Here is a 144,179-nt window from a genome sequence, read left to right on the forward strand (position 1 = left end):
AGAATGAATAAAGATTTTTCATATTACAACCAAATTCACCTTACTTTTTGCCCATCGTGGTATAACAAACATACATACATTATATAGTATATACTTATACAATACTTACTTACACATATGAAAACATACTTATATATACTTAACTATCGAGCAGAGCTCATTTAAATGAGTGGATGTGTGCATGTGAATGTATTTTGGACGAGCCATTGTTTCAAACAAACATAAGTTGCTGATAGTAGCCCTTATGTATGTATATACAAATATAAGTATACTATATGTACATACATAGGTATGCCTGCATTGTACTATTATTTATTAAGATCATTGACTTTCTAGAAAATATGTCAATGTTAAACGTACAAATTAGTAGATAGCGAAAATATAATAATTCATATGTATGTACATATGTATAGGCGTATATGCTTATTAACACAAATTTATAAGTATGTACAAGTACATAACTATGGTGAAGCGTTGCGACGTCGCAGTTCCATGCGTACATACACACTATATATGTTACGAAGACGGGTTATCAGACCCATATTAAATAGAGTCCATTTAGTATATCCGTATGTACTCTTATATAAAAAAATTATATACATATGTATACGAGTATATATGTACGAGTACTAGTATTAATGTATACTATATTAATGTATTAAAATAAAATATTCCACATACACCCTTCTGAAAATGATGCTAGCGAAATAGCTCTTGGCTTTATATATATTTATATACATAAATATGTGCATAGGTTTGAATGACGTGGTTACCTAAAACAGCCCGCAAAACAGTTCTTTTGTCGATTCTCGAGCGTGACCCTTGCCTCAGTTCATGAAAGCTCTTGAATTTTCGGCGGTTGGAATTTCTGCCATGCAAGAGGAGCGTTCGGTATTAAATTTTTAAAATTATTAATTGGACAAGTTGTGTCTCTGTGCCATACAGTAGGAAGGGCATGCTGAGCGTCACAAAAAGTATAGTTTTTGTTCGTGGAGAAAGACTCCAGTTCTAGTGAACCCGCCTTGGCAAAGTCGAATCGAAGTCAAATCGCAGTAGTTTTTTCTATATAAAACGCAGCGTCGTTCGTCGAATCGATTGTCCACACATGCTATAGCTTTCTCAACCTATACTTTTAGATATGTAAGTTTAAATAAAAGCGAAATGAATAAAGACTCATTTGTATAATATGAAATACACATTTAATATTTGTATTGACTAGGGATGCCAATACAGTACTCCCTGGATTATCCGTGAGTCAATGTAACCCAGCTATGACGGATAATCAAAAATGACGGTTAACAGGCACATAGTTTTTGGTAATAGGACTATTAATTAGTTCGTGCGGTTTTTTTTCGAAATTTGAAACTTTATTGACGTAAAATGGTTACAAATTTAATATTCAAAGTATTGTCCATCGCTTACTACTACTTTTTCCCATCTTTCTGGCAATTCACGGATTCCCTTTGTGAAAAATTCGGTCGGTTTTGCCGCAATCCACGAATCGATCCATTTTTTGACTTCATCGTAATTACGGAAGTGCTGGTCAGCCAGGCCATGTTGCATCGATCGGAAGAGATAGTAATCGGATGGCGCAAGGTCTGGACTATACGGCGGGTGGGGTAGGACATCCCATTTGAGCGTTTCTAAGTATGTTTTGACCACTTGTGCAACATGTGGCCGAGCATTGTCATGTTGCAAAATAACTTTGTCGTGTCTATCGGCGTATTGCGGCCGTTTTTCTCGCAGTGCTCGGCTCAAACGCATCAATTGTCGTCGGTAGACATCCCCCGTAATCGTTTCATTCGGTTTCAGTAGCTCATAATACACAACACCCAGCTGGTCCCACCAGATACACAGCATAACCTTCAGGCCATGAATATTCTGCGCCGACGTCGATGTTGAAGCATGGCCAGGGTATCCATACGTTGCCCGACGTTTTGGATTGTCGTAATGGACCCACTTTTCATCGCCAGTCACAATTCGATGCAAAAAACCCTTTCTTTTGTGCCGTTGAAGCAGTTGTTCGCATGCCATAAAACGGCGTTCAACGTCTCTTGGCTTCAATTCATACGGCACCCAATGGCCTACCTTTCGGATCATTCCCATGGCTTTTAAACGTTTGGAAATGGTTGATTGATCAACTCCCAAAGTTTTTGCAACCTCTTCTTGCGTTTGAGCCGGATCTTGATCGAGCAATTCCTCCAATTCGGTATCCATGAACTTTGGCGGCGCACCCTCGCGTTCTTCGTCTTCCAAGCCAAAATCACCACTTTTAAAGCGTGCAAACCACTTCTGGCACGTTTGGCTGCTTTTTTCTTCATATTAAAATAATGAAGAAGAATTCCCCGCAAAAACACATTATTTGGCACGAAATTCGACATTTTCAAGTGTGGTAAAAATATTGTTGTTTACGCTTCAAATAAAAAACTTATACTGACGTTTGTGCCTTACGACAGTAGCTCTCCAATGAATGTTTGGAAATGTGGATCGATGGAATAATAATCAAGTTACGCCATCTGTTGTAAAACCGCACGAACTAATTAATAGACCATTACTAAAAAACAAACCTCTAGATTGTGTACAGAATCGAAAAGTACACTGAAATTTTGAGAGAAATGAACAAACGGTAAAATTTACATGCATTACATGATTATATCATTATTTTATAACGAGTTTAGTTTGTTTTTGAAAAGAATTCAGTTAGTGTCTTTTGCTTTACAGTGACTTGAGTTTTATTCTTTGCGAAAAGAAGAAATTGGCGCAAACGAATAGTGTCAGCCAAGCCGGCTTCATCTTGCATTTCATACCAGGCGATAAATTTCTCTAAATTTGATGCAGCAATTTTGGCTTCTTGTCTTAGAAATGAAGCAGTAGGATTGTGACCATTTTCATTATTGTTATCTGTTCCATCGTAATCATCATTATTTTCTTCTTCATTATTCACTTCATTAATTATTTGTTCGTCAGTCAAAAGCTCATAACCACAATCATTTTCGTCCCAATTCAACCATTCATTGATCGTTTCACTATTTTCCAATGGCAAAGCCGAAGATGTACTAGTCACAACATCAGCCTGTGAGACATCGTCATTGTTATTCGAAGGCGATTCTGTATTTGGCCATAGTTTGTTCCAACATTTTTCCAATGTTGTCGACGATAACTCAGACCATGAATCAGCTACATTATCAATTGCGTTTTTAATGTTGTAATTCTTCCATTAATCTGCCAAATCAATATTCTCTTGCGAAACGACGTCCTGAATAAATTTTTTCCGATATCGACGCTTTAAAGTTTCAATTACTGATTGATCCATGGGTTGTAGAACTGCAGTTGAATTCGGTGGCAGGAAATAACAAAAAATATTACCATTATCACTTTTTAAATCTTCAACTGGATGTGATGGGGCATTATCCAGAACCAAAACTGCTTTCTGTGATAATCCTTCCGACATTAAATAATTTCGAACATTTGGAACAAAACTGTTCATGAACCAGTCGCGAAAAATCGTTTGATCCACCCAAGCATTCTTTTGAGCATAATAAGCCACAGGAAGAGCATTCATGTTTGATTTTGTATAACAACGTGGACGTTTAGCCGTATGAACTACAGCTAATGGGAGCCTATAACCACTTGAATTTGCGCTAACCATCAATGTTATTCGTTGCTTTTGCATTTTCCCTCCAGGTGCATAGCTATTCACACAAAAATCGAGCGTCTTTTTTGGGAGCGCTTTATAGTTCAGACCCGTTTCATCAGCATTGAAAACTTGCTCACGGATAAAACCATGATTTTCGACGAAAATTTTGAAATTTTTTGTGCATTTTTCGATTTCGTTGGCACCTATGGAGCTCATCTTATCACCTTGTATCGAAACTTCCTTCACGCCATGTGGATTTTGCCAGCCATACAACCAACCTGAGCTAGCCTTGAAATCCTTCGGACCTCCTAGTTTTTCATTAAAAAATAACGCCTTTTCTTTCAATATTTGACCAGATAATGGAACGCCTTTGCTCCGAATTTGATTAAACCACTAGAATAATGCTTCATCGACTTTTTCATGCAATGTCTTTTTCATCGTTTAGTGTTTTTTTGACCGACCTCCCAAAGATTCCATCGACGCAGCATATTGTTTGATTTGAGTGGTATCTTTTTTCACTTAATGTAACAATTGTTGAACCTTTTTCTATTTCCTCAATAATTTTTAATTTATTTTCAATAGTGACCACTACTCGTTTACGCTTCGGTATTTTTTTTGTTGTTGAAGGCTCCATTTTAAATGTCTGCTCATCATGAAATTCAAATCAAACTGAAAATCTCATTGTACTGAATGTCACATCGAAAAAGAATTCCAAGAATTTGTTTTGGGTAGAATGGACAAAACAACAGTTAATTTGCTCTGCTGCGTTCACACGCATTTCTATCGAGCGAACGAAAATAAAAGAAAATCAATGAATAAAGTGAAAAACAAAAGTATTCCGCGAGGAGTTTTGTTCCAACATGATTTCGACCGTTTCATGACTATTATTGCAATATGTATTGTGGAAAATCTTAAAACGGAGGTGATGGATAACAGAGAAACGGATAATCCAGGGAGTACTGTATTACCAGAAAATTTTGATCTCCGTTTTTCAGGATATTTCTTAAGTAATCCTGTGATCCCGGGATTTACTTTGGAACATAACTTTTTTAATTTCAGTACAAATGCAATACCTTGAAGCATCTAAATATACCATGAATTAAAACCATTTAAAATTTAAGATAAACCGATTTTAGAAATCACATATTTATTAACATGGCAAATATTAAAGTAATAAATTTTTTTAAATTGTATTGAAAAAAAAACATGTGTTTGAGGGACGCATACATCAAAAATAAGAATCTAAATAAAGGGTAATTTTGAATGTAATAAATAATAAAAAAAAAAGAAAGTGTGTGGTAGTTCACGGAACCCGCACGATTGAAGTGAAACTTCTTTTATCAACAAATCAATAATTTAACTATTATTTCAATATAATGCATGCAGAAGTCATGGAAAGCATGGAATGGAATTTTATTAAACAGAATTATTTATTTATTTTAATATAAAAAGAAATGAATTTATTGTACTCAATTACATTTGGTTCTCGGCATTGTCATTATCATTATTGGATTCGTTTTCCAAAAATGAAACAAGGGCTTTATGGTAACTGAAATACGTAAAAAATGATCTACATTCTAATCTATCAAGGTATCGATGAAATACTGCATCAATGGTAGTTCCGCATCTTGTTGTTGGTACTACAAATTATCACTTATCGTACAACCGGAGGATTCACTGTCACGGTGTTCAACAGTAGCTCTTAATTTTTTACGCTCCAAATACTCACGTTGCCGTTCAGCACCTGTTTTCGGTTTCCGTTTTTGTTGATTTGATGCCATATTTAACAGAAATCAATCAACAAAACAAAATATGTTTGTAAGATTTGCTCAAAACTACACACACACTCTATGACGCGTCTCGCGTTACTAATATAATATTGTGTTTGGGATAACTGTCAACTGTTTCCACCGAAATGCGTTCGCAAAGTGTATGGTCTTTGGTATGGTAAACAGATTTATGATACATTATTTTGCGGCGACAGCACAGCGCGATAGCCCAGCGGCTAGCAATGTGGGCTTCCGATCCGAAATCCTTGGTTCGAATCACAAGAAAAATTTTTTTTTTTTTTTTTTATGCATTTATTTCATTTTGTTTTATGATATGTTTATGAGCAGATTTTTTTCATGGCAGAAATACACTCGGAGGTTTGCCATTGCCTGCCGAGGGGCGACCGCTATTAGAAGAATGTTTTCATTAATTTTGCTTTCACCGAGATTCGAACCAACGACCTCTCTGTGAATTCCGAATGGTGATCACGCACCAACCCACTCGGCTACGGTGGCCGTCAATCAAATGTCATATTTACAAATTACATTCGATAAGAATGCAATAATAAACGACCGCATTACATTCACGACGACACGCCACGCCAGTCTTTTAACAGATGGCGCTGGCATAGCGTGAGTTTTACGTAGTTTAGCGTAGTTTTACTCCTCACAGCGTTTCATCCACGCCACGCTTTTAACAGATGGCGCTGGCGTAGCGTCACATATCGATGAAACGCTATGGTTTTACTCCTCACAGCGTTTCATCCTTCGAGACAAAAGAAGTTTCACTTCAAAAAACATTAAACAAAATTCTAAAAAACAAAACCTCCAAAAAATAGCTGTATGCACATACCTATGTGTATGTATGCAGGTACTAAGATCTTGTTTTATGCGGATTATTTTTATGCGATTTTGAAGTTATGCGGTTTGCATTTCATCCAAAAATTTCTTGAACAATCATCGCAAAGCTTAATTACTGATTACATTGTCAGAAAAGAAAGAGAATGAAGTTTGTGAAAATCCACCGCCCTTACCGCAAGTATATATTGCAGCTACAGTCTCTTCTGATGACGAAGATGATTTGGAACGGTGCACTTCGCGAACGGTGCAAACCATTATCAGATAGCGATAATGATTAAGAAATGTAAAACTAAGTTTGAATAGAAGTTTAGTTGACGCTTTTATATGAATTTCTTTCGGACATTCGAAGTAATTTATTAAGCAGCCTATTTCTTTTAATTTCGGCAAACTTTTTTAGGCGGTTTTAAGCTAATTTAAACTTGTTGTGTTGGTTTTATGCGATTTTAGAAAATTACGGAACGTATTACTCCTCAATACAAGTTAAGTCTTTTTAATGCGAATTTTTTATATGCGCCTTTCTCTAGAACCTGTCCACCGCATAAAATATATCATATGTACACATACACTCGCATTTATGTATATTTAATATTTTATTAAGTAATTTATAAAAGGTACGTGGCTACTTAAATAAGTAAAAGTTCATAGCTGCAACAAAACAATGCATTTATTAAGTGTGGTCATGTTTTAAATTTATTATTCAAAATACCAGCGAGTTTTATCAGCGAGCACTGTTTGCTTAGTACATTTTCAATTGATAAACAACTGTATTGATAAATATTTTGCTTCCCTGTGAAAACTGACGTGTCTCTTCATTTGCACTGGAATTTTCGCTATTTATCAACAAATATTTTCTTACTTAAAATAAGTTAATGAAATACTTGCTATGGTAGTCAGAAAATGTTCTTGCCTTAGTAAGTATGTATGGACTTTCTCTGCAATGGTATCACAAAAAACGAATTTGATTTCTTCGACCAAGTGTGCCCTCTCTCACTGGGCAACCATTTTAACCTAACTATATCAAATTCGAGTTTTTGACGTGATAACGTCTTATAATTCAATTTAGCCGGCTGCACGCACGAAAAAATGTGTCGTTACCTTGCTCATTTGTCGTTACCTTGCTCATTTGTCGTTACCTTGCTCATTTGCCGTTACCTTGCTCATTGCCGTTACCTTGAATGAACTGCAAGCGAAAGCGCGGAACGAACGACAAAGCAAACGAAAGGCAACGTTCGACATCTTGCTCTCTCCTATTTAAGTGAGCGTATATATGTATGTATATGCGCATATGTACATATATAAATTCACGTATTTGTATTTGAATATGCCTTCTTATTGATTATTATTAATTTGATTTACTTGAAGAATTTAAAATAAAACCAAGTTTGTTAATAATACCTGTTGTTTTAATGTTATTATTATTAATTTTTTTATTATATATGAAGGAAAAAATTTATAGTAATATTTACCACATACCTTATAAGATATGTTGTATACTAATATATGTATATAAACATGCATATACATATACAATTTCGCGCAATTTTCAAAAAGAACAAATCTATATGTAAAAATGCATACAAATCATATGGACATATCAAATATACGAATCTATTCCGTACGCAAGCAAATGTAAGCTAATGTGCTTGAACTGCAAGCGAGAGCGCGGAACGAACGACAAAGAGCACAATCGGCCCCCGCGTTCGGCAACGTTCGACATCTGGCTCTGTCCTACTTGAGTGAGCATATATATGTATGTATGTATATGTATGTATATGCGCATTTGTATATACATAAATTCACATACTTGTATTTGCATATGCCTTCTTCTTGTGTGCATGGTAATGAACCATTTCTCTGTTGAGAATAGGACGATGATAGAAAAAGTAGGAAATGAAAGGGAGTGTTTCGAGTGTAAAGTGTCTTGAAAAAGGCAAATCGATGATGGTGCCTCTTAGTGTTGTTGACTTACTAACGTCTGATGCACAATCGAAATTGAAGATATCTTTCATGAATTTGATAAATGTTTCGTCATTTTTCACGTTTGTGTAAATGTAACTTGACTTATTCCATTGCAATTCCATTTACCTCCTCCTCTATATCCATACAAAATATCTATCAAACAAATAAAATTAAAATTTTGTTTTGAAAATTGCAACCATTCCATAAATATTTTCTTATGACGTTGTCACGTTAAACTATCGTCAGTAAACCGACTTTACAGACAACCTTTTTATCAGTGTTTTGATTTTCTTCTTTTTTTTGACAATTGTCACTGATGAATATTTTGACAAATGCATAATAAGTAGAAAATCTCAAATTTACAGAAATGAAACGTATAAAACAAAATAAAATCAATTAAACAAAATTATAAATATTTTCGGTTGTTATAACACACACACACAAATCTATACATTTTTTTTTATTTTAATTTTATATGAGATTAGCTCCGTTGAGTTTTTATGCACTAAGCACTCTTCTGTGGTAAAAAATACAAAAGCGCCTATCAGGTCATGGTTTTGAGAAAAGGTTTTTTGAGTGTTTAGACAGACAATTAACGACATTCATCGGGGTATATGTACTTTCCACCTTCTTAAGGTGCCGACCCCGAAATGCCGTAATCAGAGTCCAACCACCACCCATAGCAGATGAAGAGCTCCAGCCAGCACAATTACGTTCTGGGTACTGTAGCAGGCTAAACTCGTACCTATCCAGAATTGACCCCTACATACTAAACATACATATATCCAGCATGTGAAGGCACCCCGCACGACACTAACCACCTCTTCACATGCCCCATCAAACAAACTCATCTAACACCCCTCTCCCTCTGGACCCAACCTGTCGAAACAGTAAGTTTCCTGGGCCTACCGTTAGAAGAGCTAGACGAAGACGACCGGTAATCTACACTACACTGACAAGGTTAAGTATACAGCTACAGCACCAACAACAATAAGCATTGTGTTCGTTTTAACTTCAAGTTCAAAAGCACGTGATTGTATGTCTCTGTCCGTCAGGCTGTGTCAAAAGACATTTTATAAAGTTTTGACGACCTACTACAGAAAGTATCAGGTCCGTTTATTCAGTCGTCCCGAAATGTACTATATTCTTAACTATTCCCTTCTCAGAACACATTTCGTGTCCAAGTGTAACAGATTCCGACGAAATAATGTTTGTCGTGATTTTACATCCACAAAACACCAGGGTATACAAATTTATATTTTTTGTATACATATTATTATAACGAGATTCACCGCGCCTAGGTGAGGTTGACACTTGGATTGGATATGTATTGCACGTCAACCACTTTAATCTCAAACCTTCCATTCAATTCGCATTCTAAAAATCGGGCCTAAATCTTACTTTTACTTCTAATGGTCATTTAACGACCTTAAAAACACCCGAGGAACGAGTTTTAAGTTAATCCGATGAATTTGAAAACTTCGTCTGTCATATTAAATTCTGAAAAACGCTACTCGGTATTAAAAATTAAACGTTTTTAAATTTTTTTTTTAACTATTGCTGATAATCTAAATTTCAACTACTTTGGGCAGACCGTGGGATGCTCAATTGCCGAAGAATGGCTCAAACACATGTAAATATATATAAAATCTTGAAAATAGCACAACTTTAAAGGCAAAGCATCGGGTAAGTATCATTCATTCATAAACGAACGTGGCCTTATGTGGTAACCAAAAATCGCGAGTCGTTTGAAAAAATAACGGCAGTTTAGTTTTCACATCAAAGTCGGTTGGTGTATGAAAATTGCATAATATAATAGAATGTAGCTCTCGAAAACAATTTTAGAGCTACTGTTAATTATTTTTGAATTTGCTATAAAATATAGATTCAACTATAGCTGTTAGTATAACAGCCTTCCCCGCTTGATTGCCAACGAACATACAAGTTGTATTCAGTTATCAGGGCTATCTGGTAAATGAGATTTGTTTAGATGGATAATCTACTTTCCATTTCAAATGAGACCAACAATGGCTTTTGAATACATTCGACTAAATATGAATTGAAAAACATTTTCTTTTCTGATTTTGTATTTTAATTTATTCTTTGGTTATTTCGTGTATATTTGGAAATGTTTAATAGTGGAGATAAAATCAAGTAAATTTATTTTATGCTTGCGATTTATTTTTAACAGAGCGTATTCTGAATATCTAAGTTGAATTATTCAATTTGCGTATCGGAACTCGGAAAGATTTTAAATATTCGATTCAAATAATATAATACCAGTCCGAGTCCCAAAACTATGCCAAAAAGTGTCACACGATTGCGCCAATGATGTTTGGAGTCATTCATTAGTTGGACGATGCGCAGAGCTGCCTCCTTTGTTTCTTCAATGCTACCGGAATTATCAATGACGAAATGCGACTGGTCGCATTTTTTATCTAATGGCATTTGAGATTCAATACGTTTTTTAGCATCCTCCATTGAATATTCGTTACGTTGCATAAGTCGATTTAACTGTATCTCAGCGTCACTAAAAACGAGAAAATATTAAAAAAAAAAATATCTATCTATAGTCTTTTTTTATTTACCACGACACAGTAATTATCTTATATATAAATTCCATAAGTATGCCCGTTTCGAAGAGCAGGGGCAAATCGAGCACAATCCACGAGTGCCCACTCATGAAATGTTTAAAAACCTGCAGGAAAATTGTGCGATGAATTACCGGATGTGTAATTTGATTTAATTTGCCGCGTAATTGTTTGTCGCTAAAAATGGCCTTGCCCAAGGCCTCACGATTGATTTCTTTAGTTGGCAGAATAATTTCTTCACCAAATACTTGTCGTATTTTATGCCAACATGTTGTTCCAGGTTGCACAACTGAAAGCCAAGTTATACTTAGTTCATGTTTTTATTAATTAATGCTAATCATTATTAACGAAGTAATCTTAATAGTACATTAACTTACTTTCTCGAGCAATTTTATCGGCGTCAACGACTGGTATACCATTGTCCCGGAACACTTGGCTTACCGTGCTTTTGCCTGTAGCTATTCCTCCCGTTATGGCCACAATAAACATTTTAACTTAATTTTAAATTTACTTGGTCAATTTTACTTTGTAAACTATTTGCCCAATTGCAATAAACCAATCAGCTGATAACCACGTTGCCAATCGCGGTAACAAGGTGAATAGAGTGGCCACACTTAAATTTTTTTAATTTTTTTAAGTAATTCTAATAAAACCTCCCTGCAAGACATTGAATTTTAACTGAGAAAAAACATATTCTTCAATACTGAAATAAGCAATTAAATTTACATTTTGATTATAATGTAAGAATTTTCGCAACAGCTTTGATATACGTATAGCTATTTCGCTAACTAACACCAGGCCTGAGCAATCATATCTGTTGTTAACAATGATAATGAACATTCATATACTTGACAAACATCATAACAGAATATACATCCCCCGTACACGTATGAGGAATGTGTGCAGGAGTGGCAAGTCCTTGGCCGGATGCAAATCCGGGTCATTCCAGTAACCCAGACTGTCTTAGAAATGACACATGGTTGTGTTCGAACCATGAGCTTGCACCTGCCACATTGTTTAAACTATGGGTTTACAAGTGAGTAAATTAAACAGCACTTTGCAGCCTTGAGCAATATTTGCCAAGGCCAATTCATACAATGCAGCAGCAGACTTACAAAAACGAAATTTACATGTATTTCGATTTTGCAATAGAATGGCATAATCAGCTGCTTGTTTTCCACGAATTTCTTACGAATAATAACACAGTCGTGTGCATAAATTTCGCCATTTCATAAACAAAAATGCAAATCAAAGAACGTCTGTGGAATGAAAGAGACGGGGTAATATTGAATAAAGAATAAAATTTCCTTATAAAAAATTAATCTTCTTTAACATAAAGGAGAAACAGAGGCTGTCCAAGAAAATATTTCCGATGAGGGGCTAAAACTCTCCAACTGAAATATATGATGGGGAAAGCACTTTTTGTAAATAAAAAAAGTTTAATTTGGTGAAAAGTGGACTTCTTCATACTTTTGAATGTCTGTTGTGTAATTAATATTCTGAGTTGTTATATTATTCAATTCTTTTTATGCTTATAAATTTTTACCTTCTAATATATTCCCGGGGAATATATTACATAACACCCGATTAGTCGAATACATCATGAATATCGTATACCGAATAACTTGAATAACTTACAATCTTCAATTAAACAGCCATTGTTTTTATTTGATATTTTTGTATTTTAACGAAGTGCATTCGATGCTGAAAGTATTATTTCCATAAGAAATAATTTATTGTTGCTAAATTTTTTGTTTGTCGTATTTAAATACAAGATGTTATATATTCAGTTCATTCAGTCTACAAATAATTCTTACAGACTATATTAGACAACTTAATTACTAAGAGATGGTGTAAGCATTTCTCTCACTAAGGCATTAAAAAGTTTTTCTTACAACGAGTAACAACTATGCAACCCTGGGGCTACGTTTGGTTACACCGCTGTAGCGACCGCCATTTTATTTTATATGCATCTGTAAATTCCTTGTGTAATTTGATGTGAAGGGGAAATCGTGCGCGATAAAAATAAAATTCGTAATTTTTTGTAAAATTAATTGATAAAAAGTTAAAGGGCTTCTATAAAGTGGATATCTACCTTTGAAATAAACACTAAAGAAAAAAAAAACAGGTTCACAATGGTGGATAAAATTGATATGAGTTTGGATGATATTATAAAAAGCCAAAAGCCCAAAACTGGTGGCGGACGTGGTACCAGTGGTGTTCGTCGTGGTGGTGGACGACCAACTCGCGGCGGTGGTAATGCTGATGGACGTCGCAGACCAGTTGGTGGCGCTACATTGAAAGGACGTAGTCGCGGAGGCGGCATACAAAAGGCGAAATTCGCAAGGGTAAAGAATTTGAAATAAAATGAATCGAATAAAAATGGATAACGATACGTGAGCGTGTAAATTAGCATTCGGCAGTAAAAAAACCATTTGTGGAGTCATGTGCTTTATTTTGCTATATTTATTTCTGTTCGGTCATTTATATCAACCATAAAATATGGCCGACAGAATGAAAAATACAACATAAATTTGCGATCGTGAATTTTTTCGCGATGCATACAAAACTAAAAGTTAATAAATGCATAAAATGGCTACACAACGGGACTTGCTGAAAGCTGCAGTGTGTTTGGATGATGGAAAATAAATTAAATTAATCAAAGGAGGAATGATTACGAGAAAATTCGGTGGCTTTCGTGTGCATTAGCCACGACAGGAGCTCAACATTTACCTCAGAGCACATTGCATCAATTACCATTTCCTAAATTGTTATTTTATACTACTTAACCTCGTTAAATTGATCGATAAATGTTTCACTTGTATTATAAATTTCTGCTTAGCAATGCCTATGTTTAATTTTCTTTGAATTGCATATTACATTTGAGTTGATTTTACCGTTTGACTGATGCGTCAACGGTACTCTCTTCGTTCGTTGGTACGCACGTTTACTCGGTGGCGCGTATAACGCACCTTGTGCTGCCGACCGTCACCGTCACTTCCAAGCGGTGGGCGTTAATGGCCAATGGTCATAAACACGTAAAGACTAATTTGAGAATGAAGTTGTTTAACTGCAGCGACGCTATCGGAGATCGCAATCGAACCAGAAAAGAACATAAATTCCTTAGAATGCAAATTCCACAACAAAACAACAACAACAACTGATCACAAAACGAATCCCATCACAACCTACTACTCCTACTCCCTCTAGGGCGATGTAAACAGCGCTTGGAAACACGATATGTACGACGGACCAAAACGTGGTATTTTAAAAGGATCTTCAGAGGTAGCAAAGTTACTCGTCTCCAACTTGGATTATGGTGTGTCGGACTCGGACATTCAGGAGTTGTTTGCCGAATTCGGGCCGCTGAAGAAGGCAGCGGTGCATTACGATCGCTCTGGAAGATCATTGGGTTGGTTTAGTATTATATTTTACACTTTCTTAATTATGAAAATTTCAATAACATAAAGGTACCGCTGATGTTGTATTTGAACGCCGCTCTGATGCACTTAAGGCTATTAAACAATATAATGGTGTACCTCTCGATGGACGGCCAATGAATATTCAATTAACCACATCGGACGTTTCGGCTCTGACCAGAGTTGGTCGCATAGGCGGTAGTCCGGTCAAGCGTAGGACGGGTACAGCCCCACCTGCTAGACGTGGAGGTAATAAATTTGTGAATAACTTCTCGCCTTGATTTTGAGTTGTCATATTACAATTATAGCGACCAGCGGAGCACGCCGTGGACCACCAAACCGTAAGGGAGCTGTTGGTGGCAAACGAGGTGGGCGCACCAAAGCTCCAGAAAAAACAGCAGCTGAATTAGATGCTGAGTTGGATGCTTATGTTAATGATATGAAAATTTAGAGATAATTTAAGAAATTAATAGCTAACAATATTAAAATAATTTTTGCCCTTGACTTTAAAATATGTGAATAAATGTTACTTGAGCAAGAAGGTATAACAAAATATGATCTTTAAAACTAAAACCAAAAAGTACAAAAAATACGAAAGTTTTCTCGAACAACAATTTGTACGATGTCAATAAAAGATTTATTTCAGTTTTTACCTTTAGTATGTATCAGAATTGTATTAGTTTACTCAAGAACTTTGAAATAATTTTCAATTCATCATTAGGCTTCGGAATGTATAATTTAAAGCCGAAACTTAAGTTTTAGCATATCATTATTTCATCTTTTGTACTCGTAAACACTTCACATTTTCGTGAATATCAATATTTTTTCTGAAACTGTAAATAAAACATTACAATCAAGTAATCCATTCGTTTTGTGTTTTTTTTTTTTTTTTTTTGTGACACTTGATTAAAGCGGACAAGAGCAACTCTGGTAGCATATCTGCTTGAATCGTAATAGAGCACAGAAAAATATTTTTAATATCTATGAAATAATCTCTAATTTATGGTTTTATGGTATTAATGTTTAAATACGATCGCTTCCCTTTTAACATTTATTTATTTATTAATCCACAAACAGGATGCTTGCAGACTATAAAATAGATAGATTCGAACAAAGACCTTATGACAAGAGTCTTAAAGTAACTTCTTGAAAGCAGATTTAGAGTAAGAAAAATCAACGTCTAAGGAAAAAGAAGCCTTTAATTGGACTAGAATCCTCCTAAAAGGAGGTGGCCGCTGTAGCCGAATGGGTTGGTGCGTACGCATTCGGAATTCACAGAGAGAACGTAGGTTTGAATCTCGGCGAAACACCAAAATTAAGAAAAACATTTTTCTAATAGCGGTCGCCCCTCGGCAGACAATGGCAAACCTCCGAGTGTATTTCTGCCATGAAAAAGCTCCTCATAAAAATATATGCGGTTCGGAGTCGGCTTGAAACTGTAGGTCCCTTCATTTGTGGAACAACATCAAGACGCACACCACAAATAGGAGGAGGAGCTCGGCCAGGCACCTAAAAAGGGTGCACGCGCCAATTATATATATATATATGTTTTTTTTTTTCAGATTATCCGCGTATAGAAAATTACACTTGGAAAAACAGGATGAAATATCGTTAATGATGAGGACAAATAGCCACGGGCCTAGGACACTACCTTGGGGGACATCAGAGGAAACAACAAAAGAATAAGATGATACATTATCAAGTCTAACGACACAGTGTCTATTATGAAGATAGGAAGTTAGACACTAAAAATTGAGAATGAAAGCCGAAACCCCTACATTTAGTTTATTAAAATTGAGTGAGATACCCTATCAAAAGCCTTCAAAAAATCTGAGTAGATTGCATCCATTTGAAAACCCCTATTTGAAGGGTATCCGAATATTCCTTAAAGGCAACTCAATTAGTTAAAGTAAATCTGCCGGAACAAACCCATGTTGTTTGGGGCAAAACACATTTTAACTGGAAACTATATTTTGTCTATACGATTATTACATTAAACAGGATATCTTCATGGACAAAGTCAAAATCAGGAGTGTATGACATAGAATTCGAAGAAAAAAATATAGAAAAAAGATTGACAGCATCGGAGGTGGAATTAGTCAAGACGCTTTTAAGATGAATCGACGCTTCCTACATTACGAATATAATTTCCGTATAAAGATTTATTGAGCTTGTTGAATTTACCTCTGAAAAACACGCGCCGCCTACGAAAATCAGCATTAACAATGCTTTTGCTTTTTATAAAACTTATTCTTCAATTCTCTTAGTCGTTTGAGTTCTTCGACCGCTTCGACAACTTAACACTTAACATTGGGATGTGACTCACGCAAGTTTCAAATAATACAAATCTAAAAATGTCATAACAGCCAACTACAGCCACATTTTCAAATTGCCGAAAGCAATCCAGCGCAAACAAATTATTTAATTCAACAAAATTATAACGCGAGTAATTAAAATAAACTGACTACTACTTCAAAATATTGTAAATTCAACTTCCAACACCAATAGACTGTCATGGTGATTGGAAGGCGAAATCTACATACATACATAACTAACAGCAAGCGCGAGTATAAAATGAATATAAGAGCTATCAAATATAAAGTCTAAAAATCTATTGATTTGTGATAATTGAATATATAGTAAGTTATCAATTAAGTAAAATTTGCATAAACTCAAATGGAGGCAGAAAATTATTATCCATAAAGTTGCAAGAAATATTACTTAAATTGAAGTCGGCTAAGTTGCTGTCACCAATTTTCTCATAATGTGCTGGGATGCTCCCAATAGGGGCTTATATATGCCATCGGAGCAACCCGGCGGAATATAGGACACGCAAATATACAGCACACCAAACGCATCTTTTAATTTTACGCACGGAATTGGAATCCAGTAGCACATAAAAAGAGGCAGGAGGATGACTGCGTGTAACAATAAGTACATCACCACCCCTACTAACACCAGTTTCAGCAAAATCTCAATCCTTGCGAAAAACATCAAAGAGAGTTGTGGCGAAGAACTCCTCATCAAAGAAGTTAACATTTAGCCAAGTCTCGATTAGGACGAAAAAGCCGTAATCCAGTTGCGAACTCAAAATGCAGACGGATTCAGCTTTGGTGCGCACTTGGCGTAATCTGGAGGCCCAATTTCCTCACACCCTTTGCATTAAAACAGGCACATGTGAATCTACGTATCTCAAGAGAAAATAATTAGCTACGTTTTGCAAATCGTACGATCGATGAGGTTTGCAAAATATTTTTGAATAATTGTATGAAAGTGATACTTTTTCACTGAGACTGATAGAATATTTACGTCGTATACACGACTTTTAAATCTCCGAATATGTTTTGTAAATCGCTTTTATCTTAAATCGTACCATTTGCAGAACATTCTTGAATATGAAGAAGCTAAATTGCTTGGAAGAGATAACCAGTTGAAAAGTACATTTCAAGAAGTACAGGTTGTCGCGACGAAATAAGTCCATATTGATGGATCGTACTCCGCTTGCAATGTATCCTAAACATTCAATATCTATTTAGCATTTTCATAATTTTTGAAACTAGGTTCAATATTTGAAAAATAGGATAGGGAAATTCAAAAAGTGTATAAGATTGATGGTCACATTTACGAGATTGCCGTTTACATAGTCAGACTTAACTGTGAACTTCGATTATACTCGTTTGTTTGAAGATTCAGATTGGTTAGTTTATAGAAACCGTGTTCAGTAACTTTTCTAATCGATAAATCACAGCATAATTGTGCCCTCATTTAAGAAGTATTCTTACGCTCTTGCAATCAGTCGTTGTTGGGATTCACCGAAGTATCATGAGCATTGGCTGCGTTGATTTTTCCTTATATCACCATCCCAGTCTCGTAAACAAATAGCTGTCACATTCCGTGTAACGTCAGCGACTGAGTCATACAAATTGCAGAAAGCCAGTTAACAGACCGATGTTGGCCACACCTTATTCTATTTACCGTGTGTGAACATGGTTATTAATGCTTTCTCTCCCTCAAGTATTGATTCTTCCATGTGCCAAATGTATAGTTGGCAACGCTAAGTATGCCGCTTTTTTCCATGAAAATACAGCTAACTTCCCTCGTCAAGTACTATAGCTTGCATCTGAACTATTCTTCTCGCAACCGATGAGTTTTATTGTCACTTGCGGTTTGTTTCAAAATATCTGGATATTTGTGAACATTGCATACTAATATAAGGCAGTAAGAAAAATTTTAAACCAATAAATACATTTATTTACACACTCCTAGTAGTGTAGTGGAATTTTCATCAGTAGGTGTGAGTGTACTTCTCAGTCTCTTTTGTTTTTTTCGCCGCTGTTGCTTTGTTGTTTTGGCGCCTTTAAGTCAACGCCAGCGGTGTGAACAATACTGAAATCATGGTCGATCGTAGTGATAATGGTAAGATTTTTTGAAATGATTTTCTTTAAACACATTCGCGTTAAAGTGAACTGTTTACTATATATTGTAACTATTGTAACTCTTTGCAGCTGAGTCTTTCGATGATGCCGTCGAGGAACGTGTCATTAACGAGGAGTATAAAATCTGGAAGAAAAATACTCCATTTCTGTACGATTTGGTAATGACCCACGCCTTGGAATGGCCATCGCTAACCGCACAGTGGCTTCCAGACGTGACTAAGCAGGAAGGTAAAGATTATTCGGTGCATCGTTTAATCCTGGGAACTCATACATCGGATGAACAAAACCACTTGCTCATTGCAAGCGTTCAGTTGCCCAGCGAAGACGCACAGTTCGATGGTTCTCACTACGACAATGAGAAAGGGGAGTTTGGAGGGTTTGGATCGGTTTGTGGGAAGATTGAAATCGAAATTAAAATCAACCATGAGGGTGAAGTAAATCGAGCACGTTATATGCCCCAAAATGCGTGTGTAATTGCTACAAAAACGCCATCAAGTGATGTGCTTGTGTTTGATTACACGAAACATCCTAGTAAGCCAGAACCATCAGGAGAATGTCATCCGGACTTGCGCTTACGAGGACATCAGAAAGAGGGGTACGGTCTGTCATGGAATCCAAATTTAAATGGTTAGTTAAGGTGCAATAATTTATTAAGTATGCTTATTTAGGAGTCTTAATTGTATAGGTTATCTGTTATCTGCGTCTGATGATCATACAATTTGCCTTTGGGATATTAACGCGACTCCTAAGGAACACAGGGTAATTGATGCAAAGAATATTTTCACCGGTCACACTGCAGTAGTGGAAGATGTTGCCTGGCATTTGCTGCATGAATCACTTTTTGGCTCTGTGGCTGATGATCAGAAACTAATGATTTGGGATACTCGTAATAATAATACATCGAAACCATCTCACACTGTAGATGCACACACAGCCGAAGTAAATTGCTTAAGTTTTAACCCCTATTCGGAATTCATTTTGGCTACCGGTTCTGCTGATAAAACAGTAGCTTTATGGGATTTGCGTAATCTTAAATTAAAATTGCATTCCTTCGAGTCACATAAGGACGAGATCTTCCAAGTGCAATGGTCGCCCCATAATGAAACAATCTTGGCATCGTCTGGTACGGATCGCCGTCTACACGTATGGGATTTGTCAAAAATAGGCGAAGAACAGAGCGCAGAAGATGCCGAAGACGGACCTCCTGAGCTATTGTTTATTCACGGGGGACATACGGCGAAGATTTCAGACTTCTCGTGGAATCCCAACGAACCTTGGATAATTTGTTCTGTTTCAGAGGACAACATCATGCAAGTTTGGCAAATGGCCGAAAATGTTTATAATGATGAAGAACCCGAAATACCAGCATCTGAATTAGAAACACCCACCGCCTAATTGCTTCTGGGTTTTCGTTATTTTTTATATTTATTTTTAAATCCAACCACTATATCAATCTCCTATAAGTGGACATAAAATAATATTTCCTTTATGGTTTTTTGATATTAATAAATATGACTTAGTAATTTATTTGTTTTATATTAGCACGCCAACGTTCTTCAGTTGTAACATATTACTGAGCGGTCAACATGCGATATCTCAAAAAACACATAATAAAATAAATTCTCCAATCCTTACATATATACCGAAAAAACTACTCAAAAGTCGAAATTATAACTGGGCTAAAGGCGAAACTCATTTCATCTCTCCTAGATGAAATGCAATAGCAGGTTGTCAAATTTTTTGGGGGAAATCAGTACGCATGTTTCAATTTGTTAATAAATATAATTGCATCTACGAATTCCTAATTTTTTTTTTAATTTAGTGAATATGTTCCACAAATTATTCGTTCATTTACTAAAATTCGCTAAAAATTCTATTTAGAATAAAATGGTTGTGTGAACATCTGTTTAGACTGTGTTGTTGTTGTTGTTGTTGTAACAGCATAAACATTCCCCATACTTACATACGGGGAATACTGCTGGAGTGACAGTCCTTGACCGGATATAAATCCGGGTCGTTTCGGTAACGTAGAACCGACTGTCGTGGAAACGTAGACTGTGTTGTCATCGAAGTCATCTAACGGTAGGCTAGGCTTAGCAAACAGGTTTGCCGCAAAGGCGTACAACGTAAATTACACAAGCCTACAAAATTCACTCGTTTTTTATAAGATACTGGTTTTCAATGTATTTTTGAGCACTGAGTATGATTCTTGGGTCCGAGGTGGTTTTAAGGAACGTTTTATGGCTTTTCCCCCAGTTGCCAAAAATCTGACAACTGCACTGACATTAAAACTTGAATCTTATACTACTATTGGATTTGGTGATTGATTGAAGAGTGATCGTATAGGGCTGTTTAGTACAATTTTCATACACGTTTTACGCGGGAACTTAAAAATGCGGTTGTATATGTGTCATATCATGTCGGGCGGAATTCAGAAAGAACGTAGGTTCGAATTTCGGTGAGATACCAAAATGAAAAAGTTTTTTCGAATAGCGGTCGCCCCCTCGGCAGGCAATGGCAAACCTCCGAGTGTATTTCTGCCATGAAAAAGATCATCGTACAAAATATCAGCCGTTCGGAGTCGGCTTAAACCTGTAGGTCTCTTCATTTGTAAAACAACATCGGGACACACGCCACAAATAGGATGAGCTCGGCCAAACACTCACGGGTGTACGCGCAATTATATATATATAAATATATACATACATATCTGATTAAGTTGTTAAATCAATTAATAATATTCATATATTGTATAAAACATGTATTTTACGGTTTAATATCTTTCCAACAAAATGAATAATGGATTTGAAATGCATCTATATAAGTTTAGGCCCAGGTAAATCAGGTAGTATCTCAGTAGTTATTATTAGTCCAGATAGTAGGAGTGCTTCTTCCCGAAAGCTTCTATTGTTATATCCAGAGATCGGGCGCTATTACGACTACGACGACATATCAGTTGCCCTTTGACAGTATCCCCAACTTTTACTTTCTGTGGTCGTTCTAAGAAGAATACCACCTGTTTCCAATGCGTTGGCTTGCTGTTGGGCGAAGTACTAAACGAAACTGGCACAGGCAGATCGAAATAAGTATCGAAGTAACCTACAAAAGCAGATAATTCGCCGTCCTTTGTACAATTGAGATGGATTTCGTACGTGAAATTAGAATAATTTAAGTCGACTTTTTGCAGGTTTAAGTCTGCTATTAGATTTGGTTCAGTGAGTATGTGTTGAGAATCAACCACGTCGATAAGAGGTTCATGCAATACCTCTTTTCGCATATTTGACATATTTAGGCCATATACATCATCCCAGAACTTAACTTGTTGCTGATAAAGTGATTCACTGCCATAACCAACTATGCTCATTGTGCATCTATTTGGAAGCAACATTCCACCATCTTTCAGGTGCGTGTCGCGCGCATAAATCACACTGTCCAACATTCCTTCGAACAAAAGAAAATAGCCCATCCACTCAGAAATTATGATGTCGAATTTTTCTTGTGGCAGTGTAGTATCTTCTAGACGTCCTTTTATCAGCGTAACATTGCTGATGTTATTTCGCCTGGAAAAGAATAAAAAATATACATATATATATATATATATACCTGCGAAGCAATAGTTATAAAATACGAATTTTACTTTACTATATCCATAGCATTGTAGATTATATCGGAGTTATCTATTCCAATTACACATTTGGCACCGGCCTGCGACGCGAAAATTGAGAGAATCGAAGTACCACAGCCAACATCAAGCACATCTTTACCGTTAACGAAACCTTTATTCAAAAGTAATGCGTCACGATAACTTGTTGTTCGCACAACATCCTAAAAGTAAATGTTTGAGTAATAATTTTGTTATAATATAGTAACGAATTTATTTGGAAGAAGCTGCTTACCGACAACATTTCATGATGTATGCCGAAGTGTGCATAACTACTGAAATAGCCACTATCCGCTTCCACGGAAACGGCTGCTACGGAATTTAGCGCCTTTAACTTTCCATTTCGCATGGTAGCTAAAGGAGTTGGCTCTTTATCTAATAGCCGTTGGAAACCAGCGCGCATCTTCGCCATATCTTCTCTTGCGCGTTGAAGCAACTCCTCTAGCTCCCGAACTCTTTCTTCTAAAACATTTAAAGATGGTTTTGGATCTGAGCTATTCGTGCTTTCGTGGTTTTCGACATTCGCAAGTTGCATTTCATCGTAATCTTGGTAAGAAAATTATGTACTAATTTTTAAGTAAAAGCACTTTCACTTGCAATAATTACCATAACATAGCCATGCTTCGTATTCTTTTGGCTTTAAATATTTCTCGTCGTTCCAAAATGGTTCTTTTGCAGCTATAATTTTTTCCGCAGGCACATTCTCGCTACGAATACAATTTATCAACTTAAGGAATGAGTACTGATCCATATGGAATTTGAGTTTCAGTCTATGAAAGTCAATACCATGCATCTTATCTAAGTGTTCCATGCCAGATTCCACAGATGACAATTGTTGTTCGCAGAATAAACACTGGACGGCCTCCGTATCCATTTCCTCATCAAAATCGCTGAAGTCGCCATCATTATCGCTATTACCATTAGAACTAGCACATTCACTAGTGACCTTCTCATCAATAAGCTCGGGGATATCTAATTAAAAAAATTGTGTACAATTTTAAGCTTTAAGAAGTAATTGAGTAGCAAATTACCTGTGTGTTCCATTGTTAAATTCAAAAGTAAAAACAATTGCACGTGCTGCTAGCACGGGCATCCACTAGCACAGTTGTTGCCAACTTTACGGTTGATAGAAAATTATTCGTTTAAATAATTAAATCCGCGGAATAAAATTTTATTTATGAGAGTAAAAGCCATATTGAAAGATATATATCTCTGGGGTAAAATGGCTACTCATTTCATTCATTCATTGAGTATAGTAAAAAATTATTTATGCATTTCAGAATATATTCGGATAACATTAAATTGCAACCCTACAACCCAAACAAAAACAATAAAATATTCCACTTCTTTAGGTTACATAACCTCTACCGCCTTTGCGAAAACAAACTAAATATTTCAGAATCATGATATCAGTGAGTTATACAAAGTATTTAACTGGAAAATATTCAATATTTAATATATACAACCTTTACAGGCTTTTCGAAATCTGTTAATAGAACGCAGCACCGCGATTCGACCTCTGTCGCGTCTTACTTCTATATCCTATAGTAACAATGCATCTACAACCAGTGCAGGTGTATCATCAATTGCTCCCGCGGTTACTGCTGAAAAAGATAAACTATTTAGCAAATTAGAAATTGAATTACGTGGTGTAGATCCAGCGGTGTTAAAAAGTTATGCGTGGTTTGCGACAACAGCAGCAAATCACCTAAATATTGAAGTGGGGAAATGGTAAGGATTTATAATTTTATCGTGTTTCGCATGTCACTAACAGTATGCCAATTCGTTTTAGCTGGGCCGAGAGAAAAGCGCACCACGATCGTTTGACTTTATTAAAATCGGTACACATTTATAAAAAGCACCGCGTTCAATACGAAGTGCGCACATACTTTCGATACCTGAATTTCCACAAGTTAACGGGCTCAACGCTAGATACCTTTCTGGAGTATATTGAACGTAACTTGCCTGAAGGAGTTGCTTTGCATGCTACAAAAAAGGAAATACAAGAAATACCGGATTACCTGAGAAAACCGCCAAGTGAAGTTTAACCAGATATCACAGTGCTTCAGTTGTTCATGTTCCGAACATTTTATGATTTAAGAAAATATTTAAAATGAGCTTGTTTTCTAAATTAAAAATTCTACCTTTACTGTTAAGAAACAAAAAAAAAACTATATTCCTATTGAACAAATGGATAAAAGTGTAGAATGCCCAGCGGCTTAGCTATAAAAAACACGGAAATGGGGTTGCACCAGTTTTTACTCTTATCGTAAAAGCCGAAGTTAAAATTTTCACTCCAGAAAAATCAAAATATTTCAAAAACTCAAAGCAAATTAAACTACATTTCGTTTGTTGTATAGAATTCATACCCTTTTATAACTTTCTCAGAAAGAATGAATTCTATAAAGATATTTGTTTTTAGAAATCTGGTCTTGTCTATGCAATATTAAAATCCCAACCATGACCACGCAATTCACAGTTTCTGTCGTAAATCTTTTTTGTATAGTACACTTGTGAGTTGTTGTTGTGCTTTGTATGTGCATATATTAAATTATGAAAGATTAAAATCTTTAATATACAAATATATATATAATATTTACCAAATTAAATATAATATTAACTAAAGGGTTTTCCAATAAGAGGTAGTATTTTGATATTCAACAAAAAATGCTATTTTTTAATATAAATTATTGGATGTTTATTTCATTATAAAGAGGAAGGTATGCCGTTAATAGTGGAAAATAACATCATGCAAATGACCACCACGACCACGTTTACAGGACAATCTCCTTTTCATGAAATTTTCCATAACCGAATTGCAAAGTGGCTGTCCTATGTCCTCGATAGCCTCACGAATTCCATCTTTGAGGTCTTTAATCGACACTGGTCTGTTGACGTAGACCTTCTCTTTCACGTGGCCCCAAAGAAAAAAGTCATAAGGTGTTAAATCACAAGATTTTGGTGGCCAATTGTGATCATCTCTTCGAGAAATAACACGGTCCCGTAAAAGAACAATGGTTTCGTTGCTTGTGTGGCACGTAGCGTCGTCTTGTTGAAAATAAACATTGTCCAGATCAATACCATCCAATTCCGGTCATAAAAATGCGTTAATCATCTCTCCTGTTATTGGAAAACCTTTTACTTTCTTAGTAATATAAATTTATATAAACTTCATAATGTAAACTCACAAAAAACAAGAGAATTTTGGATCTTTCTTCTCCGAAAGTTATAAAGAAATGGAAGAATGATATCTTCTTATTCGTTTACGTGATCGGCGTCTATCTAATTCTTTTGTTTGTTTTTTATAGTTAAACAATATATTAAAGATTTATTCCATCAGATAACGGCAGATATTAACGTCTTGTTACAAACGATGTCTTGGGTTTGAAACGAGTTTTAGCATCGAGTATTAATTTTTTTGTAAAAAAAAACATCAATTTGCTGTCGATATAATTATTTTATGCGAAAACTACGGTTTTAGAAATTGTTTTATTTGGTTGCCGTGGCGTGTTCCATTCCAAATTCATGCCCTCTGTGTTTGAGGGAGAATGTTCATCATGAGAGACTGGGATTATGCTCCATACTCATCTGAAATTTCCTGGATTGACTTTATTTATCCTGTTTCCATTTCTCACACCTTTGAACAATTTTTGCGATGATTGAGATGTTAAAAAGGGATTTGCTTGAAACGCGGAAGGCGAATCAAAAATTGGTCTATGAAAAAAGAATTTTTAGATGGATTATATTTTTTAGAATAATGTAATTTTTAAAATGATACGATGGAGACTATTCTGAATAATAATCAAGGAATAGTTGTACGTTTTTCGTTTTAATTAAAAATTTCCTGCTTGGCGAAATTTGTTAAAGAATACAAACATTTGTTGATAAAGTCGGTTTATCTGCCACTTTTGATTGCTTCGTTTAAATAAACTTTTGAAGAACTTTTGAAGTGTGTGTGCGATACAAGGCATAAATTGGCGAAAGTTTTTCTTAAAATAACGTCAACCCACATGAATTTGTAATGGTCAGATCACCTTCAGCAGTAACTGACTGTTTGGCGCTAACTGCAATTAAGAACTCTCTAAAGTGGTTTTGTAGAAAAATAATACACAAGATTAAATATAATAAATAAAATAAATGGTTAAAACGAGAGAATAAGTAATATGAATTACAGCAAAATGGTATCTCTTAATGTGTACAGTAGCCGTTTGTTCCACGCCATAGCTTTGGTATTGGTTATATGCTTCCACATTGCACCGCAAGCTGAGAGTATTGGCGAAGATGCAGTTTTAGACTTTTTAGAACAGTTACGTGTACGAATGTGTCATCCGATACCGCAGTTGGGCTTGCCTGCCTTGGACCCTTTTCAAATCACTCAAGTCGAAGCGCAAATGAACAATAAATATATTATAGAGTAAATGAAAAAAGCTTTTGAATCAATATTCGCATTCTTGGTATTCATCAAATTATTTTACTTGTAGCTTCACTGGCTCTATGACGGATTTTAAGCTTACTGGTCTTTCCGATTTTATTTTAAATGACTTCAGGATTTCTATGATACGAAAATCAATATTTAATGTTACTCTACCACTAACTGCGCTCAACTCGATTTATACCGCTAAAGGATCATTAGCTTATATTGCCAATTTGGCAGGCGATGGTGATGCTGAGTAAGCAGAAATAAGACTACTAAATATTATTTGTTTTGTTGTGCATGCTTATTTCGCTTTTTAAACAGGGCGTACGTAAAGGACTTCAGCTTGGGAATTTCCTTCAGCTTTAAAACTGGCAAATATCTTGGTATAAGGAATTTGAGCATTCAGGTGATTATCATTAAAATATATATGTATATAATATATATATTTTCCAAACTCTAATAGTTATTGTAAATTAAGGAATACCTTTTTTCTGGCAGATCAAAGTTGGAGAAGTTTATATCGATTTTGAAAATCTACTCGAAGAAGAGCGCATAAATGATTTCTTCCACTCGTTGATCAATGAACTGGGCTTAGAGCTTTTGGGAGATCTTTGGACAGACGAGCAAGGCTTTGTGGAGCAAAATGTACAAGAGGTATTATGATATTTATATGTACATATGTATGTATCTCACATAATTAAAAAATTAATTATGGATGTGAATAGGATGCACCTCTTTGCATACTTAAAAACCATTAACTTCACTTTTCCTAAACTTCTTTGCTGCAGCGAGTCAACGTTTTTATTGGTCAATATACTTTAAGCGATATTATGAAAATAATTGGTAGTGAGGGAGGAGAATCAATATTTATTAATGGACCACCAGGCGACTGCAAAGATGTCACAACCTCAAATGAGACTTTTGGTACAACGGCAAATACCTACAAAAAGAACACTACACTGAAACAATAAAAAAAAAAAATAAAGTCCGTATAACTAATTATTTTGTATTGCGTAGAAAAGGTTATATTTGCTCTATCTGTACAACGATATACTCGTACATTTAATTGGTATACTAAATAAGTTATATGGTACATGAAATTATGCACATTCGTTGTTGTTGTTGTAACAGTTTACTTCACATTTGTCAAGGAGTGGTGGTTTATTTTAATTAACAACTGTAATATAATTGGTACATCGCTTCGTCCAGACCTTGAAATTACTGCTTTGCTTTCTTTTTACATTTGTGAAATACTCGTAATAATTAAACTTTTTTAAATTAATATTTTTATAGGTAGTTTCATTTTTAGCTACATGTATAGTGTATTCCTCGTATTATTATTAATATGTATACATGCATATATTTGTAATATTGATATTACTATTATTTAGTTCTAAATCAATTATTTGATCATTGCCTACTAAGGCCATTAAAATAATAATTTTTAGCATATTTACTGATCGCGCATTTTCATTTGGCATACATATATTTATGGTTTATCTCTTATGCACCTTTTAAGAATAACAAAAATTACCAAAAATTACAATAGCATATAAAAGCAATGCAATTCAAAACATGTTTTCTCACATTGTTTTTGTAAGGCATATAAGGCCGAATATAGATTATTAGCCTACTGTTTATTGATTTGAAGCCAAATATAAGAATTTATGACAACCAATTGCCCCCCAATCGGTTATTTCTATAGGGGCAATAAAGTTAAGTGTTTGTGAACTTTTCGCAAGTGTATGAGCTTAAGATTAATGCGTATTTTTATAACAAAATACCCTGAAGACATACATAATTAAATTAGTGCAGAACATTTTTTTTTAATTTTCTCAATGATGCGAAATGGAAATTTCTTAAAGAAGAAAGCAGCTGGCGATTACTCAGAATATGGGAAGACAAATAATAATATAGCGTTTAACTTTCTGTAGAATTAGCGGCCATAGTCGGGTGTTTTTGTGCGTGAAATACCGTAAGTATTTTTGGGTTCGATTTCTCTGTGGACGTGGAATAACAAAAAGTTTTCACTAACAGGGGTCGGACGCTGGCAGGTAATGACAATTTTCCTAAATACAGTAGAAGCCCGATAAGTGCAATGCCGATAACTGCAATTTCGCGGAAAGTACAATTCGATTTTGAGTCCATAGAAAACTCGAAAAGAGCAATAAAAAATTGCAATTTTCGGGCGCAAAAGAATTCTTGTTCGAAGAAATTTTTTACTTAATACGGCAATGTATTTGCGTTCATCAGGCGCGAAGACACAGCTTTATAGCTATGCACAGTTATGGTTCTCGGAATTATTGCGACCAAAAACACTGTTCTCACGCTTTGTGATTTTTGACATTTGTGACATTCAACACGCGTTAGTTTCAAGCTGGTTCTTGAGAGTAAAACAATCGTTCGGAGTTTGAATAATTTTTTTTTTGCTTTCATCAAATAAAATCATGGGAAAAGTGAAAAAGAATCTATATTTTCTTACATTGAAAGAAAGAGATGAGATTCTCCAAAAAATTGAAAAAGGAGTTAAACAACGAGATCTTGCATTCGAATACAAAGTTGATTGCGCAACGATTTGTCGAATAAAAAAACAATCCCGTTCGTTAAAAGAAAATGCATACAATTCATTTTCACTTGGAAATAAACGGAATACTTTGCGGTTTGGCAATCATCCAGAGCTCGAGAAGCGTTTGTACCAGTTTTTCATGAATCAGCGGCGACGAAATGGTCCTGTTTCTAGCTTGATATTGAAAAGCAAAGCATTAAAAATATTTGATGAAATAAAAAAGGATGGAGAACAATTCAATGCAAGTGATGGATGGTTTTCGCGATTCAAGAAACGCTTCGGACTTCACTTTTTGACTGTGACTGGTGAATCATTATCTTTTGATCCAGAAGCCATTGAGCCATTTACGGAAAAATTGACGGCGAAAATCGCTGAAAAAGGATATGTAACATCACAAATATATAATGCTGATGAAACGGAGCTCTTTTGGAAACTTTTGACAAATAAAATTTACGTTTCGAAAGATGAAAAGAGTGCTCCAGGCAACAAAGTTTCAAAAGATCGAATCAGTGTTCTTTTGTGTAGAAATGGTGATGGCAGCCACAAAATAAAACCATTAACGATCGGCAAATCTATGAATCCGCGTTGTTTTAACAATTTTCGTCTACCGGTGAATTATGCTAGCAACAAGACTGCTTGGATGACGCGGGATATCTTCAAAAAGTGGTTCTTTGACAATTTTGTCGAAGAAGTGAAAAAATTCGCCAAAGAAAATGATGTTCCACCCAAAGCATTACTCTTGCTGGATCAAGCCCCATCTCATCCGCCCGAAGAAGAATTAGTTTGTGCTAAGATCGAAGTGATGTATTTTCCGGCCAATTGCACAGCGATTTTACAGCCAATGGATCAAGGTGTTATTAATATAACTTGACAAAAATTCAATACAAAACATTGCTAATGGAAACCATAATTAGTGAAAAAGATTCTTCATTACATGAACTATTGAAGAAAATTGATTTGAAAACCGCCGTGATCATGTTGAGCCAAGCATGGGGGAAATTGCTCCCTGAAACGATCGCTAAATGCTGGAAAAGCGTATTGGGTACAAGCCCAACAGCTGACGCGATTATTGAATCTAATCCAGACGATATGCCATTGGATATCGAAATTGACGACCCCCTTCTTGTTGGAGGATTACAACGGTTAAATGAGATGGTCGAAAACTATGTGGGTGAAGCAGACACAGATGAAATCCGCAATTGGGTTTTGGAATTAGGAATAGATGAAGGTGATAGTGAAGCCAATGAACCCGAAGATACTACTCAAGAAGAAACAACCGAAAAAGTCCAGCATTTTTCGATTTTTGGCTGTGTCAATACAATTTTGAAATGGGGTGAACAGAACGATGTACTGTCATTCAATCAGATCGCTTGTTTGCATGATATCCGATCAAAAGCACTTGAAAAGTGTTACGAGAAAACGCAATCGAAAATAACAAAATTTTTCAAAAAAAAAAAAATAATTGAATTTTGGAGCACACACTCATATGTCCTTCCGCATTGATCTCTTTGTATTAATTTCAATAAATATGTATTCATTTTTCTTGAATATCGACCTTTTGAGCTCATTAATTGCATTGAATAGAGTTAAAATATTTTTCCCTAGGTATTCCTCGATCCACAGGAGAAATTCGCAAAATTGCAATTTTTCGCTAAGTGCAATCATTGCTGAAATTTTCCAATTGTACTTATCGGGCTTCTACTGTATGTTGCAATGAAACAGTTTGTCATAAAAACCATCAATCTTTCGCTGGCGGCATAACAATTTAAAGCACTCTACGTTTTTAGATATCACAGGGTTGCTATTTATATTTCTTGCATAACAATGGACAAATGAACATTGGTGGCTAAAAACGGTTTTATTGAGTTTCCAAATGTTCTCCATGATGATCAATACACTTTAGCATTCGTTTTAAATAATTTTCGTAACACGTTTTCCCGATAATCTAATGCTCATTTCATATTTCATTGATATTTTCTGACACAACAACTGATTTTGGACGACCTTCCCGAAATTCGTTGGTGAGCGAACAGTGATTACGGGTAAATCCAGTTTCTTTACGGTACTGCAGGGTGGTGCCAGCTCGCCGTATAAGGATTTTAGTTCATCGATGAATTCCTGTCTTGTTAATCCACGTCAAAAATAGTGAAAAATAGTCGCACGAAAATGTTCCGGGTTTAATTCCAGCTTTTGCCGAAATAATTTTCTAAAACCATTATAAACAACACTAAACTGGCGAAAGGCATAATAACGATAACTACGAATTTTGCTTGGACATTGTTCTTTTATGTGAAATTTATCTCGAATCGAAAACTTGTAATAAATTGTAAGTGCTTTGGGATGAACTGGATTTTTGTGCGACCAAGAATGAATGGCCTGCCAGCATTTCTAAAGAATTATTTTAGAGCCGCAGCAGTGACATTGGTGGGGCCCATGCTGTTATTCCAGCCTAATGCTTTCGAATTTGAGAGTGTTTCACGGTGTTACAACAAACCAAAATAACATGTTTTATAATTATGTTTGTACAAGGTGGCGCAGAATGAGTCTCCTCATCGGAAAATTTACAATTTTTGCGAATGACGTCGTACGTTAATCATATTTGACATTTGTGAACTAGACAGCTTTAATATACAAACATTCGAGTAATGGAGCACGAAATGGCCAAAATAAAGGCTCCCTCCACTCAAAATTATGTTTTTGTATTGGGTTGGAGAATAAGTTCATAGCGATTTTATATTTTCTTTATTTTAACTAATTGTTTGTTGTTTGGCAAAATATTCACTCGATAGAACTTTTTCTGCTCTACAAAACTATGTTAATTGCATTTTTGTTTTATTTTATTTTTTATTATTTTCGAGGTTTAAAAATTGAATACCCAGGAGTCAAAAATCAACATTTTCGACATCTGCTCTTCTTTCTTTTCATCGAGGTCAAAAAGCTGCCGAAGCATCCCGGCACATTTGCGACGTGTATGGAGAAGGTGTCATAGGGGAGTCTACAGCACGGAAATGATTCGCAAAAGTTCAAAAATGGCGACTTTGACGTCGATGACACGTCCTGCAGCAGAAGGGTCTCTGAATTCGCTGAAGAGCGTCACAAATCACTTTTGAAGGAGAATGGTCACCAAACCAGTCGTGAATTGGCGGAAAAAATGAACTGCGATCATAGAACTATTCTCAACCACCTTCGGTCAATGGGACTTACCGAAAAATTGGGAGCCTGGGTGCCTCACGAGCTCACCGAAAAGAACAAAGAAAGTCGTGTTCAAATTGTTTCTCAGCATCTTGTCCGCCATCAAGCAACAAGCGGCCACAAACAGCGCTTTTTGCACCGAATCGTCACGGGGGATGAGAAATGGTGCCTATACATCAATATAAAGCAAAGAAAGGAGTGGGTGGCTCCAGGAGATACGCCAGAGCCGAGAACCAAGGTGGATCTTCATCCATGTGTTTGGTGGGACTGCGAAGGCATGGTGCACTGAGAAATGCTCGAAAATAATTCCACGGTCAACAAAGGCTCTACATTTCTCAGCTACATCGCGTGAATGAGGTTATTCGACTGAAAAGAACTGATCGACATGGCCAAACCATACTCCTTCACGACAACGCCAGACCCCATGCTGTACAAGTGGTCAAAGACGCACTCAAAGAGTTCGAATGGGAGGTCCTTCAGCATTCGCCGTATTCTCCGGACCTCGCCCCGACCGATTACCAAATTTTCCGCTCCCTGTCAAACCATATGAAGGACGTTACCTTAAAAATTGGCTTAACAATTTCTTTGACACCACATCAGGCGATTTTTTGGGCGGAAAGGCAATAACAAATTGGTCAGGAGGTGAGAAGAGGTTGTAAACAGCAACAGCGAATATATAATTGATTAACTTATTTATATAATTATTATTTTTTGTTTAAATAGAAGTTTCGGTAAAATCGCTACGAACTTATTCCTCAACCTAATATTTAGTAAAAAAGTTAAAAAGAAAATTGGATGCTTAATTTTGCGGCACCTTGTATTTAGTTACTTTAGGAATTCTTATTTATGTGTTAGCTTGTTTTGGAAAGTAGTTGCAATAAAATGTAATACTCAACTCATTTTCACATTCAACTTGTAATAAAAATTAATTTGAACTTAACGTCCCTTTGATAAACCACTTCCTCAAATGTATTGTACTGTACTTTACACTTGCCGCACGTACTCGTACTGTACGCAAAATCAGCTGTTTCACTAGTTGTCATAAATCGCGAATTATAAACATAAACATAAAACAGCTGCTGCGCGCTTTTTAGAATTTCTTTGTAATAAAACTATTTGTATTACATTTTAACAATACAAAATGAAAGCTATAGTACAACGAGTATCTGCTGCAAAAGTAACCGGTAAGATATCAATAGAAATTCGACTATAAAATCCCTTTTTACACGCGATATTCATTCAAGTTGGCGACGAATTAATAAGCTCCATAGGACGTGGTCTATGTGTGCTTGTAGGCATAACGCACTCAGACACAGAAAAGGATGTGGAATATCTGTAAGTGTGCTAATATGAAAACAAAAATATTATTTAATCAACAAAACTTCATCAACTCTTAAACGCTAGTGTACGCAAGCTACTCGCTCTGCGTCTATTTGAAGACACAACCGGTAAACGTTGGCAGAAAAGCGTTAAGGATGAACAACTCGAAATTTTGTGCGTTTCACAATTTACGCTCTATCATCGCCTTAAAGGGAATAAGCCTGATTTTCACTTAGCCATGCAAGGTGACACTGCTCAAAATTTATATAACAATTTTCTGAAGCGTTTGGAAAATGATTATATTGCGGCGAAAATTAAAGGTAACGACGAACTTTATTGTTTATATTATATTACATATTATCTTAAATACATAAATTGTTTATTTATGTACAGATGGCAAATTTGGAGCCTACATGCAAGTGCACATACAAAATGACGGTCCTGTTACTGTTGAGCTCGAATCGCCCGTTGAGGTAGTGCAAGCTAAAAAACCATCTCAAACAAAATTAGAAAATCCAAACAAAGAAACACCAGTTGAGTGCACTTCAACAGAGGTGGATAAATAAAGCGAAACAAAAATTAAATAAAATTACGCGAAAAATCAACACTACATTTTTAGTAAGAATCAGAACAAATAAGATTAACTAACAAAAATGATGGGTGGTTTGCAGTGAAGAAGGAGAGGAATTTATGGTACTTATACATTTGTTAAGATTTAGTTCGTTGAGAAGAATATCTTAGGGATATAGTGAGTTATGATTTTGTTTTTGCGAAATACTCCAAGCTGATAGTCCACTTTCTTGGAATCAATATTAAATTAACGTGATCTCAGTAACGAAAGGCGATGATTTTTCTTGAAACATTAATAATCGGCCCAGGGCCGTGGAGAGAGTATTCGGGCCCCGGGGGAAACTTGAGATGCGGGCTCCTTCAAATTTTTTTATTTATCAAAATGCGTATTATGTTATAGGGATATAACATTTAAACATTGAAAAACTCATTGATAAAATTTTTGATAGAATTAATTATGAAATATTGATTAAAATGAATTTTAGAAAACTTCTCAGCAGATCTGGAATAAAAAACGCAGCTGAAAAAAGTTAAAATTTTTTATTCATTTTGTGAGCCTTACAAATATTTGAAAATGACTGCCACGATGCTTAGAATTTTGCTTTTCTTGCTTTAGCTGAGGCAAAAGCTCTTATAATATCATCGAAGTCGAGTTTCCTTGCTAACTCAGATTCCAAATACAAAGTTGCCAATCCTGTTACTCGACTCTGAGCTGAACAAGAACGATGGTAGTCTTTGATCCTTGATAAAGCGCTGAACTATCTTTCGGCGCCGGCAACCGATACTGGCAGGGTGCAGAATATTCGCAAAGCAATACAGATGTTCGGGAACAGAGTATCCAAGTTTTTAGCTGTAATGGCATTCAGCAAGTCGAACGGAGGCATACAACATTCCGAATTTCCAGTAAAATTCGCCTTGTACACAGTCTTCAAGTGACACATCTCAATTGAGATTTCTTCCGACACATCAGAAGGGTATTTTTTAACAAAATTAAGAGCTGCTGTCTGAAGTTCTGCTTTTTCAATTTTAGGAAATAGCCACAGCAATGAGAAAATGTTGTTTATGTTTTTAATTGCAGTAAACCGATTTACAATACCAGTGATAACTGAATCCATGATGACGAGAAATATGTTCCTCTTGAAATCAATTTCTTCGGCGGTCATAAATATTCAAAATAACTTGTTTTATGAAGTATCTAAAATGCGAAAAGTGTTCACTTGTTCAGAACGTATATGTTTTAAACTCAAAATAATTGACAAGATTAAGAGAATGTAACGTTATTTCACACAGCAAACTTTTCTTGAAAGGGGCCACGCATTAGTTGCCGAAACATAAAAAAAAAAAATAAAAGTGTGAAATTGACTGGGGAAACGAATTTAAAAAATTATTTATATAATAACATACCCAGTGAAAAATCAAAAACTTCTAGTCTATAAAAAGTATTATTGCTATCTCTACATTTAATTCTTTATCCACGTAAGGACAAATTGCTTTAAAGAATAACTACGTTTTAAAATTGGTCTTCATTTAACATACAACTATCTAAATTTAATCTAATCATCACTATAATTATTAATTACCGTATAAATCAGTAGCATAAAATGTTCAATTTTAATAAGAGCTCAATAATATACACTTTTGTATCACCATATTATATTTATTCTTCGTAATCGTGATCATAACATTCGATATGGTGACACCAAAAAAAGTCTGTGACGGAACTCTGGTAGAAGTATTACTTACTATATTTTTTCAAGCAGGAAATTTCTTGGAATTACTCTCGAGTCCGGGCCCCTCTGAAAACTCTGGGCCCGGGGGAAAAAGTACCCGATCCCTCCTCCATCCCTCTCGTCGGGCCTGAATCGGCCTTATAACGAACTCAAGGTGCATGCGCTTCATTTGTCATTTCCAATAAAAAAGAAAATACACAAATGAAAATTTGTAAGACAACTGCGACACTCAAACCATAGACTGGAAAAGCTCGGTCAAACATATAACAAGGGATGTATGCGCCAATAATAGTTATTATTAATTTTCCCTACACAAAACAACAATTAAAGACAACACGATAATAGGAAAACAGCTGGCTGATAGGTCTTTGTTCTAGTGGTCAAGGTTAATGTGCCTTTGCTAGTTCCTTTTTTGTTGCTATTTTGCAAAATTCAGGGTGGAACTCTAACATTTGGAATTCATTTTAATTCGACTATAAATAAAATATGCATGAATATTTTTCAATCAGTTCTTTTTTTTTGATAGAGTAAACCTTTTAAAATCTTGTTGCGGCCGTTGTAGCCGAATGCGTTCGTGCGTGACTACCATTCGGAATTCAGAGAGAACGTAGGTTCGAATCTCCGAGACTTCAATGATAGAAACAGTTTTTTCTAATGTCCCGATTTACACGAGGAGACATCTGGAAGGAAGACACTGGAAATTCTCTTTTGATGTTTCATTCGCGTACACACGGGCAAAAATGTTTCCGCGACATTTTGACATTTAATACTTTAGCATCGTCTGGTTCGGATGTATTCTAGCACGCGCTTACATGTAAAGCAGAGAGCGTTCGACAACAGTTTCTTAAATATATGAAAGAAAAATGCAAACTGGTTAAATAATAAATAATTTGTTGTTTTTTTATTGAAATATATCTATAAATTCTTATACTGGAATAAAAAAAATTAAATTAAAAATACTTCATATGTAAATAATTAACTTAAAATTACCTTGGGTATCTAGAAATGCAGGGAAAAATTAGAAATCAACATAAACATGTCCCATAATATATTTTAAATTATACCTACTTTACTAGCAAAAATAATCGTGCATTTCCCAAGCAGCGTTCGGATGTTTGTCATCGTTGTTATCTTCCGTTTGATTGAAAACCAACACATAACTCAGAACTTTCTTCCACAAAAGAAGAAAACGAATGAAGCAACTGTCAAAAATTGCTTTAAGATAAGAAATACGAATAAGAAGAGCAAAGCGTGTCGCCGAGTACGGGAGACAAAATCCCTTCTCTCTTCCCCGACCGTCCTTCGCCCTTGAACAAAATGTTTCCCTTCCAGATGTCTCCTCGTGTAAATCGGGTCAATAGCGGTCGCCACCTCAACAGGCAATGGCAAATCTCCGAGTGTATTTCTGCCTTGAAAAAGCTCCTCATAAAAAATATCTGCCGTTCGGAGTCGGCGTGAAACTGTAGGTCCCTCCATTTGTGGAACAACATCAAGACGCACACCACAAATAGCAGGAGGAGCTCAGCCAAACACCCAGAAAGGGTGAGTGCGCCAATTATATATATATCTAACCCTTTAAAAAATAAAAAATTGCAAGTCATCAGTCATTATATATTATATTAATATTTTCACAATGAAAATTTAAAGTTTAAATGTGTTTAACGCCCTTCGCGTTTTACATGAGATATCAAATACAGATACAAGTTTGTAATTCCATGCATTAATTATAAATTGTGCCTTTCTATATGATATTTGCTTATGTTGAATGAGTTATCGGAAAAATATACCACCACTGTAACTCTTTCCAAACTATACAAACGTTTTTTTTTTTAATTTTATTTTCACTGAAGCTGAACTAAAAACAGTTCAATGCAGGGCCCATTAAATTAAACATTACCCGAAGTAAATTATAAATATCCGAATCCAACCACAAGCAGTGTTCTTAATATTTGTATTTATAATAAATACCAATTCAATTGTAATTGCGATTGCTTGCTGAGGCAGGGCTCAAAGGAACAGTAAAACGGAACTCTTCCCATACGACTTTTCCTCAACAAATTAATGGATTTTTTTTTCCATTTTTCTTTATTTATTGAATCTTTCTTGTATAAGAAACTAACAATAAGTTTACAAATCTTATATACTAGAGTAATATGTTTCCTTGCCAGTGCTAAGAAACGAATTATTTGCTCAAATGAACATATATTTACGTATATGATTAAATCGGTTGTGAATCTCCAATTCTTCATAGCTGGGAGCCGGAAAGGCCTAGTTTCCAGTCTCCCTTAGAGGTTCCGTTGTCCCTCATGTCGATTGTGAAAATGATGTTGTTTTTTGTTTTTTTTTTTTTCGAATGTGATAGATGTGGTTGGAGGAAGTTGTGGACGGACTCTCGTGTGAGATGAGATCATTAAGATAGTGCAGACTTGAAGATGTCTCTTTTTTTCAATCGTGTGTGGCCTTATCTAAAAGTAGATTTCGCGCTAGTTTATTGGGATGGTCTTCTAGCTTTTGTAAGCATTTTTTGCTCAACCGTGCTATTTCATCGGCTACACGAGGTATGCAAATATCTCTGTGAATGTTAGCGTTCTTTATATACCATTGGAGCTCCCGTGATTATCCGCAGAGGCTTTAGATTGCACTCTCTGAAATTTTTCGATATTTGAGGGCGTAGCCGTTCCCCATATTTCTATACCATATGTTCATATTGGTTTTAGCATGGCTTTATATAGTAGCACTTTGTATTCTAGAGGTAATGCTGATTTCGGGTACTTTTTCCCCCGGGCCCGGACCCGAGATTATACGTATTTATATGAATTAGACATTATTGGAAAGGGCCCGCATTTACAATTTTCCCGCGGGGCCCGGAATTTTCCCCCGGGGCCCGGATATGCTCTCTTCGGCCCTGTGTGGCGGCTTTGGCTGGTTTGTTAGTGACGCAACTTGTTAACCCAGTTTTCTAAAGAGTTTGGTGCCGGTTTCTTGCTCTATCTCACGATTGCTAGATAATCGCTTTACGCTCCTGAATCGTTAATGAGTCGTTCGCATAACATTGGCCCTACTCGCAACTCCGAGGTTGTTAATTGACGGCTGATAGCACGATTACCGAACTTGGCGTGCAAAAGAACGATCGTTTGTTATGCTAGCGTCTGCAACTTAGGGGAGAAAATCGGGTAACATAGCGCGGTAACGCTTGAAGGTGGTGGGAAGATATGATATTACATGATCTTGGTGGCTAATCCACTAGTCCGAGACGAGAGAAAAATTGAACACCGAAACGACACAGTAAATCCCATTGTTTCATGGGCTGTATGGTAAGTATGGCGTTGTTTTGCAGGAGACAAATGTTGTGGCTTTAGTGTCCAGCATCAAAAAGTCGTTTATCATGGCGCGATAGCGTTCGCCATTTCCTGTTACATTGGTGCCAGCCTCGTCTTTGATGAAATATGGACCGATAATACCTCCAGACCATAGATCGCACCAAATGGTTGTTTTCAATGAATGCAATGGCCCTTCTTGAATGGTTGCTCTTCATCCCAAATACGTCAATTTTGCTTATTGCCGTAGCCATTAAGAAAAAAAACGGCCTCATCGCTGAACAAAATTGTAAGTTGACCTGAGCGCGCGATGAGCACTTTTCACGGAGCGTCGATTGTCGTAATAAAATTGTACGATTTGTAAACGTTGTTGAGGCGTAGGTCCTTTCAATGAATACTGAACAAAAAATATCTATTTAGTTTGACAGTAGTCACGCGTTGTCTGCCAAAAAAAACCCTATTGCAAAAAGCACCTCCCTTCTGATCAACCTTCATAGATATATGTATATACAAAGGGTGATTTTTTAAGAGCTATAAGAAAGTTTTTCAAAAAAAAAACACGTAAAATTCAGAAAAATGCATGAAATTTTTATTTAAATCGATAGTACAGTCCATATTATTTAATGTTTGAAGATTATTTCATGCAAATGTTGACCGCGACTGCGCTTCAAATGGTCCATCCGCTTAGTCCAATTTTGGCATACTCTTTCCAATGTTTCGGCCCGTATCTCACATATAAATGCTTTAATGTTGTCTTTCAATGCGTTAATTGAAGCAGGCTTGTCTGAATAGACATGAGCTTTAACATAGCCCCATAAAAAATAATCTAAAGGCGTTATATCGCACGATCGGGGTGGCCAATTAACAGGTCCCGAACGTAAAATAAAATGTTCACCGAACTTGCCTCTCAACAAGTCCATTTTTACGCGTGCTGTGTGGCATGTGGCGCCGTCTTGCTGAAATCACATGCCATGCAAGTCAAGCTCTTGCATTTTGGCCAAAAAAAAGTTGGATATCATTTCACGGTAGCGCTCACCATTCACAGTTACGTTACGATTCGCTGCATCTTTGACAAATCCAAAATCGACAATTCTGCTTATTTACGTACCCATTGATCCAAAAATGAGCTTCGTCGCTGAACACAATTTTTCGATAAAAAAGTGGATCTTCGGCCAACTTTCCAAGAGCCCATTCACCAGAAATTCTGCGTTGCGGTAGGTCGTTCGGCTTCTATTCTTGCACCAGCTGTCTTGTGAAAGGCTCCGCACCTAAATCCTTTCGCAAAATTTTCCACGTTGTTAAGTAACAGATGCCCAATTGCTGCGAATGGTGACGAATCGGTAATTGATGGTCATCATTAACACTGGTCGATACAGCTGCGATATTTTCTTCAGTTCAACACGTTCCAAATTTAGTCACAATAGCTCGAATAGCCAATAGCCGCTTCAGTGGGTCGATTAAACTGACCATAAAATGGATGAAGCGCGCGATAAACTTTCTTAACACAAAACGCATTTTTATAATAAAATTCAATTATTTGCAAGCGTTGTTCGTAGTAAGACGATTCATGGTTAAATTATAGACCAAACTGAAGATGTTTGACAGTGAAGCAAAACACGAAACGTGCGTCAGCTGTTCAAACCAGTTGTTTAAAAGATAATAGCTAAAAAATCACCCGTTACTTGTCTGTGCTGTGTAAAAAATTCATGGCGATATCTGTTAACAGTATCTCATTACTGTAGATTAAAATGTGTCTATATAATAATTTGAAAACTTTCAAGCCGTTTTTCTCGAACTTTTAATTTCTTGTATGGGGAGCATGAAAGGTAATTAATTTTTCCTCAATTTCCTTTTTTTAAAACTTACCATATCATTGCAATTGTAAATAAAACACATTTTTATTTTTAAGTGAATTTTTCAATATACGAAATTTATTAAACAAATTTTGTTTAAAATTTTTTTACAAATGTGTTCATGTATGTATGTATGTGTATATCAATGTGTGTGGGTTTTAGACGTATGTATGTTGGTATGGTATTTTACTTCAATTCATTACTATTTTATTACAACTGGATATACAAATATACGAGTATGTATATATGTGTATATACGTAGTATGTATGCGACGTTATTAAATTAAATGATAATTTAGTATAATTGCAAAAATTATTCCAGAAATATTTTGTGATAAGAGTTTATAATTTGGAAACAGATAGCTTTCACTCAAAAAAGTTCATTTTTAGAATCTTGGTAAAATCATGCATTTTACAAGTACTTGAAATTAATATTATTAAGTTATACATACGTAATGTAATGTAATATTTGATTGGTTTTTTTGTTGTTGTATCGTTTACATAGATATAAAATATATATTAGGAGAACATAATTATAATTATTAATTAATATAAATGAATGCAAATCATAGGCATTTTATGATTATTAATTAATTATGTAAGATCTCAAATATTGTAGAAATGAATTCAATTGGTTAAATGTATGTTTGTGAGTGAGTATGTAGTATGTATGTATGAATGATGGTATGAAGAATTTTTTTTTTTTATTATATATATTTTTTTCATATATTTCTGACGATTTTTGATGTTGTTTTTAATTACGATGTAGTGATTAATATTTTAATATTTCATTGTTGTTGTTGTTGCTAGCTTATAATTCTTCAGTTCATTAATGTTGATGTGGATGTGGATACGGATGTATGTATTTGTGTATTTGTTGGTAGATAGTTAGAAGGATGTGCTACAATTGAGCGATGAGTTTTTGCATTGCTTGTAGAATTCAAGATTTTTGCGCCTAGTTGGGGCTGCGCCAAAATATTTACAAACGGGGCTGGTTTCAAGAAACGGCTAAAGAGATTTATGCACACGCAGTTGTTGTACGTAATTTATAATTGTTTACTTCTTTTAATTTTCTGACAAACTGCAGCTTTAAATTGAGCAAATACTTTTATTTAAAATAATTGTTTTTTTTTTTAGTTTCTAAAGCAACATCTGCCAATCGTCTATATTGACGTCGTCGTTTGTTAAGTTCGTTGAGTTGTTGTTGTTCTTGTTTCGAGCTGCAGTTCGTTGATGAGCACTTTTCGTACACGTTAAGGTTTCGTGTGTTTATGTGACATATACATATGTACGTATATATGTTTGTTAGTGTTGATGAGGAATAAATGAGGATACAAATACAAAGGCTAGGAGCAATTTCCAGAGCTTACAAGTAAAAATTTGATTTGATGTGTTTGGGAACGTCGATTGTGTTGATGATTGTGGTACGAAAATGCCAAATGCCATGCAGTTTGTATGGTTGTTTGCGCTTTTAGTTTTGGAAAATTAAAAATTTTATGCTTGAGTGCATAAAACTCAATTTTGCTATGAACATTTGTTACTTGTAGAAGAGTTGTTGTTATTATTATTATTACATAGAAGAGTTGTCATTAATTCATGTAATTGCATTTTTGCTCAAATATTGCTTCAATTTTATTTTTATATTAATTTTCCTTTTTCCTCTAAAAAAAATTGTTTGCCGCATTTATTTTTTGATTGCATAACTCTTGTTCGTATTTTTTCTTTCTATCCGTCGTCGTTTGCCAGTTTCTTCAGGAACAGGTTTTGTGACGTTTATTTTGGAATCCATCGCATGCGTGCGTAACCATATAACTGTTTCGCTAAAAGGTCGTTATTTGTATTTTTTTTGCTTTCTGTATAACAGTGTTGGCGTATATTTGTGTTCGTGTTTGTATGTAGCATGTGTTTTTGTGTTTACAAATTTTTGCTTGATTAGCTTAAATACTAATTATTCTTGTATTCTTCAATTCTCCGAATTCTTTCTATCAATTCTACCGTTTTTCCGTAATGGAAAACTTCTTTATTTCAATGACAGTTTTCTTTCTTTCTTCCTGCTTCTTCTCGATCTGCCTGCCCCACTTTGTTAATAATATCAATCGCACCGCACCGCACAGCATCGCAGCCATCCATTCATCCATCAATCCATCGGTTGTTTTATCGCTATAAAAATTTGCAGGATTCACTGCTTCTTTAACTTTTCAGTAATTATCGTATGTGGTTTGATGATCGGTTAGTTTAGTTGTTTTTGTTTGTGTGTATTGGTTGTGTGTTATTTATTTGCTTTTTATTATTTATCGGTTTCATCACTTCATCTCAGACCCTCGCTTCTCTGTTGTTGATTTTTTCCTCAGGCGGACGAACAATACACAGGCGATAAACTGTATTTACCAGAGACCTGACGAGAATCCACCTGGTGGAATGCGATTCTTGTTGATGACCTGATTGGCACCATTCAGACTGGGTACTGAATTGTTAAACGAATTGCTAGGCTTATAACCCTCGCCTGTGACAGGATTGCCATCTAGATGTGAATGAAAGATAAGACAAAGAAGACACGCATTATTAAGGAAATTAATTAAACTATGCTCTTAAATAATTTTATAGCTGTAAGTTACAAAAGACGTAAACACATTTTTTTCTAGTGAATTGGAACAATATTGCAATAATATTTAAGGTCAGGTTGTTAAAGGAAGGATTGCTATATTTTACACTCCACTCTCGCTCGCTCACTCTCTCTTATATGAGTTTCTGGTCAATTATATCAAACTCTTGTTATGGTGAAAAAAAAATGGCGCAGATAATAGAGCCCGCCCTTAAAAAGCCTAAAGCGCATACTGAAATGCTGCAAGAAGCCATTCTTCACAATTATGGCAACATCAGAAAACAAATATTTGCTATTACCATATTCCAGAGAGTACGTCGAGGAACAAAATCTACGTATTTACTCATAAATATTACGGCTTGAGAGTTGTGCATGTGTTGAACTTTTATTAGTTTAGTTAACATACAAATTAAGCTTACAACTAATTTAACATTTTTTTTTTTAACAAAACTGCCTTTTGTGTCTTTTCCCATTGAACATTTAACTGTCACAATACATGTATCAATTTGTTAGGGGTTTGACCAAATTTCCCCCTCCACCTGTGGTGATGTTGTTCCACAAATGGAGGGATCTACACGACTGCAACCAAAAATCATGAAATCGAATCCTTTATTAAAAAAAAAAAATAGATATGCGAAATCGAAGTAAAATCTCCAATTATGTAAGAGAAATTTAAAGAGGCAGTTTTAGGTACTCACACCAGAGACCTGCATGGCTCACTGTTTTCTTGAGTTGTTCATACGCTAAATTTCTTGCTCACATTCAGTCAATTGAACCAAAATATTTGGTCAAGTGCAGTCAGCTCATGCAGGCGAACGCGTAGTTCAGCTCAGTCAACATGTATGATCTAATGTCTTCGGCTCAAATCTAATCATTGAACAAAAAGCAGCATTGAATGAAATTAGCATCGGTCTTTGCGTTCAAACGATCAAACTTGTTCAAAGAAGTAATTGTCATTATTGTAAATAGCACATGTTCGAGCAAACGAGCGTTGGCGTACAATGTACGCTGTAAATTGCGTTTCGTATTATAAGAAAAAATGAATTGCAATGTTTTCCTTATTTACATTATTTTCTTTCGTGCTTTACTATAAGTTTTAAGAAAAAAAAAACAAATATGAAAATATAGTGTTTTTGCTTAAAAATTTTGCTTTTACTTTGCTATCGTTACATGCAAAAACTGATGCGGGATCATACGTGTTCAAACCGGCTCATTTGGCTCTATAGCCCTTTTATTCTTGCTCAAAAAAATGAATGTACAGCCGAACGAGCAATTACCCGAAACGGCTGCTATGAAGACGATTGGTGATAACATCGGAGAGCTAAAACCAAGGTGGATTTAATAAGGTGACAGCATTCACCCAGCTGAATTTTTCGCCGTAGTGATGGCTTACGTCAAAATGATATGCTTTGTTTGTATGTATTGGTATGTTTACATTCGTATGTTTACATTTGCTTGCTGATTTTGACATGATGCTTGCACCAAACGCAACAACAAATACATGTAGGGTTTTACTTATATGTGTTTGCTGTCACCTGTAATAAATTCGCCTTGGCTAAAACGTAGCACATGATTTGATTGAGCTGAAATAAACAATGACAATAACTTATTTGAACAAGTTCGATCGTTTGAACGCAAAGGCCTGTTTTTTTGTTCAAGCGAAGCGTATGAATGTTTTACACTCAACCGGTGCAGTTCTCTGACTCACACACAGATTTGAAGTAAAAAATTGTATTCTGTTATGTGCAATTAAAAATTATTTTTTTACGATAGGAATTATTTAATAGACCGCCCCGCTTTATGATTTTTTGCATAAAATATTTACAATCTCGAAATTCTTTAGTTTTCGTTTTGCCAATAGGCGTTCATCAACTATCGTTATTTAAAAGAAAGTGCAAAGAGAAAGATAGTTCAATAGTATACAACTAAATTTAGTAAGAAAGGGTATCCCAACATCACAAGCACAAGTATGTAGATTATCTTTACAAAGTTTCTATTGCAGAGGTCTGCAGTGTTTTTGAGTGTTTCTTTAAGAGCTTGAGAACTTCAAATGATGATGCAAAACAGAAATATTATTGGAATTAGTTTATAATCTGGTAGATAATTTCATGGCATGTACTTTTTGAATATGACATCCGGCATAGGTCCACCGCGGCTACGAGTTACATGGTCAATTCGATTAGTCCAATTTTTGACTACTCTTACCAATGAATCTGTACAGTAAATCTAAATGAGCCTAATCTGCAAAACTACGACGCAAACGATGGCCATTTGGCTTAAATTTTTGTACGAGCTGTATTTTATAGACACGCAAGCCAAGATTCTTACGTAAAGTTTTCCACGTAGTCGAAGAACAAAGGCAAGCAAGTTAAGAATGACGACAAATCGACAGTTTGGCGTCGTCTTCAAAACTTCTCGAAGAGATTTTTTTCTATGTACATTTTCACTATTTAGAAGCATTGATCGGGCGTTAAATGATTCGTGAAATTTTAACGCATTTGCCATTCTTAGCTGCCAAATCAAAGTTACCGATATTAATGTCGATAGTCCTCATGCAGCAAAAAAAAAAAACATCCGATCCTTCCAGTACGAATTCGCGCGCTCTTTAACATGTAACTGGCTAACTTAACTCGGTCAAATTATCGAGTGGAGAAAGTGTGAACGAAGATAGCAAAAGGGTTAACATTCAAAAAGCTAAGGGCACAGCACCATCGTTCAAGTCCGCATTTGAATGCAAAACCTGTGCTTGGCTACAAGATTAGACATACAAGAAAGGGAAGAAATTGCGGTAGGCTAACTAGAAACAGTTTACATATTCTATACATACAGACATGTAAGTATCGACATATATTTCTAATTATAATTAATAATTATTTGTACCCAATTTAATTGCTTTATCTATATTCCTTATATTTTCGGCCGCATTTAGTACTGGAAATATAAATTTAAACGAATAATTCAAGCATTAAAATTTTAAATTTTTTTACGTAAATTCTGATGATGAAATACTTAATCTAAATAAAAAAAAGAAGTCTGTTATCGACTAATTTATGGAATTTTATGAATAAGATAGCGAGCCACTATTGAACAGTATGCATTTTTATGCCGCATATGAGACTTCTTCAAAATCAGAGAGTAGTTAAGACTTTTTCTCAAACACTTGTATCTCTCTCATTTGTAAGAGTGACTCCCACTGTTAATATAACATTTGATGTAAAGCCGTCAAAACTAAATAGGCTAACTTCGTAGCAGCTTTGAAAGTGAGTTAACGATCTTCACGATACAACAATACCTTCATGGGAGTTTGCGCATTTTAATAAATAATATTTAATTGTAGCTTTCAAAGCTAGCGCACGAAAAAATCGCAGAGTGGGCCTAAATAGTTCCCTCTACATGTTCACAGAGAATGGCGACCTTACCTAACCTACTGCGCTCTCGGAAATATTTAAACGAAGTGACAACTTACTGTCACTTCAGCCCTAAATCCCCATGTTCCCTTTACGGTAATATTAAATTATTACTCCCCACCCTGCAAACCTCGACGATCCTTCGGTTTCTTCGGCTTTATGCCTCCAACACCATCTTCACCCAAACCCAAACCGGTAATGGGATTGCGTGGCGTTGGTACAGGTGGTGCACGGTTGTCGCAAACTTCCAACACTTCTTTACGCCTACTGCGGGATGGTGACACTTTCGAACCTGAATATGGTCTATCTGAATTTACTCCAGTTTCACGACGCGTTTGCGAGGCCACATCACCAGCACCCATATGACTATGCTTCGGTGAAGCATTGAAACGTGTTTGAGTGTGATCCGTTATTGAGACTTTAGAGCGTGAGGTGACTTCAGGGTGTTCGCTCATTTTCGAACGTGCTGAGTCGCCTTCGTTTGTAGTCATACGCGAACGTACTGACAAATCGTTGACATCATGTTTTCCATGCGACTTATCCTCGCATGGCAAATCAATACTGAGTTGAGGTGTATTAGAAGCAGGAATTGAACTTGACTCCGGTATTGTTTGGGGTGGACATGCTTCATCGGGTTCTGTTTCATCGATGGTAAATGATACGAGGGATTTGGATTGGAGGTTTGATTGAATGTAAGCAATGACGATGATGTTGATAGGGATTTTAATAAATATATACAACAAAACCAATGAGCGATTTATGCAATTTTTTTAATTCAAAGATTTGTACTACTTACTGCTCATTTTGCGGAAGACTTAATTTTCGTGAAAAACGTTAGAGATGGTTATGGTGTTGTGAGTTGAACAAAAATCGCGGCGTGCAAAAATGGACAATGGACAAAATTCAAAAATGTTTTTATATTATTTTATCAATAGTTTCAATTAAAAATATACATATGTATGTTGTACAAACAAATATTTTTATTTTATTTTTTAAATTATTTCATGTATGTCAAAAAAGTGAATTTTTGACTTTCCAATATGATTGAAGGATATAAATTTGATTTTTTGTTACTTCTAAGTTGAAAACTAACTTGTTTAAGAATAAGGTTATTTGCGGTGGCCAAATCAAGTGCGCTACACATGGAGTTGATCTAATTTCGTGTCGGGTTTTTAATGGAAAGTTAAGCTTTAAATAGTGACATAAAAATTTTTTATTTACATAAATAAAATAAACCCTAACACATTTTTTAAAATCTGGCAACGTCAAAATCCCATTCTTCAAGCTTTACTTTTGTGTGAAGCAATGTATAGTGCACGAATGAGCTAAGCGACAACCATTAAAATGTATTACCAAGCTTTGACTTTTAAGAAGCATAATCAGAAGTCCTGTGCGTGCTTTAGTGAGTCAACATAAACGTGCCATTGAAGTAACCGAAAATACGCGTTTAAATCAAAATTAGTTAAATCAGTCACAAGAATTCAATTCAGTCCACATTGCAGCGAGTTTTGCGGTAAGCGAATGGCTTGCACCTTTACAAAATCAAACTAATTCAAGAAGAGAAACCTTTATTACATTTGAAGTTCCTAGACTTCACCAAATGAGCTCTTCCAAAATTATCTCGCCTTTATTGAAAATCCCTATACACAGAGCGGCCAATCTAGCGCATGAAATTTGAATTACCGACTTATTTTACTTTGACGCCCAAAATTAAAACTCTGATGCGTTTGTTGGTTAAGCATTAACAAAATGCGTCGCTTTAATAAATTTGGAATATTTTAAAGTCGTATGTATATCGAAACTTGAATAATGGTCAATAGCATCCAATTACCCGAAGAAACTGCGATTTTAATTCCATTCGACAATTTTTTGTCCGGCGTCGTTAAAGGCAAATAACACGCCAACTATTCAGGGACATTTCTAAGAGCTAAAATAATTAAAGATGTTGCTTATTGGTGAGATAAACTTCGAAATTCGTGAATATATAATGAAAAAATTGGATTCAGCTACAGAAGTCCTTTGAATGAAATTATGCTGCATATTTAAAAAGGAAGTTTTACTTTTTCTAATAAAAAAAAAAAATTGTGAAAAATATTCATGCGCCTTTACTTATCCAATTCCAAATGCTAGATGGACCGATCTGTATTAAAGCGGACTGTCCCTCCAGCAGTATTCTCCGTGCATGTAAGGGGAATGTTTATGCTGCTACAACAACAACCGTTTCCCATGACAGTCGGTTGTACGTTACCGGAATGACCCGAATATATATCCGGCCAAGGACTTTATTTTCAGCAGCATTCCCCGTTCATGTATGCGAATGTTTATGCTACTACAACAACAACAACAAAGCGGAATTCTCGTACCTAATTGGTTGGGGTAGCACACATTATTGTAATTTAATAATATAATATTGTATAAAATTATAACAAAAATAACACAGGCCGACAAAATTTAACCAACATTCAGACCCAGAAACCAGACTATATATTTCCGAAAGTTTATGATGCGCTGAATCCAAATCTGGCCTCAGAATTGCTCTATCAACTCTGGTTTTCGAGATATCCTAATATAAAAGTGCAAAAAACACCGTTTTTGCCCATATTTGAGGTTATGTAGCCTTGCAAATGTTTTCTTTCACCAAAAAAATAGGCTGGCATCTTTAAATACAAGTCTTCTTCTTTCAAATGGCGTTTTGTTTGCTCAAATATCATTTTTTTTCGCAGAGATATCGCATCATAATCCTTCGAAAATATATAGTCCGGTTTCTGGGTCTGAGATGCTGTCGGCCTGTGTAACCTTTAATATTATGAAAAACGAATCATCTTCGACTAGTTTTACTTTGCCCGATCTCAAAATAAATAAATAAATAAAATCTTTTCGAATATGAAAATGTTTGTGTAAAAACTTAAAAACTTAGAAGATTGTCACAATCACAGAATACCCCACCAACCCCAGCTCATTGAGCCTTAAAAGATAAGAGTGAACTTCTTCCTATACAGGGACAATCTACCAGCTTTTAAATACAACAGAGCGCTTCTGATATCTTACAACCGAAAACGCATTAAACTATGCATGATGAAATCCAAGCAGGGTATATGCTAATGCTTCCCTCAGGAAAGGGCTTAAAGGGACTTCTCTAAATCCACAATAGATCTTAAAGTCGCAGTTTTCTGATCCACACAAAAACAATAAAATTGAGTTGCACTGTAATTTTGGTAAAGCTCAGCTTATGCCGTATGTTTTATTTGGGATTACAGACAAGCATTGAGTGGACGTCGAGAATATCTTATGATAGGTATCTGTGAAGAAGATTTATGCTAGCGGACTCCTTTTTTATAAAATTTTACTTCCAAATTTACTTTATTATTTACAAGCAAAAACATAATATATGGGCGTACTGAAGGATTTGAAGAAGATGGTATCGTGAAAAAGGCCGGAATTGTGAAGAAACTACTTGTGGTGTCATTACGACGACAACGACCGACTCACAAATCTCATCTCAAGGCGAACAAGGGGAAGTTACCACAGCAGTTGATTTTTTTTTCTTGCGATTTGGCTGATAAGTGTTATTTTTGTTCTAATGACTTCATCATGTATGGACTCGCTTTATCTCATCTTATGCGCCACTATTTTATACAGAAGTAGCTAAAGGCAATTCCAGTCGGTTCTGCATATGTTACCGGAACGACCCGGATTTATATCCGGTCAAGGACTGTGACTCCAACAAAGTACCCCGCCCATATTTATATTGGGAATATTTATGCTGCTATGACAACAAATCAAAATCGAAAGGCTTTTGAAGACTGGAAAGCGCGCTGGAATATGGGTATTGAGATAGAGAATAGCAATTTGTTTTTTTTTGAAAGTTGCCCAACATTTTTCAATGGGGATAGTTTGGTGAGTTGCGGACGTTTTGAACAATATTTACCCCGTGGTTTTCATACCAGACGGCTATAATGGCACGATGCTGAATAGGGTGAGACCTGAACTGACGTACCTTTCATCGTCCAAAACCACAGAGCCATATTTATGGATATCTTGACTTTATAATTTTGACGCACGGGCTTTAGCACTTTTATTTGGTTTATCATTTCGATTGGGTTTTACAATATATTTATGTAATATGATCGTAAACCTTCACTTTTGCGCACTTTTTGGGCGTAACCTGTTGATATATGGATCTGGTTCGCAGCATCTCGAAGTGAAAACCTAGTTTTTTTCGGTATGCCTATAATAGTACCACTTCTTTGGCTTGGGATTGCGACACACTTTCTTTTTTCTTCCACTTTCAGGTCTTCGTTCAACCGACAAGGTTTCATTAAACTTTTTTAACATATGTACAGGGCCGTCGAGGTAAATCCGGAAAACATTTCGAAAGCTCTGGAGCAGTAGCGTTAAGTCTAAAACCGCTGATAAAGGAACATATTTTTAGTGTATTGTTTCCTGATTGACATTGGAGTGCCGGAGTAAGTGCTAGTGAAACGATGAGTCGAGAGCAGGACAGAAGAGCTGCGATACTAGAGTCACTTCGCGCCGGAAAAAGCCCTAAAGAGATAATTGAGTGGTTTGGTTACAAAAAAAGGCAAGTTGTTAAACCCTGGATGGACCGCGTGGCTGCTGGAAGAGAATATGTGTTTCAGCAGGACTCCACACCTGTTCACAAGACAAAGAAGACTCAGGCTTGGCTCCAGAATAACCTACCCTACCACTGGTCACCAGATTTTTGGCCACCTTCAAGCCCAGACTGCAATCCTCTTGATTATTACGTGTGGGGCACAATTGAAGCAAAAGTTAACGCGAAGTCTCATAACACTAAGGACGGTCTGAAGACAACCATCCAGGAAGTGATGACCACAATGGACAAAGAGGAGGTAGCTCGCGCATGTGGGCGCTTCAGGTCCCGGCTGGAGCAGGTAATTGCACGAGATGGAGGTCACATTGAATAATTTTCAACTATTTATGTGTACTCACATTATACAAAGTTAAGTGCAAATAAAATTATTTTTGAGTAAATATCCAATAGTTTCGTTTTTAAGTTCAACATTCCGGATTTACCTCGACGGCCCTGTATAAGTTAACTTACTTTTCGGACTATTTAAAGTTTCTGCTATGGAATTGTGCAACAAATGACCATTTTCTTGCTTTTTGAAAACAATTTTCTCCGCAACCTCACACTTAGCCCAACACATTTTGAGGAATACGTAGAAGTTAGGAAAAGTGAGTACGCTCATTAACAACGGCAACAATGAATACGTGTACTGATTTTTTATTTACACATTAGGTTTAAGCAATGATGAGTAATCACAATCGACTAGTTTTTTTCGTGTACGATCTTTACATACTATATGAAGGCACACAAGTATCGTCTGCAAACGACGAGTTTTCAAATACATACGAAACCATACCCAGCCCAATAAACGATTTTTCGGTAATTTACTTCGTTTCAACATTAACGATTAGATATTGTTTCGTTAATGCTGCTTTTAAACGAAACAAATTGAACCGCCTTCGCTCTTATGACAAATTCCGTGTACTTTTTGTACAGAAGTTCCTACTAGTTGCCTAGCTTTCGGCATTTTGCAAGTAGTCTAAATGTTATTTTATCTTTTCTATAAGCAAATTTACCAACAACTAAAAAATATATAACTGATTTCAACGAAGTAATCCCTATGTTTTTCTAATCTCGTTTACTCACCTGTTTTTGAAACACCATTCATCTTCAAGTTCTCAGTGGACGACGAGACCGAGGACGATGTCGAGGTCGACACCGAACCACCTTTGCCATTGCTGTGATGACCATTACCATTAGCCAATAACTCTTGAGCGGCTTCAGTATTCGAACCAAATGGAATGTTGCTCTTCATGTGATTCTTGGCGGGAGTGCCTGGACGTTCTGGTTCGCCGAAGAGACGCTGATACGAATCAACTTTCTGCTGTCCGCGACGTGGCTGATCACCTGCATAGCACACGAAGAAGCATGACGGTTCGGAAAGAGAGAAAAAGAAAATTGTTTGTTTTTTGCGTTGCGTTCATGTGCGTACACGAAACCGAAACCGAAACGAAGTGGATGGAAAAAACAAACAAATTGAGGAGTTAGATTAAAAATGCAAATACAATTCAAATAAGTTATATGCAGTAAATATGTATGCATGTATGTATATATGGTAAGTAGTACATATAAAAGGTAGTCAAGTGATATAATTTTGTTTTTACAAAATATATATTTATACATATGTACATATATATGTGTACATGAGGTTAAATTTTATTAAATAAAAAATAAACTTAACATTGGCATCGGTTTTATAGAAAAGTATAAAAATTCAATTGTACATTTGCAAAGGGTGAATAATGCTTGTGGCCGTGTAGCTGAAGGAGAAAGGGTGATTTTATAATATAAACGTGAAGCCATTAGAGGGACTAATAATACGAATGTCATTGCAATGGAATTTTATAGTTATTTACGCAAACTCATGAACTACCTTCGAACTTTCCAATTTAATGAATATTTAGTGCTGAACTCAATTCAAAAATAGTTTTTACTCAATTCGTAGCTAGCAACATAAATTTTACTTCATTACTATATACAACAATATACTATATGTATGTCGACAATTGGCAATTTTTATGGGGTAATGTGACTATAAACAATAAATCCGAATATATTTAGCCAAATACTTTCTAACTCACGACGGAAAAAAAGTAAATGAAAAAATGTCAATTCCAAAGTAGACGGAAAGTAAAAGAAAAGAAACCAAAAAAAAAAAAAAAGAAGGAAAATTGTCACTGTCCGCAGGCGAACTCACGAAGAGCAGCACCAACCAATAATTGCTTTGACTGAATAGGTGACTGCAATGGGTACATGGACAAAATGATAACGGTGAGAAATTCAAGTGTACTTGTATTTATAAGAATGTAGGATGTTGGTTTCAAATGCAGTATTGTTATCCAGCTGGTCAATCGTTCGTAGACAACAAAGTGGCTACAAACAACTATATACCATACAGAGCTTCCCCTACGGATTTGTCCGCAAGGGCAAGTTTACACATATCGAGTCAGGCCAAGAGCGATAGAATACAAGAGGTCATGCTGGTGCAGTGGCGTGAGAGAAATGTGAAAATAGGAGCAAGGGTACAGGAATATGAAATTACACAAACAACATACGAATAACGACGTCACAGCGATTCTGGCTGCTTTGTTTGGTCATAAAATTCTGAGGCACAGTAAGAACTGAACCATATGATTTGATTGCAAAGTTCCGTTCCCCCGACAATCATTGCCGAACTGAACAAAATTTTTTTCCAGTTTACTAAGCGTTGTTTTCTCAACGAGCCTTTAGAATTATATCTGACTTCATCCTGCCGTTAAATCACATTCTCGTTCTCTCAACTCTCGTTTCCTTGAAGAACGTTATAGCCGTTATATAGGTATATATATAATTGGCGCGTACACCCTTTTTGGGTTTGGCCGAGCTCCTCCTCCAATTTGTGGTGTGCGCCGAGATGCTGTTCCTCAAATGGAGGGACCTACAGTTTCAAGCCGACTCCGAACGGCAGATATTTTTTATGAGGAGCTTTTTCAAGGCAGAAATACACTCGGAGGTTTGCCATTGCCTGCCGAGGGGCGACCGCTATTAGAAAAATGTTTTTCTTAATTTGGTGCTTTCACCGAGATTCGAACTGACATTCTCTCTGTGAATTCCGAATGGTAGTCGCGCACCAACACATTCGGCTACGGCGCCCGCCGTTATAGCCGTTAGATAAGTTTATTATAATGTTAGATAAGCCCTAAGAAATGACCACGACTATTCTTTTATACTATATAAAATAAATCGTGGCGATAAATCAGCATCTCAGTAGATTAGAATATGACTTTACTTTTACTTAGGGAGGCATACTAATTTAAAAACTTTTTAAGCCGTTTTAATAGAATCTTTGGTTTTTTGGGTTATGACGTTCTCCCAGCAAAATAGCGAAACGTAACATTTAAAGTTTAGTTGATGTGTTTATAGTTAGGGTTAAAGTGAAGTTCGGTGAGGTGAGCCGAATTTAATTAAGGCGATGTAAATTTTGGCACCAGTTTGAAAATATTGGAACAAAATTGTAGATTTTTCTAGCTTTGCCGAAGTTTTGGAGTTGGCAGTTTATTTTTATTTATTTATTATCAGTGTCAGGTAGTTGAGAAATCAAAAAGAGTTAAACGGCATTTACAGTTAGGAATATGTTATCGCTTCGATTATTATTAAAAAACCTGAAGTAAGCTTTCGAAAGGGGCTTGAATACTTAGACTACATCTTTAGGAGCAAAACCCCCCCGAAATTAAAAAAACATCGATTTTTTTAATTTTAAAATACATATTTTTGGCAATATCTTAAGATGTTTTCGAAAAAAATAAATAAATAAATAAAGAAGTTATGATTATTTTAAGACAGCTGTGTAAGAGAGTGCAGAGGGCTCTTCTCCTTCTTTGCGTTTTTCTCGAAACTACAATACATTTTTCAAAAATAAGTACACATTAATTTCAAAACATTTTAAGTAAAAAAAAGTGTTTGAATTTTCTCCTATTTGTTTAACTTGATTTTAATTTATGAAAAAATTTGTAACTAACTTTTTTAGCACACAAAATAAATTAAAACTTTTCAAAGTGCTCTTAAAATTATACTTATTTTTTAAGTTCGACTAAGTCACTCTGAAGACAATTTATCAAATCAAAAAAAAGTCTGTATTTATATCTGCTGTTTAAACATTGTTTTTTTTTTTTGATAAATATGCTTTGAAGTGCATTATATGTATGTACTAAATGTAAATAAATGTGAAATAGTGCTACGTCTAATAGCTTCGTTAATAAATATATATTTGTAATCTAATTTTAGTTATATATAATATATAGTTAAGACAACGTTTTTTTGTAATAGCGGTCGCCCCTCGGCGGGCAATGGCAAACCTTCGAATGTATTAAATAAAAAAAAAAATATATGCCGTTCGGAGTCGGCTTGAACATTTGTGGAACAACGTCAAGACGCACACAACAAATATGGGGAGGAGTTCGGCCAAACACCCAAAACGGGTGTACGCGTCAATTATGTATGTATATACATATATATATATATAGTTAAAATAAGCTGATAGAAAATACCTATAAATAATTGTAAGTGATTTGTGAGGGGTATACGATCTTCAGCTATCATTCTAATAGGACTATGATTAAGTTCGTGCGGTTTTTTTCGAAATTTGAAACTTTATTGACGTAAAATGGTTACAAATTTAATATTCAAAGTATTGTCCATCGCTTACTACTACTTTTTCCCATCTTTCTGGCAATTCACGGATTCCCTTTGTGAAAAATTCGGTCGGTTTTGCCGCAATCCACGAATCGATCCATTTTTTGACTTCATCGTAATTACGGAAGTGCTGGTCAGCCAGGCCATGTTGCATCGATCGGAAGAGATAGTAATCGGATGGCGCAAGGTCTGGATTATACGGCGGGTGGGGTAGGACATCCCATTTGAGCGTTTCTAAGTATGTTTTGACCACTTGTGCAACATGTGGCCGAGCATTGTCATGTTGCAAAATAACTTTGTCGTGTCTATCGGCGTATTGCGGCCGTTTTTCTCGCAGTGCTCGGCTCAAACGCATCAATTGTCGTCGGTAGACATCCCCCGTAATCGTTTCATTCGGTTTCAGTAGCTCATAATACACAACACCCAGCTGGTCCCACCAGATACACAGCATAACCTTCAGGCCATGAATATTCTGCGCCGACGTCGATGTTGAAGCATGGCCAGGGTATCCATACGTTGCCCGACGTTTTGGATTGTCGTAATGGACCCACTTTTCATCGCCAGTCACAATTCGATGCAAAAAACCCTTTCTTTTGTGCCGTTGAAGCAGTTGTTCGCATGCCATAAAACGGCGTTCAACGTCTCTTGGCTTCAATTCATACGGCACCCAATGGCCTACCTTTCGGATCATTCCCATGGCTTTTAAACGTTTGGAAATGGTTGATTGATCAACTCCCAAAGTTTTTGCAACCTCTTCTTGCGTTTGAGCCGGATCTTGATCGAGCAATTCCTCCAATTCGGTATCCATGAACTTTGGCGGCGCACCCTCGCGTTCTTCGTCTTCCAAGCCAAAATCACCACTTTTAAAGCGTGCAAACCACTTCTGGCACGTTCGCTCAGCTAGAGCATGCTCACCATAAACTTCCACCAAGATACGATGACTTTCGGCTGCTTTTTTCTTCATATTAAAAAATTCCCCGCAAAAACACATTATTTGGCACGAAATTCGACATTTTCAAGTGTGGTAAAAATATTGTTGTTTACGCTTCAAATAAAAAACTTATACTGACGTTTGTGCCTTACGACAGTAGCTCTCCAATGAATGTTTGGAAATGTGGATCGATGGAATAATAATCAAGTTACGCCATCTGTTGTAAAACCGCAAGGAACTTATTCATAGTCCTATTATATCTAACGCTTTGGTTGTGCCGTATCGCTACTATCAAATATCTTAAAAAAATCATTATATCATGTTGTGCCAGAAAAGACACACAACTGACAGGATAGAAGCACGCGCGCCCTAACGATGTGGAATAGGCGGGGGAAAATCGAAACGTGTCAGCTTAAAGGCAACACCTTCTAACTTAATAAAAGCTTATAAGTGCATTGATACACCATGCAGCAGTCATTGCATACGTTGGTATGTAAGCATGCACTGGAGCTGGTATGCGCACTGGCAAATGGAGTGCCAGCCATTCACTTGGCCAGTCTAAAGAGCAGACTAGCAAAAAAAAAAAGTAGAAGCGGAAGGTGGCAATGATAAAGGAGTGTATTTTTAGTACAAATTATAGTGTTTAAAGAAAAGTGTAATAGCTAAGGTAGCAGCAGCAAATAGTAAACTTAAATTTTAGATATGAACAGATCTTCAATTACGCTACAAGTTCGGCCCAAACTGTTGAAATTAAACAGATTATCTGTTATTTGGGTTAAACACAAAAAAAATTTGAGGATTTTGAAAAAGAGAGAGGAGTAAATACCCAATTTATCTGAGCCAAAATATATGTCAGCTTCTGCTTCTCTGCCTCTGCTTTGAATACTTAACTTATATACATATCTTCGTCATGAATTTCTGTTTGAATGTGGCGCGTGCTCTACACGCTGCCGCATTACTGAAATTACTGAAGTAGTTAAATGTTGCCACTGATGTTGCTGCAACACTGATCGACGGTCATTGCTGTCGTCCACTGTCACTATGCCTACTCTTGCTACGACTGCGCTCTAGCCAAATGGCCATCTTACTCAGTTAATCATCCTCCGGCAGTTGGTTTGCGCGAACTTACACCTCGATCTTCGTGCGCATCGTTTAACGATTTAATGCCAATTACTGTCCACATTAATTCCACTAAAATGTTCGTGAACTTGCAGAGCTTTTTAAAAGTGCATTATTTATGTAGTCGTAAGTTGCGATTTTATTGTCAAACAAGCGAAGTTTGGTCAAAATAAAGAGGGGCTTGGCGCAGGCGCAAATTTGCGTTAATTGAGGCGAATACAAAATTATGGACATATTCATGTTTTCTACATTTTACTTTCTAAAAAAGAATAAATAAATGGGTAATGGTTTGTTTCGACGCGCAATTCTTATTAATAGTAATTGGAAAAAAAACGGCGATTTTTTTTTATAAATCGGTAATATTGGATCAAGTTACCACTACCATTCCTCCCTTAGGCGGTTCTACGCTATCGGAACGACACGGATTTAAAGCCGGCCCAAGACCGTTACTTAAGCAGCAATCTCCAATTTAACAAATATATAGTGTTTAAATTTCGACTAAGTTTAAATTTCGATTCTGCCGTAGTTTCTTGGCGCTGTGCTTACAACTTTGTAGGCATTTCCACGAAATATTTTTTTTTTTTTTAAGTGGGCGGACAAATTTGCATGTGTTGATGCGAAATATTGCAAATAGTGTAAGTGTTAAAAGTGTACATCCTTAAATTATAATTTACATTTATTATTCTAATCGATGAAATAAAAACCTCAAACAATTCAATATCTGTTATTGTTAATTTAAAAAACGTGTACTTTCCGTATACACTTGAGGGTACTTAATTTAATGGCCATATGTGTAAGTTGTTTTGCCATAAGCCCATAGACATAAATTCATCTACAGTTAAGGTTATTCAAAAATAATTTAAAAAAATATACATTCAAGTACAACCAGGTTAAACAATTTAATCAGCCGAATATCCACATAAAAAATTTATCTGCGTAAAAACGTATTTAACTATCAAACTTTTTCAATTATAATTTATTTACAAGTAAAATTAAATAAAAAACAATTAGCCAAAAATTAGTATGAGTGTGTAAATGTTAATACAAATAAAAAAAAATCATGTAAATATATTGGGTTCTACCATTAAAAGAAATAACGGGGACTTCAAAGATAATTTAATTTTTTTGCAGGCTTTTAATTTCTTGCATATAAAAAAATTATGTAAATTGCTTTTGGAAGCCAACTTTCTATCCCGTTTAATGGTATCAAAAAAAAAAAAAAAAAAACAAAAAAAAAAAAGAAATATGGGCAGCGTACCAATAACAGTGTAAATTATTTTCTTCAGGATATTTAGGAAATATTAAATACGTTAAAAAATAAATTGCTTTGAACTATTTGGTGAACTGTTTGTGCTATTAAAATGTTTTGAGTGGAATTTAATTGTCCCAACAACAGCAACAATTTATAATAGTTAACAATAAGTATGTAATAACAACAACAACAAAATTGTAAACCACAAAAGGAACAAACTGGTAACAATTAAAAATCGATATCTTTACAAATACAAATATTTGGTACCAATGAAATAGAATCTGTGAGCTCCTTGTCGTACTGCAAAGACATGGAAAAAAGAAAGAAAGAAAAAACAAGAAAAAAGAAAACGTTTCACATTGAATTACGGTTTTAAACTTTTTTTATTTTTGCAAACTTACGAAAAAAATACAAACAACAAAGAAATAATATGATTGATTAAACTATTTTTGAAAAAAAAAACACACACATATACTTTGATAAAAAGAAAATAAACTGGAATTATAAAAAACTATATATATGTATGTATGTATACTTCTATACATGTATCATATAATTGAACTAGCATTTCTTTATGCATATTTACACAGCGAGAGGAGACTTAATGGTCAATAAAGAAATTAGCTAAACTAAAAAATTTTACTCTCTAAAACAATTTAATATTTTATTATGTACATTCTGTATGTATGTATGCATGTACTTAGTATATCTGATTATTTCCATTGTTTTTGCTGTCTAAGGAAAATCTAAAATGCATATTTAAATGTGAATAGAAAAGCTTAGAAGCTGGCGTAGAGGAATAAATTTATAGTAAATATATATTTATGTATGTAGCTTAAGAGTTGGAAGAAAATCATAATTTTTATGAAGCACTTGCATGTTTTGGATTATGATCGTCGTACACAAAAGAATAAAAGAATTGTTGTTAGCTTTTGAACTTACATTTGTAAATCTTTTGAAATGTTTAATAGGTAGGCAAATTATATGTACACTCTGTCAAAAAAGTACACGAACGAAATATATATTAGTTATTAAAATATAATCTGAAAAAAAAACACTTAGGTCAACAAACAACACAGCACTAAATAAAGTCATTTGTTTTTTTTGTGTTTGGTTCTAATATGGAATATATGTATTTTTGTGCGCCAATCATCAAATATTTTTCAAACATCTATTTTCCGGAATCGACTTCAGACCACGCCACGCGTTTTTATCTTTGGCTGCCTTTCTTTAACTTTTTGAGCGATGGAACCTTTTAGAGCTAAATATAATATTTGATGGAGCCTTAAATAATCAAAACCTGGTTTTATGTATTTCGTATTGACAAAGAATTTCACATTAAAATTTCTATCTAACGCGCGGTATGAAATTGCCTTTTATTTTTCAACCATAGGGCGCCCGGAGCATAGGTTGAGGATGACTGATCAGCGATAACGTCCGAAAAAGGGTGTCTCGCAGTAATTAGGTAAATACGGCGACTGCGTAACTATATGGGTCGAGTTTTCGGACAAATTATCACCGAGTTTTGTTTCAAATTGCAAATACGATCTTTTTCGACAAATTTGCTCTCTAAGGCACCGCTATTACCCACATAATGTTCTTTATTCTGACATTTCATCTGAAGTTTTTTTAATTTTGATAATCCTTTCAAATGACTAATCTTGGTACTTTCTTGACAGAATATACTTTGTAGTTAAATAGAAATTAAAAATTAAGTTTCGAGTTTAAATTTTGCTAATTTTTTTGTAACTCAATAATTAAATTCAAAACCTAACTTGTCTTTAACTTTTTAGCCAAATTTATTTAAATTTAGGTTACACGCATATTCAACGTTTCATGAGCAACAATTCATTTTTATTCCTTGGTACTAAGCTAGGCCATTTTTCTACTCCTGTATTGAATAGTGCTCAGCGACATACACATATGTAAATATTTGTAAAACAAAATGAAATATATCGGTATTTGAGAATATGTTTAAACCATACATGCTGCTATTTCAACTTACCGTTATTTTTGATAGCGCCATTTTTGTCACATGAGAAAATGTTCGATTGCATGTGATTTTTGACGTTGCGCGGAGTTTGTGGAAGGTCACCGCCGAAAATGTCGCTAGTTCCACCGCCTGGTGGTCTCAGAACCCTAAAAGAGAAAAAAATACAGAAATTTGCGATGAGTTTTATGAAGAAATAATAAAACATAATTGTTTGCTATATGGATACAATATAAAGTATAGATAAAGGGTGTTTTTTTAGAGGTTAGGTTTTCAAGATGAAATAAAACGTATATAATTTAATGTTATGGCCAAGAATTTAGCTTTATTATAAAGATAAAGGTTTGCCATTATGTTTTAAAAATGATTTCGGGCAAGTGGCCGCCGCGGCTGGCTCGAATAAATTCTAGCCGAGAGGTCCAATTTTCGACCACTTTTTGCAGCAATTAGGGCCGTATGTCAGCAATAACGCGCCGAATATTCTCTTCCAAGACGTCAATCGTCTCGGGCTTATCTGCGTAGACAAGCGAATTCACATAGCCCCACAAGAAATAGTCCAGCGGTGTTATATCGCACGATCTTGGAGGCCACGCCACAGGTCCACGGCGCGAGATAATGCGCTCACCGAAAGTTTCCTTCAATAAATCGATTGTTGCGTTGGCTGTATGGCATGTAGCGTCGTCTTGTTGGAACCAAAGGTCGTCCACATCAACATCGTCTAATTCAGGCACGAAAAAGTCATTAATCATGGCTCTATAGCGCTCTCCATTGACTGTAACATTATGGCCGGCTTCATTTTTAAAGAAATATGGACCAATGATTCCCTCTGCCCATAGAGCACACCAAACAGTGACTTTTTGAGGATGTAACGGCGTCTCAGCAATGGCTTGTGGATTATGTTCACTCCAAATGCGACAATTTTGCTTATTGACATACCCATTCAACCAAAAGTGAGCTTTATCGCTGAACAAAATTTTCTTCGATGCGTCGCGCGAACTGAACCATTATTTTCGTAATAAATTTGCACGATTTGCAAACGTTGTTCAGGTGTAAGTCTATTCATTATGAAATGGCAAACCAAACTGAGCATAAATCAAGTGACAGCTGTCAAAAAGACCATCTACGAAAAAAGTAGTCCTAACTTGAAAACGTAACCTCTAAAAAAAACACCCTTTATTTCACATCCATATTAGTTGGCAAGCTAGAGCTCGACCTACACGTATTTATCGAAGTTCATTTTGTTGTATTAAAACTGATCAGTAAAAATGAATACAGTTCAAGTAATGATAGCGACACTGAAAACCAGCCCCATACTGTTGTCATTTCTGAAAATAATATCGCGCAAGCTCGCGCCCATGAAGAAGTGATAACGTTTAGTTTCAGAAATGGAAGTAACATCGATTGACAGTGCATGAACTTCATCACTTCGCAATGCATTAGAGGAAGTTGGTCTAATGAAACATGGCACACCGGCCAACAGTCAAACTGCAGTCGGAAACCAATGCGAAACAGCATTTTAACATCACCTGAAGTTCTTTTCGATTTACATAGTAAGGCCGACGGCCTATGTAAAAAAGTGGAAGCACAGAAACAAAGATACGAAATCAAAGCGTCCGCTGAAGAAACAACAAAACACTGTCGGCTCTTTCGAAGAAGAAGGGTTTGACTTTTGCGTTGTTTATAAAGGGGGTATGGCAAGTAGTTGAATAAGTAGGAATCAGATTTTCAATTTGCGGAATAAAAAAAAGTAGGTATCTCTACCGAACATCGAACAGCATAAATTGGTTAATCTAACTTAAGTATTCCTGCCAAATTTGATAACTGCTTTACTAAGCTGGCCTACTGAAAAGCCTAGCATATATTAACTTCAAAAAGCCCCAACTCAATTTCTTTAATCTCATGGCTTGTAAGTGAACATTTTACATACACACATACATATGTACATTGACGCTGTATTACGAAAATATTTTACCAAGCTTTAACATATTTATACATACATATGTGTATGTACGTATGTGTGCCTGCATAATTTTACTACCACCGGTGCATGTTTTTCAGTTAATGTGTAATTAGCTTGGCCGAATTGCAAGCATTCAAGAGCCAACAACCATTGCAAATGGCCTAATGTGCTTATTGCATTTAATTGTTGCGAAGCAAATACAAGTGCAACAAAAACAAAAAGAAACACACAAATCAACAAAGCAAATAGTCATACTCATACTTAAAGCTATGAACAAGTCCGTAAAAACAACAACAATACTCGTAAGATGGTAAGTTGATAGCGCTACTAAATAATGCCACTTGCAAGTGAAAGAACAACAATAACAATCAAGAGCAACAGCTTTCAAGCTGAGTGAAAAGAACAAATACATAATAGTGCAAACCGAGTAACCGATCGACTGACCGTTCAGCGGCCAGCCGACAGCCGCTAGCCACTTTACGTTCGAGAAGCACGACACTCAGCGAAGCGAAGAAATACAGTTTGTTGTGCAGCTGGAGAATTTGTTAATTTTCTTTAACTTTGCTTTTCTTAAGAACGAGCCACTCGTTTCGCCCTGAGGAAACAGTATTCGTATTAACAAAGTGAAGCGTTCAGTGCGAGCAACATCATCAACAGCGCCACCATTATCAACATTATCACAGCAGCAGCAAAATAACAGAGCAGGGCAACCGCACCAGCCACCGCCAACAACACCAGCAGCGCAACGGCATATCATCATCATTAACACCGCCACATTATTTGTGGTAATGGTGGTGCCCAGTGCTGCAAGGTATTGTTGTTGTTATAGTTGGACTACTACTGCAATTTTTGTTGTCGCTGTTGTTGCTTGAACGGAAACTGCAGTTAATTTCATGGTTTTATGAGATTTGAGGCAACGATGCGAATCCAGTGGCAGCGTGGAGAGATAAGAATGTACCAACATAAAAAATGTCTGTGCAAAGTAAAGAAAAAAAAACAACAACAGGAAAATTAAAAGAAACAGCTGACACACACAGACAGTGCATCATTTTTTCAAAACTTGCAACACTGAGCTCTGCTTCCGTTTGGAAGTTTTGTTGCAATACAGGCTGTGCTTGCTGCTGATTATTTGATTATTCTAGTTACTCGCTCGCCAACTGATGCAATCAAATGAATTAAGTAAAACCAAAGTAATTAACTTAGGAAAATGACTACAGCAGCAACAAAAAAGGTATTTTCGTTCTTTGCGATGTTCTCAGCAACTCTTGCCACGGTTGTGTTTGTAGGCATGCGTGAGTAATTAGAGTTTTAATTGCAGCCAAATAGACGGAAATGAAAAGGTTTCGACAGCTAAACAGAGGCGGGAAGTAAGAGAAACGTGCTGCCATGTTGGTCACAGGAATTGATAAATTAAAACTTTTTACGATTGGTACTGAATTATTGAGGCAAATTATCACCCCAATTTATTTCTCCAAAATACCCACAAAAATTGCCCTTCAACCTCTGAGATATTTATAATTCCCGCTGTAGGCACGAAACGCCAAAATGATAGAAAATGTTTTTCCTAATAGCAGTCGCCGTTCGACAGGCAATGGCAAATCTCTGAGTATATTTGTGTCATTAAAAAGCTACTAATTAATAATAATTACTTTGGTGGCTCAGGATTGTGAGATATTTTAACCTAAAAGTTCAAAAAAACGCGTTTAGATCTATATTTGAGGTTATGTAGCATCACGAATAAGGTATTTTAAGGTAGAAACCTTAAGCCATTGATATACTCCTTACTCTGGTTTCTGGCAAAATTTCTTGCCGGTCTGTGCAATTTCCCTCAACGTGGTTACTTCGTTTTATTATAAAAATGACAGCATTGGAAATCATGTTAGGTAAATTAAAATTTCTAACCACTTTTTAGCTTTACTATACTTCGTTAGCTTTTGTCCATTTTGAAGACAATTTTATATTTTCGAAATGGTAGTAATCACATGATGCGTGGTTTTGAGTGTACGGTGGAATGCGATAGAATACTCCAACTAAGCTTTTCGAATTTCCGGCGCCTTGTTGCAGATGTATGTGGTTTGATCTTGTGATGATGGAGCGCAACACCCTTCCTATTTGCAAATTTAGGCTGATTCTGGTCGATAGCCAGTTTCAATTTGGTCAGTTGTTGAAAGCTGAGGTCCTAAGTAAATCAATATCAATATCATTCAACGAACGACGATTTGGCCGTCAATCCGAACTTAGCGATCGTTGGGCCAGCTCACCGTAAATCGATCATGGTTTTTTGATTGTGGGTGATCTATTTTTCATAGCCAGTTATGGTTCGCTTTAAGCAAGGATCAGGATCAGCATGAAGAGTCGTAGGCATCAATTCGGTTCAAAAGGTTCTTTCAAACCAATACGTCATAAGGCACCCAGCCAGCCTTAAGCAAATGGTGCCAAATGGTTTTCGGGCTGATCTTTAGTTCCTCAGGAAGAAAATATGAGCTCTTATGTTACTTTGACTCTGTGATTTCAATTAATTATCGCCATTTTTGATTGGCCTACCAGAGCTGGAATATTAAAACATTATCACCAAATTTTCACATACACAATTTTCCATACAACACTTGACCGCGAAGGGAAGAAAATGCAGAGTTCGTCAATAAATTATTAAAAATCAATAAAAAATTTCAGCAATTTCAAACTTGCACTTTGTTATACTTAAATTAAATGAGCTAAAAAACTACGTACCGAGAAACAAAAATTCTGAGTAAAAAACTGGAAAATCTGATAAATTTATATATTTGTTAATTAAAAACATGTAACATGAAAAGCATTGTGAATTTTGTAAAAGCAAATCGCTTTTTTGCCTGACTGTATTTTTCTTCATGTAGAATTGTAGAAAAGGACAACATTTTCTGAAATTGATTTTTGCAGAATTATTTTTTGTGCTCAGTAGTACCGTTCTGCACTTCGCAAAAATGAGAGGTATTTGGTGAAGTATTTTTGCCTTAGTCCAAATCGGGAAACGATAATACACATTATCGTAAAAAATGTTTCGCTTGATGAGCAAATTTCAAAAAAGTTAACCGGTAGCTTTTTTTGTCTTTTGTGTGCATGTAATTGCAGTAAATTTGAGTTCCACTGCAAGACCAATTGGGTCTTATTTATATGCTTGTTCCCTCCTTATGGATTTATGACTTTTAGGCCATTTATGTGGTTTCCAAATTATTCTTTTCTTTTGTCACTTAATTACCCACTTTTTAAATAAATATGTACGCATGTCTGCCAGTAGACAACCTGCAGTAAAAATCCAACTAGTAACACAAATTCCTAGTTCACAACTAGTTACACATATTTTTAAAAATAACTAACTATCGAATAAATAGTTTCGCTAAATACCGCTTTCCCAGGATTAACGAGAAAATTTATAAACCAGAACAGATATAAATTAATTAGGTGTAATGAAGCATTGGCGGCTGCCATAGCCGAGTGGGTTGGTGCATGACTTTCGGAATTCTGAGAGAACGTAGGTTCGAATCTCGGTGAAACACCAAAATTAAGAAAATGTTTTTTCTAAAGCGGTCGCCCCTCGGCAAGCAATGGCAAACATCCGAGCGTATTTCTGCCATTATCATCATAAAAAATATCTGCCGTTCGGAGCCGGCTTAAAACTGTAGGTCCCTCCATTTGTGCAACAACTCAAGACGCGCACCACAAATAGGAGGAAGAGCTCGGCCAAAAATTCAAAAAGGGTGTGAGCGTCAATTATATACATATATGTATATATAATGGAGCATCCAAGACATGTTCCATGATAGTATAGGTTTTTTTTAAGAGGGTTTATTTTGATATTCAAAGAAAAATGCTATTTTTTAATATAAATGATCGGATGTTTATTTCATTATAAAGAGGAAGGCATGCCGTTAATAGTGGAAAATAACATCAGGCAAATGACCAACACGACCACGCTTACAGGACAATATCCTTTTCATGAAATTTTCCATAACCGAATGGCAAAGGTGCTGCCCTATGTCCTCGATAGCCTCACGAATTCCATCTTTGAGGTCTTGAATCGACCCTGGGCTGTGACCCAAAGAAAAAAGTCACAAGGTGTTAAATCACAAGACCGCGGTAGCCAATTGTGATCACCTTTTCGAGAGATAACACGGTCCGGAAACTTTTCCCGTAAAAGATCAATGGTTTTGTTGCTTGTGTGGCACGTAGCGCGGTCTTGTTGAAAATAAACGTTGTCCAGATCAATACCATCCAATTCTGGTCATAAAAAGGCGTTAATCATCTCTCCTGTTCAACATCTAACACCTGTTATTGGAAAATCCTTTATATACCAGACGTACTGAAAATAAAATTAAATTACGTACATAGATACTCGTTAAAATCAATCAAGTTGTTGTTCAGACGGCAACGAAGTAACATGGCATGGGGCTGACTTTTTCGTACATGACAAACACAATCTCAATTTTTTCGACCTCTATTGTATACAAATCGCTGTCAAAAGTTTTTTTACATCAGCAAGTCAGCTGATTCTGCGCTGAGAGCAGAGGTTCGTGAACCAAAAATGTTTTGGCAGTGAGTTTTATCAATATTCGAAATGTATGCCAATATAGGCATGCCAATTTTTTCGTTATTTTATATAAAAATTCAAATTATAATAAAATCAATATCTTTTAAAATTTCAAACTTTATAAAAATTAAAGAAAATTCATCAAAATTTCGAAATTTTTATTCAGAATTTCTAATTTATTTTTTGGTACGCAATTTTATAGATCACTCTATTCTATGTAGCAAAGTGCAATTTTGATTTGTTGAAATTTTGATTTTTCGCTGACGATCTTGTACATACAGTACTTTAACGGAAGTTTTCCTACAAAATTAATGAAATAAATATAGCATGAAAATATTGTGAATATTGTAAAAAAAACTCATTGTGCCAAAATTTTTTTGACTCACTGTAGATAAGCAATGTCATAACAAATTTTGAAAATATTTGTTAATAACTACGTAATAAACTGCTGAGGATCATTTTCTTAACATCGTTTTCTCCAATGAAGTGAGCTTTAATAACACAGCCGATAAACTATTCTTAACTTTAAAGTACCTTTACTTTACTAGTCATCTTTTGTAATACAAATATACCAGAAGCCTTTGAATTCATTGCTTTTCCCGGCAGGGTCGCGTTTCATGTCATGTCTGCATAACTGCACTTTCTTTACATTTGTTTTGTCAATGAAGTTTTTCACTTTTTAATTATTGTTTTTTTTTTGTTTTTTTTTTTTACTAAATTACTTGCAGTTATTGCACTCTATTGCCCAAGTGGCTGACTGACTTGCTGACTGAGCACCTTTTTCGAGTTGTATTCATAAATTACGCGCGAGGTGTCAGCACCCAGACAGGCAGGCAGACAAACAATTCTGCCAGTAATTGTCAAGAAAAAAGTATAATAATATTAATGATACGACGACGCCTCTGCGAAAGGAACGTACGCTAAAGGAAGGTGTGATGAAAGTGATAAAAGCGATAAAAGCGCAGTGGAAAAAATTCAAATGTAGTGAAACTTCTAAAGGCCGCACCCTGTCATATGGCGCCGCAAAGAAAATTTTATTAATTTACCATATGATTGTTTGGTTGGCTAGTTGGCTGGCTGTCTACTTCATCAGTTGGTCCGTGCGTTTTGGTAATCAACTTGAAAAAATGTGCAGAAGCGTCATGGAAATAAGGCAGTAATAATCAACAATATTATATTCCACACTCAGTACGACACGAGGCGTTTGGCGTGAATTGTTGGCACGTATGACACCTTTGTGTGCCATTAAAATGCAAAAAAAAAAATATATATAAAGAAAACTAAGAAAAAAAAAAAAACGAAAAAATGTGGGCTAACAAATTTTGTGGAAAATATGTATGAATAAACAAAAGCTCATCATCAGGCACAAGCTTACGTAGAGGTGTGCTGACTGAGTTGACCCTTTCGCGGCGCATTTTATGTGCACCCAAGCCAACAGAGTACATACATACAGACAAATGCAGCAAAATACAACAATTTCTATAATGCTGTGTGCCGCACAAAAAATGTTGCACAGTTGCACATGCATATATATGCATTCCACAGCAAACTATTTGCTGCAGCTGCTGGAACGAGTAACAGTTTGCGCGCTCATTTGGCTTGCGAGTTGGAGCTAACGCTTCTAAGCATGCCGCCACCAGACAACTAGTCAATCAAGCACGTTGGGCTGCCTCTGGTGCTACTTTGGAACATTTGTGCTTAGTAAATTTTGTTGCAAATTTGCTACCAAATGTCAGCGTCAGCAGATAGTCGGACAGACAGTGCCATACTTTATTATAATTTGTTGTTTTTTATTTTATAAGATGGTTGGTTGGTTCGTTGGTTTTTACATTTACGACGCTGCACCAAATGATGCACCAACGACTTTGAACTTTAACGGCGCGCATGTGCAGCATCATGCTGTGCGGCAAGCATTTATACTCGAATATACATACATAGATATGTAGATACTTAATACAAATAATGCTTTTAGAGTAATCCACTTTTTCTGAAATGGTACGTTTGTAGTGAGTTTTGAACTAGTTCATGGTGCCTCTTGTGTTGGATTAGACAATTGGAAATGGTCTGTCGAGCATCTCAAAGTATTATATAAATTTTGACTTTATTGGTGAAAAAAATCCCCTAATTATTTATGTACGTAAGCACATTATATATAAATGTATAACCAGCAGATTGAGTTTGCCTTCAAATCAATTAGAAGAAAATTGCAGGATTTTCCGATATGTGGTGCCGTGGTCAAGATATCTCTAAAAATTGTATTTATGGCCCGATTTGGCTCAATAGTTTTATCCCAAAATAGATTGAAGCGCAGCCAAGTGGGACCGGGTTTACTCAAATATAATATTACAAAAATGATGTTTTTCAAACTATATAAGACTCATTTTAGGAAATATCTGAGAAATAACCAAAACAAAAATTTGGTTTAACGAAGGATATATTTAAGACAATGCGAATTATTAATTTCATTCAAAATATTATTTCGGACTTATCTACCATACTTCGGGTACTCCTGTTACTTCGTAATCTATCAATCCAATTTCGAGCTAAAACCAATTTCTTCAAGGAAATCTGATATTATTTTTGTCACAACCCATTCAATGTAAGCTTCTAGGTCGTTAATCGTAGCTGGTTCATATCATATCCTTAACAGTGTTATCAGCATTGAAAACACAACGCGGGTCAGAGTGCATGATTTAAGCTTGCTTTAAACTTGCTTAAAATAATTTTTCGCACGTCATCTAGAGCTCTATATCCGCGAATGACATAGTACTTCTCGCATTTGGGGTTTCGTTTCCATGGTATATGAAAATTTACGTCTGGCCTATAATGAGGCCAAACCAGCCCATCTCAATCAACGTTGGGATATTTCGTTGCACTTTTTCAATGTAAGAGTTTGCCTTTATGAGTTTGCCAGCTATGATGTTTTTGCGTCTAAAACGTCATTTGGCATAGACGTATATAAAAGCAGATATGCTTGGATGGATTTTAAAAACATAAAGATGCATTGAAAGCCAAGGATCAAACAATTTTTCCCGGTAATAACTCGAGTCTGGACGATAATTTTATCCTCTTTATAATGATTATTTAGAAGCAAGTTCAGATGGAATTAAATCTTTGGTATAAAATAGTTTTCAAAGCCAATGAACTGTGCCGGAAAGATACACTGCCGAATATGTATAATTTATCAACAATTCTAGCAACTCTTTTCATAAAAAATTTCGCGAATGAAACATCATTTTATTACTTCGTCGACTCAAAACATACATGATGCTTTCCATTTCAATTCGGATCATGTTCTTCGATTTCGATGTAACTTAAATATGTTGCTCTCTGGTCAAAATAATGAGACACGTATTTTTTTGCTCGCCTGAAAAAAATTTTTTTCAAGAGTTATCGGCAATTTTGTTTTTCGGCTCAAATTCGATTTTTTTTAATTATAGTTATAAGAAAAAAAATTTTTTAAATGCCCATAACTTAGACAAAAATGAACCGATTTTAATAATTCTGGGTTCAAAATGATCGTAATTACTTACACGAGCGACTTCATGTAGAAACAATTGCAAATAAGTAGTTGAAAATGTTTTATTTAGCAAAAAAGAAAAAAAATTGAAATTTTTTCGAAATTCAATATTTCAAAAAGTGTATTTTTTTTTTTATAACTTTTTCCAAATCAATAGGACACCTCAAACTTCAATTAAGCTGAATGCCCAGTAGCTAAAATGAGTTGCTTTTGAGTAATGAATTTTTGAGTAGAAAACCTGTTTCGCACTTTTTGTTTTTTGCAAAATAAAAAATTTTCAACTACTTTTTTGCAACTGTTTCTACATGAAATCGGTCGTGTAAGTAATGACGATCATTTTGAACCCAAAATTATTAAAATCGGTACATTTTTGACTAAGTTATGAGCATTTAAAAAAAATTTTTCTTATATTATTAAAAAAAAAATCGATTTTGAGCCGAAACACAAAATTGCAGATAAAGCTTGAAAAAAAATTTTTTCGGGCGAACAAAAAAATACGTGTCTCATTATTTTGACCAGAGAGCAACATATTTGAGTTACATTGAAATCGAAGAACATGCCCCGAATAGCCCAGTTAAATTGAAATGGAAAGCATCACATGTTTAAGAAAAACCATGTCACAAATGCGGGTGAAAAGAAATTTCGAAACAATTTTTTAGAGAAAGGGACGAGTCGAAATCATATTGCAAGTTTTTTTAAAATCGTGCTACTAAATGTTTTATTCGTTTATGATTTCGTGACTTGGGTATAATTTTATTCGTTAAACATTGAACGTGTTTTTATCTTCTCTTAAGTGCATATAAGTGGCTTTGTACCTGAATATGTACATATGTCTATTTTTAAGTTTTCCTCACTATTTATAAATAAAGTATTGTAAAAATATTTACATATTTAATAAATTTATATTTATTAATTTGTTCATAATCTAGAAAGACAATGCTTCGTACAGACCATTAGACTATCATTTATGGTAATAATAACTTTAAATTCTTTCATACGCATGTGTTGCTTTTACTAGTCTCAGAAAAAAAGCATCGTGATTCCGAAGCTTCTAGTTTATCAACAGAAATCTAGACCTATAGGTTGGAATTGTATTCGCAAAATTTAAACATGAGAAACTTTTTTTTAACTCTCTCAAGGCTTTTAATATGAAAATCATAGTGTCAAGTGTCATCAGTGAAATCTGAGTTAAAACGGCGAATAAAAGCAAATAAGCAAACTCAGAAAACCACACTCAGATCAGAAATTTTCTCTAGCGTTTTCAAACGAAAAGTACCAATACAACCTGAGGTAGAAACATCGGAACCAGACTTAGAGTAGAGATGTGGAAGCACTTTTTATATTTAAGGCAAGACGAGTTTTAATGCATGATTGATCAACATTGTTAATATTCAATTGATGCAACTCGGCATCAGACTGCCTTGCTATGTTCAGGTCGTCTGCATTATGTTTGCAATTATGTTTAATGTATACATTATATTTAAAAATTAGGAATTATCAAAGGTAATATAGTATGTTATACATATATATGGGTATATATATATAATTGTCGCGTACACCCTTTTTGGGTGTTTGGCCGAGCTCCTCCTCCTATTTGTGGTGTGCGTCTTGATGTTGTTCCACAAATGGAGAGAACTACAGAGTCAAGCTGACTCCGAATGGCAGATATTTTTTTCTTTATGAGGAGCTTTTTCATGGCAGAAATGAACTCGGAGGTTTGCCATTTCCTGCCGAGGGGCGACTGCTATTATAAAAATGTTTTTCTTAATTTTGGTGTTTCACCGCGATTCGAACCAACGTTCTCTCTGTGAATTCCGAATGGTAATCACGCACTGACCCATTCGGCTACGGTGGCCGCCGTATGTTATGCGATCGCTTATTTTCGAAATCGAATTGGCAAAAAAAGAAGTAGAAAGGGGGCTTCAGAGAATGCAATAAAAGTCTTTGAGGAAACGTTATCAACTACAACTACACACTTACCCAAGATAACAAAACCTAATGAGGAACCGGGACTGGCTAATACAAATTAACATCTACTTGCACTCGTTTATCAAAAGCTGACAGACGAAAGTCGAGAAAAAACAGCGAGATTAGTGACAGTCGATCAGTCCTACAAAAAACCGACTGAAATAATTTTGAGACTGTTGATAACTTGGAAATTGATCTATAGTTGGTAATATGAAATGCAGTGAAGTTGCGAAGAGTGTTATCCGCGAACTGATTTGCCGAATGGATAAGAGCATACCAAAACTTCTCAATTCGATTCACATTTCCTTGAAAGGCATCCGCTGTATACCGGAATAGGAATGGATTTTTTAAAAAACTATATTTATGAGATGGAATTAATATATTCTAGGGCTTTTTGCAACTAGTGCAAGTCCAGTCAGTAATAAACTAGTTCACAATTTTACAAAAAATTTTAGTTATGGACTACAAATTTTAAATAAAACATGAAAAGTCAATGAAATGGCCAAATGCCATAAACATGAAATCCATTGGTTACACTAATTTTGCACCAGTACAATCGGTTTTAAAGGGAATTTTGCACTTAACATCTGGTTTCCCAATAATCCTATAAAAAAGCCTATAGCCTAAAAAATATTATGAATGTTTGTAAGTGTGTATGTAGGTGTAAAACAGCTAGTTGACACTTGGGTAAACGATTTTTGTTTAGCATATACATACATATGCACATATATACATATAAACATATTTTTAACATCAAAATGACTTGCTTGCTTGCGCTGCATCCAATCGCTGTTTGCATCCAATTTATTTAGTATTTATTTTTTTTTCATGATTTGAATGCGCTAGATTTCGAGCCTATAAATTAAGGCAATAATAAGCGCGCTGTTTGCGCATACACGCACAGCGGGTGCTGCAAACGACCCCGAAAAGGCAGAGCATATTGGTGTAGCTGATTTCAGGCAGATTGCCAGCTTATTTGTACTTGCAACTTACGCTTCCTTTACGCTCCACCAGGGAAGCGGTTGCCACAGTTGCAGTGTTCCACAGCCACAGTTTCTTCATAGCTTTCAGCGTACTGGAGACTGCTTTCAAAACTGTATTTTTCTTCTTCATGAATTTCTATTTTTCTACTGCCGCATATAACAAATAAGAAGCAGTTATCTGCAACGATTTTGCAACAACGCATTTATGCTTACACGCGTGCAAATTGTTTGCAATTATAAAAATATACATTATTCATTTTTGTTGTTGCGTTTTTTTTATTTCTAGCAGTAAATTAGTATTAGCGTATTTTTTTTCTTAATATTTATTAAATATACTGCATCTTTTAACTTAGCAAACATCATAATTCAACTTTATATTTTCTGACGTCTAACTGTAAAAACTCCACTTCTCCATAACAAGCTTCTCCAATTTCTTTAAGACATAAATCTGAAATTGAATGTGTACAAGTATAATGAGAAAAAAGCACAAAAATGATTTACGAATCCGCTCCGTTAATTTATGCGTTAAATTTACACGTAGCACGTGTGAAATGCTTACGAATCTACGGTTGGTGGCAGTTATGTACACATATGTATGTACATTAGGGTGTTTCACACTGTGTACAAAATAAATCGATTCTGTTTTTCCAACATAATCGTGAGCTGGAATGATTAAAAACATCATTGCACTGGAGAAATTAAAAGAGAGAGAAAATATCTTTATAAAGATACCTTCTAAAGAGAGTCAAAAATGCCATCCATAACTCATTATTTTGATCAATTTGAATTAAACTTTTGGAACATTTTTATGCATACTTTTTAAGCATAAACTCTTTATAATTTGAGGCAATTTTTTAGAAACATATTTTTAAAACCTAATTTTATTTACAAAAAAATCGCAATTTTGAGGTATTTTCAAATCGGTACAGGTCATGAATATCTTAATATTCTTCCGAAATTATCTGGCAGAGATTATGTATAATCCCGATAGAAAACAATTTTTTTATAGAGAGAGATGCACCTTAATGTACACGCATGCATAGCTTGCTGGGGGAAAATGATATAAGTCTGTAGTAGTTAAAACTATTTTTGATTTAATGTATGATATTTGCATCGGCCAAAAAGGGTTACTAATTAATGGATGTCTAATTTACCCATTAGTTTGTTTCTTCAATAGTTTCTTTCAAATGCAACTGCAGTAGCGCCCACAATAATAGTAGCGTGACATACTGCAACGGTTTGACATATTTATTGCTTTTTTAATTTCTTTTATACAAATATTAAAAAATTCAAATAATTTTCATAAAAATCAAATTAGTACGAATTTTCAGAATAATTCTGGGTATTCAGCATTACAGCTCTTTAAATTTCGGTATAATATTGTCCCAGTTTGAAGTAGCTGAAATTTTATGGTCAATTTTGATTTTTTGTTTGTTGACGGTGCATCTTCCATATAGCGAATGCTAGAAATTTATTTTATACAATAACAAAAATACACACCCTCTATTCTAAAACAAAAAGTGCGTGTAGCGTAGTACACATAACAGAAGTAAAACTTTCAATGTAGACAAAGAAAAACCCGAGAGAGAATGAGAGAGAGAGAGAGAGAGAAAGAATATATATCTAAATAAATTCACATCATTTGCAGAGAATACAAATAGACAAAATTTACAAAAAACGGAGAAGGGCCGGCCGGTGTAGGTAAACGCCGGACACAAACTGTGGCAACAACGCGCACTACTCCAAGCGTTTATCACCCTCACAAACGCAGCGATTCCCGGACCGCAGCAACGGCACAAATTACTGCAAGGCAATACCAATAAATACGACGCCGGAATGGATAGCACTTTATAGTACGCATAAGTACTAGTTAGGAAACGGAAATAAGCGCCAAAAAGTAGGCACCAAAGAAAAAACACCGAAAAAATTGGGATCAAAACCGTAGGCACCAAGGAAATATAACACCAAAAAGTAGGAACTAAAAATATATTTCCTACAAGTGTTATTTCCCACTAGAAATTAGCAACCACAAGGAAAAATTCAAGAAAAATAGCCTAAAGTGTATCCTTTTCCTCTACATTATATCTTTTTTCTCTCTCGCGGAACGAAAATGCCCAAAATGTTGCATGGATTAGAAATTTTACTCTCCATTCTCTCAAAAAAAAACCAAGCTCTTATAAATACAAATAAATAATGGCACAATCTTTTACACATTTTTTTAATTCGATTCGCTAGTCCAGCATTGCCAGTACTGCGAATGCCATTTGGGTGGTGTAAATAGTTTTAATTTTGCTAGTTTTTGTTGGTAGCATTTAACAGCTGGATGTAACTGTGACAGCTGCTGGAATATAATTAGTAAAACCAAATTTGGTTTACAAACCTAGTTTCAAACAAAGAGTTTTGATTGATGTCAGCCTTTAAATCATTTGAAAAAGAGAATGAAATGCATCAAAAAGCATAAAGTGATGATTGTTGATTCTGCACGCAATTTAACGAGAGCTACATGGAATTTGAATCTTTTAGAGAAACGGCAATGAAAACCAGATCGTCTGTAGAGTGTATTATAACCAGAAAACAGCCAAAAAGTGCTTGATTTCATTGACATATTGTTATTATATTATATACACGAAATTCGTATTAAAAACGAAAAATAAATCCCCACATTTTTCGATAAATTCAAATTATCAAAGTTTTGAATATCATACTCACAATATGCAAGGTATGTCTGCCAGTGAGGCAACATTCACCGAGAGCGGATTCTGTCGATGGCGGTAGCATCAAAATTATTAATTATAATTATTAATTTAATCTAATACAATATATTCTCAGCGAAGTTTACCTAAAGAAATTCGACGTTGCTTAGGTGTGTGCTATGCTTCGATTTTGACAGCGAAATTTCGTTCGACGAAGTTCGCTCAGCGATTTGATTCTGTTTATATCTACTATTCTAAAGAATATTCCGAAAGAGGCCGTGTAAAATTGTGCATCAAAGCCGAAAACGAAGATTGTTTTTATAAGGTTTTCTAAAAAGAGTGGATCTTAATCGGCTAAAACCAGCTGCATGTGAGGTATTAACGAATCTTTGGTTTTTTATTTAAAATTACCTCGATCAGGGAGTCTAAATTTCCCTAACTCTGCCACATAAATCCAGCAGAGTTATGTTGTATTATCATTATAACACCTCAGTAAATATATTTTACCTGAGGAAGAAATAAAACTCAATAAATAGGAGAAATACTAAAATTTATTGAGGAAATTGGGCTCAGAGAAATACTCTGAATCCATGCTGGGGGGACAGTAGATCTCTCAGGTTGCAGTGCTAAATCTTCTCATAATAATAATCATCATCATTACTTGATAGCCACACCTTGTAGGTATGTGCATACCAACACTTTTAAGATTGCAATACGTTATGCACAGCATGTATATTTAGGCATTAAATGGCAACGCCTTTTATTACTATTAGTGGATTTCTTGCCACCAATAAAAAAAGTAAAAATTAGAAGCTAATCACCCTTCTATACATAATTGAGAAACGGTTATTACTCATGGACATTCTTATAACAATAAACAAAAAAAGGTAGCAACATTTACTGGATTCGAGTGCAAATGAATTTCACGGTTTCTGGCTTCAGTCTGTGTGCTTTATAAACGTACATATAAAGATATGTACCAATTTACTACACACTTACTGCGGTAAAGCAACTTTCCATTACTTAAATGAAAAGGTAGACAAAACATTTCTAAGAAAAGTTTGTAGTGAGAAGTAAGAATTTAATTGCAGGTTTCGTAAAATGGCACAAGCCAAGGAAAAAATCAATGGGCTGGTAGGTAGAAAAGCTTGTTGGTAGGCAAGTAGATTTTTTCTTGGAATTTACAAAGTATATTGAACTCTGGTGCCGATATTTGTTTTGATTAATTATTGATGAAGAAATGAATGTAAGGAAAATTTTGGGCAAGATGAAAGGAAGTGGAAATTTTACGCTTTAGTGGAATACTAATAATACAAAAACAGTTAAAACCTATTGTTTAAAAAAGTTGATATTCAGTTATAATATGAAAGTAACAGATTAAAAATTTTGTAATATATAAAATTGTTGTAACAATATCAAGCTTAAGGCCTCCGTGATATTTTTTCGTACTGCGAAATAGTCGTTTTTTATTTTACTCAACTAACAAGTTTTACATGCGTCCCTTTTGTTGAGCCTATCGTTTAGTCCAGCAGCGTTTTGCTAGTGGTGCATTGACCTACACATGTGTTAACAATAATAGAAGCGCAAAGTTTTGAATATTTATGTATTTTTTTAGTTTTTTAAAAAATTTAATTCATACTGCAATAAAAGCCATATAACTCAAAATTACCAACTCCGTACAATCTATCAAAAAAATTCTACAAATTTTCATAAAAATTGCCAACTTTTAAGTTAGAGTTTTTAGAAAAATTCTGGGTATGCAGCTTCGTAGCTTATTCAATTGTAGTACAATATTGTGCCAGTTTAAATATGAAAATCGTCGATTTGAAGGATTACCGCATTATTACATATGTATGTAGGAGTCAATACGGCCAGTCAACATATTTTATTTATAATTATTTTCAAGAAAAAAGTTCTCTTCCGCAAGGATAGAAATTCAAAGCGATTATGGCCAAACTGCATGGATTGGGTTAGACACGGCTGCCTCATCTAGGATATTCTTCAGATTTAGCCCATTACAACTAATTTACAAATATGAAGAAATGGCGAGTTGAAATTGGCTACAAAAGTGCTTAAGTGCAGTAAAATATGTGGATTATTTGGAAGGGATGCTTTTAGTGAACGAACAGCACAAAAGTGACTTCAGACCTTTTCGATTGGCGACTTGGTACTTTTCGTTTTTGCAGTAAAACCACACGAATTTTCTTGGCAAAATGAAAATAATTTATTGATCCAAGCTCGTGAAGTTTTGAATGTTTTGCGCTAAACGTCTTTAGTGTGCCATATTTGACGATATAGAGTATTGCATGCAATAACCAACCATTACGTTCTAACTAATAGTGTACCTTTGTTTGTTTTCGCACACTGTTCTTATCAGAGCAGACTCTGAAATTGTTGCGAAAGTATTTTATAGGGAATTTAAACCCTTTATTGACTCTACAAATTTAATATTGTTCAGGTTTTTAAAACAAAGTGTCTAAATGACCCACACGGGCAAAACAAAAAAAATAAACTTAATTACAGACTTTTGAAGACAACTACATTTAGTTTTATAACAAATTTTTTTCTGAAATAATTGAGATCAACTTCAGACCAAATTATGAAAATTTCAATAGACTGTAAAAAAATTGTGACTTTTAGGAACAAAAGGGCAGTGCACAGTGGGCTTTTTTAATAAAAAAAAATATTTTTCAATACTCATCTTCGGTAACATTGATGATGGCTTTTAGAGAAATCGCTTAAAACTCCTCAAAAAAAAAAAAATAATAATAATATTGTAATAACAAGTCCTGCATTTATCGAATTGACGAGTCTAAAATACATCTCTATATATACTTATACACCTATATATGAGCCGCTCAGTGCTCACATCGATTAACTCCATAAAACGAAAAGTTGGGAAACGCGATGATGTAATGTATATTGTTTTTAAAAATTCCTCTGATAATATGAATTCAAATATATAATGTGGAATGCATAATTGCAGATATAGCTTTCATCATAGCATTTTAAGCCAATTTACTGGAAGCCCTATGACGGTTACTTTTCTGTTAACGATAGACTGTTCTAAAGGTTTTGTTGACAAAAAATCTTGGTGAGTCATTTGGATTAGATGAAACGGCGCTTTCTTTTTACATGTTTTGATTATATGGTACCAATCATGTGGTGAAAAAATGTTTTGATTTTTTTTCGCACATGCCTCAATAATGGCAAAATCTGAGTCATTGGGCAAATACCTATGTCCACTTACGACTTCTTTTTCTCCCAATCAATGTGTTTGTACTATTGCAAGCCGATGAATCCGGGGAAAACTATAAACGTCTTCTTAACCCAGAATTTCTGTTGATAAATCGTATTGAAGAATCATCACTGCTTTCCTCACTCACATTATTAGTCTCACTCATCTTGATTATAACGGTATAATATTTATTTCTTCAAAAAAAATCTGGGAGTAATGTTGAAAAGACTAAGAAGTACACAGTAACATTCAGCTTACGAGATCACTGCTTTACTAACTAGCGCTTACATTTTATCAGTTTACCGATGCGATTTTGTTACGAATATTATTGAGAGAGAGAGAGCATCTTCGGCTGTTTAAAAACAAATAAGCGTTGATGCACGACCAGAACAGATATGGCGTTACTGAAACGATTTATATTAGAGTATGGAGTTGATCGAAATGGCTTCTAAAATAAAATACTTATTATTCAGTTGCCAAAAAAATTTGTCATTTAACGGTGCTAATATTTATTATTCAGGAAAGTTATAATAAATATAAAAAGTTATGACTTTACCAAAGGCTTTGACACTTAAATTTAAGATTTTTCAAAAAGTGGAGTTAATCGATGTGTGCATTGAGCGGCTCATATACTTATTTACAAATATATGGCATTTTGATAAGCTTTTACTACTCTTTTCAATTCAATAATTTGAAAAATTTTTATTGAACAATATCATATAAATAAAAATTTCAAAATTCTTAGTCAGAATTTTAATAAAAACATTGGGTATGCAAATTAATAAAACATTAAATTTTAGAATAATAAAGTGCAAGTTTGAAGTCACCCCAAATTTTCGTTGATTTTTGATACTTTTTTCCAGACATTTTAGGCATTTTTTTTATATAAAAAAATTTATATTTTAATAAAAAATGATAGAAATTTAAGACAAAATAAAAGGTTTCAAAACTGATACAAATATTGCGTATCCATTATTTTGATCCTGGGCGAATAAATACCTTCTACTCAAATATGAACGAGGTATCAATAAAACGGTCCGCGGATGACATATGGCAAAAATAAATTTTTTGTTTTTTGGTAGGACTGTTATAAGCTTACAATGCAAATTTCAGCGTGATATGTCACATAGTTTGTTTTCTGTGCTACTGTAAACAAGTCAAGCTCGAGTGTGTTCTTCGAATTTAACGATGGAAATTCAAGTTGAACAAAGAATTTGTTTGAAATTTTGTTATTCCAACAAAATTTCGGCTTCAGACGCCTTAAAAATGTTGCAGACAACCTATGAGTATGAGGGTATAATGGCCGGCCGCCGTTGCCGAATGGGTTGAATAGCATAAGTATTTTTTCATAAAAAAAATGTAAGCTTTAAAACTGTAGGTCCCTCCATTTGTGGAACAACACCAAGGCGCACACCACAAATAGGAGGAGGAACTTGACCAAACACTCAAAAAGAGTGTAAGCGCCAATTATATATATTTATATAAGTATGAGTATATATAATCACAATAAGAAAAATTATAGATTCCAGGTGAAGATGGTCTATTTTCCTGCAAGTGGAGTCGCGTATTCATCGCATTGAGTAATATTATATTATTCTTGTTGGCCAGCTGAATATTTACAACACAATCAGTTTTATTCATCTTAACTATTTTTACCAACATTTCAAGATTATGTTGCGCCTGCTTTGCAAATCGCCTTAATTTCACATTCAATAAAATACATTAAGAAAGTTACGGTTAAATAGGCCAATGAGCAACACAACGAAGATGAATTAATCAATTCGACAAATGGACAAAACATATCAGTTAAGCATTTAAGACGAGTTGAAAGTTTAAGCAAAAATGCTTATCAAAAAGATTTGATCGAAAAATGGAAAAAGGAAAAACAACAATACTAAACACCTAAAAGGAAGGCATTTGTTAAATGGAGAGCAGGTGAAGAGAAAGGCTGGGATCAAACAAACGCTAACGCATATATTTGCACGCATATAATATTTATGTTTGTGCGATTGTACCACAAGTATATAATAAATAATTTTAATAAACGACCGAGTGCAGTGATTGGCGTTTTCGGCATGTGGCCCGTTCCTTTCAATCACCTCAATCACCGTCTTTAATTAGTTGGTGAAAGAGGTGAGCGATCTATCTTTCACGTACACCTGCATGTGTGTGTGTGTATGTATAATTAAGTAAATGGCCACTTTGACAACGATTAATAACAAGGTGGGCGCACAACAACAACAACATTGTAAGCACATGCATACAATAACAATCACTTGCGTTTTTTGCAGCACTTTCGGATATAGGATTCTTTTGCCATGCCACCAAATTGAGCCGCTCTAGAGAGTGGCATAGTAAACAGACAACACAACGCGGTTATGTTTATGTCGTGGATGCGGAACAATTTTGAAGACCACAAAAATTAATGAGTTTAGTGATTGGAAGTGACACATCGGCAGTGCCGACCAACTTGCAGCAAAACATATTTTCACATGAGGAGTAGGACAGTTGGCTGTCCCAGTAGTAGGCAGTTGTACGAGTATGCGCGCTTGCGTGGTCAAAAGCCAACCACGCCAGTGAAAGATGTTAAAGATTAGAAAGCGAAAACGACACGCTAAGCCCAGCCAACTTGCTGTTACGAATTTACTTATGCGAGTAATTAAGGAAAATTGAGTGGTGGCGCTGAACTCTCATGCGTGGCCAAGGGGTGAGGATGTGAACCGCTATAGCTGGTACGAAAGGTAGGCGCACAGACCGGCTAGCACTGTCATTTAGTTAGAGCAAATGAGTACAAGTGCATTTGCCGACTTGTTGACTGCCGCACTGTTGAACTGCGCTGGACTATTGCTAATTGCGACAACTAGCTGCTGGTACAGGGTGATTATTCATCTATTATTTGAATTGCGACAGTTAAAATAACAACGGTGAAGTTTTTTTCTTACAATAATATCGAGTTTATCTGCATCAGAGCTGTACAATTTTCGTGTTCTTTTCTCAATCTCTGGTCAGAGTACAAACCAGGTGAATGTGTGGTGCTTTCTACATTCTCCAAGAAGTGAGGGTGAGCGTTGTTCAGTTAAAATAGTTGGATGAAAACTTAATTCTTAAAAAACTTAAAGCAAATCATTATATTTGATTATATTCATTATACATTCACACTATACATATAATTTGTGCAATTATTGAATTTTTCTTGTTCTATTCTCATATGAAATACCCAAGATTGTTACAGAGCATGTGGCGATATTTTCGTAATGACGTCATATAATGAGGTGAGGTTTTTTCGAGGAAAGTAAATACTAATAGTTTATGGTTATACATTCACAAAATAGGTCGCACTTCGCTTGAAATATTAAAATCAAATATCGAAAGTCGAATAATCGGCCGTATGGCTGCCTAGAAGCTGCAATTTCGATACAAGAGTTGAAATCGAAGTAGGCATTGGTGAGATAAGTCCTAATCATTCGCCTAGGAGCGGCTCCGTTGGACTAGTTTTTGAGGCTTCATTAAGGAAACATTTCGCGCCAACCACACAAAGCCGATTGAAGAATTTAAACATAAAGTCGAAGTTGCCGTTAGTGAGATAAGTGCCACAACACGCAAAAATGTACTGAAAAATTGAGTTACCGTAATGGTCTACTGCAAAGGCCACCGTGGAAGTCCCTTTAATAAAATTGTGTTTCATGCTTAATGGCAAGGTTACTCTTTCCAATGATAAAAAACCGAATCATTCACAAATATTCATGTCCCGTTAATTTATAGACGTTCACTAAATGGAGCACCCTATACAACAGTATGCTGACAGCAGTCGACATTTGCCAGCGGTTAGTTATTGCAGTCACAGTCGCGCCGCAGCTGCGTACACTAGGATGTAATTAGTGCATTTTAGCTGCCTTTCGTTTTATGCAACACTGCTGCGTGTATTGCATGCAACGTCAGAGGAGAGCGAGTGCGCACACTTAATCTTAAAACTGAAAAGAAAATCGTCATTTAATTAAGCGCTGCCGAGATAAAAGGTTTGGCAGCAAGATTAAGTAGTTAATGATGAAGGAAAGCGTTGCAAGATAGAAAGAAAGTAATAGTGGTTGAATGGCGGCTGAGACGGCGGTCACTTGAAAGCATTAGAAAATGAAATAAGCTTAGAAGAGGTTTGCTGGCAAGTGCCAGAGAGGAGTTACAGAAGAGCATGTGGATAGACTTAGAGTACAGTACACGCTGGTGAAAGATAAGATAAACCTACGGATTTGGATGATTTATGATGTTCCCCAGCGTATTTCTCAATGTGCTGCATGCAGCGAAAGTCATAACTAAATATGATGGGTATGCGGAGTGGAGTATTGCAATATATGTATATTTTGTTTTTTTGTAAATATCCAGGCTATCATCAGGCGATCGATATTCTCATCAACACCCAATTAATTTGCTATGTGAGAAATATTGGATATGACAAGATGAGTTTTATCCATGCATAAATGTGCATATATAAGTACGTACGAGGCGTGACTACTAAATAACGAGACTGAAGATGATTTAAAAGAGGTACGCAAGCGTTAATTGTCAGTGACCACCCGCTAGACATTTAGAGTATCTTGGAGGCAATACTACTGTGTCCAAAAAACAAGGTGACATTTGATTTTAAACTGCGCGCTTTGAAGGATTAGGAGAATTCTTTTTTTTTTTAGGTTGGTAGTACTGTGAGTGACATCTATGTCAAATTTCATGTGAAATATTCATTTACTGTTTGAGATACGCGTCGTTTTGTGAGCTGCTAAAAGTGAGTTTCTCGTTTTTTGCAATGTCGAAATTTGTTGAGCAAAGAATTTGCATTAAATTTTGTTTGCGGAATCAATTTTCGGATACGTTGAGGATGGTGCAGAAAGCCTTTGGTGATGAGGCTATGTCTAAAAAAAATGTTTACAAGTGGTATAGTGAGTTCCAAGCCGGTCGTGAACGTGTCGAAGACGAAGAGCGTCCTGGGCGACCATCAACCTCAACTGACGAAGCTCACGTCCAACAAATCAAAGATTTGGTGTTGAAAAACCGTCGATTAACGATTAGAGACCTTGCTGATGATGTTGGCATATCGAAAGGCTCAGTCAATACCATTTTGAAGGATGTTTTGGGCCTCAAGCGCGTCAAATCTCGACTGGTACCGAAAACATTGAATTTTTTGGACTCGTAATTCGTGATCATTTCATCAAAAACTCAACCCATATCGTTCCGCAACCACCGTATTCACCTGATCTGGCACCGTGCGACTTCTGGCTGTTCAGCAGGCTCAAAAGACCGCTCCGGGGACACCGTTTTGACACGATAGAGGAGATTCAAGCCGCAACGAAGACGGAACTGAAGGCCATCCCGGAAAGTGACTACAACCAGTGTTTCGAAAATTGGAAAAAACGTTGGCATAAGTGCATTGTGTCGGGAGGGGATTACTTTGAAGGGGATGAAATTGATTTGGAAGAATAAATAAAGAATTTTCAAAATAAATACAATGTCACCTTATTTTTTGGACACAGTAGTATGTGTCAAAAAAACACAATTAGAAAATATCACACTTTCTGATGCAATTATGCAATGCTATTCTACTAGATGCCATAAGGTCATCGAGTGATGGCTTCGGAAAGAGACTTCAATTGATTGTAAGAATGAAAGTAGGTACATTCTCTACCAATACAGTTTTAATTTGCAGCAAAGTGTGAAGTTTTTTTAGCCCCAAGTTTGGAAAAACCAATTTAGTTTTTCATTTTTCAACTCTTTAAACGTTTTTTTTTACTGAAACTATTATTTAAAAAAAACCATACCCCTAGTCGCCGGGGTGCTAATTAAGTTAGGGTTATATTGTATATATCCCCAAATAATAATAGTAATAATAAAAACCACACAAAACCAAATAAAAATTATTTTTAAAAAAGTAAAAAAAAAAATTAAAATGCTAAAAAAAAATTTAATATCATCATCATTATAGCATCACAGTTCGGTGTAAATCGTTACAATTCGCCTCCACGTCACTCGGTCTTCAGCTTTTCATTTGACATCAGAGAGTTCGAATGTCTTCTTCTGTGTCATCTATCCATCTTTTTGTCGGCCGACCTCTTCTTCTATCGCCTTGTGGATTTGTTTCGAAAATCCCTTTTACAGATCTATTATTACTCACTCACTCGAATGTGACCGTACCATCGATTTCTTTGCGCTTCAACGTATCTGTTAATATCATATTTCCACCTCTGATAAATGTGTCTAACCCACCATTGCACCGAATGCGGTAAGTATCGTCTTCAAGTCGTCTTTCTGAGAATCTTTCTTTTGAAGCAAATTAATTTATTATAGTTTAATTGTGTTATATTTATTCACACACAACTTGTTTTATTCCATTTCGATACGACCTTAGTAGAAAACCCTATACATTACAGCACCGTGCACTTAACAGCAACAATTGCAATGGTACGAATAAAAGCAATAAAAATAAAAAGAGCGTCGCCATAAGAGCTTCGAGTGCACAGTGCCATAAAATCGCTTAAAAGCAGCACTCAAATGTCAAGCAAATAACCAATGCTCTGCTGCGATCAAGGTTAATTGAGCTGGTAAAGAGAGCAATTGAATCGAAGTGTTTTGCCTAAGGCGCCATCCAAACCATGGTAGCAACAATAGAGGTAATAAAAATAATAAAAAGAACAAGTGCAAACATTTGAATTGTGTTTTATTGTTTTTGTTTTGTTTTTTTTTTTCAAGTGGCCATCAGTCATTATAGGATATTGAAGGAATTCAGTGAAAGAATGCACACTTTAATGCAAAAGTGTGAACATTTGGCGCCATTCTTGTCTCCATATGACAATATGATTTTTGTGTGAACCGACACAATTTTTGTATAGTGAGAAATTTGAGAAAATATTTTAGTGGAGGAACATATAAAAAACTTCATTATTTGTAGTAGTGGAGTCACCATTTTAAGGTTAGCTTTATGATAAAATCACAGGCATCGGCGGAAGTGCTGGTAAGGGAAACATTGGAGTTTCTCCGTATAGCGATTCGAAAATGAATCATTGAGCAATTAATATTATATACAGCTGCCCTTTACTTTACATTTTCACAGTCTCGATGAGATTTACCGATTGAAAATGGGAAATCTAGTGTTTTTTCTTCATTTTCCAGTTTCCATGACTTGCAAAGACGACTTCGGCATTGTCTTCTTGTAAGATCCAAACAACTTTTCAGCACACTTTATCATACTTTTTTGTTACAGTTTGACCATCTTCTGGGTATTAAGGTTATACATAAAGACAATCATTTTACGGAATCCTGTTGATAAGAGTCACGCGAACACATGGACCTTTGCAGGGTGCTTTACTGTTGGAAACTCTCCCCTTTTTACCAAGATTTCTCTCTCGTCGGATTGAAGAACTTCAGAACCTAGTCCATCTGTGAAGATAACGTCCCTCCATACTCCTTCCGCTCTGCTCAATAGCAGTTATGAGATGACACTTCTATGACAGATTATTATTATTAGTATCGGATCATAATGTACTGCGACCTCTAATATGGTCTATTGTGCTTGACCTCAAGACTATAATTGGAGGCTTCTGACACATTCTGTACATCTTTGGGCTTTTTTCACATCACGAAAAGATTTAGAGTCGCACAACCTACGTGCTTTCGTCTTGCGAATGTTTCACAATCGCTGAGAATGTGCTCTGGAGTTTCAGCATCCATTTCGCAAAACCGGTAGATCTTTTTTTCTACTAATCATAGTTTGCTGAAATGATAACGAAGGCTATAATGTCCCGTATAGTACCCAATGCAAGTTCCTAACTCCTCTCTATTTAGGTTAAGGAACCTACTGGATCATCAACTGGAGGAAAGGATAAATTATTTAGTTTGCCTCTTTCCCGGACTCTACATCCAGTGTTATATGATGCCTGCTTTCCTAACCTCTGATAACGTCCTTTATGTGGACTTTGGTGAGCCCACAAACAATTCTGTGTAATTGGATTTCGAAGTAGTATTTGTGACGGATAGTAGCAGTTGACAATTATAGTTCCAGTTTAACTTCGCTTGCTTCAGGCTTACGATTGGAGTACTATTAAAAATCTGGATTATCGCCTTATACTTACTCGTTTTCAGCCTGCCTCTCCTTAACTCGTCATCAACACCAACTCTTCAAATCGCTTAACCCACCGACTTTCAAAAAAGTCTCTCTAAAAACAGCACCCAAATTCAATTATTAATATTTTTGAGAATACTTCTTACTAAACTTATAAAAAAAATCATTCAAATTTACCGTTATCACATAGTTATACGCAGAGAAACTTTATTTCGAAACGCACTGCAAGAAACATATCTTATGAGCTATTCAGAAAATATGGCCAATGATGTTCACACACCAAAATTTGGTATTGATTGGTCGTTCCTACTTTGGACACATACAGGTATGTCCGTCAGCAGATGTGGCAAATCTAACATAGCCGCCGAGACCGATATTTTGACACGTTGGTCAAACTTTTATTACGGCGAAGATATCCCACTTCAGATACGTGCATCTCGTATCAAAATTACAGCGAAGAAAAAACGAGCCACTGTAAATTTGCAGAGGTATAAATTTATGCATTAGCGGACTCTAGTGCACAATCAAGAAACTTAAAATGAAAACAACTGCATTAATTTCCCAATGCATGTCTGAAAAAACAATAAAAAAAAACCTTGATAAGACTTTGAAAATTAATTGCAATAAATTGGCGTTGGTGAGCTAGCAAGGCAATGAAGACGTGACGGCCACTAACCAGAATATTGACAAAATGCATGAATTGATTGATATAGGTGGCGATGACAGCAATCCACCAGCGAACTTCACGGACCATACTAAGTGCAATAAAATATAAAAGGCATGGGAAAATCATGTAATGCAATAGAAAAGTGAGAAGCAAGCTCGCAAGCGCGCAAAGCCAAGGATGAGGAAAAAAAGTTAAGAAAAGTGCAATAACAACATGGCTGCAAATGAAAAACCATATACGAGATCAAGAAGTGAAGCTCGAGGCAAGTGACAAAACGCAGGCGAGTGTTGACTGCAAAAGTAGGGAATGAAGTAAGCTGCGCATGCGCCGCCACAAATGTGGATATGTGTAAGTATCATATTACAAATAAGTATTGCACAAATTGTTGTAGCAAGAGTAAAAACATTTGAAATGCACACCCAACATTGTTTGTATGTATCTTAAATAATTTGCAGTGATAAATTCTATATATGCGCGTATATGAATGCTTGGGATGCCAATACTGGTGCAAAATTTTCATCCCGGGATTCACCTTGGGACATAACTTTTTCTTTATATGAGCAAAAATTCCATAAAATATGAAATAAAAAATAATGAAATAAACCACTTAAAAACTAGGATGAACTGATTTTAAATCGCATTTTTTTAAATTCGGTTGCGCAAATTTGGAAGCAATAAAAGCTTGCTCAATTCGCCTGAATGAGTTGATTTATTTGTAAATACATTGTATTTGGGATTCAATTTTAAATTTAAATCAAGTTACACCAAGATAATATAGAGGGAAATGAAATTGCCGATGAGCTTGCCAGGAAGGGGTCGACAGAACCGGTTTTAGCTGTCCCCTTCTCAGACATCGGTGTCCCCTTGACCTTTGTTAAAGGGAAACTACACAATTTCTTTTTAAAAAAAAGCGCAAGACAGATGGAGGTCTGTCTCATCATGTGCTATTTCGAAAACACTATGGCCTCAACACGATAGAAACAGAGCGCTTAAGGTGATGGGAATCCCCCGCCATTCAATTTCCAAACTCATTGCGGTGTTCACTGGTCACTGAGTGATCGGTACTCATGCGGAGAAGCTTGGAGTTCCGTACAACCTCTATTGCAGAAGCTGTGGGGATCCTGCAGAGAAAGAGACTGTGGAACACTTTCTCTGCAAATGTCCGGCTCTGGCGGCTAGGTGCTTGAGATTCCTTAGCGTGCCCTTTGGAGATGACTTGAAGAAATTCTCCAGCCTAGATCCCTTTTCTCTCCTCCCACTACATCAACAGCACTGGATGGCTGTAGACGGTTTTTCTCTTCCCTAACTCTTTTCATAGGTAAGTGCTACTTGAAGTGTATCTGGGGAACTCTTGCTATCTTACCTACCTACCTACCTACACCATATTCCACAAGTAAATAAAAACAAGATTCTTGGAAAATGAAAAGCTTTTATTTTCATAAAATTTTGTTTTCACTTCCTTTAATTCGAGCAACATTTTTCGGGATCCCGAAACCAAAAAACACCGGGATCCCGTAAACCCGATAGAGACAACCCTACTGTATGTATATGTGAGATGATATATCATATTATTAGTACCTACACGGCGTATGAGTGTCATATATGTATGTATGGGCATACACATACAAACACATTTCTATAATATGACATATGTTTGTCAATTTGATTTATGGCCACTTTTAGTGTTAATGGACGGCACAACGTCAGTCACAAGCACGCCGCCGCCACTCATCTGGTCCACTGAGAGGCCAGGCAAATACGTGCATAAGAGACAAGCGTGGCTGAGTGCGTGGATAAGTGAGCGAATGAATGAATGCATGTGTCTACTATGTATGTGCATACCTACATTTAAGGAAATATGAGTGTATGTGTGTATATGTAATTGCAGTTTATTAGTTACAAAGTTGTTGCGCATGCGCAACAAATAAGGAATTCGATATAAAAGGCACTCAAATGCATGCGATGGAAGAAGAAAAACACAAATGACGAAAGGCAAACATAAATATGTACTCACGTACATACCTACACAGGTATTTGTTTAACAAATTGCATGCGATAAAAATGTTAATTATTTTAATTCGATATGAAATTGAAAGTGTAATTGAGCCGAACTAATGACGACAAAACAAATGCCAACGGCCACAACAAAAACAAACATAGTAAACAGAAATAAGAAACAAACAAATAGTGCAAGTGTTGTCACGACTGCATAACTGCAGTTCATCAAGTGTGAAAGCAATCGGTTAAGAGTTTTGGCAGTTGTGCAGTTGAAATGCATATAGGTATGTTTGTATGTTTGTATATACATATATACATACTTAAGTGAATGCATACATGTTTGGTTGTAATTAAATTCTTTCACATGCATCTCTCATCAGTAATTGTGTTCGCACGTGGAACATTTCCTACATTTTCCTGTTGGCTTTTAGTAACACACATTCATATACACGCATGGGCATATTTAATCGTTCAAGCATTTGCCTTCTCACACGCGAAGTGTGTGAAATGAACGTTTAAGTATACTTATTACGAATGTTACAAACTGCCGCTTACAGAGTTATTCATATTTCGTTTAAGGTAATATTATAATTGTTTTCCTGACTTCACTTCATGCAGTTATTTAATCGGTGAGCCCAATTTTTCCGGCAATACCGCAATATTATGAAACTAAAGGAAGAAGTATTTTTTGAGGACAGCAATTTAATGAATACCTTTTTCTCATAGCCATATTTACTAAGAAATAAAATTTATGAGAAACTCATATGGAAATTTTTGCTTGCATATAATGAGTATTATTTTTAAATAACTAACAACTAACTAGAAGACCTGATGTTAAGTAAGCCAATTGGGTTCAGTATGTGTGTGTAGGCATCCCTTTATCCTCAAGCAAGCACTTGGAACACCGTTTGTGAGGTAACTTGACAGGTTTGGTTTAGAAGTCATAAACACAATATTAGGTCTCTCACCAATCTAGACCGGCTTTCTATGTATTAGTACGGCGATTGGTATAATCACCGAGTACTGGCTTGGGAAAACACAAGGGAAGCGAATGGCGTTTCCCTTAAATGACTTATGCAAGACCGAGGAGGAAGTCGAGAACGTTTAAACCACTGTCACTGTCCAGCTTTTGGCAAAACGCGTCAGCGCTGGGAATCTGGTACATCTAGAATCCGCATTAAAAAATATTATTATTATTATTTATTTCTTAAATTATAATTAATTAAATTATAATTGAGCACCAAAACTCCTCCAAGGCTGAAAAATTGTGTTTTGTTTCGGTTTGGAGAAAAGGCGACCAACCTTTTTGGAGCACATGTATATATGTACTACAATATATGTATATAACTGTACATGTATAATTGCACAGGCATATATAGAAGTAAAAATATGTGCAACATTTTCCTTTTAATATTTTTCCTGTATCTCTCAAAGTCATAAAAATTCCAATTCACATAAATATACTGGGAATGTAAGCCCAGAGAAATTTCCCTTCGCTGGACATGCGGAAAACATTAAAATTAAAATATTTTCAATCATTATAAAGGGAAAGCTAAATGCTTTGTATGTCTATAATACATGTCTGTAATACATACATATATATGTAATGGATATGTAATAAAAAAAATTCCAATAATGCTTGGACACAATATGAGAAATAGACACAAAAAAGGGTTGGCGAAAGTTATGAAAAATGTATAAACAAAATAATTAAACAAATCAAGAAAACAGACAAATAGCAAATGTTCACTACTGTGGGCAAAAAGTAAGGTGAATTTGGTTGTGAAATGAAACATCTTTATTTATTCTTGTAAATTCGTTTCATCCCCTTCAAAATAATCCCCTCTCGATGAAATACACTTATGCCAACGATTTTTCCAATCCCCGAAACATGCCAAATAGTCCATTTCCGGTACGAGTATAGCCATCAGCACCTTCTTCGACTCAGCTTTTATCTCCTCAATAGCCAGAAGTCACACGGAGCCAAATCAGGCGAATACGGTAGTTGCGGAACGATATGCGTGGAATTTTTGGCGAAATGGTCTCGAAGAACGAGTGCAGTGTGAGACGGTGCATTATCGTGATGCAAAAACCAAGAGGTGTTGGCCCTTAATTCTGATATTTTTAGACGAATTGCTTCACGTAAACGACGCATAACACTCAAATAATATTCCTTATTAACAGTTTGGCCAGGTGGAAGGAATTCATAGTGCACCACACCACGAAAATCGAAAAAAACTGTCATCATGACCTTTATTTTTGAACGACTTTGACGTGCTCTTTTCGGTCTGGCCTCGCCTTTAGCACGATATTCGCTTGATTGGTCGGTTGTTTCAGGGTCGTAAGCATAAATCCAAGTCTTATCTCTCGTAATGATGAATTTGAGCTTGTCCTGATAGTCTGAAAGCATTGTTTCACACACATCAATGCGACGACTTTTTTCCAAGAAATTGAGAGTTTTCGTACCAAACGAGATTTGACTTCTTGTAGGCCCAAATGGTTTTCACAGATCCTTCTAATATTCCGATCATATCAGTAAGGTCCTTAACAGTCAACCGACGATTTTTGAGCACTAACTCCTTCACTTTATTGACGTGTTGGTCATCTGTTGACGTCGATGGTCGTCCGGAGCGCTCCAAGTCATCAACACGTTCTCGACCCTCTTTGAAGTCTTTGTACCACTTATAAACATTTTTCTGCGACATGGTCGAATCACCGAATGCCTTCTGCAACATGCTAAACGTTTCCGCAGCCGAAATTTCATTCCGCAAACAAAATTTGATGGCACTTCTCTGCTCAATCAAATCAGACATTGTAAAAATCGAAAAATGCACTCTTGGTCGTTTGGTAAACACAAGCGTAAATATATTACTGATAATGACATTCACACGAAAGTTGGCCCAGATGTTATTAACAGTGCTGCCAACTCATGAAAAAAATAACTAGAGCGAAATTTTAATCCCGCGAAGTTTGACAAATAAATTCACCTTACTTTTTGTCCACAGTAGTAGATACAAAATTACACAAGAAAAAAAAAGGTTTGTTACTGAATCTAAACACATTTTTATATCAAATGAATGATCAGATATGTACATTTTCGCAGCTGCTAATGAATAGCGCAGCTTAAAAAATCTACTAAAGCTGTGTTTATTGGTAGAAAAAAATTGAAGAAAAATAAACAAAAATTTATAATACTGAAGAAGTGGTCCTATAATGGCCGATTGTAACCCACAAAAGATTAATAGTTAGGGAAGAGTGGTCACATAACCATGAAAATTAGGAGAGTGGCCGCAGACAACACATCGTAGTACACCCATAAATCTCAGAAATAGACATAAAACGTAGAAAAATTATCCACTTATAGGCTATAACTTTGAAGTCTGTAAAAAAATTAATTTGTGCCACCTAGGGGCTTTTATCATCTGGCAGTACGGAATCACTTTCGAGCTTTCAATTGAATTATTTGTACTATGAAATAAATGAAAATGCCTTTGAAAGTGAAAACTAATGCATTGAAGTGAATATTAAATTAAAATTTAACACTAAATTGACGTGAATTTAATTTAAAATTTGTGAAATGAAAGAAAAACTCGCAGTCAAAGCCACCGCGAGGCGACAACTGCTGAAAGTTCCAGTGACGATAAAGCTGAAATGAAGCTTTGGAAGAGTTTCACAAATAAAGGGCAAGTATGGACAATGAAGTTTTTTTATACATCTTAAAAACAAAGTTGATGGTCATTTCTGCGTTTTTATCTATTTTTTTTTGGACTATGACACTCTTGCAGAAAATGAGCGAAATATGTATGTATATATGTATGCACAACTGCATACCAATTTTTTAATATTATTTGTTTTAATTTGAAAGATTTTATTTAAATTTTCCCATACATGCTTAACTTTACTGATGAACAAAGATATCATGCAGGCCATAAAACTGATCTCTAGTGCTAAAGTCAGTCAATTAATTTCAACTTTCATTGATTTTTGAAAGTTTACCTCAGTTGAGATTAACAAAGACAACATTTAAATTTTCCCAACGCAACCGTCTAGCGCGGAGCAGAAAAATGGGGCGTATGCTTTCTACTTACAGAGTGATTAGCTATGTACCACCCCAATAATTTTAATGATTATCATTTATAAAACCCATTACTTGGTGAAGTGGTGTGTACTTCATACATACTTCGTTTGTAGGTAAGTATGCATGTGTGTGGCATTTGCTGCCTACAACAAAGTTAAATAGCTATCCACATCTCCCCTCCAACACTCATCACTGGCTATCAAACAGAGCTGGAAATTCACAGCCACAATCCGGCACATTTTCCTACAACACACATACATATGTACATGCATAAATGCAGGCGCACAAACTTGATTATTCATGATTTTATGGGTTAATTACGTTTTAATTGCACCGTTACAACGTGAGTTCAGTTCAGTTTATTACCGTAAACATACCTATGGATGCTTGTATGTATGTGCTTTTGGCGTTATTTTTATGCACTTTTGCGTATGTGATAGAGATACTATGCATGCGCTCCTGCTGGTTAATTTTCTTCGTTCTTGGCGGAATTTGTTTTATTAAATAATTACCACTTTTAATAAATCTTCTACTAATTAGATAGCATTAGATTCCATTCTTTAATTTGATACTTCACTCATTTATTTTCCCTATTCCTCACACTCTTACTCTCCTTATCTATGGTAAAACAATAAATTTCTCTTTAACATTTACCAAATTAACTGGATTTAGTATTTAGGAATGAAGCATGACAAAATTGAGTTCTAATGCAGAAAATTGTGAAGCAATAGAATTTCGATTCTGAATTTATTTTTCTAGAAGAGTTGTTAGATTTATGCCGTCGAAGTATATATGTACATATATACATTTATGCATGAAATTACCAAACAAGGTAATTATAAGGAAAAATTATCGATCGGTTGAGAAGATTTAATATAAGGATGGGTAACTCAGTCAATTTTCAGGACTTGGCTCAATAAATCCAACTCACATGTGTCAGCTCCTCATTTGACTCTTTGACGGTTTGAATGCTATACTCATTTGTATTATAGACTCTTTTGTAGATAAGTATGTGATGACTCTAGTCATATTTCACACTTATGAACAAGACTGTCAAGGATGGTATTTTACCATGTTTAGCCATCCGAAGCAAAATTGTGAGAGTAACTTCGGCTGCTACGTCAATCGGATCGCGACAGCAAAATCATATCCGCTCATTTCACACGTATTCACACACTCGTCCAATCAATCAGTCGGTGTTCTGACGGCAACGAAGTAAAATTACCAATAGCTGCGCTGATTTCTTCGTATATCACCAACACAATCTCAGTTTTTCGTAAACAAACCGTTTTCATAACCCCGCTTGAGTCAGCCAATCAGATGATTCCTTCAAAATCGCTGACAGTCGGTTAGCGGCTTAATGATGGTCACACCTCTGCGCTAGACAGCTGCAGTATACAAACCGGCACGCAAGGCTCTAACTAAATATTTCTATCACCCAATACTATTTTTTTAGTTATTAAAAAAAGGTATTCAAAAACAAAATTGGATGATTAATTTTGCGAAACCTTATAATATGAAGCTTAAAGGCCAGAGTTGAAATTTTCAAAGATTTTAAGGGAGTCGTCCATAATACGTGAGCAAATTATTTATAAATATAATTTATCCATATTTACAATCTTTAAAGTACAGACGATATTGATGTCAAGAGAGACTAGTGATGTGTGGCTGCTTTTTTCAAAGATGAAAGAGAAAAATTGTCTCAAAAGATTTCCAAGGGAAACAAACAAAAAGTGTAACCTTTTGCGCCAAATCCCTAAACAAAGCTTTTGTGTTTACTTTCTGTTATATTACTTGGAAATATAATTTAATTTTTTATATTACTTTTAATAATAATTTATGACATGCACGAGAAAGTTCCCAGTTTATAGAATTTTAATTTATTTCATTGTCCCATTGAAAAGAAATTCCAAAATAAGCTAATTCTTTCCTCCACCACAGGGGCTTAACCTTTAATGTAAGTTGGAGCAATTTTCCTGTTGAGTATTTCGGAGTCATAACTATATTTTTCAAATTGCAAATTACAAATTACCGTTACAATTACTAGTTACAATTTCTGTATTGAAATATTATATTTTTCCAATTAAGTTTTGGAGTAAGTAATTAGTTCTGGAAGGAAATCCAACATACCTGCAAAGAGAAGAAATAATATGAAATTAATACAAATTAAAATGAAAACTGATTTCTGGGAATATAATTCATAAGAAGGTATAATTACTATTATAATAGAGTTGGATTTTGCTTTGTACAGAAAATCTCAAACGTTGTTTAATGAAGTTGTATAAGAGTATAAGTATTTATTTTTAGCTCAACATAAGGATTTCTCGATACCGTCCCCGGTTCCTTTTTGGGCATAAGAGTTTTGCTTTATTTCACATACAAAGTGTTTCCATCTTTTACAGGTATCTGTGGAAGGAAAAATTTCCCATATACGAGGTCGGCTCAATAAGTACCCGTGTTTGATGACAGAGGGCGTTTCTGAGGGAAGTTGGTGTTAGCGTCGTGTGCTGCCATCTATCAAACGACGGCAAAACAAATTCCAGACTGATTGATAGGTTAGTTTGGATTTGGCAGCTATTCGAGTAAGACGTGTTTCGTGATTTTCGCAAAGATGGGATAAGAGCAGTATCGTTCTGTAATTCGCTTTTTGTTTTTGGATGGGGCAAAAAACGAGCAGATAAAAGCAAAGTTGGATGTTGTCTATGGTGACGCTTCGCCATCTATGGCCACAGTTAGATATTGGTGCAGCGAATTTAAACGTGGGCGAACATCCGTTTTTGATGAGAAGCGACCAGGACGCCCGGCAGACGTGGTTACTGAGGAAATCATTCAAAAAGTCTCCGACATGATTCTCGCTGATCGACGAACGAAAGTGCGCGATTTTATAGAAAAAGGAAAAACGATCACTGTATCTATCATAGAAATGTATCTTTCTAAAAGGGGACTACGTCATGTCTAACACGGGCCCACAGGTCTCTTTCATATCGTGGGAAGTACATAGAACGGAAGTGTGCTTTTTGCAAGCATGTCTGCGATCTAAATGCTTGGTGTTAGCGTACCCTAGGAGTCCACAACAGGTGAAAAGCGAACTGCTCTGTTATAGGGATCTGCGCCAGTTCGACTCAGCTTTAGAGTTCTTTGTGAGAGAGTCAAGCGTCTTTAGAGGAAGAGTCGAAGAGAGTTTATTGCGTAAAGCAAGTGTTTTTAACACCAACAGTTTGGAATCACCCATTGAAGATGCTTTCGTAGCTTTCATCTTTATAGTTTTAAGTTTTCTATTGAATTATAATTTCCAGTAAAAGGCTATCATGAAATCAAAGATTAATGTTGCTTTATATGCTTCAAAAGAAATAAAGAAATAAATTGGGCGAAATAAATTAAAACAAAATGCGTAATGCTTTCGACACATTTTCTAGTCTTATAATAAAATGGAATAGAAAAAATGGGAAGTAATTTTGCTGACAATACTCTGCATTAGCCAAAAGAAGAAGAAATAGCAATTCTCAAAGAGGAGGAATACTGGGCCACCTGCTGTTTTATCCCTAAACGTAACAACTTTTTTAAAGTGACTGAATTTTCTCTAATTTGGCCTCAAGTTGATCTAAATTTTTTGAAAAAAACTCGTCTACACTACATTTACCATTAAAAATGCCTTTAAGAAAGTATAATAAAATTTAATCCGCACTTTTTTGTAGACCATTTCAACCCAATATTTTTTATTCAAGTGGGTCATAACGACCCTTATTTTTGAATATCTAAAAATCATCGAGTTTGCAGTGTTGATGGAGATTTCAAATGCTCCATAAAAATATTCTGCGGAAAATTTTAGGAGAGTTCTTCTTAGAAGAAAACAGTGTGCGATAATGAACAAAAGTACGTCATTAATTTGTTTCTAACACCATAGAAACTAATGTACTCACGACTTTATCCAACTTTAGGGGTGCATTACTCTTATACAAAAGAAAATCGCTACATAATTTTTCCATCGGAACTATAGAATTTATTATACATATTTTAAGACCTTTCCAAATATATTCATTATTTCATATATTCATCAATAATATGAAGATTCATGCGAGTTGCACCGACTTGAAAGTGACCCAAAATTCGAGTTTTTTGTAAATAAAATTAGTTATTTAAGTATATACACTTTCTCAATTACCGCAGGTGATAGAAGAACTTAAGTTTAAGAGGTCTGCTTAGTTTTTGTTTTTAATTTCTGAAAAATTAAAACATGGATGACACTTTGTGGAATACAACAACTGATCTGAAAAGCGGGCATAACAATTTTTATTTAATTTAAGAATAAAAATGGAACCGTTTTGAGATTATCTTATTTTCAAATTGTGAATCACGCAAGAGTTTTTTATTTTGGTTTTCAATACGTTAGAGTAGGTTAGACAGGTTTGGCTACTCTTAAAGAGTTCACTCACAGAAGCCCATTGCAATGCCCAGAAGAAAGATTTTCACAGTCTTTAAAGCCATGTATTTATATGCCACTAAAGCATTTTGGCCTTTTGATGATTCTATTCAGATCCTCTGGCGCGGATATGCCGAAACTTTCCAGATCCTTGAAAAAGTGTCACTCAAAAATCTGAGGAGCATTCTTCAAAGCGCAGGCAATTTGCACCAAACAAGCTGAATGATGAGATGAGAAGAGATAGAGTCACTTTTTCTCAGTTTACAGTATCACGCTATACCGCTCACAGTGAATTTAATAAAATCAATACCGCTCTCACTTGATTTACTCTCGTACTTATCGTTCTATTGTTTCAACCAATGAATAAATGGAACGAGTTTATCATGATACGCCTTCTTCGTCTCTCTTGTACATCCAGCCAGAAATACTCTCACGGATATCGCAATCTTGTATCTATCATTCTTGAATTGCTATGGTAATTGTTATGCGGAGCTCCGAATGTGGCATTCATAATACCAATAGTAAATAGTCTCGATAGTACACGTATTCCTCTGAGAAGCCGTATATTCGTTTATGAGAACGCCAGTAAGTTCCGCCTTCTTCAAAACTTGCGAAAACTGAAACTAAGAGTTGCTCATATGCTTCGACTTGATTCCGCAAGTCTACTCTAGCACCTTTTTCTCGCACACTCATCTGCTTACTCATCTCTCAAAGCATCACCGTATCGCGAGACCTCGTACAGATTGGCGCGGTGCTCTCGAAAGCATTGCGCAGATCTTCGAAATTCTTAATTTTGAAAGCAATACAGGTTAGTAGTAATCGAGTTAAGTATCTTAAGTGCTAATCGCAAACTGACTGTTAGCAAAGAGGGAGTGGAGTCCATCTTACTTACCAGCTTTGCCGTCATATAAATTGAGAGGTTCTAATAAAGAACAATTAATATTGAAAACAAACAAAAATTTGGGTTAATGAGCTATATTAGAAGCATAGACAAATTTTCACACCTATATTTTATTCTTTTCTCGTATGTATTATTTTTTCTCGCTTATTGTAGCAAATCTAAAGAAGCGAAAATAGTGAATATAAAAAACAAACTTTAGAAATTTGTTGAAAGCTTTGCTTTTACGAACGTCGCCTTTCACATTATCGTCGCCAGCAATGCCAAAGTAGATAAGTTAAGTGTTGAATGCAATATCGATTGAATGACCGAAAAAATAAATTGCAAGTGGGTGTGAGTCTTGTGCTGGGGTAAGTAGTAGGAGCTTGTAATCTTGCAAAAGTAAATTACGATTATGACTTAGCTGGCTGCGGATTTTCGAGCGAATTTAACAGAGCATGAAAAGTATGTACGTATGTACTTAAGTACATATGCACTAAAATGTATGAGACTTTCAACACTTTTCAGCTTTTAGCTTCAGTCGCTACATAAGGATTTACGAGTATAGTGCTTTTCGTGCGCGACTTTCCAAGTTAAAATATTTTGTATGAGCCAGCCTTTCGTTTTGTTTTTTTGTCTTTTTTTTGTAATTTTTGAAGCTGCATAAAAGTAGTAAAAGCAATCGCGCTCGCTCACATGCACTCGAAAGTCCTGTTAGTCATATATTCTAAAGTAGTATGATAGAAAGTAGCATGTGGCAATAGAAGAATAGTCGCCCTGCCAAGAAGAAAAGAAGAGAAAGGAAATTACATGAAATGAAATGAATTGGTGGAGCAATAAAATGATCGGTCAAGCGCAGAAACAAAAATCATTTAAGCACAATGGAGTTTACATTTTATGATTGTTTCTTTCCTTTTGTTACTCGCAAACCGTGCACAAACACACACACACACATATTAAAGTCGATTATTGCCAAAGCATGACACAAAAGTTGTCACAACAGTGTTACCATTGTTGATTATCCATTGTATTTGTTTAAGAAACACTATTTATTTCTACAACCGCTGTCGGACACACAGGTGATTGGCGACTTTTGAGACGAAAACAATAACCGGGCAGGCACAGAGAGTACCACATACAACTATTACTCCAATCCAGCAAATTTTGTGCTTCCATGGCAATTCATTCAGGTGGCAACACATTAGTTAGTCGGTCAGTCAGAAGCAAATGTGCCATTGCGCTTTTCAATTTAATTTGCTTATTTCTTAAAAAAATGTTTCTCTTCTTATTTTCTTCCGAAATATTGCATGTTTGCTCAGCTGGGGCAAATTGAATTTTTGTTTTTCTATATGCCTCCTTGGCTCTTGCTTTTCGCACTGTACGGAGCGCATGCGTGCACTCGTATTGAGTGAAATGAAAGGCTGCATGTGGATATGGATGGTGATTTTTCTATAATTTAATGGTTATTTCATCTTTTGTGTTTCCTTGTAGGTACATGTACAGATGGCTGGCGAAGGCGAATAGTCACGCTTTTCAATTATTTTCCCTCCTTTATGCACATTTTCATTTATGTTATCCTGCGGGCAACTTTTGTATTTGCAATAAATCAAATTTTATGACAATTAGTAAATGTGTTTTCGCATAATAATAGAAATAAATTTTATGCAAATTTTTGGTGATGGTAAAATAAGCTGAAGATTATGAAAAAATTCACCTTTTATTCGTTGTTAAAAAGTTTTTAAATTCAAGAACTTTTAACAACATAAATGATACAAGTTTTTGCTTAAACTGTGTTTTTTGGTTTTGCTGAGGAGTCACCCCGTTTTTTTTCATATAAAGTGCATGCTGGAATTTTTTGTATGAAAGAAATTATTTGAAAATTACACTTTGCTATTCTAAAATATTACTCTTTGTTATTTAAAAAAACAAAAACAAGGTTTTTGTTCCAAAATTTTGTGAATTGTGTTTCGTGTTATTTTGTAACTGGTCCACTGTAATATGGAAAGAAAAAAATTGCACCCCAGCTCTTCAAAAAGTAATCATAAGTCGCAAAAGACCAGATTATCAGATTATTTCAACATCATTAAACGTTTCAAAAACGATGGTTTTTAATGCTTTGAAATATTTGTCCGAGTATAAAACAGCGGCATAGGCGGCCGCCGTAGGTGCGTGACTACCATTCGGAATTCACAGAGAGAAAGTAGGTTCGAATCTCGGTGAAACACCAAAATTAAGAAAAACATTTTTCTGAAAGCGGTCGCCCCTCGGCAGGCAGTGGCAAACCTCCGAGTGTATTTCTGCCATGAAAAAGCTTCTCATAAAAAATGTCAGCCGTTCGGAGTCGGCTTGAAACTGTAGGTCCCACCATTTGTGGAACAACATCAAGACGCACACCACAAATAGGAGGAGGAGCTCGGCCAAACACCCAAAAAGGGTGTACGCGCCAATTATATATATATATATATAAATAGTAGCAAAAAACGAAAAAGAAAGAAAGAAGAATAATACCAAGAGTGATAGCGATGATCGTAAGATTGTCCAAACAGGATCCCAGGAAGAGTGCCACTGAAATCCATCGCCGCTTATTCATCTGAATGTTCACTGGGAAAAACCAATTACGAAAAGAGCAGTTACGGTCCGATTGCCAGAAGCAGGGCTCCAGGGTTGACTAGTACGGAAGAAGCCATTGGTAACAGCATCGCAATGACAACGCCAAACGAAAAATATAATAGTTCAAGATGGTAGGCAGCACTTAGTCGACTTAAATCTAATAGAAAAACTTGGGAACGACGTAAAAAATGCACTCAGTATTCAGAATATTACAAATTGGGATCAATTATTAGAAAAGGCGAAGGCAGCATGGGAAAACACCTTTTACTTACTTTTCTCTTACGCATGCATTTCTTATGATTTGACAATAAGTTTGCTTCGTTCTTAAGTATTTTTCTCGAAAGATTTTTAAATTATATTAAATTTTGTACATGAAGTAAAAAAATATGTTTTTGATAGGTAAAAAACCGATACAGAATGAAAATTTTTTTAAAATAAAACCTAGTGTACAGAACATTTAAGTGATTTTATAGAAAAACATCTCAAATGGAGAGAACCGGGTATCATTCTTAAGAATTCTGCTACGGTTAGTCAATTTAATGGTGGTTAGGGCAAAAGCAGATATCCAGAAAAAGTCTTAGATTTTCAAATTGCAAAGAACAACGTAAAAAGATGTTCGCATCAATAATTGCTCACAAGTTTTTCTACTGTTTTGATAGGTTCCTGCTCGAGAAAAGCCCACCAACTCATACGGATTAGTAGCCTATGCCCGCCTTGAGCGACCACCAACTTTTAATAAGCATCAACAAACTACAAGTGAGAAAAATTCCAGCCCCAGAGCGAAACCGTTTAATGGACTCATGTGGTATACCCTCTAAGCCATTACGCCATTCTGACCGTTAAAGTCACCTTGCATGAAGGTAAATCTTGAAATTTTTTAAAATATCTTGAAAGAAATCTTAAAATACAATATATTTTTTGATTTCGGTGACAACTCCGCAACTTTTTCCTTGGTGAGGCACCCTAATATATATAAAATTGGGCAATAGGAAATTTTTAATATTGCCAATTTTTGTCATCAAATTATTTTTAGCGAGCTTTTACTTTGTTTACTTCGCACCTTCGCTTTTGCCCGTTTTTTCCTTTTTACATACCAGCATTACATAAGTTGTTACATAGCAAACTCGCAAGGCAATTATGGCATCACCGCCAGGTGTTGCACAGCTGAGCAAAAAATAGCGCACTCAACATTTTGGAAGCAACACACGAGCAAGTCCACATTTTGTAGGCGGTGATAGAAGAGGCATTAATTGCAGTACCAACAAGCGGGCGAGCAAGTGAACACAAGTAGAAGAGAAGCAAAGCAGCAGTTGTTGCATATGCAAAACCATTAAGAAAAGCCGTATATGAGAGCACATACACAATAACAATAGCAACGAAGAAACGAGTAGAAAGAAGCGGCACCGTTAATGATGTGTAGCAGATTGGCAGACTGGCGGGCATATAGGACTAGCAGCAGCAGCAGCACCACCAGTAACACCTCAAGACAATGCCGCAATCCACGTTTGCTTGCAGCGTCTTGCAAAAGCCATTGAAGACAGCAGGCGACATGCAGCTAAAAAGATTTTTGCTTAGCTAAGGGAAAATTGCATTTTTATATATAAGTTGGTAGCAGTAAGCCAGACAGAAGGGTGCCTAGGCAGGCAATCGGGCCGCTATAGTGAGCCAAGCAAATATGATTGCATGTCGAATATTACACAGGCATTCAATAATTTATGAAATACTCTTATTTTTTGCACATACATATACGAGTGTGTAAGTAATTTATTATTTGTGCCTCTGTTGTTGTTTTTGTGCAAATTCGGCAAAGCAGAGTTTCGCAATTAGTATTCAGCGGCATTCGTTGTGAATATTTCGTAGTGCAGCCGTTGACAATGATGATGAGAAACTTTATTGTACTAACTGCATTAGGAGGGCCAATTTTTGGCTAGATAAAAAATTGCAAGGTAGCAAGTCTGGAAAGGCATCCACTTAGCCGCTACTTCGATGCCTCCGCGATTCAGGTATCATAGCTCTTAAATTTTAAGCGATGAGTCCGAGGAGTTCTCATGCTGGGATATGACAGAAGTTTTTCATTAGCACGCAGCGTTTTCCAATCTGTAATTCCTTGTCGGTTCAAAAACCTTCTTTAATTGCTCTTTTCTCTCTCTACTTTTAATTTAATGACACCACAATGGACAAATTAAATTCACCGTCCGAGTGATCTTTCCCCTTTCGGAGATGTCCGTACAACCTAACCCGCCATGGAATGGATGTTAAAAAGAGATTCATGTATGTGTATTAAGTTTTTAACCCGCTAGCTGGCGCTGGAATTGAGGTATTTCATATGATCATCATGTGACATGAAATATTTCGAAATTTGAGTTTTGTATGAACAAACTGATCTTGCTGATTTGGGGCCTGCATTCGTATTGCTGAAGATAGGAAATTTAATGGCCCCTATTGTATTTTAGGGGATAATCCATATTTTCATACTGTTTACATGAATACAGGGCCCTCGGCCTTATTATGAATATTGTTTTTCTATTTATGTTATTCTATTATATAAAGTGGAAACTAGAGCTCTCAAACTATCGATAGTGCAGACCATCGAAGGTCGAGACTGCACATGCATATACATACAAGCATACAGTATATTCAAGTTATTTATTTACGGTCTAATCTCATCTAAACCTTTTTTAAATAGGTGCATCAACAGTTTTGGGCTTCAAGCTTAACGGCCGGTCATTTATAATGCAACGCGCCATGCTGAAAATTCTCTCAGACTCAACTGAAGACGGGGGAAAAATGTAGGAATGTGGAGTTTTAATGCAATAAATATCTTCCAATAAAAATGCGCATTTTCACAGCGCTCGGATGAGTAAAAAAAAACAAAAACAAGGTTTTTGTTCCAAAATTTTGTGAATTGTGTTTCGTGTTATTTTGTAACTGGTCCACTGTAATATGGAAAGAAAAAAATTGCACCCCAGCTCTTCAAAAAGTAATCATAAGTCGCAAAAGACCAGATTATCAGATTATTTCAACGTCATTAAACGTTTCAAAAACGATGGTTTTTAATGCTTTGAAATATTTGTCCGAGTATAAAACAGCGGCATAGGCGGCCGCCGTAGGTGCGTGACTACCATTCGGAATTCACAGAGAGAAAGTAGGTTCGAATCTCGGTGAAACACCAAAATTAAGAAAAACATTTTTCTGAAAGCGGTCGCCCCCTGTTTACATGAATACAGGGCCCTCGGCCTTATTATGAATATTGTTTTTCTATTTATGTTATTCTATTATATAAAGTGGAAACTAGAGCTCTCAAACTATCGATAGTGCAGACCATCGAAGGTCGAGACTGCACATGCATATACATACAAGCATACAGTATATTCAAGTTATTTATTTACGGTCTAATCTCATCTAAACCTTTTTTAAATAGGTGCATCAACAGTTTTGGGCTTCAAGCTTAACGGCCGGTCATTTATAATGCAACGCGCCATGCTGAAAATTCTCTCAGACTCAACTGAAGACGGGGGAAAAATGTAGGAATGTGGAGTTTTAATGCAATAAATATCTTCCAATAAAAATGCGCATTTTCACAGCGCTCGGATGAGTAAAAGAGTCTCACATCTCGCCATCTATGCAATGATTGGAAGAGCGTAAGAATGAGTGGACCAAATTCTGCTGGGTACTCTATGACGTCGCAGCCGAAGTTTGCTTCGGATAATGAGACCTTGCAGTCTCTCATCTTTGGCTGTGACTGTTCTCGCCCACATGTTTGTCATCTCTCTTCTAATCTGTGCGATAGGGTAGGCGCTTTTATTGAGTGCATTACATGGCAATCTTTGGCTTTCGTAGAGAACGAAAAACAACAAGGTAGACGCTTTGGTACTTCAACTATTAATAACGGTGTTGCAAAACTGATAAGCTAGTCCAAGGAATTTTATCGTGGTCGCTGTTCGCTCACCGGAAGGCATTCCCGGAAGGTTGTTCAAAACCAGTGGATGTGCCAGAAAATATCGATGATGCACACGAAATGATTGAGCAAGATCGTCAGGTCAAATACCAAGCAAGTTAAGGAATGGTTTCATTCACAAATAATAAATAAAAATAATTAAGTAAATTCTAAGTATAATCATGCACGTTACTGTAGAGAAGCAAATGCATACACAACGAGTCACTGCTTGGTGCGGTTTTTAGTCTGGCGGCATCATCAGGCCATTTTTTTTCGAAAATGAGCGAGGAGCCGTGGTTACAGTAAATGGCGAGCGTTACCGTGACATGCTCAACGAGTTGTTTCCAAAAATTGAAGAGGATGACATGGACGACATTTGGTTTCAACAGGACGGTGCAACTTGTAGCACTGCCAAAGTTACACTCGAACTTTAGGCTACCGTTTTTGAAAACCGAATAATTAGCCGAAATTCCGATATAAATTGGCCGCCTCGGAGCTGTGATTTAAGCCCGTTGGACTATTTTTTGTGGGAAGCCGTTAAGGACAAATGCTATGCGAACCATCCAGAGATGATTGATGCTTTAAAACACGAAATCGAAGTTGCCATTCATGAAATTAGAGCCCAAACAATCGAAAATATGCTTAAAAATTGGGTTGATCGAATGGCCTACTGTAAAGCCTGGTTTGACAGTCATTTGAACGATATTATTTTTCATGCATAAATGACAATGTTCAATCTTCAAAATAAAAAAAAAGTTTGAAAAAATATGAATTAGTTTTTTTTTATAGCCGATTTAAAAAGCAAATTTTACATGGCCCACCCTATATTTTCCAAAGACAACCAAGTCTTTAACTATCTTCCATGGCATTAGCATAACCAGCATCAATAAGATTTTTCCTTGTGGTATTATAAAAAAACTATGTTCCCATGGATACAACACAATTTAAACAACGGCCTGGAAGCGCGACAGGGCAGTGCTTCGAAAACGATTGCAAAAGCTCTTGATCATCATGGAGATGGAGTATTACATAGCACGGCAGCTTCTTCTAGTTTTTTTTTGTTTTCCTATTTTCTCTTCTGGTTGATGAATCGTTTATAAATTATAAAAATAATGAAAGCTAATCAAGCATTCTCAAAAGTTAAAAACATATTTTTAGATTATTTTTAATTTTAATCGATTACTAATATTCGGCTCATGAAAATGAATTAATTTAATTATTACGATTTAAAAATTATTGAAACGATTGGAATATTAATCATCTTCAATCAAATCTTTCATCAATCTTAGCTTTGCTCTTAATTAGATACACCTTCCAACACTGGTGCGAAGAAAATGAATTATGTGGTTTTTCTATACATTTTTTAAATACTTCTTACCACTTTAATGCATTTTTACAACTTTTAAAAATATTTACATAGTTTAGCCTGGTCGATTACATGATTGAAATGCTTTATTAACACAGTTTCCCAAGCCCAATGCAAACAAAGATAAACGAGTTGTTTTTGTTTTTCTACTATAGCGATGATGCTCTTGTTGGAGAATGTAAAGCCCATACATTTGGAAAATTTAAAAGCAAGTGCTTTAGCAGCGAAGAGCCACGTGAGTGAGTGTTTGGTTGGTGGTTGTTGCTATGATTGAATGGTGTGCTTGTCTGCTGTTCGAGTGCAGCTCCATGTTATTGTTATTAGTAGGATTGTTTGGTTGTCACTATATGTAGTGCATAGTGAGCACATTGTTTTAGTTAGGTTTTGTTGCTTCTTTTTTACAGTTGCCGTTTAATATGCATATGTATGCATGTGTACTTATGTATTTGTACATTTGGTATGCATTTTCAGCCACAATGATGCGCTCTCCTGCATCTAGCGCTGCAGCTTAATGTGTACGAGTACAGAGAAAAAAATTAGCTCAAATTCATTAGCTGTGCATTTTCTATGGTGAGAAAAATATTTGTATAGAAGCAAAATAAATAGAAAATGTAAACAAAAAATACAAAATTATGAGCATAAAAACTTCAGCGCAGTTTCAACATAATAAAGCAAGAAAATTTTAATTAGCAGCATATAAAGCTTAAACTAGTAACTTTGGAATGTATTGTAATTGTAATTTTACATACGAATACACATACATACATACATACGTAAATGGCGAACCAAAGCGGTTGAAATTATTGCTTTAAAGTTTAAAGGACTTACATATGTTCAGCGGTAAAAAATGCAATGGAAATTCCGACTGCCCACCAAAGCCCAGTGTTGGAGTTAATCCTACCTATATATGTACATATGCACATATGTACATAATTGGTACATGACTGTTGAGAAAGTATTTTGCGTTCAGAGCTATCACCAGCAGATTAGCAGTGGCGGAATTTTTGTGTGTACATTCCAGACATGAAAAGCTTTTCATTGAAACTTTTTGTCCTTTGGAGGCAGCATGTACATTTTTTTACTCAACTCCACTCACATATGAATATGTACATATGTATGTATGAATGTATGTATCTACTCATACGAAAGGCTAAACGAGTTTTCTTATGATTTACATACATACATACTTAAGTTCATGAAGATTTTACTGCAATCTCTTATTTAAGATATCCTTTTGAGAAAGAATTAAAAGGCTCAGAAAGAGAAGGCACGAAGGAGCATTCCATCAACTTGTCATAAAAATATTCCAATGGTGGAGAATCAAATGAAAATTTGTACAAAAATAACTAGCTTCAACGAAACGGTCCTATGATTGCCATAGTTAGGAGAAACATTAAATAGTATTAGACTTGCGATGCACATTTTCCACCTAGGTGAGAGGCAGACCTCATGAATTATCCAATAATATAGTCCCAGTCATGACTAATAAAAAATTATTGCAGTGATTTGGTCGCCGATAGGCAAATATTAGTATTCATCACTTAAAACGAAGGAAATATTCATTTCGTCATGCAAAATGAGGTTGGTAGTGAATAAAATGGTATAATGACTAAACCGCGCTGCATGAGAAATTTACGGATGCGTATTTCTGAAATTTGTCACTTAAGAAAAATAATACGACGCCAGTTGACATTAAGAAACTATTAAGCTATAAAATAAATGAATGAAGCTCCCAATTTCCTGTGGCAACACATAACAACACTATCTGACCCAAATGTGCCGCTGAAATGGCAACAGACGCAGGCAGCTTTTCACAAGCAGAAAAAACAATAGATTTCGATAAAAGTTTAAGTTTTTTATGTGACACCGTTTTGCATTTGCGCAAACTTATGATTTCTATTTATGTATTCGTGTAAGCTGTGTATCTCTGTTTTCGAATCTTTAATGACTTTTTGTAATAGAAAAAACTAAAAAAAAAAAAAACTAAAAATAGAAAATTAAAAACAAAATCATGAAATCGTCTTTATTAGTTACGTTTGCCTACAGGCTTTGTTGACTGGTGAAACTAAAGTGCAGTCATTAAATACCATAAGACACCTGTTGAAGCCGCGCATTACATTTGGGGACGATTTTGCTATAAGCGCGTTAAACAGAATGTTGCACAGCATTAAGAAATTTGACTTTTTATATTTCCAATGAGGCTCGTTGATATCTGAGTAAAGCATGAAACGTGCAAGGGAAACTTATCGATATTTATGAAATTTTTAGAGTAGGCTCATGCAATCCCTGGGCACAATATAGGTAAATTTGCCAAATCGAATATATCTTCCCAACTATTTGACGCAGATGTACAATGATTGGTATATGGATTATATATACATATAAGATCATAAATTATTTTTGGGAAAAAAGGCGAAGCTAAGCCTCATTTGAGAGGAATAACTAACTATTCATCATATATTTTTTGCTATTTCACGCATATGTATCATATTTGGCATACATGCCCCTTAGCCGAAGTTATAACCAATTGTACAAAAGTGGGAAGTCGGAAAACAAGAGGAGAAGATGCTATGATTCCAAGAATCCCTGTCACCTCAAATGATATACCATTTGATTTTAAACTGAAAATAGACACAGGGACAGTCACTAAAAGTTTGTGTATGAAATTTCGAAAATCCATGTTTTTCTCACGGCCAACTGTACGTGACATGTTCTCGAGTGTAAAGCCCGAAAATTCTATTTATTATTACACAGGGTGGAAAAATAAAAAAATATTGTGAACACAAAAGCACTGGAATAAAATAACTTAAAAAGAAAATTTATTTATTGACTCTGCAATGCGAGCCAGTACGCTAATTTTTTATAAAACTCGATGAAAATCTAACACCACAATAATTATTGTCAGCCGGGGGTGGAGTTATGTTCAATGTTTTAAGTCTGTAGCTCAGTGGTAGGTTGCCTAAAAATCGATCAATATCAGATTTACAAGAAAGCAAAATAGTAAAGAAGAGCAGTTTCTAGAAATTTAATTTTTTTGTTGCTAAAGTTAATTAAAAATTATGTTAAATTCTTGAAAAACTTTTGAAGTGTGTAAGTAAGTATTGCATCAACTTCTGATAGTAAACGCAATTACCTTTGATTTCAAAAACAGTTTTTAAAACAAACTAAAACCGGAGCTATTGTTAATTTAGTGATAACAAATTTAACTATATTTCGAAAACTTGTATCCTTTTGTAATATTTCACTTTACGAACTTATCAAATTCTGCATATGATTCGATGGTGAAGTGCCGCAGGTCAAAATAATAGTAAACTAGTGTAATACGAAAACACATTTTTTGTGATAAGTAAACTGAAATCACCACCTGTAGTTCTATTATGCTGTGAAAAAGTTGTTACCGGGAAAAATATAAAAAAATAATAAATTGAAACCTTCAAAGCCAGTTTTCCCGTTTTATTATTCCTTGTAGCATATGTATGTATATTACGTGGGCTTCATCACAAAACACACCTTATATAGCGCCAAAAGAAAAAAATTAATACGTGTGAGAAAATACATTTTTATCTACAAAGCATAAAAAACAATGTTTTTACTTAACTTTTTTTTTTTTAATTTTTAGCTTTCGCTGTGGTAAAGTTAAACGAATCAACTCTTCTGCTTTACACACATACATATGCATACATATCCACATATGTATAAGAAGAGCACTACCTTTCATATTCTCAATATCATTTACTCAACAACGTTCTTTACCCCGAATTTCCGTTACATACCCTCTTTCTTGCTTACAATACAGTGAAAGGTGAAACACTTCCCTCAAACACTTGCTTGCCATTTCTCCGCCAGCAAGTACTCCCATTTTAATATCGTAATTAGTGAGCAAATCACTTGGCAAATTATATGGTTCGCACCAGACCGATGTTGAATTCACTTCCAAGTACTTTTCAATACATTGTTGCAGCAGCGTACATTTAGAAGGCGAGAATCGTAAGCTAAATACCAGTAATTTTTCCCAAGTGAAATATTTGCACTCTACACTTGAATTCTTTTATTTTCCCTCCCAATTATTCTCCTCCATTCTATTATGCGAACCATTTTTTGCATCGCAACTTCCCACTTGTTGTTTAAGTAGCGCTCGAAGCAAGTCAGCATTAAATCCATTTAAAAGCATTACAATGTAATCGGTGTTTGCTCTAATTTCTAGTGAAACAGGAAGCAAAATTTTACTGCATGTATGAGACTAGCATAAACACATAAAAATACAAGTGAAGCATAATGAAAGAACAACCTGACCGACCACAGAAAATGCTGTGGGAGTCAGACTTCGTTTTGCAGTCGTTCGCGGCATAATCTCCTACGCTAAGAACTCTACACCGGCGACTTGCAAATTAGTGTCGGCTGTGGAGAAGAGAAATTATCTATTTGCGCCAGTAAATTTTCGCATCAGTAAAAAAACAAATCTCAGCACAATTTTGTTGAATGCGAAAAGTAAGAAAAAAAACAAAACAAAACAAAAAAGGCTGTGCATGGGAACAGCAGTACATCAAATTATGGGAATTATCTGCATTTAGGTATGTATGCACGATCTTAGTAGACTTGGTTATTCCAGAAAAGTGCTGCGCTCCGCTTTTACTACTTATATACTTACTGGGTCAGCAACGGGATTTGTATTTGACTAAAAAAACAGCGCAATTGCAAACTTGGTTGTGGGTCTTTTATTGTTGTGTGAAAATCGCTTCGCTATTCTATTATCTGCTTAATCTTTAAATAGCGCAAAGGCATTTAAATATGTATAATGTATAAGAGCATGTAATTTAAAAAAAAAAACACCCATAATAAAAATAGAAAAGAAAATTATAAAAAAAATAAAGAAAAAAATAAAATAAAAAATTAAAAATTGAAAAAAAAAAACAAAAAACCGAGAACCATCAAATGTTATACCAACGGTTAAACTAAGAAAATGTGAAATGAAAAGAAAAAGAATGACACAGCACATTTCATCTTCTACATCTCATCTTCTGTCAAAGGAAAATAACATTAATACCGTTCCGCAAGTTCCACGCGTAAAACATTTTAAGATAATTCAGACGAAAAAGCCGAGAATGTGAAGTCGTTTCCGAAACTGTGTTCAAAAAGAGTTCAAAATGTGGACGAAAATCCGATAATAGATGTCACCTGACAACGCTTAAACCTTTCCACCCCGATGATTTTTTTGATTCATCTAGAAGTGACTACATAAAAATTCAAGTCAGATGAGCGGTTTGTGCGCTCTTGTATCTGCTTACGAATAGTCCGGGAGCCAGGGGTCGATTTTGGACTGCGTTTTTATACCGTTAAATTCTTGACTATAGTTGTGATTTAGCTTTTATGAGTAACGAAAGTGAACGTCAGCTGGCGCACCCGCGGTTGGTGTGATTGTGGGAGGGTACGAAACGTGTCGGAAAAAAATTTCTACCAACTCATTTTATACCGGCTGAATTTTTTTTCATGTATTGTTGGCATTTAGTAGAATAAAAAAAAAACAGTCAGCTGCGCGGTAGAGGGGGGAAAACATGTCACCTGAACGGCCGAACTTGTAAAATAAATTAAAGAGTAAAACTACTTTATGCCGATTGAAATTTTTTTACATGATTTTAGACACATATGAAAATGATGATGGTCAGCTGCGTTTATAGCGGTGGAAAGATCGTCAGCCGAACAATTGAAAATTCCGGGCGCCGTCGAGATGTATGAACGCATTGATACATTCTTGCTTCGGCTTCATTATTATATTTTCATATGTGTCCAAAATTATGTAAAAAAATTTCAATCGGCATAAAGTAGTTTTACTTTTTAATTTAGCTGACGTATTTTCCCTCCTCTACGGCGCAGTTGACTATTTTTTATTTTATTCTACTAAATGTCAACAATATACAAAAAAAAATGTCAGCCGGTATTAAATGAGCTGTTAAAAATTTTTTTTCGACACGTTTCGCAGCATCCCACGCATGTACCCACCGCTACTGGACCAGCTGACTGTTGGTTTCGTCATCCATTGGATGGCGTCTGCCTTCAGTATAAAAATCAGTCAGGATGAAATGATGAGGTCAAAATGACCCCTGGCTCCCAGACTATAATGGAAGTAACGACGCTTCGGTTTCCCGCTGATTTGTTGATCTTAAACGATGAATATGACTCGAAAAGTTATGAAATCACATTATGAAACTTGCAGGGATTAATAAAATAATAAAACAGCTATTATTAAAAAACAAAAAACAAATTGAATTTATCTCAAAAATTTTGAATTAAACATTTTTTTAAGTATATTTTAGCCTAAAAACTTAAAAAAATAATATATCATTTTTTTCGTCAGAAAACTTTCTTTTAAGAAGCATATTTTATCCTTAAAAATTATTAAGGAAAAAATTTGTAAAAATCTTAAAAAGAACCGAATATATTTCACGTTGAAAACTCTATACCAAAATTTTCAACATTGAATAAATCGCAAAATTATTGTTTCCCAAAATGTTTTCAATTTACTTCTTATTATACTGAAGCCTAAAAATGAACCAATTTTGCAAGAATGTCCACCTGACAACGACATGAATCACTTGACATGGAATCGCTCTTGTCTTTTCCAAAGCGTCTAATATTTAACTTTTAATGTGGCCGAGTTCGGACTTTCACTCAAAAGCAATTAAAGAAATTTAAAATTAGTATTCATTCTGCAAAACCACTTTGTTAACTATAATGACCAGAAGAAGGTGAGTGAGACATGATCGCTGATGCGAAAAAATAAAAATAAAAATAAACCAAAACTTTATGACATTTCAATAAATGCAATACCAGTAAGTAATCAAAAGGCAATGCCAATAAGTCAGCAAAGTGAAATGAAGCGTGTTGTGGAGTCACCAGTGTCACCAACAACTCCGACCATAGCGCCGAACACGGCCGCCACATGCACCATCTACACTGAATCGAGTACTTTTTTACTTCTAACAATGTGACCGCTCAAGAAACGTTAAGCAAAAAATGTTTGACAACTTCATTTAACGCCGAATTTAGACACCAGCAGCAGCGGCAGCAGTCTGGAGTCTCCACTAGAGTCAAGTAATCAGCGATGACTCCAGCAACTGCTTGTCGCCAATCAAACAACTGCTGACTATTGTCTGTCTCGATTGATTGTCTGCCTGCCTACTGCTTGGTAATACTTAAAACTTGCATGCAACTACTAGCAAACGCACTACCTACTTGCCGTCAACTGGCGACATTGTAAATTTCGCCAATTCACATTCAGCTCAATGCCAAATACGAAGGCGGCAGTAATCCCGACAGCCATTCATACTGCCAGCCAACCAAGCCAAGCCAGATGGATGTATGCCTACAGTGTGATTTACTCAAACTACTACATTTCCTTAAACACACACACAAACGGCGGTGTAGAGGATATGCATGTAGTTAAAGCTACCAGCGCTGCTTTGAAGGGGCGTCATCCAACGGCAGTGGCGTCGACGACAATTTGTCTTCTTCGTTAACCCAAAATGGCCAATGCTATGTGGCGCTGGTGGCTGGCGACTTGCTACCAACTCACATGCCATCAGTGGGCATTCAGCAAGGAGGCTTTATAGTAAGTAGTAGCTCTCATATGCTAGGCAGATGGAGTGCCGCGCAAGCTCAATAGTCACTGTAATCTTACTGCATCGTTGCGCCTGTGCAATTGTTACATACTTCACAATAGGAGTTTTTCTATTAGACGTGGGCGCGCGCTTGACTCTTTTATTGTATGCGACTATTGAAATGCTGTTTTTCACTTCTTTAAATTCCGCTTCAAATGTGGCACTGCTGTTTGGACGGAATTGCAGCAACCAGCAATAAGAGTTGGAAAGATCAATCGAGCACGTAGACATGTACGTATGTATATATGTATGTACATACATATCAGGCGCATATGCATCTATGGATATGTATGTTCTAGAGATGCCAATCGCGGAATCCCAGTGTTTTTCAGGGCCCGCAAACCTCGGGATTCCGACATTATTTAAATATCGAATTGAAAGCACAAAAAATTTGTTTATTACAAAACTTTGATTAGGGATTTTTTCCATTTAATTCGGCTCGAAAAGCAGTTAGGGTCAATGACTAATAAGCGATGCTAACAACTGAATTTTGGCCTATTAGTGATGATATGGATGGTGCCACATGCCACACAGCCACCGAAACAATGAATTTATTACAAAGCAAATTTCCCGATCGCATAATTTCACGAAATTCAGATATTAACTGGACGCCGCAGTCAATTAATTTAACACCAATGGATTATTTATGATTCTGCTTAAAACTCACAATCCGTGACGTGATAAGGGGGCGTCCATAAATTACGTGAGATGTTTAAGGGGGGGAGGGGGTCGAGTCAAATCTCATCTAATCTTACGTTGGAGAGAGGGGGGGTCTCGGCAAGTATCACGCAATTTTTTTTCCGATTGACACAAAAAAAATTATACTATTTTGGTCCAATATCCAGATTGAACATGCTTAAGATTTAATCTTAAGCGTAATCGTAGTATGATTAAGATCATTTACTAATTCGTTCGAAAGAAAATAATTTCATTCATACTTCGACGTTATATGTACATTACTAGCGTCAAACCACCATATTTGTTTTATACCAAATAGCTCAATTTAATCTGAATTTACAGTACAGTGTAGCCCGTCGTTTGTTTTCGCGCCACTATCAGCCGAACGCGCGACTCAATGAACAAGAGCGTACGAGCTGAGTGGCAGCGACACACGGACATGTTCCAACCTTCTTTGTTTATTATTGTAAATGTTTTACTCGACTCAGTTCATGCTCTTACTAATTTAAAATGAGTTATCCAGATTTTTATAACGCATACGTCAAAAGATACGTCTATAAGGCGAAGAAGTCCTGCCACGACGATGTGATAAAATTATGAAATACCTCGAAGCAAAAATTCCCGAAGAAAGAAGAGTTAATACATCACATGAACGGCTTCTCAGGGAATCCACTGAGAGAAAAGTTCGGTCTACTTTAGCATTCCTTCAAAAGGTAGGTTAAATATATATGTTTTTAAGAAAATACTTTTTTTATATAAAGTTTATTATTACAATTAATAGCATAAAAAAAAACTGAAACAGTGAAATTCTTGATAAAATATGCTAAAATCATAACTACAAAATATTAGCGCTCTCATTTCCTTCACTGTTTTCACATAATTCAAAATCAGCTTCTTGTGATGAGCGATGATGTGGATGAAGCTATGTCGGACACTACACCATCTAACGTACGTCCCACTCCAGCACAAGATACTATGAAGAAACAGATTGCTAAGCTGTATATGGAGCTTGACCTAAGTGCTGCAGCGCACGCCGGAGTGATCTGCATATGATTCTTCACGACCGTTTTCTGCCACCTCAATACTCTATCACTCAGGTTGATGGACGTTTGACAATTTCGGACTTTAAAGAACATGACGGAAAGTCATTCGCTCCATTTCGAATACGCTTTCCGATTCAACCGCTGAATGCCTTCATCAGCACGCCTTATGATCTCTATTGCCCAAGTAAAATAAAATGTAAATAATTGGCGCGTACACTTCTGTTAGGTGTTTGGCCGAGCTCCTCCTCCTATTTGTGGTGTGCGTCTTGATGTTGTTCCACAAATGGAGGGACCTACAGTTTCAAGCCGACTCCGAACGGCAGATATTTTTATGAGGAGCTTTTTCATGGCAGAAATACACTCGGAGGTTTGCCGTTGCCTGCCGAGGCGCGACCGCTTTTAGAAAAAGGTTTTTCTGAATTTTGCTTTCACCGAGATTCGAACCAACGACTTCTCTGTGAATTCCGAATGGTAATACCGCACCAACCCATTCGGCTACGGCGGCCGCCATGCCCATTATATTGCCCAAGTATACGAGATAATTTAGAGAAAAGATGCTGCAGTACATGCGGTATTTACTTCGCATCTATCACAAGAGCTGCAGAGCACAGGCGAGCAGCTCACATTGCACCAGCTAAGCAAGCGCGTATGTTCAGCAAAGTGCGACCCTCACGGATTGTCAGAAGACGAGCTAATGAGTTACTGTGCGCAAGCGTCAACGCCTTAGAGTGGATAGATCAGAACGAAGTTGAAGGGGCAGATGATTTTACTGAAAATCTTATGGACATGTTGGTCCCAATAGTCTCTCTTGAAACCGCGCATGATTCTCCATGGACTGAATTAGAGTAGATATTTTTTTTTAATCGCAGTAGTTAAGATTTAAGTCTTCTATTGTTAAATTTTTATTACACTTATAACTCTCAGCAATATTGATTACTAGTCTTAAATAGTCGTAAATAAAAGCACGGAGCAAATTTTTTTTTTCTTTTTACAATAACAATCCAACGCGTTTACATAAGAAACCCACATTTTGAAAAATCTCACGTGAGATTGGGGGATGGGGGAGGGGGTTGAATAAAATCTCACGACATCTCACCAGGGGGGGAGGGAGGTACAGAAAATAAAAAAAAACACCTCCCGTAATTTATGGACGCCCCCTAACGAAATAGGCTCGCCATTTTTTTAAAAAGTAATTAGAAATCTTGAAGAAAGAAGCGACATCCAGACATCTGTCAAACTTTATTTTTCATCTATAAATTTCAAAACATACTATTTCTAATCTAATGCAAATTTTAATAATTTTCATATTAATTATTATTTTTTTTTTGTTTTGAAAGCCCCTATACCATAAATAAATCAACTCATTCAGTCGAGTTATTGCATTTTACCAATATTAGTTTATGCATTTTTACTCAAAATTTATGTTCCAAAGTGAGATAACGGGATCACGGGATTACCTCAAAAAATACCGAAATTCAAAATGTTTCGGTAATATTGGCATCCCTAGTTTCTACATATGCACATTTGTGGTCGTAGTCTGAGGATATCTAGTCAACGAGCCGGCAATCCTACCAGCGTGCCACCACCACCGGCAGCAATAGGCTCATTGTAGGTAGGCGGTGGGTGTTCACTGCCATTGCCGCCAGAGCTATCGCCACCGCTGTGTGCTGTGTGCTATGTGCCGCTGTTGCCATTGTGATTGCCGGTGATTACATTCGGTGAATGTGAGCTTTATTGTGCGCGCGCGACACACAAATGTTAGTGGCTTTGATATGTATGTTGCTTGTATGACGGTGGCGGACGAGCATGCATGGTATTTGATGTATTTCTCTGTGGCATGTAATGAAGTTGTGGCGCATGCGCGCAGCTGGTATTCTGTTTTTTTGTTTTTTTTTGGTGTTAGCCTCAGCACAACTTCGAGTATGAGTGCTCTTTTCACATCTCATATTTCACTTTTTTTGCTATTCAGTATTGTTTAGTGACTAACCATCCAGTCAGCGAGTCAGCCACCACAGCACAGCGCAACTCAGTTCACTTCTGCCAGCCACAAGGCTTGTGCAACAACGTTTGATTAATTGCCATTGATTTCTGCAGCAGCCACAATGGAGCTGCCCTTGTAGACACTCAGCATACAAAAGTAGTCAGTTGGAGAATGTGAGCCGAAGAAAATTTCGCTGTTAGCGAATATGGATTAAAATAAAAGGTATGAATGAAAAATCAAAAAACAAAAATAAGAAAAATCAACTAAAAATTAATGAAGAAACAACACAAAATTGCATAGAAAATAAATTTTTCATTGATGAAGTTGCTTTTATATCCAGCAGCGATTAGCAGCGTTCAGGTGGTCACAAACAGCAGCTGCTTTAAATATAGTTTTGCGGCTATTTGCCCTCACCTTGCTCCTCTTGCACCACCACTCACCACCCACCGCGACACCTCCTTCGCCTGCTCAAACGCTGCTGGCTGCAGGCATCACTAGCTACATATACACTCATAACTGCATACATACAGCCAGCTACATAATTTAGTACACAATTTATTGCACCTAATGAATTCCGCGCTGATTGCCCAGCCATTGATAGCTTGATTTAGTTGTTGGCTTTCTTCTTTATTTTTTCATATTTGTTTTTTATTGTTTCTTCAATTTTCTATTTATATTTTTTCCTTATTTCTTAAAAACTCTTTCTGTTTGTGTTGCTATGTATCTTGCTTCACATGTATCCATAACACATCTTGCGTTTGCTGATTGCCCCTCAGTGGTATGCAAATATTTGGCTACAATCTATCAATTTTTTGACTGAGTGAGCTATTGCACTCTACAATATTGTCTAACTACATACATATTGTTGATTGGCTGCGGGCTTGTATAGTAATTTATGGGTAAATTAAGTTAACAAGCTGTATGAGGATAAATAATATTGGAAGAGCTGGGTGGCCGAAAGCCGTACTTATTGATTTTGATAAGAAAGAAAGTTAATATGCACATCACAAAGAAGATAGCTGGAAAATGAATATTTAACAAAATTTTGGGAAATATTGTAGCTTAAAGGGGTATTTGAAAAGAGCGTGCATCTCACGTAAAGACTTGGCAATAAATTTCTTCAGCTACTTTGGTATATTAATGGTCCAGGAAATTGCTAATAAGCTTAAAGGTTTTCCAATATAGACAGGTCAATTCGGCAGTCATGTTCTTCTTTTTGGCAGCGGTCGTCAAAACTGTTGTTTATTATTCAGCCACTGATGACAGCTTATACGATTGAGCAAATAATAAAACTTTATTATTCAAATTAGTGTTCGTTTAATGGCCAAATTTGATCCGACCGGAAGAAAAAACTTGTTGGTATAAACGTTGCGCGCAGATGCGGTGGCCCTTTAAAATCTTCTCTTCAATGTTTAATGTCCGTGCTACATTCTTTTCGCAGACTATAAGTGAGTTTTATGCCCGAATTCTGTAAGCGAATCTCATCTCAAGTCACTAAAATTGAGATTATAAATTAGTGACTCTTTTTGTGACTTGAGACGATTTTACTATTCAGTAAGGGAAAGTCACAAGAATTTCACCAAATATCATGGTGAAAATAAATAGAGACAGTCAGCTGATGGCACGTATCGGCTAGAGATAGTCAAAAAGTTGAGCAAAAATTCACTTATCGATTCCATATGTAATGGAATTTTTTAAACTCATTTATCAAGCGAAATTCTTCATCAAAAACATAAAGAATATGAATATTACTAAGCTCATACAAAATAACGTTTTTAATTTCTGTTTTATAAACCGTTTACCTGAATCGGTTTATCAACAATTCAATTGAGACAAACAAAATTAATAATCGATAAATGTTGAATTGCATCTCAATATACATTCCGTTGAAATGAACGAGATGGGAATTCCGCTCAAACTTGTCAAGTGGTTTGAGATCTTGAATAAGTTCCCAGCAGAGGGATTTCGGTAATCTGAAAAACCTCCTGGAAACGTCTTCTTCCAGAAGTAATGGGTCTTCCGTGCTGCGTAAACTTGCCGGAATCCGTCTACGCATATTTCTAAAACGTTAATAAATAAATACATAATTATTCGTATTCTTAAGAAATTTTTACCCAAAACATATTACTTCGCTTCATTTTCGCGCTTTTTTTGCAATATATATAAAGTAATTAATTCCTCTTCCATATTTTTCGTTTTGTGAACTACTCAGAAGTAGATCACTAATTAGTGACTTTTTTTTAAGACTAATGACGTGAGATTGCTTACTGAATTGCAAATAGTCTCAAAATCCAATTTCACCACGAAAAGTCTCAATTTGTGACTTGAGACTGCTTACAGAATTCGGGCATTAGGGGCTTTTGGGACTGTCAAAGGTAAGTAAATTCATGTGAATCAAAAAGCAATTTAATGAAATAGTCTTTCAAATACTTACAGGAATATGTACGTTGCAAAAAGAAATGAACAGAATTCACAAAACTTACCTGTAAAAAAAGAAAAAAGAATGTTTTAGAATATTTATTTATCAGTAGTTGAATTCATAATCAGAAAGTAAAAATATAAGCAAAATACGAGTAGCTACAAAAGAAGTACTTATAAAGTTTTTAAACTTTTTTCTCCATCTTAGCTTGATTACTATCTCTGCCACTGCCCCGCTCTGACAAAAACCTGGTTTATGCATAAAGACTTTTTCTTTTGTTTTTGGAAAAAAGCCTGCCATTGGCATAAAACCCAGCACACCTCCGTGCGTATTTTTGTTATGTTTTTGTTATGAAAGAATTTCCTATGGAAAACTAACAGTTCTTTAGTTGATCAACAAGAAGATGACCACAACCAATTGGAGGGAAAGGTTGGCTTGGCCAAAGGTTATAAGCGTCGGCATATTATTAGAAGCATCCGCACATAATATTAAAAAATTTATTTTATTGCTCTTCAAATATAAAAAAAACACAACAATCCCCAAAAAATTGTTGCTCTAACTTTGAAAAATTTATAATTCTTAGGTTGATATCAAATAAAATTCCCCCCTGATCTGCACGTTGATACATCATTCCCTACTAAATATCCAAGCTTTGAGAAATTTACAATTCTCTGGTTGATATCCAATAGCTCCACTTGATCTCCATAATTAAGATGAGATTAACCCTTTCGCGATATTGTTGCCATATGGCAACAGTAAACTTTAAAAGGCCGTCAACACTCTCTTCTAAAAAATATCAACTTTTTTGTTACATATTTTCAAAACTTGAAGTTTAATGGTTAAACAGAAATAAAATAAATAATAACCGCCCATTATATATCGGTAATACAACATTTTTAAAGAAAGCCTTCTGGCATATAGCACTTCACTCTGAAATTTGTATTTTGCATTTTTCGATTTTTGAGGCATTTTGGGCAAATGTTTTGAACAATTTTTGAATAAAGTATATAGAAAAATGTTCAATCTGTCATTTGGCATATAAATATTTTTTCGCTCGCAGCTTTAAAAGCTGTGCTAATTTTTAAAACAACAAATTTCTCGTAAGGTGTTAACTTGCATTAGATTGCAGAAGGAGTTTATTTGCGATTGAAACCAATACAAAACATTTGTTGCCATATGGCAACATTAAAAAAAAGCACTTAACAAAACAAATAAAAAAAAAATTTATTTGTATTATTATTGGTCCTAAAATAAATACTCAGACAAAAATTTGGATAAAAAATAAAAAGATGTAGCGAAAGGGTTAAGAATAATTTTCCCAAGCGTGCCATAATTTGTTCATATACAAAACTCGTATGCAATCTAAGAAAAATTTCCTCGAGCATAAAATGTACAACAGTTGTAATATCGACCCGTTCAAGTATGTTTTGCCAACATTGGAGCCTATGTTCATTTATTTAAAAAAAAAAAACAGGTGGCATTATTACCATCAGTACGGAGATAACGAATTGTTCTTAAAAATCGACCATTTTCATAATAAGTTTCAATTATTTTAATATGTGGTTCTATCGTACAAAATTGTAAATTTGCCCACTTGACAAATGTCACAAGATGGCATAAAAAAGGTACCGTCTAGGAATTATTCACTACCGACACCGAAAGTCCCTTTAAGTTAGTTGAAACTCCCGAACAAACCTAGTTGAAAACTTCTCGAGAAATTATTAACAACTTTATAGCTCTTGTGCCTGTATGCTTCTATTCTATGGATTTGCTAATCTCATTAAAAATACTTATGCTTCAATAAAAAATATTCAATAATAATAATGAGTCCAAAATATGTTTTGTCGCACAGAATATTAAATACTTATGTGTATTTTTTTTATTCGTATATAATTTCAAGGAGTGAAATAAGTTCTATGATTGTTTATGTTTTCTTAAAATAACTATTTCTTCTTTATTTTTAAAAAAATTTGTGATATTCGGTGCAAGAGATGAATGACAATCGGAGACTCCAGTCCAATATATTTTGTTCGACATTGTATGTACATACATATGTATGTGGACATCTCTTTCACCCCAAATAAGCTCACAACTAACAAACTATCATTTATCATCATTCACTTTTTTAGCAAACAATTTAACAATAGCTTTGCAACAATTGATGTATCATTAGGTACGTGGCCTATCGAACAGCCTAGCGACCAAACACCAGTCATCATCGCATTTTCATTGTTCAGTTATTGTGTGTGCAGAGTAAACGTACTATATACGAGTATATCTACTTATATGTAGGTATTTACTTTTGTATCCACCTGTCATGGGGTATTGCGCCGCAAGTTGTCAACCTCTGACACATGCCACACAATTCAATTACTTAATGAAAACTCAACTAAATGCATATAAAGGTTTTCTTTTTTAATCAGTGTGACATCTTGCACATGAGTGTACGTGTGCGCGTGTGTGCCTGTGTAAGTCAGCAGCAAGATCACCATCCCAAAAGTAATAAATACTTGAAATCGAATCTGTGCTTGACAGTTGGCGGGAAGTGCTGTACATACACACACATATGCAGGCGATACTTGGTAGTACAAACGGACAGATACAGTTCCACACGAGTGTTCAAGTGAAAGTACGATATGGCTAAGACAATAAGCGAAAAGGGGCGATGATTTGGTATTGAACCAAACCATAAAAACAAAAAAATGCAATTGCATGCAACACAAAAGAGCGAGAGTTTCTGAACAAAAACCTAATGAAATGTGAAAAATCACTCGATTTTGTTGCTTGGCCCCTTTCATTAGACAAAGATAAAAAATTGTATTACTCTATGAAATTTTATTTTGGCTTTTGTGCATTTCTTTTTTTTTTATTGATATTGGTCTGTTGGTTTGTGAAAAATCCAAATGTGGCCGTAAATAGTATTTACCGACTGGCTGGTGGCTAGCTGGCTAGCTGGTGGCAGGCGGTACAATGACACCGCAAATGGAATGGAACGGAACTTCAGCCAGCCAGGCGATCAGCCCAAACAATCGTACAGGAACGAAAGTTTACTAAAAGAAAGGCGGGCAACAAACGGCAGCAGCCAAAACTTCAAGCCACATGTGTGGCGCATACTCGCATGCGAGTTTCGTTTCGAGGGAAAGGTCCGAATGACCAATTCTAAACATACAAAAATAAAAATAAAATAATAAACACAATGGCGATTGCTATCGTCAGTAAACGAACGACCCAGAGGCATAATAGTGCTAGGCTAATAACAGTAAAATCAACGATATCAATTACTGCTGCCACCGAAATATGTTTGCTTCTGCTGGTATTGTAGGTAACATTCACTCAAGTGTAGCCAGGAAAGAAATAATGGTGGTAGACAGTGAGGAGGGTGAAATGCCATATTAAATATAGGTTATACACAAATGTATCAAAAACATATTGAAAGTGGGCAAGGAAACGGAAATTACGCTTCGCTAGTTGGTCCCCTTATTTAAAACCAGCAACAAGTGCAACTTTTTTGAAGTCAATAAAAAAAATAATTCAAGTCAATAAAATATCGATCGATCTGAACAGAATACAATTTATTTATTGTATTTTTTTATCAGCCAGTATTTGTGTTTATTATGTCGCGATCGCGCTTGAGTCCCGAAATTTCGGGGTACCCTGTGTTTTTCTTATTCTGAGACAGCAATTAACATTTGATCGCCATCGGGAGCTGAAAAAGGAAGAGAGACGTATTATCAGAATGAAGAAACGAGAGGCCGAAATACGAGAGTGCTAGGAGCTTGAGATGCTGGCTAACAGTAAAAACGCCCGAAAATTGTATCAGAAAGTTCGGCGGCTTACAGAATATTTCAAGATCGGGCCGATTTTCTATAAGAACAAAGACGGCGATCTGGTGACTGACACCCAGAGAGCGTGCTTGAATTATGGAGGGAACATTTCTCGAACCTGTTAAACAGTGATAGCTGAGAATGTCACAGAGAATGTAAAGATCCCGATACCCCAATCGTTGACGACGGAATTGTCGTTCCGCTACCCGACCATGACAAGGTGAAAATAGCGATAACGCGTCTAAAGAACAACAAAGCCGGGGGAGCCGACGGACTGCCGGCTCAGCTATTCAGCGAGGAGCTGGTAAAGTGGGATTGAAGCATGCCTGCCGGTTGGAATTTATGTGTGCTCTGCCCAATCGCGGGATTAGGCTTCTAAATATTGCGTATAAGGTCCTAGCGAGCTTATTGTGTAATCCCACTATCAACCAATTGATTGGACCTTATCAGTGTGGCTTCAGACCTGGAAAATCCACCACCGATCAGATATGCACAATACGCCAAGTCTTGGAACAGACCCAGGAAAGGAGAATCGACACACACCACCTTTTGGTCGATTTCAAAGCTGCATTCGATAGTATGAAAAGAAGTTGCTGATATGACTCAATATTTTAACATCGCCCCAAAACTAATACGGTTATGCAAGATAACGTTGAGTAATACCAGCAGCGCCGTCAGAATTGGGAAGGTCCTTTCCGAGCCGTTTGATACCAAACGAGATTTCAGACAGGGTGATGCTCTGTCGTGTGACTTCTTTAACCTGATGTTGGAAAAGATCGTGCGTGCCACAGAATTTAATCACTCAAGCAGAGTTTTTCTTATAAGAGCGTATAATTGTTGGCGTATGCCGATTTTGATACTGAAATCCAACGTAGATTATCTCTTGACAACAAGTGCTACTTTAGACGAAGTAGACATTTGAGTAGTATAGTCCTATTTCGACGAACAAAATTAACACTCCATAAGGCTTTCATCATACCCGTCTTCTCGTATGAATGATGACAACATCCGATGTGGCGTCCCTGGGAGTGTTTGAGAGAAAAATTCTGCGGAAGATTTTTGGACCTTTGCACGTTGGTGACGGCGAGTAGAAGAAGAAGCTTTTGGCTCTTTGTACAATAAATGTATCTTGCACATTAAGCTTTCTGCGACATCACAATCATCAGTTCACATCCATAAAGTAGCGTTGGTATTAAGAACGTTTTTGCTAAAATTAGTCGATTTTTCATTGTGGCAATGTGCTGAGTAGCCTATAAATATGCTTTGATTGCATTTCCCATTTTTCGTTTCATTCTTTATTTTCTTCATAATTTTTTCTCCTTTATATTCTCATAAAATAGCTTAATTTTGCTGGAGTAGTACACCACAGAAAAATTGTATACTTTCTGCTAGGTTTCAAAACGATTCACTAATGCGTCTGAAGTAGGAGCGGGAATCAAAAATGAAAGCAAACAGTAGATGAATATTTTGCGCCCAATGCAGCGGTCAGTAAATCGAATAAAAAAAAAAAACAGATTTTATCCTTAGAAGTCTATGGCGAATCTGCTAATGTATTATAAAATAAAAGTAAAAAAAAAAGAAAATGTCTTAGAGACGGAACATTGTAGAACCATTTACTAATAAGGAAAAAATAAAGCAAAGCTTGTGTGTTAGGGAATAAGTTCGGCCTTTACTATAAGCGCCATACCGGTATTACTATATAAATATAAGCATTATTACTTTCGTAATGGACAAATGTTTCCCATTCTCAAAATGTTAGTGGCAACAAAGGAAATGACTGCATTTGGTCATTAATTTTTCGTCACACCTACTGTCAGCTTATGTGGAGGCACTTTCACCGATTATTCAATGCGAAAATTCAGTGATTGCCACAACATTCGTGTAATATTTCATATTTCAAGGCTTAACTTTAGACGAATATCGATTAAAAATTATATAAAAAATATATATAAATGTACAACGTATATGCATATATGTATATATGTATATATATATATATATGGGGTGCTTTTTTAACTGCATGAGAACTATCGATATCAATAACTATGTTTTGACAGCTAAGAATGGCAAACTGTGTTGACATTTCTGTGCAGTGAGGTTTGGCAAGTCATCATGAACCGTTTAATGCCAGCACAAAGAACAACGTTTCCAAATTGGGGAAATTTACTCTGAAAAAAAGAAAAAAATAAATCTGTTCGCGAAGTTCATAGAGCACTTCCTTCATTTGACGTGCGATTTACACGCTGGTAGCATCAGCGGTCCTTATTTCTTTCGAAATGAGAAAGGAGCTGCCGTTATGTTGAATGACGAGCGCTATCGAGCCGTGCTGACTGAATTTTCGTTTCCAAAAATTAATCAGCTAAACATAAACGACATTTAGTTCCAACAAGACGGCGCAACCTGTCACAGCGCGCTTGGCAATCGATTTATTGGACTGATCGAATGGGCCATGTAACTCGTAGCCACGGCGGTCATACCTATGCCTGATATCATTAAAAAAACTTCATTCCAACAATGTTTCTATTTTGTATTATCACTTTAAGTTGTAAAGCTCTTAAAAAACACCCGATATATTTTACTAGCTAAGAAGCGTTAACATGGCATACAATTTAAATTGACTACTGTAGACGTCAATATTTTCATAAAATTTTTTTTTTATTTTCATTTATTGCGCCTTTTTTGTCTAAATTTAATTATCTCGTGCGCATCACAAACAGCAAATGGAAAAACTGCAATCCCAACCATCTCTGGTAACATCTTCCATACTGCTCTGCCAAAGCCTCTTTACCGTAAAACTGCAGTGTTCATTGAGTTTGCAACATTTATCGCTTGTTTTTTCCACCATTTTAATTTAATCCGTTACTCACATACTTGTACTACGTTTGACCAACTTTCAAGTTGTTGTATTAAAACTTGACAGATTTTCGATTACTTTAAAGCCTTTTAAAATTTCTTTTCATTTATCAAAACAACCAACAGTAGGAGGAGTCTTGCATGTCACACTGAGGCGCGTAGTTAGATAGTGAGCCAACGCGAGGCAAATAAGTTGGTCGTTGCAAGCGAGCAGCAGTTAATAATGCGGCATGTGGCATGTTGCATTTAATATTACAATATTCACCGAATGTATGTGTGTAAGTTTTACAAACGAGCGAATGGTTTTGGTGGTCGAATGTTCGATCCATCGATCAATTTGTTTTCCGTAACCTCATGCATTTAGTGTGCGTCGACTTAAAAGCGCAAACAAATAAGCCAGAGGAGCACATTTGCTGGGTATTATTTGTCCAATCAATCTGTTGCTCCTACACAGCGTTTTTCGTCGTTGCTTATCGACGCAATGACATTTTAATAACGTACAGTTAAAGTGCGCTTTTAATACAAATATGTGACACACCCAAAAAATTGTTTGCTGATTTCGTTCGCTTGTAGTTTATTTAGTTTCATTGTCAATTGATTGAATGGAGTGGAAATTCGCTTGAAATAATTAATGACAATTGTTAATTTTTTGGTTGATAAGTATTGAAAGTGACGCATATTAACCAGTAGAGGAATCAAAATTTATACGCCATTTTAATATTTTTCATTTGAACACACGCAAAATTTTATCTCGATTTGTCCAAGGCGAGTTCATAGAACGCATTAAGGGGTTACAGGGGTTACGTTGGTTCAAAAAATCGATATATTTTTTTTTGCTTATTAATTTCATTAACAGCTCAAGAATATTATCCTAAACTTTTAAGTCGATCCGAATAATAGTTTCGAAGAAACAGCCTTAAGAATGTGTGCGCTCCAAGCCACTTTTATTGTTACTCAAAACTTTAAACGCGTTTTTCTCAGAACCGTGTTTTCAAAGTCCGTTGTCAAATGTTCTCGAAAACTACTCAACCGATCTTGATGAAATTTTACACAGGTGTTCGAGATACAATTTGCACGTGCTTAGACGAAGGATTTTTTTTTTCAATTCCAACTATTTAAAAAAAACCAAATGTTAAGCAAATTTTACGAAATTTTAATTTTTTGGAAAAATGTCTGCCCCAATTCCAATTTTTACTTTTTTTCTTTCCTTCGTTCAAGCACGAGCTTATGATCTTAATTAAAACACTTATTTTTATTTATTCATTTTTGATGATCCTGTCAGGAGTTATGCTGACAACGCGGACGCACCTTTTTTCGAGGGGTCACCGGAAATGACGTCACAATCTCCTCTATTGTTTAATTTTTTGTTTAATTTCAGAAATTATTCTTTAAATATGTATCTATAAGACAGACAAAGTTTGAGTTAAATAAATAATTTTTTACATAGAAAAAAAAAATATTTACAATAGGCCTTTTTTACCCGACGAAACCCATGTACCCCCTAAGCGAATATTTGACCAAGAAGCCCAAATTACCAGAGGATTATTCTGGCAAAAAAATTAAATTGGCCATTTTTAATGAAGTTCTTAAGAACAGGAAGCGTTTTTCGATGTGCACATCAGCATATGCAGCTCAACCAAAGGCAGATTCAGCAGATAGCAGCAGCAGCGTTGTAATTTTGCCCTTTTTTTATATACAGGGTTGCCCATATTCGAAGGACCCATCTGGCAACCCTGTATTTTTTGACACAGACGTCAAGTCGCTTAATGACATACCGCGTTGGAAGCGTCAGTCCAAGCAGATTTTTACCATGGAACAGTGCACACCACGCGAGCGCTCCCAAATTGTTGAAAGTTACATTCAACAAAAGAAGTCAAAAGAAGAAGTAAAGAAGTGGAAGTATTTACGCCACTGAAAATCCTCACAAAATTCAAGAGGTACCTCTTTACGACGAAAAAGTCACTGTTTGGTGCGGCGTTAGTGCGAAAACGATTATTGGGCCGTTTTTCTTCGAAAATGAAGATGGTCAAGCTGTTACCGTCAATCAGGAGCGTTATCGCGCTATGATAACCACTTTTGTGATGGCAATTATTCGTCGAAAGCGTATGAAGCAGTTCTGGTTTCAACAAGACGGCGCTCCACCACGCACAGCTCGCACCACAATCGATTTTTTGAAGAAATTGTTCCCTCGTCGTTTAATGTGGAAAAATGACGATTTTGACTGGCCCCCGCGTTCGCCCGATTTAACGCCACCTGACTTCTTCTTGTGGGGATATTTAAAATCAAAGGTTTATATTAATAAGCCAAAGACCATAGAAAAGCTCAAGAACAACATCCGTGAGTGATGTCAACAAATCCACTTGAACCAAATAAAATGATTATTATCGTCAACATAAAAGAAATTGTGTTTTTCTTTGATTTAAAAAAAAAAAACACATGGGTCCGTGGAATATGGGCAACCCCGTATTTAGTCTCTAAATTATAAATTTTTGTTTAAATTACTCTAAACTATCAACCTGTCAATCGATTTTTATATTCTAGTGACCAAAAGTAAAAAGAAAATACATTGGCCTTATGTTTGTTTTTTCTTGCGTCCTGGCAATGCCGGTTACTTTAGCAGGTGATTCGATATTTGGAAGCTTGGGTCAATATCTTGGAGACTATTCATTAAATGAATAAGCCCGTAAGGTCTTTTGTGTCCCTTGCTCAAAACAAAATACCTCATCCAAACCCAGCTCTCTCAATAAACCTAAGGTGGCACTGGATTGAGCTGAGCGTATGTGCTTTTCTTCTGAGCGCATCTGCCTGATATGTCTTTTCCTTCTTTTCGCTATGCCATCGTATTCGAGTGTATTCGTATTCGAGCCTAGTGGAAATATACTAATAAGCAATTTCCATATGATAATTTATCTTGTTTTAAGAAGTATTTCACAATGTAATCGCTAATCGCGCCTACCAATGAGGTCATATAGTATAGTTTCTTTAATTTCAAGTCAAGCTCTTCTCGTTGGTTACGAGTATTAAATTCATTAAAATCAATTTTTTTAAACAAACTAATTTTTTAATAATGCATCACTAATACGCTCGGTTTCTGAAATTATTGCAAGAAAAATAGGGTTTCAGTAAATACCAAAAAGACCAGAAGACACATTTTGGAAGAATGTTGAAGAGGAGCAAAAAGACTAGGACTGCCGATTCTCCCTAAAAAGTGTCATCCATATCCAGAGGATTAGAGGCATCTCTCAATGTTGAAAATTTCTGCCTTTTTTCAATCAAAAATACTATTAGCGCACCCAAATAGAATTCATTTTTAACGGCAGAAAATGCAAATAATTACACAATTAATTAAAAAATCCAAATTTCGCATTTTTTCCTAGTACACATGGATTCAATGACAGAATTCTTTTCGTAGTCGTACCGGAGGCTACCGGTCATTTGACGATCGGCACTCACGCAGAAAAGCTGTGTATTACTATTTAACCCCCACTGCAGAAGTTGTGGAGACCTTTCAGAGAAGTAGTCTGTTGATCACTTTTTCTGTAAATGTCCAGGCTTGGCAGCTAGACGATTAAGGTCACTGGGTGCTCTTTTCTTCGACAGCTTGGGGCAGTAAAGAACGGAGTTAAATTTGATCAAATCAATCGAATCTTTTTATCAGGCTGTGTTAACATTTTTTAAGAATAGCAGAATAAATACACATTTAAAGATGTTTAGTTAAACGCATACCCACTTACCTATATTATTTGTTTTTCTATACCTTCAGTTTATTATCAAAAAAGTATGAGAAATACGCCTTCTAAATGTAGCTAAAACTTCCGAACTCACAACCAATTTAGCTATAATAGAATTGCCGAAACCTCACAAATGGGATCTACATACATACGCATATATGTACATATATGGACATTTTAAATCAGATTTGTTGTTGCAACAATGTTTGTAAGTACTTCATACCCATATTAGGATGAATTTACAATAGTTCTAAATCCTTCAATATCAATTTCCTTCCACACAAACGTCTTCCCTTCAGCCCACTCAAAGTAAATGTTCTACAACGCCTAACTATAGAGAAAAGGTACTGCACGCGCACGCATGCGCAGCAACGCACTCGACATTTAAGTCAAAGATGCGAGCCTACCTCCGCTTCAAACACACGCGCACTGTTGCAAGCAAAAGGAAAAAAATACTTAAAAGCAAAGTAGACATCGCGTGGCTGGATAGACAATGTTACGCGTCATTGAGCCAGTGATTTATGAGCAACAGCTGTCCGTCAGACAGATCCACCGACCAGGGAACGTGCTGCAAAAGCAACTGCGTAGTGAGATAGGCAGCGAGAGGATGGACAACACTTGCAACATACACAGCTAAAGGAAAGTGCAACGAAGCAAGAAATGCGAAAATAAAAGAAACAAAAAAAAAAAAAAAAAATTAAAAAAAGACTAGCGAAAATACCTCAAATTGATTTGTATACACAGAAATTTTGTGTTCAATGTCTCCGCTAGGCTGGCTCTGGTGATTTAGTAGATTCGGCGGCTATCAGTTGCTGTTTGCAATAGGCTTCTAAAGACATTTAAATCTTCATTTAATTTCTTTACGCTGAGCGCGTGCAGCTTTAATTCAATAAGCATTGTTACAGCAACAACATCAGAAGCAATAACACCAACAGCAATAATGGCTACCAATTTACTTTGAAGCCGCATAGCAAAAGCTTGCATGCGCTGCGCACCACATTCCCGCCGTTCACGCACCCCCTTTTTGGCACCAGCCCATTCTTCCAGATATTCGCTATGAAGAACATGGCATATGCGCATGCGCATATCATGCGTAACCATTACAAATACATTAATCAAAATGTTGACGTTGCCCGCGTGACTGCCGCAGCAGCAAAATCAAAGCAAGACACATGAAGGGTGGAGCAACAGTAGAAACGTTGCATCCCATATGTTACACACTGTCGTCTTAGTGTAATAGAGTGCCATGACATTGACATAGACAGGCAGTCAGGCAGTTAGACAGTTAGGCAGCTGAACAGCGAAAGAGCTGGCGGTCTTGAAGCCAACAGAAAAATATAGTAAAGTGTGGTAGCAAAAGTGGCAATAGAGCCAATGGCGGTCAAATGGACAGACGCATAACAGTTGTTCGTAGAAATGCAAAAAATTGTATATTTCAACAATAACAAAAGCAAATCTTACCAATGCCACAACATGAACAACAACAACAACGAACAGTGATGCTTAACAGCTTTTAAGTAGTCATGTAAGCAAATTTATTGTCTGTCTGTTGCAGCTACCGTGTTGGTTTTTGTGGCGACCCGCATTTAACCTTCAGTTTGGGGCTGGTGAGAAGAAATCTGCCTTGAAGAAGGTAGAAATCGTAAATGTCTGCGAACTTTGGTTTACGATTTATTAGTTATTGGGTTATTACTCGGGGTAGACAAGAAATGCATATTGACTATACGAAGTTATGATTTTGGTTTAGACTAAGGGCAATGGAACTTGCCAGCTCTTCAGTTTTTATTGGAAAATGTTTAGTATTAGGTGCAATGTCGTTTTAATTAAAAACTTAGATTTTTATGATCAACAATAAGTCACCGTTCGATTTATTTTTAAATTACATTTTTAATATGGACAGTTTGTAATAAATCTCCGCGGCACAAAATGCATCGCTCTACGCTTTAAAAAGTTTAGATTAGTTTAGGTTGCAGCGGTTATCCACAATGGGACGCACTCAGCCCATAGCTCATAGCGCATAGTGTATTGTTATGTCGCCTGGGGAACTCGTTGTGATTTTTCCTCAACCTTAGAAAGTCTATAATTTCTACAGCGCAGTGGCACAGAAGGCGCAAAATCGTCTTTTTCTCTTCCTCATCTAAAAAGCTTCTGCTGAAGTCATGTGACTGCACACCTAGCCTCTAGGCGTGTCTGCCATGGGACAGCGTGCAGTTATAATGGATATCAGTGTGCTAAGACTATGCTGACTATGCTTATTGTGATTCATCAGGGATTCTGTGCGTTGAGCATTGTAAGTCCGCCACAATTCCCAAGCGGTTCTGAATGTGTATTCGTCCACCATCTTTCATTAACTATTCTTACAAATTTCCCTAAGATAAGTTCGCTAGTTCATCGGCCTTACATTGCCCCCTTGCTGTATGTATTTGGGCAAAAATAATCAGCCATATCTTTAAGAAATGCGCAGAAATTCAAGATTGTCGACTGCTTTGTGCGAGACTTTATAGCCGACGGCTGTTAGTGAAGATGTAGGTATCATCTCCAGGTATCGCATCACAGTCAATCACTTTCACGACCTTAAATATGGCTAGCAGTTCAGCAGGGTAGTTAGGGAGCCGAAAACTAAAAGAGAGAGAACGCTCCTTATACTTCGTAAAGAATTCAAGTTTATTAAGGCAGATCTTGCATCATGTGAAAGATGTGAAAGCAAAACAAAACAAAAATTTTGTCGGATAGAGACAAGTTTAATTGACTCAGAAATCCCAAAACTCATAAGATTATGTAGAATGACATTGAAAATGGCCAAAGTGAGCCTTGGGATCAAGCAAAGAATTGCTCCTGTGAGGAGGTCCTATTTTGAGTTCGGTAGGGAATTGAAAAACTTGAACGATTTGGAAGAAATATAAAAAGTCATTAAAAACATTCGAGGTACATAATAATTTCATGCAATATGCCGGAACCGCGTAGGCAACGGGCACTGCAGCAGATGTAATGAGGAATTGTACGGGCCTCGTGAAACCCGGGTATTTTCGCACAATTACGTTACGGATATTATAGCAGGCTAAATCCTACTTATCCAGAATCGACACCGACATACTTAATATATTTATTTATTTATTAAGCCAATGAGTAGATTTTTATAGGCTAAGTGGACATAAATAAAAAAAAAAAATAAATAATTGGCGCGTACACTTCTGTTAGGTGTTTGGCCGAGCTCCTCCTCCTATTTGTGGCGTGCGTCTTGATGTTGTTCCACAAATGGAGGGACCTACAGTTTCAAGCCGACTCCGAACGGCAGATATTTTTATGAGGAGCTTTTTCATGGCAGAAATACACTAGGAGGTTTGCCATTGCCTGCCGAGGGCGACCGCTATTAGAAAAATGTTTTTATTAATTTTGCTTTCACCGAGATTCGAACCAACAACCTCTCTGTGAATTCCGAATGGTAATCACACACCAACCCATTCGGCTACGGCGGCCGTAAATGGCCCTAGCGCCATCAAATATGGGAAGACTTCTCCGAGGCGTTGTAAACCAAATAGAGTTCTTGACAATAAAGCTGTGTGACTTCCTCCATTTGTATAAATATAATAATAAAAAAAGTTATCAACAAAGTGAGCCTTGGGATCAAGCGAAGAATTGCTCCTGTGAGGAAGTCCTATTTTGAGTTCGGTAGGCAATTGAAAAACTACTCTATGGTACTCCCATCATGTCCGGCCTTTTATATGACATCAAAACTTGGACGATTTGGAAGAAATATAAAAAGTCATTAAAAGCATTCGAGGTACATAATAATTTCATGCAATATACCGGAACCGCGTAGGCAATGGGCACTGAAGCAGATGTAATGACTGTACGGGCCTCGTGAAACCCGGGTATTTTCGCACAATTACGTTACGGATATTATAACAAGCTAAATCCTACTTATCCAGAATCGACACCGACATACTTATTTATTTATTTATTAAGCCTATGAATATAGTAGATTTTTATAGGCTAAGTGGACCTATTTTAAAGCTAATAGGAAACAAAAAAAGGAAGTACAATTAAACTATTTATAATACAATAAATATTCAAAGACTTTAATAGGTGATCTTTTGAAAATGAAAAATCTATGTCAACAAATTTAGAGATTTTATTAAACTCAATTAAGGTTCTCGTAATAGAAGCATTCTGAGCATAAGAAGACCAACATAGAAGAACTCCGAAATACGCAGAGCTCTGGCCGGAATATTAGAGAAAATCCTCTCAAGAAGCATTCGTCATATATATGGCATGTGAAGGTACCTTGCACAATACTAACCACCTATTCACATTTCCACTAAAATCCACTCACTTACACCTCTTTCCCTCTGGTTCAGCCATGGGAAAACAGCTCCCTTCCTCGGCCTACCGTAAGATGAGATATACGACAAAGACCGAAGGATTCACTACACCGGGTAAGGTTTATAAATAAATTGTCATTATAAGACGCATGAAAATACTAAGCCTTCTAGGGTCTGACGATTTCATACGTGTGTATGTACGATTACGTTTTGGTGAAAAGATCTTTTGAAGCGCACAACCACAATGGAAGAACCAAATCGAAAAGTAACTGCTTGCAACTTTGAAAAGAAGAGATGCAACTAGCGAGGTTTCCACTGACGTTGTCCATTTTAAACGACAAAAAGCGAAACGAATCGAGACAAAAACATCGTAATCGTAAGCCAGGCATTGGTTGTTGCAACAAAAATATTCCCCATGCATGCATGGGAAACGATGCTGGAGTGACACTCCTTAGCTGGATATAAAACTGGGTCGTTGGTAACGTAGAACCCACTACCGTGGGAACAACTAGGTATTGGTCGCTCTGTAAGCCATTGTCGACTTAGTGCATTGCTGTAAGGTTTTAAACTAAGCTAAATTGCTAGAGGAACAATTTAAGTTAAACAAACCAGGTAAACTGCACAAGTTTCTCGCGTTGTAGTTTTTCCTTTTCTTTAACCCCTTGGCGTGCCATTTAGTTCGACGAAACTCGGGCCAAAGTGTCACACGTCAACGCGTGGTAAACAGATCAGAATAATATAAACTACATACTCGTGACTAACTCTGGTGGCGCACAGAAACTAACATTCAATCGCGACCCAAGCTCGTGATGTTTAGGTTTGATCCGACTAGCTGTACATGACCTCAGCTCATGATATTTACGTTTGGCCCGACGATCTATTCACGAGCTTGGCTCGTCATATTCATGTTTGTGCCAAAATTTTCATCACGAGTCAGACTCGTTAAAGCACGGCAAGGGGTTAAAACTCTCTAAGCTCGAAAACAAAGCACTGAATTTAAAAAATAAGGTCAAGCGAATTATATATCCTCTAGAGCCCTATTCTGTTGTGCTTACCAAGGTAGTCGATCAAATAAGAACTCTAATACTTTAATAAGAATTGGGTGAGAATTTCGAAGCGAAAGAAAAAATTTACAACAAACATTTTATACTTTCCTACAACTCTTCCGTATTTTATTTAAATTAAGAAAAGTTTAGACATTTAAAAGAGAGTTCATCCACATCACCAAACACAAACACCGATTACGGACATATTAATTTACATTACACGATCGAAAGCAAATAATAAGCATTTAAATCAAATAAAACGTGCAAATAAATCAGTGGCAAGCGACAGGATGACCAAAAAAAAGAAAACAAGCTAAAAAGGAACGAGTCTCTTATGTGCAAAACACACAAAAAAGGAAAAAAATATAAAAAAATGACTCGACGCAGACAACAAATTGCATATTAAATCAATTGTGGACAATTACACTGATGTGGACAATTTTTTCACAGTCAAAGAGATTGGCAAATTCAAACAAGCGCAAATAAAAATAAAAAAACAACAACAAAAAACACATGCGGTGCGCTGCTGCCGAAAGAAAAACTATGGCGCACCCAACAGTCAGCAGATTTTCCTAAGATTTTTTATTTTTCCCTCACTTTTCATTTACTTATTTTTATTTCTTGTTATGAAAACATATTAGTTGAACATTTACCCAGCTGGCTAGCTGTAAGCTTGGAAGCAATAAAAACAATATATATACACATACACATACATATATGAAATGAAGGTGTTAGTGTTAATGGTGTAAATTAATGCTTTGCAACAGAGTCAATGTCAGGTTTGCGGTGTTTGGTTTATGGCTGCTTGACGGTCAAACACAGAAACAGCGAAAAAAGGCTGCTTAGTTGCATGAATTGCCGCTGCTGAAGGAGTTTCAACAGTTAGCAGAGGTGATTGCTTGTTACTTTGCTGCTGTGGGAAAATTTGTGCAATATTTGTAGTTGTTAAAAAACAATCTGGTGTCAAGTGTGAATTTTCACATTTGGTTGTTAAATGCTTTGCAAAGTTAAGTTTTATTTTTCATATAACAAAAATCAATGGTTTGGAGTTGGGAATTTTTAGAAAAGGCAGCTAAGTATAAACTCTACAACTGGCGTATAAAATGAAGTTCAAAAATATTTATGAATGCACGCTAATAACTATGCACAGAAGGCTCCAATTTGTACACAGACGCCTGTATTTTGAAGCTAATATCTCCTGAGAAGTTCTTTTCAACATAAATTGCTTTGATTTACAAAAGAGGCGTGTTTATGAACCAAAAAGTGTTCAAAAATCTAAAATTTAGTTTTCAAATTGCAAAAAATCAAGATGACTCAATCGATTTGAGTGATATTTGTTTGCTATAAAACTTTGTGATGTTTACTGTCTGACTTATGTTCTTCAAATTTTTTTCTATTCTTGTTGCTTTGAGAAAAGTTAAGGCACTTTTATTCACCACAACTTTTTATGATTCTAACCGGGTTTTCCTGCGTGCCGCCTTTCGAGCTGTAGGCCCGACACAAAATTGCTTAAAATCAAAAATACTATATATGAATATGGTAATTTTAAAACAGCATTGCACATTTTTTTCCGTAAAACTCTAAGATTGCCGTTCGTAGGTGGAATAAAAATGTAAGGCCTCGTTTTTCGAGCACAAAATCAAGACTCACATAAATATGATGAGAAGTGCGGACTGAGCATACCTAGAGATTGCACACTAGGATGACAGAAAGACGGAATTTTTATACTATAATAAAAATTTAAATAAAAAAACACGAGTTTTTTTTTAATTTTTCACATTTTTTCTAAAGTGGGGAGGTTTTCAAAGTATTCATAAAAAAATAGTTAAATTATTTTTTTACACAAATCATAGGGCATAATTTCTTGTGCATTTGTGCATTGAAAAATAGCAAAACATGATATACGAAATTTACATAAACGTGACTTCTCCCCATGAAAATTCAATGGCAAATTTCAAAGCGTAAGGTCTTTTTTCAGGATCCTAACCAATTTCGCCGTGTCACTCATAGATTCAATATCGCTGCAGAATTCCCTATAAGCTATTTTTGATTCCAGAATTAGGTTCTTGTAGTTCTTTTGAACATGACAGTATCACTCCCAATCCTCAGCAAGATTAGTTTCGACTCACGCCTCAACACCTGGAGTTCTCGACCACCAAGAAACGGGAGTCCGGTCAATGAGAAGTCATATTAGACAGGCTGAGTAAAAACATTCAGTTAAGGCAGTGTAGTTTCTAAACAGCCGCCTCAATACCCTGTTTTTTCCGAAGTCTTCGTGGCGTCACACCACAGCCCCGCAATGTCCCTCTAAACTTGTACCAGTCTATTCTTCTAGGGTTTCGAGAGGGCAACGGCATTTGTGCCTCCTCGCTACACTGAAACTCAATGTTCCTGCGGTGCGAGCGCGACAGACCACACAAGTTTTAAATTTGATAAGGTGAGATTAATCACCTCCCGCCTTCTAGCAGTTACAGCCTACGTACGTCTGCCCTTGTTGTGTATGTTCAGGCAAAAGAATGCGATAAATTCGAACAGCTGAGAGCCTGGTTCATTGCATTTGCTGCAGCCGCAGATTGCGTCACTCACAGAACCTCACGAGACTGACGGCCTTCCCAGGTGGTAGCGCTTCCAGGGCATCGTAAGGAAAATAAGCAGATGCAACACACCTCAGCAGCTACCAGGTCTTGTCAACAGAATTGCTCAAGATCTGTCGCAGTGAGATGGGATGATACTATAGGAGCGGACCTAGGTCTACTTGAATTGCTGTCATATAATGCCATGGCCCCTTTCAACGCGCCAAAGCCACATAGGCGCCTCTAAAGACCCAGGGCTCTTGCACTGTTACGGGTAAAAAACGGCTCCTGTAAGACATTTGTAGTTTGCTCTAAGATAGATTGAATGCCTTTGACCTTTGCTATGAAAATGTTAATATTAGAAATTAACGACGAAACAATAATTCATTTAAAGGAATGCTATCCTTGTCTGTATGACAAAATGCAAACAACTATTACTTCTAGTTTAATATCCGATTTTTTTCAGCTAGCGTTTTAGGGTCTACAACGGTCTAGTCAGCGACTCAAAACACCAAATCAGCATGAAATGACAGCACACCTAAATATAATATAAGTAGATAATTTAGGCTCGAGCGTAAGAATGATCCATGTGGACAGACTTAACTCGCCGATACCTGCTCTGGTTCGACCTATGTCAGCAACTTGGCTTTGTTAAGCAACCGAATATCTCGTGGTTTTATATATCTTGAATATAAAGTACAGTATTGTACATAAATTTGTAAGCTGAACCTAAAAGAAGCATCCGTGCAGTATACAATACAATGAATCGGCAATCCCGACGTACAAGAATATCGGTGAACAAATTCCTTGAATTTTTATCTAAAATTCGTATGATTAATTCAAGTTAGATATTAATCATATGTTATAATATATATATATATATTTAGCGGTATTTCACTCAAATGGCTTCCTGACATTATAAAAGAGAATAAGACTATTTTAAATGTTTGCAATGCATAAATATCAAATATCATTTTAACCCTCTAATACACAAACCCTAAACATATTATTTTTGTCACGAAGACGGATATAATAATATATAGGTATATCTGAAGGATGCCTTCCTAATTTATTCATTGGTCTACTAATGAGTATTGAGTGTTCGATTGCTATTGATCCTCTACTGATAAGAATAACATAAGCTGATAAGAAATAAATAAGGTTTTTTTTCTTTTTGGTAGAAATTTGATTGATATCAAGTGGAATGAGATAATTAATATGTATATACAATTGACTAAACCCTTTATTGTCTTGATGTTGACCCGCAACTGAACCTACAGTTGTTTGCCGACTCCGAACGACAGATGGTTTTTTATGAGGAGCTCTACCTCTTTCATGGCTGAAATACGCTCGGAGATTTGCCATTGCCTGCCGAGAGGCGACCACGATTAGAGAATGTGAATTAAAACAATTCGGTTTAGCTTCAAAGATGCCCTAATACCATAAAAATAACAGAATTAAGGTCAGAAGGATGTCTAAATATTTCTATTTCATTCTAGCGCAGTCTTCCTCAGTTCGATGTGTACCGTAACTGTAAAGACGTTTTTATCGAAAAAAGTACTTTATATGCTTCTGCAAACATGGTTTTATATGGTCACACACGCTAACGTATATAAATAAACAAAAAAGAAAAATAAAAATAAAACATGTTGCTCACTGTAAACTGGTAGCTGTGGCGTTTCGTCGAAGAAAAGCTGAATAGCAGTCATTTTCTTTTATATCATTTTGAAAAAGATAATTTATACAATCTATGGCATATGCAATAATGGGCCTTGCCCAGAATTATGATCGATTTTATTGTCGCATTGGGAAAAATTTCCTAAATATGCTTCTTTTCGCCACCGCTACAATCATCTAACTCCTTTATTGACTTAAAGAGTGTATGATCCGAGGCATGGTTGTGCATTAGAGGGTTAATAAGGAGAGGAAAAAGATTGCTTGCTCTCAAAAAAACACACTACTGATGCAGCGGATTGTTGTTGTTTTTTTTTTTTTGTAGAAAAATTTAATATTTCTTGTCGATAACTACTTTATTCTGATAATTCTTGCTTATTTTTGTTTTCTTTATTTATTACAAACATTGTCATCAACCATTGAGGCCGATCATCACAAACAAACACAGAATTAAGTGACTCGAAAAAATACTATAATTTTAAATTGTTTGAAGAACAAAAGTGCAGCCTCTGTGGTGCATTGTTTATTGGGCGGTTTCGTGGCAGCCGCTAACGCCCAATTGACACCGCAAAAAAGGTAGATCATACGAAGTTTGCGCATGTTTAAATACACACATATACGAGCATGTATAAACTTATCTACATATGTTTGTATGTAGTAATGTATAAATACAAGCGGGCTTTTAAGTGGGAGTTGCAGCCGCTGTTACAGGCCCACCACAATCACACAACTATCATCATTGCCATTGCCTACTGCCGGTACCGTCAACCGCCTGCGGATGTTGCAAATAGGCTTGTGCGACACACGGCAACTTTTTTCTTTTATTTTCCATAATTTACTTGCACAAACTTGTTTGGTTCCATCTGCGATGCATATGCACACATACATACATCTACAAATGTGGCACTGATAAGTAGTTGCCACAACTCCGCCTTGGCAATAAGTATGTTGCACGCTTTATAATTAATAATTGGCAATGCAATTGGGATAAATGGTCGCCGCAGAGTAAAACCAAAACCAAAAAAGATTAAAAGAGTAAAAAAAAAACCAAATCAAGAGAAAAAAAGCAAGATTTCCAATTAACGATAATGTCGCGCATATGCATATGTATAGGAGAGACACAATGAATGAACGCATGCGCACCAACCATTTGTGCGGCTCAACAACATGTGTTGATCGGTAATTATCGATTAGATGAAAACAATTTGATAGCGGCGTGCAGCGAAAAATTAGAGAGATAGCAATAAAATTTCAAAAAATAAAATATAATCAATATAAATGCAAAATTAAAGAAAAATTTTGATTTAAAAAAAGAAGAAGAAGCAAAAAAATGAACATAAAACATTGGCATGGCACAGCTTACACAGACTAAGCAGTCAAATGACAAAAGACAAATGGACATTGACAGGCGACTAGCTAGCTAGCGGGCAAGCGATTTGTGTTCAAGCGGCAAGCGGGTAGTACAGGCAGTCACAAACGGCACTACAACAACAGCCAATGTGCGGCAAGTTCACTATTTAG

General features: G+C 35.8%; 9 protein-coding genes across 9 annotated transcripts; 5 read left to right on the top strand and 4 right to left on the bottom strand.

Annotated features, from left to right (window-relative positions):
- Positions 1–2,674: 2,674 nt before the first annotated feature.
- On the bottom strand, positions 2,675–3,562 carry LOC129247317 (jerky protein homolog-like). Its single transcript, XM_054886444.1, has 2 exons — positions 3,367–3,562; positions 2,675–3,177 (listed from the first exon to the last, which is right to left on the bottom strand). Exons 1-2 carry the CDS (start codon positions 3,560–3,562, stop codon positions 2,675–2,677), a joined length of 699 nt encoding a protein of 232 aa, XP_054742419.1.
- Positions 3,563–10,302: 6,740 nt separating this feature from the next.
- On the bottom strand, positions 10,303–11,385 carry LOC129248973 (dephospho-CoA kinase domain-containing protein). Its single transcript, XM_054888579.1, has 3 exons — positions 11,195–11,385; positions 10,815–11,106; positions 10,303–10,756 (listed from the first exon to the last, which is right to left on the bottom strand). The coding sequence occupies exons 1-3, from the start codon at positions 11,304–11,306 to the stop codon at positions 10,444–10,446; spliced, it is 717 nt and encodes a 238-aa protein (XP_054744554.1). The 5' UTR covers positions 11,307–11,385; the 3' UTR covers positions 10,303–10,443.
- Positions 11,386–12,782: 1,397 nt separating this feature from the next.
- Positions 12,783–15,101, top strand: LOC129253049 (THO complex subunit 4). The gene is made up of 4 exons (XM_054891281.1): positions 12,783–13,165; positions 14,028–14,229; positions 14,288–14,485; positions 14,545–15,101. Exons 1-4 carry the CDS (start codon positions 12,953–12,955, stop codon positions 14,685–14,687), a joined length of 756 nt encoding a protein of 251 aa, XP_054747256.1. The 5' UTR covers positions 12,783–12,952; the 3' UTR covers positions 14,688–15,101.
- Positions 15,102–18,315: 3,214 nt separating this feature from the next.
- On the top strand, positions 18,316–20,195 carry LOC129253252 (chromatin assembly factor 1 p55 subunit). Its single transcript, XM_054891551.1, has 3 exons — positions 18,316–18,652; positions 18,742–19,299; positions 19,358–20,195. Exons 1-3 carry the CDS (start codon positions 18,631–18,633, stop codon positions 20,065–20,067), a joined length of 1,290 nt encoding a protein of 429 aa, XP_054747526.1. The 5' UTR covers positions 18,316–18,630; the 3' UTR covers positions 20,068–20,195.
- Positions 20,196–21,416: 1,221 nt separating this feature from the next.
- LOC129235534 (protein arginine N-methyltransferase 1) lies at positions 21,417–23,492 on the bottom strand. Its single transcript, XM_054869425.1, has 5 exons — positions 23,365–23,492; positions 22,940–23,305; positions 22,569–22,879; positions 22,310–22,497; positions 21,417–22,232 (listed from the first exon to the last, which is right to left on the bottom strand). The coding sequence occupies exons 1-5, from the start codon at positions 23,375–23,377 to the stop codon at positions 21,539–21,541; spliced, it is 1,572 nt and encodes a 523-aa protein (XP_054725400.1). The 5' UTR covers positions 23,378–23,492; the 3' UTR covers positions 21,417–21,538.
- A 156-nt stretch (positions 23,493–23,648) lies between these two features.
- On the top strand, positions 23,649–24,889 carry LOC129247756 (28S ribosomal protein S10, mitochondrial). The gene is made up of 3 exons (XM_054887044.1): positions 23,649–23,745; positions 23,808–24,064; positions 24,126–24,889. Exons 1-3 carry the CDS (start codon positions 23,737–23,739, stop codon positions 24,379–24,381), a joined length of 522 nt encoding a protein of 173 aa, XP_054743019.1. The 5' UTR covers positions 23,649–23,736; the 3' UTR covers positions 24,382–24,889.
- Positions 24,890–26,294: 1,405 nt separating this feature from the next.
- On the top strand, positions 26,295–28,000 carry LOC129253125 (uncharacterized). Its single transcript, XM_054891384.1, has 5 exons — positions 26,295–26,747; positions 26,815–27,003; positions 27,072–27,156; positions 27,249–27,404; positions 27,539–28,000. Exons 1-5 carry the CDS (start codon positions 26,497–26,499, stop codon positions 27,719–27,721), a joined length of 864 nt encoding a protein of 287 aa, XP_054747359.1. The 5' UTR covers positions 26,295–26,496; the 3' UTR covers positions 27,722–28,000.
- A 5,577-nt stretch (positions 28,001–33,577) lies between these two features.
- LOC129250762 (D-aminoacyl-tRNA deacylase) lies at positions 33,578–34,433 on the top strand. The gene is made up of 4 exons (XM_054890362.1): positions 33,578–33,692; positions 33,753–33,843; positions 33,913–34,148; positions 34,222–34,433. Exons 1-4 carry the CDS (start codon positions 33,650–33,652, stop codon positions 34,392–34,394), a joined length of 543 nt encoding a protein of 180 aa, XP_054746337.1. The 5' UTR covers positions 33,578–33,649; the 3' UTR covers positions 34,395–34,433.
- A 6,907-nt stretch (positions 34,434–41,340) lies between these two features.
- LOC129247398 (microtubule-associated protein Jupiter) lies at positions 41,341–119,929 on the bottom strand. The gene is made up of 7 exons (XM_054886554.1): positions 119,808–119,929; positions 61,895–62,028; positions 60,157–60,189; positions 53,003–53,263; positions 48,104–48,121; positions 47,438–47,944; positions 41,341–43,819 (listed from the first exon to the last, which is right to left on the bottom strand). Exons 1-7 carry the CDS (start codon positions 119,927–119,929, stop codon positions 43,683–43,685), a joined length of 1,212 nt encoding a protein of 403 aa, XP_054742529.1. The 3' UTR covers positions 41,341–43,682.
- Between the last annotated feature and the right edge of the window lie 24,250 nt (positions 119,930–144,179).

This window comes from Anastrepha obliqua, chromosome 1, assembly GCF_027943255.1.
Source record: "Anastrepha obliqua isolate idAnaObli1 chromosome 1, idAnaObli1_1.0, whole genome shotgun sequence".
Classification (NCBI taxonomy): domain Eukaryota; kingdom Metazoa; phylum Arthropoda; class Insecta; order Diptera; family Tephritidae; genus Anastrepha; species Anastrepha obliqua.

Excerpts from the sequence above, each read along its gene's own strand:
- LOC129250762 (XM_054890362.1), top strand. The coding sequence starts at position 33,650 with ATGAAAGCTATAGTACAACGAGTATCTGCTGCAAAAGTAACCG. Across the intron at positions 33,693-33,752 it reads ATCTGCTGCAAAAGTAACCG|TTGGCGACGAATTAATAAGC; the intron begins GTAAGATATCAA and ends TATTCATTCAAG. Across the intron at positions 34,149-34,221 it reads TATTGCGGCGAAAATTAAAG|ATGGCAAATTTGGAGCCTAC; the intron begins GTAACGACGAAC and ends ATTTATGTACAG.
- LOC129247398 (XM_054886554.1), bottom strand. The coding sequence starts at position 119,929 with ATGGCAACAGCGGCACATAGCACACAGCACACAGCGGTGGCGATAGCT. Across the intron at positions 53,264-60,156 it reads TCACAGATTCTATTTCATTG|GTGATCAGCCACGTCGCGGA; the intron begins GTACCAAATATT and ends TGTGCTATGCAG. Across the intron at positions 43,820-47,437 it reads GAAACCGAAGGATCGTCGAG|ATGGCAATCCTGTCACAGGC; the intron begins GTTTGCAGGGTG and ends ATTCACATCTAG.
- LOC129253049 (XM_054891281.1), top strand. The coding sequence starts at position 12,953 with ATGGTGGATAAAATTGATATGAGTTTGGATGATATTATAAAAAGCCAA. Across the intron at positions 13,166-14,027 it reads AAAAGGCGAAATTCGCAAGG|GGCGATGTAAACAGCGCTTG; the intron begins GTAAAGAATTTG and ends TACTCCCTCTAG. Across the intron at positions 14,230-14,287 it reads TCGCTCTGGAAGATCATTGG|GTACCGCTGATGTTGTATTT; the intron begins GTTGGTTTAGTA and ends AATAACATAAAG.
- LOC129247756 (XM_054887044.1), top strand. Across the intron at positions 24,065-24,125 it reads AATATTGAAGTGGGGAAATG|CTGGGCCGAGAGAAAAGCGC; the intron begins GTAAGGATTTAT and ends AATTCGTTTTAG.
- LOC129247317 (XM_054886444.1), bottom strand. The coding sequence starts at position 3,562 with ATGAATGCTCTTCCTGTGGCTTATTATGCTCAAAAGAATGCTTGGGTG. Across the intron at positions 3,178-3,366 it reads AGATTTAAAAAGTGATAATG|CTGATTCATGGTCTGAGTTA; the intron begins GTAATATTTTTT and ends TTGATAATGTAG.
- LOC129253252 (XM_054891551.1), top strand. The coding sequence starts at position 18,631 with ATGGTCGATCGTAGTGATAATG. Across the intron at positions 18,653-18,741 it reads GGTCGATCGTAGTGATAATG|CTGAGTCTTTCGATGATGCC; the intron begins GTAAGATTTTTT and ends AACTCTTTGCAG. Across the intron at positions 19,300-19,357 it reads ATGGAATCCAAATTTAAATG|GTTATCTGTTATCTGCGTCT; the intron begins GTTAGTTAAGGT and ends TTAATTGTATAG.
- LOC129235534 (XM_054869425.1), bottom strand. Across the intron at positions 22,880-22,939 it reads CGAAGCATGGCTATGTTATG|ATTACGATGAAATGCAACTT; the intron begins GTAATTATTGCA and ends TTTCTTACCAAG. Across the intron at positions 22,233-22,309 it reads AATGCTATGGATATAGTAAA|GCGAAATAACATCAGCAATG; the intron begins GTAAAATTCGTA and ends ATTCTTTTCCAG.
- LOC129253125 (XM_054891384.1), top strand. The coding sequence starts at position 26,497 with ATGAATTACAGCAAAATGGTATCTCTTAATGTGTACAGTAGCCGTTTG. Across the intron at positions 26,748-26,814 it reads AACAATAAATATATTATAGA|CTTCACTGGCTCTATGACGG; the intron begins GTAAATGAAAAA and ends TTTTACTTGTAG. Across the intron at positions 27,405-27,538 it reads TGGAGCAAAATGTACAAGAG|CGAGTCAACGTTTTTATTGG; the intron begins GTATTATGATAT and ends TCTTTGCTGCAG.
- LOC129248973 (XM_054888579.1), bottom strand. The coding sequence starts at position 11,306 with ATGTTTATTGTGGCCATAACGGGAGGAATAGCTACAGGCAAAAGCACG. Across the intron at positions 11,107-11,194 it reads CGATAAAATTGCTCGAGAAA|TTGTGCAACCTGGAACAACA; the intron begins GTAAGTTAATGT and ends CTTGGCTTTCAG. Across the intron at positions 10,757-10,814 it reads AAGATAATTACTGTGTCGTG|TGACGCTGAGATACAGTTAA; the intron begins GTAAATAAAAAA and ends TCTCGTTTTTAG.